We start from the raw sequence: 121,896 nt of genomic DNA on the forward strand, positions 1-121,896 counted from the left end.
ATTATACATGGAAAATCCGATAGACTCCACCAAAAGTCTGCTAGAACTGATACATGAATTCAGCAAAGTTGCAGGATACAAAATCAATGTACAGAAATCAGAAATTGCATTCTTACACACTAATAATGAAGCAACAGAAAGACAAATGAAGAAACTGATCCCATTCACAATTGCACCAAGAAGCATAAAATACCTAGGAATAAATCTAACCAAAGATGTACAAGATCTGTATGCTGAAAAGTATAGAAAGCTTATGAAGGAAATTGAAGAAGATATAAAGAAATGGAAAAACATTCCATGCCCATGGGTTGGAAGAATAAATATTGTCAAAATGTCAATACTACCCAAAGCTATCTACACATTCAATGCAATCCCAATCAAAATTGCACCAGCATTCTTCTCGAAACTAGAACAAGCAATCCTAAAATTCATATGGAACCACAAAAGGCCCTGAATATCCAAAGGAATTTTGAAGAAGACCAAAGCAGGAGGCATCACATTCCCAGACTTTAGCCTCTACCTCAAAGCTGTAATCATCAAGACAGCATGGTATTGGCACAAAAACAGACACATAGACCAATGGAATAGAATAGAAACCCCAGAACTAAACCCACAAAAGTATGGCCAACTCATCTTTGACAAAGCAGGAAAGAATATCCAATGGAAACAAGACAGTCTCTTTAACAAATGGTGCTGGGAGAACTGGACAGCAACATGCAGAAGAATGAAACTAGACCACTTTCTCACACCATTCACAAAAATAAACACAAAATGGATAAAGGACCTGAATGGGAGACAGGAAACCATCCAAACCCTAGAGGAGAAAGCAGGAAAAGACCTCTCTGACCTCAGCCACAGCAATTTCTTACTTGACACATCCCCAAAGGCAAGGGAATTAAAAGCAAAAATGAACTATTGGAACCTCATGAAGATAAAAAGCTTCTGCACAGCAAAGGAAACAATCAACAAAACTAAAAGGCAACCAACGGAATGGGAAAAGATATTCGCAAGTGACATATCAGACAAAGGGCTAGTATCCAAAATCTATAAAGAGCTCACCAAACTCCACACCCAAAAAACAAATAATCCAGTGAAGAAATGGGCAGAAAACATGAATAGACACTTCTCTAAGAAGACATCCAGATGGCCAACAGGCACATGAAAAGATGTTCAACGTCGCTCCTTATCAGAGAAATACAAATCAAAACCACACTCAGATATCACCTCACACCAGTCAGGGTGGCCAAAATGAACAAATCAGGAGACTATAGATGCTGGCGAGGATGTGGAGAAACGGGAACCCTCTTGCACTGTTGGTGGGAATGCAAATTGGTGCAGCCACTCTGGAAAACAGTGTGGAGGTTCCTCAGAAAATTAAAAATAGACCTACCCTATGACCCAGCAATAGCACTGCTAGGAATTTACCCAAGGGATACAGGAGTACTGATGCATAGGGGCACTTGTACCCCAATGTTTATAGCAGCACTCTCAACAATAGCCAAATTATGGAAAGAGCCTAAATATCCATCAACTGATGAATGGATAAAGAAATTGTGGTTTATACACACAATGGAGTACTACGTGGCAATGAGAAAGAATGAAATATGGCCCTTTGTAGCAACATGGATGGAACTGGAGAGTGTGATGCTAAGTGAAATAAGCCATACAGAGAAAGACAGATACCATATGTTTTCATTCTTATGTAGATCCTGAGAAACTTAACAGAAACCCATGGGGGAGGGGAAGGAAAAAAAAAAAAGAGGTTAGAGTGGGAGAGAGCCAAAGCATAAAAGACTCTTAAAAACTGAGAACAAACTGAGGGTTGATGGGGGGTGGGAGGGAGGGTAGGGTAGGTGATGGATATTGAAGAGGGCATCTTTTGGGATGAGCATTGGGTGTTGTATGTAAACCAATCTGACAATAAATTTCATATATTAAAAAAAAAGGATGTATTACAAAGCTGTAATCATCAAGACAGTATGATACTGGCACAAAAACAGACACATAGATCAGTGGAACAAAATAGAGAACTCAGAAATGGACCCATAAATGCATTGCCAACTCATCTTTGACAATGCAAGAAAGAACATCCAATGGAATAAAGACAATCTCTTCAGCAAATGGTGCTGGGAAAATGAACCTGGACCACTTTCTTATACCATACAAAAAAATAAACTCAAAATGTATGAAAGACCTAAACGTGAGACAGGAAGCCATCAAAATCCTCAAGGAGAAAGCAGGCAAAAACCTCTTTGACCCTGGCCGCAGCAACTTCTTACTCAACATGTCTGTGGAGGCAAAGGAAACAAAAATAAAAATGAACTACTGGGACCTCATCAAAATAAAAAGCTTCACAGCAAAGGAAACAATCAGCAAAACTAAAAGGCAACCGACGGAATGGGAAAAGATATTTGCAAACGACATATCAGATAAGGGATTAGTATTCAAAATCTATAAAGAACTTATCAAACTCAACACCCAAAAAGTGAATAATCCGATGAAGAAATGAGCAAAATACATGAACAGACACTTCTCCAGAGAAGATATCCAGATGGCAAACAGACACATGAAAAAATGCTCAACATCACTCATCATCAGGAAAGTACAAATCAAAACCACATTGAGATACCACCTCACACCTGTCAGAATGGCTAACATTAACAACTCAGGCAACAACAGATGTTGGTGAGGATGCGGAGAAAGAGGATCTCTTTTGCATTGCTGGTAGGAATGCAAACTGGTTCAGCCACTCTGGAAAACAGTATGGAGGTTCCTCAAAAAGTTAAAAGTAGAACTACCCTATGACCCACCAATTGCACTACTAGGTATTTATCTAAGGGATACAGGTGTGCTGTTTCAAAAGGGCACATGCACCCCAACGTTTATAGCAGTGCTGTCGACAATAGTCAGTGTATGGAAAGAGCCCAAATGTCCATTGATGGATGAATGGATAAAGAAGATGTGGTATACATATACAATGGAGTATTACTTGGCAATCAAAAAGAATGAAATCGTTCCAATTGCACCTATGTGGATGGAACTGTAGGGTATTATGCTAAGCGAAACTAGTCAGAGAAGGACAAATATCATATGACTTCACTCGTATGAAGATTTTAAGATACTAAACAGATGAACATAAGGAAAGGGAAGCAAAAATAATATACAAACAGGGAGGGGGACAAAACACAAGAGACTCTTAAATATGGAGAACAAACAGAGGGTTACTGGAGGGGTTGTGGGAGGGAGGATGGGCTAAATGGGTAAGGGGCATTAAGAATCTACTCCTGAAATCCTTATTGTGCTATATGCTAACTAACTTGGATGTAAATTAAACAATAAATAAATTTTTAAAAAATAAAAATAAACAAAAAAAAATTACGTCCCAAGTATGAATAGCCATTCTTATAGCAGTTGAGAAGCGGGGAAAACAATATTATAAAGATACAAATAGGGGCGCCTGGATGGCTCAGTTGTTAAGCATCTGACTTTGGCTCAGGTCATGATCTCATGGTTTTTGAGTTCAAGTTCCACATGGGTTGAGCTCAAGCCCCAGCTCAGGTGAGCCCCACTTCTCTCCCTCTCTCTGCGTTTCTCTCTCTGCCCCTTGCTCACTTGCACCTTCTCTCTCAAAGACACAAAAAAGATACAAATAAAAATAAAATGGAAAAAATTTCAAAACATGAGGGTAAACAACATCAAGTTCTTTGAAGACTTACAGGAAACAAACTGCCAAAAGAAAAGACACAAGATACAAATAAAAAATATCAGTACAGAAAAGGAACAAAAATTCTGATACCACAAGTAATAAATAAGGACATATTATAAATAATTTAGTAAATTTGAAAACTTAAATAAAATGGATAAATTACTTAAAAATATAAAATACCAAAATTGAATCAAAAGAATAAAAACTTTAAAGAATTCAAATCAGTAGTTAATCTTTAAAATATTTTTTTAATCATTAAAAAATGTCAGGTGCTAGAAGACATGAATAGACCTTCTTCCAAAGAAGTGATACAAATGGCCAGCAGACATATGAAAAAATGTTCAACATTACTCATCATCAGGGAAATGCAAATCAAAAACTACAATGAGTTACCACCTCAAACCTGTCAGAATGGCTAAAATTAACAACATAGGAAACAACAGATGTTGGTGAGGATGCAGAGAAAGAGGAACCCTCTTACACTACTGGTGGCAATGCAAACTGGTGCAGCCACTCTAGAAACACGATGGAGGTTCCTCAAAAAGTTAAAAATAAAACTATCCCTACAATCCCACAATTGCAGTACTAGGTATTGACCCAAAGGATACAAGAATACCGATTTGAAGGGGCACATGTACCCTGATGTTTATAGCAGCATTATCAACAATAGCCAAACTATGGAGAGAGCCCAAATGTCTATCTACTGATGAATGGATAAAGATGTGGTGTATGTATGCATATACATACATATGAATATATATGTGTATGTATATATATGTATGCATTTATATGTATGCTTATATGTATGTATTACTCGGCCATAAAAAATAATGCAATCTTGACATTTGCAACAACATGGATGGACCTAGACTATTATGCTAAGTGGAATAATGCAGTCAGAGAAAGGCAAATACCGTATGATTTCATTCACTCATATGTGGAATTTAAGAAACAAAACAGATGAATATAGGGGAAGAAAGGGGAAAAAAAAGAGGGAGGCAAACCATAAGAGACTCTTAACTATAGAGAACAAATTAAGGGAGGGAAGTTGGGTGGTGGATGGGCTAAATGGGTGATGGGAATTAAGGTGGGCACTTGAGATGAGCAACATATATAGCATGTCAGTGATGAATCACTAAATTCTCCTGAAACCAATATTACACTATACATTAACCAGAATTTTTTAAAATTTTTTAATGTATACTTATGTCTGAGAGATGAGCGGGGGAGGGGCAGAAAGAGAGAGGGAGACACAGAATCTGAAGCAGGCTCCAGGCTCTGACCTGTCCGCACAGAGCCCCACACAGGGCTCAAACTCACAAACGGCAAAATCATGACTTGAGCCAAAGTTGGACGCTTAACTGAGTCATGCAGGCACCCCCTATGTTAACTAAAATTTAAATAAACACTTGAAACAACAACAAAAGCCAGGTGCTGATAACTTTATAAGCAAGTTTTACCAAGAAAAAGATAAACTGATATAAAAAAAACTTCAAATAATAATGTAGAAGAAACACTCTTTACTCATTGTATGAGGCTAGCATAACTCATATCAAAACCAGACTAGAATAGATTAATAAACTGTTTATTATGTGATTTTTACATACACCCGCTCTTAGATTCCACACTTGTATTGAGTGTTTATCATGAAAAGGTGTTATATTTTATTTAATGCTTCTTCTGTATTTATTGAGGTGGCAAATAATTTTTCTCCTTTCATCTCCTTTAATCCTTTAATCCACCAACTTTAATCAACTTTAATGAACTTTAATCAACCAGCTGAGCCACGCGGTGCCCCAAAATATTCCCTTCGAGTATCAGAAAAGACAAAGATGCTTGCAATCATCACTTGTAGTCAGCATTCTAGAGGTCCTAACTAGTGCAGAAAAGGTAAAAGGATTGGAAAGGAAGAGATAAAAGTTAATATTTGTACACAGAAAACCCAACAGAAGCATGAGAGATTATTAGGATGTGAGACTCTAAAAAGGTCACAGCTACAAAAAATATATAGAACAGCCAATTGTATTTCTTCTATTCCCAGACACAGCAAAAGTAATTTTTAAAATTACACTATTTACAATAGCATTGAAAACTATGAAGTGCCTAAGAATAAATTTAATAAAAGATATATATAAGACTTTTCTGGAAAAAGTATATAATTATATTGAAAGACACTGAAGAAGTCTTAAATAAATCAAGAAAATCATGGATAAGAAGATTCAAAGTATATAAAGATGTCTAGTCTTCCTAAATCAATCCCAATCAAAATCCTAGAGGAGTTTTTTGTGAAAATTTACAAGCTAATTCTAAAATGTAAATGGGCTGCTTGCTCAGAACAACATTAAGGAGCTTCTCTGATCAGATACTGACTTCTTATAAAGCTATAAGATGATGTAATATGGGCATAGAAATAAACAAGTAGATCAGAAAATATCAGAATAGAGACCTCAGAAACAAATAAAACAAAAAAATATATAATACACATATTACATATATATGTAATATCATGGATATACACAAACACACACATACACACACACACACACACATACATACTTGGTTTAAGACAGATAGGGCTTTAAATATCAGTGGTTAAAAGATAGATTCCTTAATAAAAGACGCTGGGCCAATTAATTATTCATTAAGAAAAAAAGTATATACCTACACCACAACATAAAGAAATGTCATAATGAAAGAAAAAGATGAAAGCATAAAACAACAGAGGGGAAATATCTTTATGACTTCAGGACAGGAAAGGACTTCTTAAAACACAAACAGCACTGACCATAAAAGACTGCTAAATTCAGTAACACTGAAATTAAGATCTGTTAAACAAAAGATCCAGTGCAGAGATTACAAAACAAAAGCAACCATTAGATGATGTTTGCAGCACATAAAATGACAAAAGATTAGTACGAAGATAAGTCCTACAAATCAATTTGAAACCCAGTAAAGAAGCGGTCAAAGACACAATAGTCCTTTCACTGTGAGAAATATTAGTAGCTCATAAATACACGAAAATATGCTCAAACCCATTTGTAGTGAGAGAAACGCAAGTTAAGGCCACGAGGGATATCTTTCAAACCTCCCAAATCTGTGGTCCCTAAAAAATAAGACAAATACCAAATATAGAAGAGAGTAAGGAGCATTAGGAAGACTCATCCACTGACTGTAGAGACATTAATTGGAACGGCCACTTTGGAAATGTTTGGTATTTCTCAAAAAAGTTGAGCATGTGTATATTCTGAGACCCAGCAATTCTGCCCTCATGCTAATACTCTGAACAGTGCTTCTCACACATTAGTGTGCATCAGAATCCCAGAGAGGGTTTGTTAAACACAGATTACTGGACTCTTCCCTGAGTTTCTAATTCATGGATTGGGGCTTAAGACTTTGCATTAAAAGAAGTTCCAGGTGGTCTTGATGCTGTTGGTCTGGGGACCACTCTTCTGAGAATCATTGCTATAAAAGAAACTCTTGGGGTGCCTGGGTGGCTAAGTCAGTTAAACGTCCATCTGACTTTGGCTCAAGTCATGATCTCACAGTTCCTGAGTTGGAGCCCCATGTCAAGCTCTGTGCCGACGCAGAGACCTCCCTTTCTGCCCCTCCCCCACTCGCACTCTGTCTCTCGTTCAAAATAAAATAAAAACATTAAAAAAAATTTTTTAAAAAGAAACTCTTGCACTTACTTATCAGGACACATGCAGGATATTAATAATGTACTTCCTTGATACAAACAAACCCAAACATCCTTTAACAGAATAACTAAATTATGGTGTGATCAGTGAGATTATATAACTGTGAAAACAAATGAGATCATAGAGAGAACACAAGGGCTTCTAAGATACAAATTAATGTTCTAGTTTTGAAGCCAGGTGGACATTTTCAGATATTCTAATCACTCTTTAAACTGTACATACATGTTTTGCATATTCACTTGTCCATGTATTTCATCATAGAATCTTTTCTGCTTCACTCTACCAACTACTGGCCATTTTTCTACTGCCTGGCCGTACACAAAGTATGTCAAACCATACTCAGGACTTGAGTAAAAGGAAAATGGTTACCTGGTCTCATCTGTCTACTGACTCTAATGCACACACATTGCACCAGCCCCACTTTCTCCCCAGTTGCCCTCAACCACTTCTCAAGATATTTTACACCCTTTCAAGTTCCTGATTGCTCTTCCATGACTATAGGTCTCAAAATCAACACCCAGAACTGAACACAAAGCTCCACATGTGGTCTGACAGACACTGTAACAAGACCTCTTCTCCTTGGCTACTACAGATTCATTGGTACAGCCAAAAAAGTGTTTTTGCAACCGTATCATATTGATTACTCATACTAACTTTATCTACTAAAATTCTCAGCAATTTTGGAGCAGCTGGGTGGTTCAGTCCACTAGGTGTTCGGCTCTTGATTTTGGCTGAGGTCATAATCTCACAGTTTGTGGGTTTGAGACCCATGTTGGGTTTCATGCTGACAGCACAAAACCTGCTTGGGATTCTCCCTCTGTCTCTCTCTCTCTCTCTCTGCCCCTCCCCGACTCCCCCTCAGCCCACCCCCACCACTACTCGTACACGCACAGACATGCGCTCAAACAAAAATATACTTTAAAAAAATTCTCGATAATTTTTCATACATAATGCTAAAGATACACCTGGAAAGTTGGCCTCTTCAGACCAAAAGAATGGACTTCAAACTTTTATCTTAGATTCAGCCCTTATAACATTCTTAGATAGATAGATGCTGATTTTATTACCCATTCTCTGAGGATTCCTCTATGCTTTAGATTCTTCATAGAATGAATAAGCCACCAATGATATTCAAGTCACTGATGAAGTTCAAAAGGACCAGACAAGTACAAAGACCTGAGCCAGATCACCAGAAATCTTCCAAATTTATCTGTATCCATTAATGTACTCTCTGGTTACAGCCATCAGTTAGCTATTAATCCTCCTTCACATTTTCCCATTTTTCCTCAAGGGTATTATGAGAAACTATTACAAAATGTATCACTAGAATCTAAAGAAACTGAGTATCTGGCACTCTCTGGTCTTTCAGCCTAATAACACTATTCGAGTAATATTGCTGCCATCTTGCACCACGAGGGCCACCCCCAAGGATGACAGAATGGGAAAATGGTTGGAAGCTGCTTCCCAGTGACTTTTTGTGGAGTTGCCATTCCTGCCTTGGGATACCTGTTGCCAGAAATCTTTTAACTGGAAGAGAAATAAACTATTTAGTGTAAAGAAAAAAAAGGTGGAGGGGGGAGGATTACAACAATGGATTGAAGTGATCCTAAAACCAAAATCTAAGCTTGCAGAGAATGAAGCCAAACTATACAGTATTTTTTCTCCAAACAAATTTAATTCTGTTCCAGCCCCAAAGAAGGGGAAGGACCTAATGTTTAAAAATAAAATAAAAGTTGCAAAAAAAACAAGCCATTAAAAAACCAAGCCCCCTCCCTTAGCAATAAATACTGCAATGATATATACACATGAGGCTCAGGAAGGAGGCAAGAACGAAAGCCGTGGGGACTCCGTCCCACGGCAAGATGCCAACACTTCTACCAATTCCATGCTCTTTGCCTAAAACACAGAAGAGCGATGAAAGAGGCAGGACAGATTACACCAGGGAAGTGTGTGGCCACAGAGAACCTGAACATGTGAACAGGAGAGAAAGACGAGACACAAAGTGTCCTACAGGGCAGGGGAAGGGAAAGTCATCATCTACAACATCCCCCCTTCCTGGCTGAGTCACTGGGTGGAGCTGGCCCAGCTGCTGAGGTTCTTGAGCTTATCCTCTCGCCTCCGCTCCTTCTTCAGCATACAAGTCAAGGACGGTCATTCGCACTGTGGCCGTGATGCCACTGTGGCAGCGGCCTGACTGCTGGAGCCCTGGGGCTTCCCGTTCACCACCAGCAGGAGGGGTGTCTCCACACGAATACTGCAAAAGGAATAGTCCTAGAAAAGACAGACAGACAGAGGTTCATTACAGATCCTAAGGTGGAAGCACAGGGATACACATCTGTGACTTTCTCCCTCTTCCTATCCCCTCAGTATATACGCTCCTTCCCTTCATCTCACATCAAATAAATAAAGCTGAGTTTATTTTTATATATCCCCTAACAAAGGGGATATAATTTTCCCCAAGTTTTCAATCTTCAGAAGGACAGTCTGGGTAGGTAAGATGCCAGTAGTTTCACCACAAGAATGGAGCAAATCTCTGAAAAATGACAGGTGCCACTGCTGCCTAACTAGAGGATACCACCAGCCTTCACAGAATCTGCCCGTCCCAGTGTCTTTTGACAATGAAAACCAGACACACACGGCCACCGGCGAGAAGCCTGAGAAACTCTTAGTCCCAGTGTTTGTAAGGCCCTAAATTAACTTGCCAAAGATAAATTCAAGTTAATTCTCCCTTCTTCCTCCCTATCAGGGGGAAGAAACAGAATGTGTTGTTTAGACATTCCAATAATAACAGAAAAGACAGCCCACTTTACCAGTTCAAATGTACTTTAGACCATAAAACATGTTGTTAAAACATCTTCATCCAAAAACTATTGTCCCACTGGGAGTTGTGAAGGAGGCGCTTTTAAGTCAAAGTGAAGACGTGAATTAAACAGTTCTCATAAGTCAATTTTTTAAATATCCTAACAGGAATATGGGCAATGACAAAAAAATGGCAATTTATAAAAGGAATATAAACAGCCAATAAACTTGATAAAATGTCCAACCTCACCAATAATCAAGAAACCAAAGCGAAACAATACTGATGCTGTATTTTTTCATGTAAAATCAGCATTTAATTTTTCAAAGGTTTCTACCCAGACTTGAAAAGAAAACTACAAAGAAGCAATTACATCTGCTGTTGGTATTAACTAGTCCAACATTCCAAAAAATAACTTGACAATATGAATCAAAAGTCTTAGAATTCTGCATACCTTCTGGAACCAGAATTCTACCTTAGAAATTCACTTAAGTAAATAATCATGGATATAGGCAGATATGAAATTTTTTTACTACAGTGCCTTTATAATTGGGAAAAATTAAAAATAATCTAGATCTGAGAGAAGTAAATTTTTTCTGTAGAGGGCCAAATAATAATTAATTTAGGCTTTGTGGGTCATATGGTCTCTGTCACAGAAGAAGTATTCAACTCTGACCCCATAGTGCAAAAAGCAACCACAGACAAGAGTAAACAAATAAGTGTGGCTCTGTTCCCAAACAAATTAACTTTTTGGACACTGAAATTTGAATTCCCTATAATTTTCATGTATCACCAGTTATTATTCTTCTTTCAATTTTTTCATTTAAAAATATAGAAACTGGGGAGCCTGGGTGCATCAGTTAGTTAAGCATCTGACTTTGGCTCAGGTCATGATCTTCCAGTTCATGAGTTCAAGACCCACATCGGGCTCTGTGCTGACAGCTCAGAACCTGGAGCCTGCTTCAGATTTCTGTCTCCCTCTCTCTCTGCCCCTCCCCTGCTTGTGCTCTGTCTCTCACTCTCTCAAAAATAAATAAACATAAAAAAAAACAGATAAATAAAAATATAGAAACTATTCTTATATCACAGACTATACAAAACAGTCAGGGAGTCAGATTTGATCAATAGGCCAGTTTGCCAACCCCTGATCTAAATGGTGAAAAAGTGGTAAAACTGCTACTCTTAGAAGATTTCTGTGTTTATTACATGAGCCAGTATAGGCAATAAACCTCTTAACCCAGCACCTAGCAGTCAGTTAAGGTGTTAAGGAAATGTTAACTGTCATCATCATCTTCATCACCACCTTTGTGTGTCAATTCAAAACAATGCTGTTAGAATATGTTAAACTGCAGGAAATGTTCACAAACATTGCATATAATATTCCACTCATTAAAAATATACATATGAATGTATATATATACGTATACATATATGTATATACTATAAATAATATATATAAACATATAATTATAAATATGTTTATAAATGTATATATGTATATATACATATTTATGAAAAAAGACTGTAGGTATATATAAGAAACTAATATCTGAGTGATAATATTTCAGTCCATTTTTAAAAAAATTTTTTATAGAAATAATTGACATCTGACATGTATAAGTTTAAGGTGTAAACATGTTTATTTAATACATTTATATATTGGAATATGACCACCATGGTGTTAGGTAACACCCCATCATGTCATACAGTTACCACTGCTTTTTTGTTGTGGGAACAATTAAGATTTGGTCTCTTAGCAACTTTGAAGTATATAATACCATACTGTTGTCTGTAATCACTGTGCTGTGCATTAGCTCTCCAGGATTTATTTACCTACTAGTTCCAAGTCTGCACCCTTAAACAACATCACCCCAATTTGCCCACCACAACCCCAGCCACTGGTAACCACTATTCTATTGTTTTCATGAGTTCAGTTTTTTAAATTCCATATATAAGTGTTATCATACAGTATTTTTCTCTGTCCAGTCCATTTTTTAAATTCTTGTTTACCAATAGGTTCCCTTTTTAGTAAAAAAAGTATATACATCATATATGGAAATATGTGTGTATATCACATACACACACACACATATATACATATACATATATATATATATATATATATATATATATATATATATATATGCATTACCTTACGTATTTATTAAAAGAGATAAACTTGGTCCCACTTTCAGAGCCTATAAGCTGGGAAAAAATCCTGGCCATCACTCACTTTTCCTTTGTGCTGAATTCGGTGAAGCCGAAGATTGGGCTCAGGAATGGCTACGGAGTCCCCAATGAGCACTCCCCAACTCTGTACCATATTATACACCATCACTGCACAGCAAGGTCCATCTGAATCTACCAGGCCAAATGTACTGCCAGGTTAAGACAGGTTAAGGGAAGGGTGGGGAGGAAAGCAGGCAGGAAAGAAAAGCAAAAACAGTGGTTTTAGAATACCAGCAAAATTAACAAATGCTTTCTCAGTTAGTTACTTAGAAAACTTAAGACAGGTACCATCATCTACCATCTGAGTCCTCATTTGTCTTACATATGTAATATCTTTAAAGCATATGCACAGGACTCATCAGTCTGTCACTTGACCAAGAACTTGAGACATCTGCACACTGAGACCATTCAACAAATAATAATGAACCAGCTCAAAATGTTGCAGCTGTGACATTATTCCTGGTCTATCAATTTAACCATCACAACCTTCCAACTCTCTAACCACCATCACTGTCAATTTAATTCAGTTCCACAAACTTTCCCTGAATGCCTCTTATGCGTCAAGCTTTGTGCTTAGCAATAAGACACTGATCCAGCTATGAGTGAGTTTACAGTCAAGCAGGAGTCAGACAGTTAAACCATCACTTACGGGACAAATGTGACAGGTGCCAGAATAGTTTTTCCCTTGTGATGAGTTCAGTGAGGCCAAAGATTGGACAGTGGGAACCCAGAGGAGAAATGTTCAAAACTAGAAGGCAGGGAAGATTTCCTTGAGGAGGAGACCCTCAAACTGAATTGTAAAGGATGAAAAATTATCTGGGTTAAAAAAGGAAAACTACTCCTCAGTAGAAATAAAGAACCTCTGAGGGAATGAGAACAGGGACTGACTGGGAGGGAACATGAGAAAACTTTCCGAGGTGCTGGTAATTACTGTTCTCTATCTTGACAGGTGTTTGGGTTACAAAGCTGTACGTGTTAGTCAAAACTCAGCAAATGTACACTAAGATTTGTATACTTCACTCTATGTAAATTTTTACATAAAAAGAAGAAAACTGTAAAAAACAAAACAAAACACCAAACTCTAGTTAATGACTATACGCTGGAGTATTCAGAGGAAAGTATATAGATCTCTACAATTTACTCTAAATGTACCAAAATAAGATGGATCAATGGATAAATAAGCAGATAAATAGACATGTGATATACCAAGTATAGTAAAATAGTAGAAGAATACAGGTGGTTGGGTACACAGATACTCACTGTAAAATTCTTTCAATTTTGCTGTGTTTGAAAATTTTTATAATAAATGTTGGGGGGAAAATGTTATCTATATCAAGAAGCAGTAAAAGGATTACCCAGACAGACACAGGAACAGTGTGTAAAGGCACAGAGGCATAAAAATAGCTGTTCTGAAACCCACAAAATAATCCCATGATAGTAACAAAAGGCACAAGTGGGAAAGTGACAGACAAGGAGTAAATTATGAAGGGTTTTTGCATGCTAAGCCAATCTAAGGAGTTCAAACTTTATCCTAAAAGTACCACAGCAGCAGTAAGGGATTTTAGATAAGAAATGGCGATGGTCGGTTTTGCATCTGGGAAATATTTCTCTGCACTGTGGAACACTGGAGGAAAACAAGGAGTCAGAAGATGTGTCTGGAGAAGCAATAAGGAGCTATATTAAGTCAGTATAGATAGAAAGGTAGGGACCAAAAAACCCAAAACAAATGTATGGACGTGGTGAGCACCACAATGCAGGAGAATGGAGAATTCTAGAACAACTTCTAGAAGTCTTAAGAGACTGAGTAGAAGTGGTACCACCGATTGACAAGGAATGCAGGGAGGAGAAACAGTTTAGAGAGAAAGAGGAAGTGAGTAATTTTGAACCTACTGAGTTAGAGATTTCTGATTGGAGCCCAGAGGCAGTTGGATATACGAATCCAAAACTTGGAAATGAGGCCTGGGCTGGAGATCCACCTGTGAGTATGGTGAAGGCAGCCAAAGCCTTGGGCTTATATGACATCACCAAAAGAGATGATCTATAAATGAGATGGTGAAGAACTGGTACACATGCCATCACTTGACACATCTGAATTCATAGCCAACCTGCAATCAAGCCCAACATTCTCCTGGTGAATCCAATCAAAGCCTCAGAATCCTTCTACACAGTAACTTGGGCAGCTGCTGCCAAGTGATAAAAGTTAGCACCTATTTGCCATCCTGGTAAAGAGAGAAAAGAGAGTCCTCCTGGAACTTAACATTTAGAAGTTAAGAAGAAGAGAAACCAAGGAGTGACAAAATATTTGTTCTCAAGGCCCCCTAAAATCCACCTTTGTCTGAATTTCCTTCTCATTCCTCTTAGCTCTAGGGTCTGCTCTAGTTAACAAAACTTTTCTCATCCATCTTCTTGCTCTTCAACCCATATGTCTCTAGAAAACACCATGGAGAAAACTCGGGCATATTATGGGAAGTGTTTCAGTTTGGATGAAGCAGAAGGGATATGAAAGGGAATAAACAGTGAGAGATAAGACAGTGTTGTGGAACCACATAGTGGAAGCCACTGGACCAGACACTGGTGAGGCTAGAAAAAAACAAATCCAGTAGAAAACAGAAAAAGGAAACCAGTCGACAAGGGATTAGGAAGTGAGTGAAGGACCCAGGACTGATGGCACAGACTAAACCCTAATTTTTCAAGGCTTAAAAATCTTCGGGGCGCCTGGGTGGCGCAGTCGGTTAAGCGTCCGACTTCAGCCAGGTCACGATCTCGCGGTCCGTGAGTTCGAGCCCCGCGTCAGGCTCTGGGCTGATGGCTCGGAGCCTGGAGCCGGTTTCCGATTCTGTGTCTCCCTCTCTCTCTGCCCCTCCCCCGTTCATGCTCTGTCTCTCTCTGTCCCAAAAATAAATAAAAAACGTTGAAAAAAAAAAAAATTTTTAAAATCTTCTAAGTAAGGGGTGCCTGGCTGGCTCAGTCAGTAGAGCATGCAACTCATGATCTCAGGGTTATGAGTTCGAGCCCTGTGCTGTGTGCAGAGAGAACTTAAAAAAATTAAACCTTAAAGAACATTTTTTTTTCTAGGTGAATGTTCTTAACTCATATCCTCTACTAGACTGTAAGCACCTTCACTTGGATCCTTTACATTTCACTCCCTACCACACGTATACCAGATGCTCAATAAATATTTGTTAAATAATATCTGAGACAATATCCCCATCAGGCCTTAAATTCTAACTCAAAGCTAACCTTTCGGAACTGCCTAGTCATACCTAAGTCCAAACAGGACTGAAAATTTTTCCTCCTTTAACTTCTATGATCATGAAAACACAAAGAGGCAAGAGAATTTCAAGGTTTCCTTCTGTCTTCTAAAAAACACAGCAGTTCAATTTCAGCTATGGATGTAGGAATCCACAGAGCACCAAGCTCAGAGAAAAAAATGGGTGATGACAGAATCTACAGAGAGACTGTTAGATACACCTCAACTATACCTGCTCATGAGACAGTCACAGAGGGAAGCAGAACTCACTAATCTGTGACCACAAACAATGTCCTCAAATGTCAAAGAAAGGCCAAGTGAGACCAATTCAAAAGAATGAAAAAGAGGAAAGGGAAAACAAACTCACAAGGGGACTTTCTCCTCTGTGGTGAGGCTGAATACCACCTTTCCTAGGACCACAGCACCACTGTTCACACCGGGTTGTAGTGCACTCAGGGGCTTGAGCTCCAGGGTCAACTTCTGCCCAGAGGCTGACTGGTAGCGCCCATCACCACAAGGGCCTAGATGGGCTGGGCGCAAGCTTCCCAGCATGCTCTGCAACTTTTTGGTCTTCACCTTTCCCTGCAAAAAAAAAAAAAAAAAAAAAAAAAAATCGAAAAGAATGAAATCTTGCCATTTGCAACAACATAGATGGAACTAGAGTATATTACGCTAAGCAGAATTAGTCCATCAGAGAAAGACCATATGATTTCACTGATATATGGATTTTAAGAAACAAAACAGATGAACATAGGGGAAGGGAACCAAGAATAAGAAAAATAGAGAGGGAGACAAACCATAAGAGACTCTTAAATACAGAGAACAAACTGAAGGTTGATGGCAGGGAGGTGGGTGATGGGCTAAGTAGGTGATGGGCATCAAGGAGGGCACTTGTTAGGATGAGCACTGGTTATTATATGTAAGTGATGAAGCACTAAATCCTATTCCTAAAATCATTATTACACTATATGTTAACTAACTTGGGCTTAAATTAAAAAAAAAAAAAAAAAAAAAAAAAAAAAGGATGGGGCACCTGGGTGGCTCAGTCAGTTAAGCATCCACTTCGGCTCAGGTCAGGATCCCACAGGTTTGTGGGTTCAAGCCCCAAGTCAGCTGCGCTGACAGCTCAAAGCCTGGAACCTGCTTCGGATTCTGTGTCTCCCTCTCTCTCTCTGCCTCTCCCCTGTTCACACTCTGTCTCTGCCTCTCTCCCTCAAAAATAAATACTTAAAAAAATATTTTTTTTGGAAATTAAAAAAATTTTTTTTTAATTTACAAAAAAGGAAAAATAGATAAGAAGCTGGAAGCTAGTCTGCTCTCTTTGCAAACCTATTCCTACACCCACCTACCCACTTCTACAGGTAGCATCACTACTACTGAAGCCTAGTCTTTTCTTATTTTATTTGATCCACAGGGTCAGGAGGATAAAAGTACGATTTGGCTTTTTGACAACTTTACCTTGCTCTCAAGGAGACTGGTTAATCTATTCAGGAATTCCAGAAGTTGTTGCTCTCGTTGCCGGGGCTCTGGCCATGCAGGGTCCAGTGCTGCAGCCCGAGAGAAGCCCTCCAGGGCCTCCCCATAATTCTCTTCGTATTTATGTAACTGCACAAGAAGTAACCAAAAACCTCCCAATTATATGTATATTTAACACAAACTACACCGAGGGGAGTAATGGCACAATGCACTAGCAATCTACGGAAATAAACTGTTTCCGGGGCGCCTGGGTGGCTCAGTTGATTAAGCATCCAAATTTGGCTCAGGTCATGATCTCACAGTTCATGGGTTTGAGCCCCACATCGGGCTCTCTGCTGTCAGTGCAGAGCCTGCTTTGGATCCTTTGTCTCCCTCTCTCACTCTCTGCCCCTCCCTGGCTCTCACTCTCTCAAAAATAAATAAACATGGAAAGAAAGAAAGAAAGAAAGAAAGAAAGAAAGAAAGAAAGAAAGAAAAAGGAAGGAAGGAAGGAAGGAAGGAAGGAAGGAAGGAAGAAAGAAAGAAAGAAAGAAAGAAAGAAAGAAACTGTTTCCCTTCTGCCAGTTGTTCTCCTGCTCTACAATGAATAATCTGAATAAACAGCAATGCTTTACGTCCTTTATCCTGGCTAAGGTGATCACGAACCCCAAAGATGGCATCCCTTCAAAGAAGCAAACTTCCAAATTCTAAAACAGCTAAGCTGCAGATAGTGAGTCATTCTATTTGTATACTTATAATGAATATTTCAGAAAATTCTTTTAAACTGTCCTCCCATCCTCTATGTACCCCTCCCACCGCCTCGGACCCTTCTCCTTTCCCACCAGACACTCCATCAGACACTGAAGTCAAACTGAGCCAGCTCTTCCTGGAAACAATTTGGCTCTCTTCTCAAAGTTTGTACTCAACCTGTCCCTGTGAATATCCAGTTATCTTCCCAGGCTAAGACCCAGATGTCACTGTTTTGACTCAGGTGATCACTACCCCACTCGTCTTACCGTTGCCCTGTTCAGATGAAGATCAGGATTGCTGCAAGCCATCCTGTCAACTTTCTCCTACAGTGAGAGAGAAAGACAATCAGTGGATCCTATCTCACTCTTAAGGATGGTCAACATGCCCTAGACCTCTTCCTTGTCAAAATGTTACCTACACCCACCTTTTTATAGAGTAACTGCTTGAGTGGTATATTACTCAGTCCCTGACACCTCAATGAGGTTTTTATGTGTACATGAAATATTAAAATATGATTATAATTTATCCATGCAATAGTATACAGATAAAATAAATGTGTAAAAGCATTCTGATAAAAAAAATTTTTTAATAGTGAGATAATGGTATAAATGAGGAAAGCCTAGAAAAGAAATTTCACTTATTTTTAAAGCATTTCCTCTGCCCACAAGCCCAGCTCCAAATACTGGCAGAATCATGTTTCTACATTCAAGCCCCCTTAAAGCATCCATTGAAAGTCAAATTCTGGGGGCGCCTGGGTAGCTCAGTCGGTTGGGCATCCAACTTCAGCTCAGGTCTTAATCTCACAATTCATGGGTTCGAGCCCCTGCACTGGGCTATCTGCTGTCACCACAGAGCTGGTTTTGGATCTTCTGACCCCTCTCTTTGCCCCTCCCCTGCTCACACACTCACTCACTCTCTCTCTCTTTCAAAAATAAACATTTTTTTAAAAATTATTAAGAAAAAAAAGAAAGTCAAATTCTGATTCTCTAATTTAAATAGATGGCCAGAAATTATGGAAAGAGCCCAAATGTCCAAATGATTAAGAAGATGTGGTGTATATATACATAATGGGATACTACTCAGTGATCAAAAAGAATGAAATCTTGCCATTTGCAACAATGTGGATAGAACTAGAGTGTATTATGCTAAGTGAAATAAGTCAAAGAAAGATCTCATATGATTCACTCATATGTGGAATTTAAGAAACAAAACAGATGAACATAGGGGAAGGGAACCAAAAACAAGATAAAAATAGAGAGGGAGGCAAACCATAAGAGACCTTTAAATACAGAGAACAAACTTAGGGTTGCTGTAAGGGAGGTGAGTATAGGGATGGGCTAAATGGGTGATGGGCATTAAGGAGGGCACTTGTTGGGATGAGTACTGGGTGTTATATGTAAGTGAAGAATCATTGGGCTCTATTCCTGAAACCAATACTACACTGTATGTTAACTAACTTGAATTTAAAGAAATTAAAAGAAAAAAAATGATAAAAAAAAAGAATGAATGAAGAAATGAATACATACATACATACATACGTTGATGGCCAGAAACCACATGCAAGTGTAAACAGATGTGCTGTGAAGAAACTGCTATGTTCCTGGCTATATTCGTTGTATTTTTCTAATTATGTTCATTGCCTAGCACATTACAAAAGTACAAACACATGAATTAAAATTGTTTAAATGGTTGGGTGTGCCTGGGTGGCTCAGTTGGTTAAGTGTCTGACTTCAGCTCAGGTCATGATCTTGCAGTTCGTGAGTTTAAGCCCCACATGGGCTCTGTGCTGACAGCTCGGAGCCTGGAGCCTGCTTCAGATTCTGTGTCTCCCTCTCTCTCTGCCCCTCTCCCACTCGTACTCTGTCTCTCTCAAAAATAAATAAACACTAAAAAAAATTTTTTTTTTAATTGTTTAAATGGTTGGCTCAAATATGTCTATGGTTGGGTAACAACATTAAGAGTTAAAAGCAACAATTTAGCAGAAGCCAAATATAAAATTTTTTAAAACTATACTATTATTATTTTTTAAAATGTAAACACTCACCAAAGTAAGAAATAAGACTAAAATATAATTCCTCTGCCTTAAAGCTCCCTGATTGAAAAAAGGCCAGTCCCTAAACTACAAACATGAATATAAGGTAGGTGCATTCTTTATTCTGCCACACAGAACAAAATAAGTAATGGTAAATTAAAAAGCAAAAGTCTATGTCAAGAGAAGCAAGAAAGCAAAAAAAAAAAAAAAGAAAAGTGTATAGGAGGCCTAAATCAAAAGTGGTCAGAAGGCCAATGTGAAGCATCTAATAATAAGTGGCCAGACTCTCACGCCTGAAGGAAACCCCCATGTAAGTGGCTATTGATATAAAAACAGCCTGAAAGCCTAAGCAAAGCAGGAACTCCAGTGGATTAATCCCAAGGAAATGACTGCAGAATGGGGTATATGCTGTTTTCTATTGTAGCCTGTGGGAAATCCAGAGCCACAGTATCTCATGGTTAATCTAGGGAGAGCACTTAATTTATACGTAAGTATTAGTGCTTTCATTTTTCTTTAAAAATGTACACAAATATTAATAAGCCTTACTTTAAATTTTTTTAATGTTTGTTTATTTTTGAGATAGAAAGAAACAGAGTGCAAGTGGAGGAGGTGCAGAGAGAGGGAGACACAGAATCTGAAGCAGGCTCCAGGCTCTGAGCTGTCGTTAGGTACAGAGCCCGACACAGGGCTCAAACCCACAAGTGGGGAGATAATGACCTGAGTCAAGGTTGGATGTTTAACCAACTGGGCCCCCCAGGCGCCCCAATAAGCATTATTTTAATATAGACTTTTTCCCCACTACAAAAGATGAACATGTTGGGATGGGCTCTGCGATTGGTTATACATGCCTACAGGAAACCTGGATAGTTCAAAGAGCTGTCTAGCAGTGAGGCACCCTTGCAGGCTGTTGCTAATACTCAAGTTATAAGAAGGTATAGGGGTGCCTGGGTGGCTCAGTCAGTTGAGTGTCTGACTCTTGATTTTGGCTCAGGTCATGATCTTCTGGTTCGTGAATTTGAGCCCCACGATGGGGGGCTCTGTGCTGATAGCATGGAGCTTTGCTTGGGATTCTCTCACTCTCCCTCTCTCTCTGCCCCTCCCGTTTGCTCTCTATCTCTCTCTCAAAATAAATAAAAACAAACTTAAAAAAAAATTAAGAAGAAGTAAGTCACCCCTGCATACACAGCTTTGCAAAACCACACACACTGAACGCCACTAATGACCACCCATGCTGCTTGCTAAAGAGCCACATGGAAACTGCTGTTCCTACCTCTATTCATCTGGCCGGGGTGACCATAAATACTTACTGCTTGGGCATAGGCACTGAGGGCTTGCTGGGAGATCTTAGGGTTCTGGCCAGTATTGAAGTAAAGAGAAAGATATGCGTTCCCCAGAATATCTGAAAGAGAAACAAAGGGTTTCCGGCTCCTTGTGTAAGGGGCTTGGAAGTTACCACTCCATCCTGACAGACTGAAAAATCCTCAACTCTTCTTGGATCCAGAAGACAGGGAACGACACAGGGCAAACCACTGCCCCTAAAACTGGAGAGAGTCAGGCGAACACAGGGAGTGACCAGGGCAGACACTCACGAGCTGCAGGACCCGGTGCTGAGGTAGGCACACCTGAACTGTAACTGACAAAGTGCTGGAGGTTCAGCGTGGACAAGTCTGGGAGCAAGAAACTCCAGGGGTCCCTGTGGGGCAATAAACTTAGAAATTCCCCAGGCTTACACCAATGGGTTAACAAGGCGTAACGAATTACAAAGCCATAGGATGTTCACACCCAAGTTTGGGTAAACAAGATTAGATAAATAAGTATAGAGAGGGCAGGACGAAGGCCCCAATACAGAACACAGGTATATGAAATAACCAAGATTAGATATTCAGGGCAGAAGCGCCCCCCAATTTAGCACTACAGCAGAAAGCTGCTTTCACAGGAGGGAAGGATCAAGTTAGGTAAACAGGTAACTAGGGCTATAGACTGCTGCCTGCCTGTGGGTGAAGCTGCCCAGAGCGGAGCTGATTAGCAAAAGAAAAAGGTGCCTTGTTAACCCTGAGGTTACTTGCTCTGTCTCATCCCCTAGGCTACCTAAGATAAACAGAGGTGGTGCCCCCTGTCTGCTGTATACAACCTTCCACTTGGTGCCAGGATTTTGTTTTGTATTAACCCAAACCCCTAACCCCGAATATCTTCAAGACCCCCTTTCCCTCACGTCCATGAGTTAATGTTCACACACAGACTGTCTCTTTGTGCACGTCCATCACCATGTTTGTAAGCCTTCTGATCCTAATAAAAAAAAACGGGGCAAAGACCCTTATACCAGGTTGTCTTTTCCCAGACATTAGCCATCTCTCACTTTTAATCCTGCGTCCCATTTTCTCGCCAGACAAGAAAGAACTTCAGACTTAAGAGTCTATGACAGGTCCAGGTCATAAGGAGGCCCCCACAATACTGTGAGATTTACCTCCAGAAGCTTCAACCAGCCAGATTCCCACAGCAAGTATCAGAGAAAAATCCCCTCATACTTCCAGCAAGGGGAAGGGGAGAAAGAACTGTTCTGAACTACACCAGAGATCCCTGTTCTTAACAAGGTCTGCCCTTGGCAGAAACTATCTAACCAGAGCCTAACTGATCTGAGGAAGGAAAATATCCACCTGGCTCTATCCTTGTACCTAGGAGAGGCGAAACACCCACTTCCAGCCCACTCCAGCCATCCTGCCCCTCCTAAGCAGAGAAAAAACTGAGATACATAGTGATGAATCATCTCAGAGCCCAGGTTCAAGATATAACTTATTCTGGTCACCCTCAAGGGTCTATTTGAAAGGTCCCACATCTGACAAAATCCAGTGATAACACTATATTTAGTATACCCCAAATTCCACTAGGATAAAGAGGCAAACATAGACCCAAAGGAGAAACTTGAACAGACTGCACAAAAGTCCTGCCTTGCTTATGTGCAAGTAAGTGTCTTCTCTTAGATGAAACAATCCAAGAGTTCCTAGAATAGTGGCTCATTAAAATACCTTTCCGGCTTCTTCAAAACAAAGACACTTAGAACCAGACTCAACGGTTGGGCTCCAGATGATTGTGGAGTGTAGCCATACTGAGAACCACTGCTCTAGAAACTTGGAGACCTTTTTCTTTTGAGAGCACTCACACCAGGAACGGCCATCATGGACATCCATCTGCACGGCCAACTTAGCCTGTCGGACACTGTCCATTACATGACGAGAATGTTCATCTCCAGTGTCAGTCCGCAGCTGGCGAAGCACCATGGACAGGTTTTGAAGGGAGACTTTGTTCTTGCACTGCAAATGGAGAAGACACATACTCACCCTTCCTGATTCTATTTCCCCTTTCTTATGCATCTTAATCTTCTAAATCTAATTTTTCATCTTAATTCTTACTGCCGTCTATATCTTAGACCCCTATCTACAAGGATCAACTTGGTTGTTAATCTTTCTTCACCTCTCATCTATCCCTGAACCTGATCCCATCATCTTCTTCCTTTCTCAGTCCCCTGGCCCTATTTTCCTCATCCAGGTCTGCTCCGACTCTCCCTCCCCTCTGATTTCATTCTCCTAGTTCCAGTATAGTTCTATTCTGGTATTCATATCCTAGGGAAATTCATAGAACCAAAAGAATCTCATCTTTCCCATCTGTGTTTTCCAAGAGTATAACAGAAGGCTCACATGGGTGAGGGCTCCAGAGAAGCAGGTGTGGGCAGACGCAATATCCCCTTTTTTCCAGTACACCTCACCCAGCTGGTTCCAGGCTTCCACCAGCTTGGGCTCCAGCTTCACAGCCTTGGACAGAAGTTCCTCAGCCTTAGGGCTATAGTCAGGAGTCACATTCAGTGCCTTCCCAGTCAGCATCAGAACCTGGGCCTTGCCCTGGGCAGAACCTAGGTGGAAGGGGAAAAAGATAAAGGCAATTGGAAAAACTGAGGCAATCTTACAGATAAGACCAGGACACTTTCTCTCAAGAAATAACCTCAGGTCAGCCCTAGGAATGAAACAGTTGAAGAAAATCTGTATGAACAAACCACTTATTGAAAGCCTACCATATGCAGAGTACTGTATTAGGTAATGGGGTAACAAAGAAAGCATTATCCCTACCCTGGAGGGGCTTATTGCCCCTCTGGTAGAGAGCCGATAGAGAGAACAAAGCATATACGTGGAAAATTAAAACAACAATGAAAAGGGGCATATGGCATATCCCAATGAATGAGCTTTAAAAAGTGAAAAGGAGAAAACTATGTCAACCAAGACAGAGAGACAGAAACCCCTGTAGCATGTTCAAGGAAGAATTGATAGTCCAACCCAAAAGAAACAGAAAGTTCCTCTGTAAGTAAGTAGGCAGAGAGAAGAGTAGAAGAAAACAAACAACAGAACTGGTCAGACAATAGAGACTTGAATACCATTTTAATTCATACCAAATTAAGGTGCTGAGACTTTAACCAGTCAGCAGCAGGAATCTTTGAATACACTTGAGCAAAGAGGCAAACAAAAGGATAAGACTAAATGCAGGAAGAAATATTTAGAAAGATAATGGCATGATCATTATATAAAAAATTTGGAAGTAAAAAAAATTAGAAGCAGAAAGGTCAATTAAGAAGAACAGTCTCGGGGCGCCTGGGTGGCTCAGTCGATTGAGCGTCCGACTTCAGCTCAGGTCACGATCTCACGGTTCGTGAGTTCAAGCCCCGCGTCTGGCTCTGGGCTGATGGCTCAGAGCCTGGAGCCTGCTTCAAGTTCTGTGTCCCCCTCTCTCTCTGCCCCTCCCCCATTCATGCTCTGTCTCTCTCTGTCTCAAAAATAAAAACATTAAAAAAAAAAAAAAAAAAAAATTTTTTTAAAAAAAAGAAGAACAGTCTCAGAAAAAAATATGTTCTTTTATTTCATGGCATTCGCTATAATCAAACTTTGGAAAACACTGTCTAGAGGACCGGTAGGCTGCCATCCTACACAGTGGCCCTTAGAAGAAATATTCCGTTGGGGCGCCTGGGTGGCTCAGTCGGTTAAGCATCCAACTTCGGCTCAGGTCATGATCTCATAGTTCATGGGTTTGAGCCCCGCGTTGGGCTCTATGCTGACAGCTCAGAGCCTGGAGCCTGCTTCAGATTCTGTGTCTCCCCCTCTCTCTGCCCCTCACCTGCTTGCTCGCTTGCTCTTTCTCTCAAAAAAAAAAATTTTTTTGAAAAAAAATTTTTTTTAAAAAAGAAGAAATATTCTGTTGTACCATCCTGCAACAGCCACAAACAATATAGCAGAGTTTACAGAGAGGGAGCAAAACTCTGCCGCACGTTAGTTAGCCTCCCGCCGGGGGCTCCATGCTCTTTTGCAACTCGTACCCACTACTTCCTCCATCTGCTGCAGGGTCTTCTCCATCTCTTCCCGCACATCCTGTTGCTTCCTTCCAGCATCCTCCACACCATGTGTCTCGAAATAGCACTCTCGAAACGAATAGAGCTGATCCACCAGTTCCTAGGAAGTGTAAAAAGGGTACCATTAAGAGGAGAGAACACCATGCTCTGGTTTCTCTTTAGATCGTGTAAATCTTTCACCTTTTACTCAAGATTTCTGTGGAAAAGAAGAGCGAACGGCAGACAAGGAAATTTGAGACTGGCTGGCCATACCAGTTGGGGGCTAGAATTATTGATTCTCTATCTCACTAGGAATGACACAAGAGGCAGGCGGACAGGTCCACCAAAATGCACAGGTCATGAAGAAAAGTAGCCACTGTCCCAGGACCACTCTGGTGAAGTTCCGTGCCAGTCTGTGCACCATGATGACAGCTGTCTCTCTCCCAGCCCCAGCAGGGCTTCCAGTATGGCTAAGCACTTCATATACCATAGTCAAGAGGAGGGAAACACTTTGCAACTTGAGATAAAACAAAAAGTTAATAAGATAATCCAATATGGGACTGGCCTCCAGAGTATAAAACTTTGAAATTTCCCCTGAAAACTGGGCTTCCTGACAAAAATAACCTGATCTCTGATTTTTCCTATGCTGGTATCTGAAAATATATGACCTTTGTGAATACGATAAACATGTGAGAGCCACTGTTTTCCACAACAAACAGACCAATTTGAGAACCTTGGTGTTTTTCCAGGATTTTGTTTCTTCAAATACTCCTATTTTTGTTTGTTTGTTTTGTTCTGTTTTGTTTTTGTCAAGTCACCTTCTGGCTCTCTTGTATTCTTCCCAAGTAAATGTTCCCTTTCCTATTTTAAATACCTCTGTCTCTGAGTCTTCCTGGGACACCAAAGCTTTTCCATTACCTGTTCTTTCCTGAAAATGAACAGCAGCAGAAATATATAACACAATTCACAACACATCTGTCACATCGTAACTACCTCCACAACTAAATCCATCTACCTATCTCCATCCCACTAGTAATATCCTGGGCTAAATCAGCACCATTACTTGCCTGAACTATTGCAATAGTTTCTTACCTGGTCATCTTGTTTCTATTATCTCCTATTCTCCTCATTATAGTTGGAATGACTTTACAAATATATACATCATCTCACAAACTCTCTGTTTTCCACTGTAGAATAAAATCGAACTCCTAACCACAGCTGAGAAGACTGTACGATCTGACCTCAGACTACTCACCCTGCTACAAACTTCACTTCTCACTCTCCCCTCTACAATACTCAAGCCACATTGGCTTTCATGGAGTTCTTCAGATTCAGCAAGCTCAGTCCCACCTTGGGAGCCTTATACATGTTGTTCCCCCTGCCTGGACATTCTTCCACCAGATCTCTGCATGCCTCATTCTTCATCATCATTTAGATCTCAGTTCAATATCAACTTCTCAGAGAGGCTTTCCATGACTCCCCAAACTAAAGTAACCACTTCCACTTTTGCCCACTGTTAAATCACACTCTTATTTTTCCCCATTGTACTTATCAGTTGAAATTATGTGGCCTATGTCTGTCTCCACCACTAGAATGTAAGCTCCATGATGGGAGGGTCTTAATCTCCTGTCTCCCATGTTCAGAACTATACATAAGCACTACAACAGGATTTGGGACATGATAGGCCCTCATTAAAAATGTTGACTGAGGTGCGCCTGGGTGGCTCAGTTGGTTAAGTGTCTGATTTTGGCTCAGGTCATGATCTCATGGTTCATGAGTTCAAGCCCCATATTGGATTCTCTGCTGTCAGCACAGAGCGTGCTTCGAATCCTCTGTCCCCTTCTGTCTGCCCCTCTCCCACTTGTGCTCTCTCTCAAAAATAAATAAACACTTTAAAAAAAAATGTTGACTTAATGGTTTAATGAATCATCCCTGTCTCTAACCAACAGGTTATGTGCTGTACTTAATTTAAAACCCCACCCAGAGCAAAGAGAATGGACAGTATCCTCTGTAGTAGCGATATTTTTCAAATTTTATTGTGTGCACTATTTTCAGGACACAGCCCACAGATTCTGGTTTTAGAAGTTTTCGCAGAACTCAAATCACCTATTAACAAGCACTTTAGATGGCTGAAATGAAAATGGTCTATAAAACACACTTTGTGCAATTACAGATCCTACCTGGGGAAAGGTGTAGAGTAGCCCACCCCATGAAATAAACATAAAATGAAAACATAAAAATAAAAAGAACCCATGGCTTATCATTTATCAGGTATCTTATTATCTTTGGAATATTATAGAATAAAACCCTATCAGAATTCTGCCATTGGCCTATACAATAAAATTTTGTCCTGCTGCCTGGCAAAAGCTCTTCAATTCTAACCATTTAAGAGAAAACTATGTCTTTTACAAGTTAGTGTTCTTTTTTACAGTGTATTTTAAACAAATTATATTATGTAAATTTTATCTAGAAGTGTATTATTCTTTTTAAGCAATTTTATAAAAAGGCTTCTTGATTTAAAAAAAAATAAAAAAATAAAAAAAAAAATAAAACACACTTTGAAAAATATCCTTTTATTACATTCCTTTTTCCCTTTTTAGGCAGAAATCAAAATGTACCACCATTCCCATAAATAGTAACATCACTATCTTTTTCCTCTCCTCTACTCCATTCCCCCCCATTCCATTCCTGCACCACTCCTGCCCACCTACCCCAAGGTACTCCCAGCATACATGCTTAGTCCATCTACGACAAATGAGCCCAGGAAAAGACAGTTCTCAGCAAAACTTACAATACAATTCCTTTTGTCCTGCAATCAGCATGGCTGCCAATTAGGAATTTTAATTAGAGAGGGTCTCATTGTCTCATTCTAGCTGTGAAAGCAAATATGCATGAGATTGTTTAGTTTTGTTTTGCTGCAGTAAACACTTTTTTAATATTTATTTATTCATTTTGAGAGAGAGAGAGAGAGAGAGAGAGCACATGCAAGCAGGGGAGGGGCAGAGAGAGGGAGACAGAGAGAATCCCAAGCAGGATGTGTGCTGTCAGCCCAGAGCTCAACGCCGGGCTCGATCTCACCAACTGTGAGATCACGACCTGAGCCAAAATCAAGAGTCAGTCACTAAACCAACTAAGCCACTCAGGTGCCCCACTGCAGTGAACATTTTTAATAACTTTTTGTCTCATGGAAAAATCAATATATGTAAGGTGCTAAAATTCAAGTATGTACATGTAAAAAATACAAAGTAAGAAATTCCTCATAATCACCCCGAACAACCTCAGGGATAGCTACTGTTTAGTATACCTCTTCAGACTTTTTTCTATTTGTATGCAAATACATATATACAACGTCTCTAATATGGAGCCAGGATTGATAATCTCTGATTTCAGCGAGTCACGGCAGGGAATGAAAATAAATTAATCCAAGTCAACTGGAAGTAAAATAAAGCTCACACTCTAAAAAATGTTATTTTAATAGGCTCAAGAAACAAATAAATGCCACCAATGTTTAAACTTTTTTTGCATTACAAGACTTTAGTCAGGGTATAACCTGTCACAGGTCTAATGTTTAAATTTCAGGCTGTCTTAGAACACAAAGAACTGAGTTTCTGAGTTTTAAGGAAAATACTGGGTCATGGAAATAAGGTAAAGAGCAAGTAACCAGTTAGCTCATACCTACCAAGTACAAAAGACTAGCCCTCCTCACAACTGCAGTCAACTGTGAACTGGGTGGAGTATGGACCCTCTGCATCAGACCCCAAACTGGAATAGCAAGTGTGCAAAAGAATCAAAACCGTGCAGTCCTGAGAGGAGTAACCAGGATACAAGGGGTGCAAGCTATTACTGTGCTTGTTGCCAATTTCAAAGCAGGTAAGTAGTAAAGAAATGGCCAATTTCAAAGCAGAGAAGTAGTAAAGAAATGGCCTTTGTGGGAATGAAAACAATACATGATAATAGCTCCTGCAGATCTGCTACATACATGTGTATACTATCTGTTATGGGTGAATCGGAAAAACAAAACAAAACAAAACAAAACTCCGTAAGAACGCTGAAGAATAAATTTAGAAGCGCAAGAATAAACTTAGGAGCAACAAATCCTCTTCCAAACAGGAGTGAAGTTGAGTGCACGCAGGTCAGCAGCAGAAGGTCCCAACACCCCGCTGCGCCCCTTCCGTAACAGGGGAGGCTCCCCTCTCCGCCAGCGGGCGAACCCTCAGGAGTTGTTATAGTAACCTCACTAACACATGCAGCGTCCTGCATGCGCCAAGTAATTCGCTGGTAATATATAAACTGGACTCCCCCTTCTTCCCGAGTAACAAAAGCACATATAGATTTTAACCTATGACTCCCACCTGCAATTTCTGCAAGATCTGCTTGACTTCCTCGTCTTCATCAGCCATCATTTCCCAGCCAGCCTCGGCTTCTCCGCCCCCAACTTTGTAACCACAGAGACTCAGGCCCACCCTCATCGTGGAGCCAGAGCGACATCTAGGGCACTGGAGGCTTACCTGCACCTGAGTAGAGGAGCTGGTTGGTTTGGGTTTTACATGTATCCAAACGTTATTTTTAATTTAAAAAAAATTGGACAAATTATAAATTTGGCAAATCACAATGGTAATTTATGATTTCAGGGAAAAAAACAAAAATTCTCCAGTTTTATTATGAGAATCACTATAAAGTTATAACGTAAACACATTTCTCAATGTGAAAAGGCATAAAATTTCCTTTATAGATAACGTGTCACTTATCTATCATGTAATATCAAATGCACCTGTAATGCCTTAAAGTAAATATGATTCTTTTGAGCAAAAAGAGCCAAATCAAAGACATCATTAAGGAAAAACATGCATACGAGACTGAATTCTATGGAGGACAGAGGCCATTATTTTACTTATTTTTAATTTTTTTATGTTTATTTATCTTTGAGAGAGAGGTGGGGGAGGGGCAGAGAGACAGACAGAATCTGAAGCAGGCTCCAGGCTCTGAGCTGTGAGCACAGGGCCCCATGCGGGGCTGGAACTCACAAACCGCAAGATCATGCCCTGAGCCACCCAGGTGCCCCTATTTTACATATTTTTAAACTCAATAGTTCTGACAGAGCTCTCAGAACATAGTTTCTCAGTTAATGGGCAGCAAACTGACTTACTGGTTAAATTAGCAACCATGCAGCTGCCTGACAACAATTGGATAATTTAGGAGTAACTGGCTTCTGGACATTAATTTTAATTACTTTGAAAAACCATAATTTAGTACCAAATGTTTAAACACCCACTATAATTGCTAAGCTGTAAAGTCAGCTTTATAACAGATCAGCTATACAAAAGTCATCAATTTTCTTCAAAAAAAAAAAAAAAAAAAAAAAAGCTAGTAGAAATCCCAAAGAATAAAGAAAAAATTACTAAAGGTCACATTTACTAATCTAGTACCATAAGTCCAGTCTTAGGCCATCCCAAGTGGCTGCAAGGAGGAATGGCAGAGGTGATGATGTTGGAAAAGGGTACTTCGTTTATTTATTTATTTATTTATTTATTTATTTATTTATTAGCTTTGGGGCGCCTGGGTGGCTTAGTAGGTTAAGGGTCCGACTTCAGCTTAGGGCATGATCTCACCTCTTCTGAGTTCGAGCCCTGCGCAGGGACTCTGTGCTGACACACTGTGTCTCCCTCTCTCTCTGCCCCTCTCCCACTAACGCTCTCTCTGCCTCAAAAGTAAATAAACGTTAAAAAAAATTTTAACGTTTATTTACTTTTGAGGCAGAGAGAGACAGAGCGTGAGTGGGGGAGGGTCCGAGACGAAGGGAGACACAATCCAAACCGAGCTCCAGGCTCCGAGCTGTCAACACAGAACCCAACGCAGGGCTCATACCCACAGGCCAAGAGATCAAGACCTGAGTCGAAGTCCGATGGTTAACAGACTGAGCCACCCAGGTGCCCCACCCAGAAAAGGGTACTTCTTAACCTGTGGGCCCTTTTGTGCTGTAAAGCAACACAGGATCTAGCAGAGAGGAAAATCGAGGAGGCGGGAATTTAAAACAAAAGTTTTTGGTTCGGATGGTAAGGAGGCCCTCAAGAACAGCAGAAATCAGTATATCCAGGAGGCAGGGCTGGAGTCTACTTCGTGAACTAGAGGGTTTCTTCTTGGTATCCAAGTCCCTTTTAAATTTCTTCAAGTTTTTTAGCCAGGTTTGATATGTCATAATTCTGAGCCAGATACATTCCAAACACGTTGCCAAAAGTAAATCCAAACAGGATCTGGAGCATGGGGTCTGCGAGGAGGGGGAGGAGGGTGCAAAGGGTGGCTAAGAGCTGGTTTTCAAGGAAGGGCACCACGGCAAACCAACTTAACCCAATACCTGTAGCTCAAGAGAGGCTCTATAAATCACTTTGAGTTCATAAACTTGTTTCTTTCCCAAATCCTGGAAACATACTAGTCTCAACTTAATTGCATGTATATTTTTGTTCTGTATCTTTTTATTTTGGGGGGACAGGGGGGAGAGCACAAGCAGGGAAAGAGCAGAGAGTGGGAACAGAGGATCTGAAGCAGGCTCTGCGCTGACAGGCTGATAGCAGCAGATGACGTGGGGCTCCAACTCACAAACCACAAAACCATGACCTTAGTTGATGTATGCCATTCAACCAACTGAGCCACCCAGCAACCTCTGCTCCGTATCTTTCTACTTATACCAAGATTGTATTACCACCTCCCCCTGCCAAAAAAGGACAGGTTAAGACAGTGTATGCCTGTGTTGTAAGTTTAAAATTTTGAAGGAAATTGGTTGAATATTTTCCAAACACTCAGGATGGTATCATGAAAGCCATAACTAATACACTGACATATATTGACACACTCTTAATGCCAATATATTGACTACATCTAGAATATACAAGAAACAATGACACTGTCTCTGTAAAGGGAAATGGGGACCAAGAGTTGTCAGTGGGCAAACAAAATTCTTTTGCTGTGTACACTTTTGAATTTATTATGTACATGTACTATTCAAAAACAATTTAAGTTTTTTTTTTTAATGTTTATTTTTGAGGGAGGGGAGGGGCAGCAAGAGAGGGAGAGAGAATCCCAACCTATCAGCGCAGAGCCCAACATGGAGCCCGAACTGATGAACCACGAGATTGTGACCTGAGCCAAAATCAAGGGTCAGATGCTTAATCGACTGAACCACCCAGGCACCCCAGAAATAAATGTAATTTTTAAATAAAATATTAGTTGCTTCTACATAGCCTATCTCAGAGAGAGACACAAGACACTGACAACAGTTGCTTTCAGAAAAGTGAGGTGACTGGGGGACAGGGGTGAAAGGGATTTCACTCTATGCCTTTTTTTGTACCCTTGTGCCATGTGAATATATTAAACTCTTCAATAAGAAACTTTTTTAAAGTGGCATATAATAATCCTAACAAAGGCTCTCTTTACTTTTTTTTTTTTAACGTTTATTTATTTTTGAGACAGAGAGAGACAGAGCATGAACGGGGGAGGGGCAGAGAGAGCGGGAGACACAGAATCGGAAGCAGGCTCCAGGCTCTGAGCCATCAGCCCAGAGCCCGACGCGGGGCTCGAACTCACAGACCGCGAGATCGTGACCTGAGCCGAAGTCGGCCGCTTAACCGACTGAGCCACCCAGGCGCCCCTCTCTTTACTTTTTAATTATAGCTTATTTGTATTTCAAACTGATCCTGTGGGGTCTGGGGAAGAAAAAGAAAAAAGAAAGAAAAACTGATCCTGTGAACCTAACAAAAGAAGCAAAGGTCCAAGGCAGATATCATGAATATACATAAAATTATTTCCCCAAACCATTTTCCAGCAAAATTTAAAACTGCTTAAGGAAGAAAAATACTTTGTAACATAACCTATGAAATCTGTGTTAACAACTATGAAATGGGGAGAGGGGTTTTAAAAGACTTTAACCTTTTTCTCAGACACCATTTTAACTTTGGAATACAGAAAAAAATAATTTTTTTAAGTGAAGTTATATTCTATACTACTAACAAAGAAAACATTACTTCCTTTCTATCCAATTATATAAAGCAAGGGTATTTACTTGCCTTTCTACAACTAAATATAAAACCTCTTCAAATGCTTTCAGTATGACTTTATTACCCAAATAACAATGGGATTTGACATTTAGGGTAATCCCATTGTATTTCCTCCCAAACCAACAAAAATAATAAAACCCAAGAGGTAGAGAAGGGTTAAGATAATTTAATTCAGTCCTTCATTTTACAGATGTAGAAGCAAATTCCCAGAAAGTTTAAATTCAAACTCACAACCAATAGGAAAAAAACATAATTGGAACCCAGGTGTCCTGCCTCTGCAATCAGTATGCTTTCAAGTCACGCCCCTAAAAGGATGTAAGGTAACTGAAAGTGTCATTCAAATTTCTTTCCTGGCTCCACATTTTTCAAAAATTTTTTTAATGTTTATTTATTTATTTTTAATTTTTTTTAACGTTTTTTATTTATTTTTGAGACAGAGAGAGACAGAGCATGAACGGGGGAGGGGCACAGAGAGAGGGAGACACAGAATTGGAAGCAGGCTCCAGGCTCCGAGCCATCAGCCCAGAGCCCGACGCGGGGCTCGAACTCACGGACCGCGAGATCGTGACCTGAGCTGAAGTCGGACGCTTAACCGACTGAGCCACCCAGGAGCCCCAATGTTTATTTATTTTTGAGAGACAGAGCGTGAGCAGAGGAAGGACAGAGAGAGAGGAAGACACAGAATCCGAAAGAGGCTCCAGGCTGAGCTGTCAGCACAAAGCCCCACGCAGGGCTCCAACCCATGAACCGTGAGATCGTGACCTGAGCCAAATGAAGTCGGATGTTTAACCAACTGAGCCACCCAGGGCACCCCTTAGCTCCACATTTTAATGTTTATTTATTTTGGGGACAGACAGAGACAGAGCGCGAGTAGGGGAGGGGCAGAGAGAGAGGGAGACACAGAATCTGAAGCAAGCTCCAGGTTCTGAGCTGTTAACACAGAGTCCGATGTGGGGCTCCAACCCACGAACCATGAGATCATGACCCAAGCAGAAGTCGGTCACTTAACCGACTGAGCCACCCAGGTGCCCCCACATTTTAAATAAGTAATCTGTGATAGTAGTCAGAAATGCTATTTAATAAAGGAAAACAAGGAATAAATCTTTAAAAGTATTTTAATTAATATAATCTCTTGAGATCAATAATATATTGTTTAAATTTTCTGCGTAAGTAGGCCCAAGGCAACTGCTGGCAAAAGGGTAAAGAAAAAGTAATTTCATTTTAAAATAAATGCCAAAAATCAACTTTACAAAATAACTTTATCAATATGAATCATTTTAAAAAAGAAATATAAGACTTCATATACATGCATCAAATTGTACTCTCATTCACTGACATGAACACACCTCCACAAACTAACACAAGGGCAAATAAATAAATATATACAAATAGATATACATGGCCAAATAACGAGCTACAGATTCACCTTCCATTTCCAGAGACCAAAATCTTCTTATAAATACACTGGCAAACACAGCAAAATACCAATATAAAGGAACACATATATACATATATGCATAAATACCAGAACCCAAAGTGACATGTAGACATATACCACAGTGCTTATATACACATACATCATAAATAAGCATGTAGTCCAGAAAGAAAACAAATGGTGATCCACAAAACAGTCAAAAATATTATACCCTTTTCATTGCTGGTGAAAACTTAACAGTTCACAATAAAATTGAGTTTAATATAATGCTCATGTCTTAAATAATGGAAACAGAAAAAGAAACTAGACTCTAAAGCCATTCCTACAGACACTGAGTCTCTCATAAAAATATAACAGCACAATGATGGGGACTCCTACCCTAACTAGAATAAAGGTAATTTGCTAAATGAGACCACTGAAAGTGATAAGAGAAACATTGTGTAAAATGAGCTAAATTCTTTTCACTTTAAAGGCCCTGCTAGAGATTTGCTGCTGCTCTACTTCACGACCTGGGGAGGCAAAACTAAAAAAGCTGTTGCTGGGTTCAGGTGCTGTGGGAGAAGCCACAAAAAATGGTCTGAACTGAAAATCTCCATCTCCACCACCCCGATTTCGAACTGGTGTACTGTCCAAAGGAAACTTGGAGTTGTTCCCTAGGAAAAAAATAAGGGGAAAACTTAAGCATCCATTTGCTTACAGATCTTTAGGTACAAAAAGACAAAATTCATTTAATAAATATTTTAACAGAATCAATTCCTATGAGACAGTAAAATATAAACTTAATATTGGATAGAGAAAAGGGTTATGATGGCTCCTACTCCCTCCCCCAACCACAGTATATACTATACCTTCTGCTGTGATGCACTTTCCAGTAGCTATGAACTCATCACCAAAAGTAATTTTACAGTGAAATGTTTTTAGCATAGCCAGAATTTACAATTCATAATTTCATTCATTATCTATGTAATCTACTTCAAAGGAATAGTGTGTGTGTGTGTGTGTGTGTGTGTGTGTGTGTGTGCGCGCGCGCGCATGCACGCACGCGTGTGTATAAAGCCTTTTGTCCCAGGTTCTTTAAGAATAATTTTATTTATTTACTTACTTTTATTTTATTTTTGAGAGAGAGAGAGTGCACCTAGCAAGGGGGGTACATACAGAGGGAGTGAGAGAATCTTCAGCATGCTCATCTGGTGAGGAGCCCAATGCAGGGCTCAGTCTCACAACCATAAGATCATGACCTGACCCAAAATCAAGAGTCCGACGCTTAACTGACTGAGCCACCAGGAGCCTCTAGAATAAAATTTTTTTAAAATACTGCCATAAACAGGAAATATATATCAACTATGAAAAACTGGCACATACTCACAGTCCAAGATTAGAATAACATTAAAAAAAAAAATCAGACAATAGATCTGATTAAATAAACATTTAACAACTTCCACTAAACCATTCTTTGGCTTCTACAAGTTTTAAATGGAGTATGTAACTAAAAGAGAATGCTGACTATAAACATGCTTCAAGCCAACAGCTGTAACAAGAGATAAATGTAGAAAGGTTAAGGGGCACCTGGGTGGCTCAGTCAGTGAAGCGTCCAACTTCGGCTCAGGTCATGATCTCACGGCTTGTGAGTTCAAGCCCCACGTCGGGCTCTGTGCTGACAGCTCAGAGCCTGGAGCCTGCTTCAGACTGTGTGTCCCTCTCTCTGCCCCTCCCCTGCTTGCACTCTGTCTCTCACTCTCTCTCTCTCTCTCTCTCAAAAATAAATTAAAAAAAAAAAAGTTAAAAAAAAAAAGGTTAAGTGTGCATATAAAGTGAAACAGGAAAGAACTGATGAATATAAAGAAATCAACATAAATATGGATTGTAACAAGGAAAAAATATCTATAATGTTAATATACAATAACACTGACTAAATTATAATTATGATTAACTGAAATTTAAGCAAAAACTTGTTTTTGCTTCAATTCTTATATCTGATATTCTTCACCTTATTACTTCCTGCCTTTTCTAGGACATCTCTTCCCCTACTAAATGTTTTTCCTCAGGCTGTAATTCAAAAAACATGTATTTAGGAAATTAAGCACATGAAACTTCACTTTTTTACATTCCAAAACTAATTTATACTAATAGCATAGCAAAAATCACTTGGATTCTATTATATCAAGAATAGTATAAAGAGAACTCAGGAAGAGACAAGAGTTTCATTGTATCTGTCAAGGCACCTAACAAGCAGAAAAGAACTGGTAACTTCCTAGATTGTGCACTTCCAGAAAGCAGGAATCCTATCTGCATAATCCTTATATTTTCATTGCCTAGGATTATGTCTAGCAGACTAGTACATGAAGTATGTTTGATAAATACTTGATGAATGAACAAAAGCAAACCAACAATAACTTAAGTACTGTGCAATCAGTATTGCCATGTGAAAGAAAATGAAACATGGACTTCTTGAGGATAGGAAATGGTTGAGTGTGGGCTCTGAAGATAGTTCTGTAACTTAACTAATTTACTGAAACTTTCTGTGCCTCAGTTTTCTCATCTGTAAAATAAGGGTAATAACTACTTCACGAAGTTTTAAAAATAAAATGAATATATGTAATATTATAACAGTATCTAGTCCTTAGTAAGGAATCAAAAACTGGCAACTAATATTACTGCAAGGAAACAGCTTTTCACTTAAAGTATCAATTTGCAAACTATTTTGAAGAGATTTACTGTTTACAATGAAGATGTAACTTAACCACAAGCAAATAAAAATAAATAAAAGCAAAGATGTACATGTTTAGACCTGGATAAGGAATCTGGAACCTATCACCACTCTAGGCCTTTGGAGTCTCCACTGACTTTCTAGAACTGTGCAGAACACAATGTGAAAGATTTAAAGAACAGTTATTGGATATTATATGTCCTTTCTTACCTAATGGAAAGCCAAAAACACCAGATTGTGCAACCATGGATGGTTCCAGCATACTTTCTTGGTTAGCAATCGTGATGTTTCGCAGCCTAAGGCTATCATACAGGCCTTGGAGCTTTTGATACTGACGATTTCGCTCCATAAGTTTCTCAGAGATGTCACTGAACTTTTTCTTATATTCTTCTAGCACTTTCTTCATGGAGGTGACTTCCCCCTTCATAGAGGTCAATTCTACATCCTTACTCTGTATTTGCTGAGTGTATATCTTCTCCATCTGTTTCAGATGGCCCTCAGCCTTGCTGAAATTGTATTCTTGATAGAGACGCTCCTGATGTACCTGCCCCGAGAGAAAAGGAGATTTTTAAGGTAATAAGTACAAAGTTATATATCATAAAACTTTACACAAAAAGATTTACACCAGGACATTACTAATTTAACATTTAGAACCAGATTAAGAAGCAAACTAGATGTACAATTGGATGGTTACTATAGAAAATAATACACCATGTCACTAAACGCATAAGAAAAAACTCTGGAGGAATATTCTCAAACTGCTACCATTATACCAACAAAAGTATCTATCTAACCCTGAAAAGTGACATGTAGTCTTAGTATTTTTAAAAAATATGAATGTCATATTTCAAGTAATCCATAATATGGAGAACAGATAAGATAGTCTCCAATTATCCCTGTCTCCTTGTACTTAGATTGTCTCCTACAATGTGGGCAGAAGCTGTGACAAGAATACAGGTAAAATGAAAAGATGCTGCTTGACATTACATAAGACTATAAAGTCGGCCTTAGCACACTCTCTTGCTGGCTTTGTAAAAGCAAGTAGCCATGTTGCAAAGGCCAAGGCAAGTAATTGAGTACAGCCTTTGAGCAACAGCCAGCACAATACTGAGGTCATAATGAATCTAAACATAAGACTGTACACAACCTTCACAAAAATTAACTCAAAATGGATCACAGAACTAATGTAAACACAAAACTATAAGATTCCTGTAAGATAACAGAGGAGAAAATCTAAATGATCTTGGGTTTAATGGTGACTTTTTAGATGCAACACAAAAAGGCACAATCTGTGAAAGAAAGAACTGATGAGCTAGATTTCATTAAAGTTGAAAATTTCTGCTCTGCAAAAGACAATGTCAAGAGAATGAAAAGACAAGCCATAGACTGAGAGAAAATATCTGGGGGCACCTAGGTGGCTTGGTCAGTTAAGCATCCAACTTCGGCTCAGGTCATGATCTCATGGTTTATAAGTTCGAGCCCCCTTCGGATCCTGTCTCCCTCTCTCTCTGCCCCCCCACGCTTTCTCTCTCAAAGAAAAAGAAAAAAAAAAAAAAAAGACATGATAAGTCTGTTATCCAAAACATACAAAGAACTCTTAGAACTCAACAATAAATAATCCAACTTAAAAAATCAGTCACAGGGGCGGGCACCTGGGTGGCTCAGTCAGTTGAGCAGCTGACTTAAGTTCATGTCATGATCTTGCAGTTTGTGAGTTCAAGCCCCGCATCAGGCTTTGTGCTGACAGCTCGGAGCCTGGAGCCTGTTTCTGATTCTTGTCTCCCTCTGCCCCTCACCTGCTCACACTCTGTCTCTCTCTGTCTCAAAAATGCATAAACATTAAAAACTTAAAAAAAAAAAAAAGTCACAAACCTTAATAGACATTTCACCAAAGAAAATAAACAGATGTGAAGTAGGCATATGAAAAGATATCCCGACAAAGCTGTAATCATCAAGACAGTGTGGTACTGGCACAAGAACAGACACTCAGATCAATGTTACAGAACAGAGAACCCAGAAATGGACCCACAAACATATGGCCAACTCATCTTTGACAAAGCAGGAAAGAATATCCAATGGAATAAAGACAGTCTCTTCAGCAAGTGGTGCTGGGAAACTGGACAGTGACGTGCAGAAGAATGAACCTGGATGGACCACTTTCTTACACTATACACAAAAATAAACTCAAAATGGATGAAAGACCTCAATGTAAGACAGGAAGCCATCAAAATCCTTGAGGAGAAAGAAGACACAAACCTCTTTGATCTTGGCCGCAGCAACTTCTTACTCAACACGTCTCCAGAAGCAAGGGAAACAAAAGCAAAAATGAACTACTAGGACCTCATCAAAATAAAAAGCTTCTGCACAGTGAAGGAAACAATCAGCAAAACTAAATGGCAACCGACAGAATGGGAGAAGCTTTTTCCAAATGACATATCAGATAAAGGGTTAATATCCAAAATCTATAAAGAACTGATCAAACTCAACACTCAAAAATCAAATAATCCAGTGAAGAAATAAGCAAAAGACATGAATAGACACTTCTCCAAGGAAGATATCCAGATGGCCAACCGACACATGAAAAAATGCTCAACATCACTCATCATCAGGGAAATACAAATCAAAACCACAATGAGATACCACCTTACACCTGTCAGAATGGCTAACATGAACAACTCAGGCAACAACAGATGTTGGCGAGGATGTGGAGAAAGAGGATCTCTTTTGCATTGTTGGTGGCAATGCAAGCTGGTGCAGCCACTCTGGAAAACAGTATGGAGGTGCCTCAAAAAACTAAAGATAGAAATACCTACGACCCAGCAATTGCACTACTAGTCATGTATCCAAGGGATACAGGTGTGCTGTTTCAAAGGGACACATGCACCCCCATGTTTATAGCAGCACTATCAACAATAGCCAAAGTATGGAAAGAGCCCAAATGTCCATCGATGGATGAATGGATAAAGATGTGGTATACATATATATACAATGGAGTATTACTCAGCAATCAAAAAGAATGAAATCTTACCATTTGCAACTACGTGAATGGAACTGGAGGGTATTATGCTAAGTGAAATTAGTCAGGCAGAGAAAGACAAATATATGACTTCACTCACATGAGGACGTTAAGACACAAAACAGATGAACAGAAGGAAAGGGAAACAAAAATAATATAAAAACAGGGAGGGGGACAAAGCAGAAGAGACTCATAAATATGGAGAACAAACTGAGGGTTACTGGAGGGGTTGTGGGAGGGTGGATGGGCTAAATGGGTAACGGGCATTAAGGAATCTGCTCCTGAAATCATTGTTGCACTATATGCTAATTTGGATGTAAATTTTAAAAAATAAAATTAAAAAAAAGAAAAGATATCCCATATCATATTATCAGGTAAATGCAAATTAAAACGAGATACTACTACACACCTATTAGAATGGCCCAAATCCAGAACACTGATAACTAGCAAGGATGTGGAGCAAAAGGAACTCTCCTTCATTGATGGTAGGAATGCAAAGTTACAGCCATTTTGGAAGACAGATTTCTTATAAGACAGCAGTTTCTTATAAAACCAAACATACTCTTACTATACAATCCAGAAATCATGCTCTCTGGTATTTATCCAAAGGAACTGAAAACATGTCTTGCACACAAATGTTTATAGCAGCTTTATTCATTATTACCAACACTTGTAAGCAACCAAATTGTCCTTCAGAGGTGAGTGGATAAATAAACTGTGTAAAATCTAACAACAGAATAGTATTAACATTAAAAGGATATGAACTATCAAGACATGAAAAAACAGAGAAAATTTAAATGACTATTACTAAGTTAAAGAAGCCAATGGAGCGCCTGGGTGGCTCAGTCGGTTAAGCGTCAGACTTCAGCTCAGGTCATGATCTCACGGTCTGTGAGTTCGAGCCCTGCGTCGGGCTCTGTGCCAACAGCTCAAAGCCCTGAGCCTGCTTCAGCTTCTGTGTCTCCCTCTCTGCCTCTCCCCGCCTCACACTCTGTCTCTGTCGATCTATGAAAAATGAATAAACCTTAAAAAATTTAAAAAAAAAAAAGAAGCCAATGAAAAAGACTACAAACTGTAGGATTCCAACTGTGTGACAGTCTGAAAAAGGCAAAACTATGGAAATAGTAAAAAGATCAGTGGTTGCCAGGGGTTAGGGGAAAGGAGGGATAAAGTTGGTGCACAGATTTTTAGAGCAGTGAAACTACTTTGGATATTATCATGGTGCATATAAGTCATTATACATTTGTCCAAATTCACAGCATATATATAGCACAGAGAGAACCCTAATGTAAACTATGGACTTTGGATGATAGTGACATGTCAATGTAGGTCCATCATTTAAAACAAATGTATCATCGCGGTGGCAGATGTTGATAATGGAGGACTATACATGTATCGAAGACAACAAATATATGGGAAATCTCTCCATCTTCCTCTTAATTGTGCTATAAACCTAAAACTGCTTTAAAAATAAAGTCCCTTCGGGGCATCTGGAGGACTCAGTCAGGTAAGCGCCCGAGTTCAGCTCAGGTCATGATCTCATGGTCTGTGAGTTCGAGCCCCATATCAGGCTCTGTGCTGACAGCTCAGAGCCTGGGGCCTGCTTTAGATTCTGTGTCTCCCTCTCTTTGCCCCTCCCCGACTCACACCTCTGTCTCTCTTTCTCTCAAAAGCAAATAAACATTAAAAAATTTAAAAAATAAAATAAAGAATAAAATCCTTTTAAAAAACAAAAAATATGGCCCTCAGTTTCACATGCCACTAGGAAGTGAATGCTGCCAGAGCATGAGCTTGGAAGCAGATCTTTCCTCAGTTGGCCATACTGTAGCCCCTGTCAACACCTTGATTATACTTTTGAGAATCTGAGCAGAGTCTATGCTTGAACTCTTGACCTATACAAACTGAGATAATAAACATGTTGTTTTAAGCCACTAAATTTGTTGATTAAGCCATTAAGTTTGTTACACATATACAACTACTATATACAGACACAAATTTTAGCTTATCTTTGGATTCACTATCCTTTATATATTGACAAGAATGAAATATGACCACTCACCTCTAAATTTTTTTTTAATTTGCCCATTCAATATAGCGTGATGTAACTCCACCAAGTCTGGGTTACCAGTCCCTTCTATGTAGTCCCACAGCACTCTGTACTTTCCTTATAATGTACACATTACAATTATAAATGTCTGGGGTTTTTTAATCTTTATCACCACTAAACCGTAGCCTTCTTGAAACTCATACATTTTGTTCATTACTGTATACTCAGTACCTAAGAAGGTGCATGAAATATAAATGTTTCCAGAAAATATTTGTTGAATAACTAAATAGGAAAAAAAAAAATTTATTTCTGACTACCTTACTCATTCACTGCTTTCTACCATATTTGAAAAGATGAAAACAGTAACACATTCATGTTCAATCAGTACTATCCCCCAAATAGGAATCCACTTTAAGATATAGTGTCTATTCATTCAGTCAATAAATATTTACTGAGACTTAAGACCAGTAACTATGATGGTCACTCAGGACCCAGAGATAAAGTATCAAAACTTGACATAAAGAACTCTCCCAACTAGAAGACATGAACAAGTATGCAGATAATTATAATACCATATAAATAATACAATAAAAGTACACATAAAATACAGGAGCATATAAGAGGGATGCCTTACCCAGAAAAATATAATGAAAGGATTAACTTGTTGACAAGCAAAATCTTTAAAAAGCATTATAAATGTATATGCAAGATATACAATATACTCAAGGACACGATTAAAGTTCTCCACAGGAAAGTCTTTCTAAGAAGATACCAGAAATCATGAGTTAAGGATGTGAACTTGGTAATAAGGATGCTCATCACAGTGGTTTTAATAAACTAGAAAAAAATTATGAGACATTTCTATTATATCAAAAAAAAGACTAATAAAAGATAAATAAAAAAAGAGATAATATCTTGCAATATCTGAATTACATACATATAAAGAATTCTTGTAGTACCTGGGTGGTTCAGTCAGTTGGGCATCTGACTTCAGCTCAGGTCATGATCTCACAGTTTGTGAGTTCAAGCCCCACGTTGGGCTCTGTGCTGACAGCCCAGAGACTGGAGCCTGCTTCAGATTCTATGTCTCCCTCTCTCTGCTCCTCCCCGACTCATGCTATGTCTCTCTTTCAAAAATGCATAAACATTAAAAAAGAGAGAGAGAATTCTTACAAATCAATAGGGAAAAAACCTACAGCAAGTGAAATAAGCAAACTAAAACAGGCAATTGATAAAAATACATGAAAACATACAAGAAAATGTTTTCAGCTAACCATCATCTAAGAAGTGCATATTTAAACAAGATTTTACTCTACTCATTATCTAATTGGTGAGTAGAAATATGAACAATCAGGCACCCTCATACATTTAAGGGACACAAAATGTCCTAACTGGAGGACAATTTTAAAATACTGCAATTTGGGGAGCACTTGGCTGGTTCAGTCGGTAAAGCATGCAACTCTTGATCTCAGGGTTGTGAGTTTAAGCCTCACATTGAGCAGAGAGATTACTTAAAAATAAAATCTTTTAAAAGTTAAATTAATTAACTGCAATTTTTAGAACTTTGAAATATGTATTCATCCACTTTCAGGAATTTAATATTAGCAAATAATTAAATACGTGAATTTGATAAGAATGCTCATCACATTTTTTTATAACTTGGAAGTAATTTATGATACAACTATTAAAATTATGATTATAAAATAACTAATTTAAAAATACTAAAATATTCTAGTAATCATAATATATTGTCAGCTTTAACTGATATTATCCTACTTTGGGACAAAAAATATATATATGTAAAACATATTTATGCACAAAAAAAAGTCCAGTAATACACAAAAATATCAACAATGATCTCCAAGTTATGGAATTATGGGTGATTTTTTTATTTTCTTCCCTTTGGATTTCCAAAAGTAAACATATGACCTTTTAAAATTTTTTTTAGTGCTTATTTATTTTTGGGAGAGAGACAGAGACAGAGCATGAGCAGGGGTGGGGCAGAGAGAGAGGGAGACACAGAAACCCAAGCGGGCTCCAGGCTCCCAGCAGTCAGCACAGAGCTGACGTGAGACTCAAACCAACAAACCACAAAATCATGACCTGTGCCAAAGCTGGATGCTTAACCAACTGAGCCACTCAGGGACCCCTAAACATATTACTTTTGAAAAAAAAAATTATTAAAAAGAAAGTTTTCTATATATTCACAAAAAATAAATACAAACACAGTGAAGGAAAAACATTAGAAGATTTCACATGCCTCCAATCATACTGTCCAGAAAAACTAGCCTAAGCACTAACCTGATACGTCCAGAAGGCCAGTGCACGGGAGCTGATGTCCAACACAATCTCTGGTCGAAGTCCTGCCAATACCATGGCTTTATATTCCTCTGATGGACTGAGTTCTGTGCGGACAATGTCTAGCTTTCCAGAAAGGGTACTGTTGCAGGCAGGGCAGATAGCTGGTGAACGACTAAACTCACCACTGCCATGCTGATCACAGAAGATGTGAGAGCAGGCAGTGACCCACGCATAACCAGAGAGTTTGAGACGACACTTGCGATAATTACAAAGCAGCATGTCTTCACACAAAGACATAATAGAAAGTGAGGTCTCCAGATGCTGAAAAGAATCCTAATAAGGGGTAAATGAAAAGGCCAAATAAGTCAACTTTTAGTGAAAATGAAATAAATAGTAAATAAACAGACCATGTTTTCATTTAATTATGATAAAATAATGTATTTTATTGTTTTTGTAATTATTATCAATGTTACATTGATTTCACTCAATATTAACTGTGTTCTTTTGTGTAAACCGCTAGAAAGTCCATGAAAAAGAATTTTAAAGAAACAAATTAAAGACACTAGTGGTCCAAATCTTACTAAAGCCAAAAATAGTATGTACGTAGAAAATAAAGTTTAGGAACATTTTGCAAAGTACAAACAAATAAAAGTTAATTACGCCCTTCGCCATTCCTCAATACCTAAATAAAAAAGCCAAATTTATGACCGTCCATAGTTTGCTAGCATATTTTAGTATCACTTCTCACACTTGGCAGACTTAAGTCCAGGCACTGATTTCAACCATTCTTTAGTGCAAAGTGTCTTTTAAGTTACATTTTTAGGTTTTTCATAATACATGGACTTCTCAGATTCTTTACCTGCATTGCCTTAACTAAAAAGCCGGTAGTAATCTGCTAGTATTAAAATAATTTAATTCGTCCAAGCAAATGACTATTATGAAACCTGAACAACTGTATAAAAGCTGCTTTATCATCAAACAATTCCTTGCAAACAAATTGCAAGGATAGCATTCAATATTAATACAAATACTATTGAATGCTATCCTTGCAATTTTTTTTAAATGTAAAACTAAATAAATACTTTTAGGTTACTTTTCAATATAGCATCCACTCTCACTGGAGTTTTACTAACCGAGACTGGACAGCAATATTGTGGATATATCAAAATCATATACTGTAAGAAATAATTGTGACACATCAATTATACACCAAGGAAAAATGTTCACATTTATCAACCGAAAAATTCTGTGAAGAATGTTGCCTCAGTCACAGGGGTCGACGAGGACGCTCTGACACCTTTATCCCCAAAGTACCCGCTGAGGTAGGCTCCAAAGGTAAATGGCACCTTGCAGCCGGAGTTATAAGGCTTATTTTACCTTCAGCAGGGTTAATAGGCATGGGGCGAGCAGAAAAGCTGGGACGTTTCGAACCAGAGCCTTCTCGGGCAAAGCGAGGGGAGCGGCTAATTCCCAATTTTCCCTGACTGGGGGAATAAAGCCAATTTAGTGAGCTGTCCAAGTTACCGAGGGCCAAGTTTTTGAGAATTAGACTCACAGAAACTTCACTCTGGAGTTGTTGGCCTGCTTCCTGCGGTCTACGGAGAAAATAATAATAATACAAATAAAATATCTAACCTGAGGCGCCCAGACAAAGCGCGGGAAAACACAGTTGCCGCCACAATTCCACAACTACTGTAGGGAGGGCTCGCCCTGCGGCTCTTACTACATCTGAGAGCGCACGCGCAGGGTTGCCCCGGAGCCTGCCGGGTACTGGGCACAGGGCTTCGTACGGCTCGGGATCCTGGGACCGGTCAGGCTGTGGCACCCAGACTTGGTTGGGTACGTATTCCCGGCGCAGTCGCATATCAGGCGCTGTGAGGGTGCGACTCTCACGTAGTGTGGTCTAGGTTTCCCGCTTGGGAGCCCAATGGATACAGCCATTGAGTTCCCTTCACTGCCCTCGAATGGCAGAAGAGTTAACATCCTAGCCCTCCTGGGTGTAACAGCTGAGGTCAGTCTCCCCAGGTAACAGCAGGCAGCGGGGCGAGAGGCAGTTGAGAAGCTAACAGAACCTCTGAGTACACAGGCGTGTTTGTCCTAGAAACACTTGGGGATGACAGGCTGGGCAGCACATACTTCCTAAGTAGGAAAAAGTCCCGGAAATGTGATGCCCGTAATTGGATAGCTATCACCTCCACATTCTAGTTCTGCCATTTTACTTTTTATCCATCTTGGTACAGGGATCTTTATAGCTTTCACATATCTTCTAGATACATTTAAAAATAGAACTTTTCCTTAGTTTATGATGTTACCAACATTTATTACAGGGCCTGAAATGAAGGGAGAGGATCAGGGGTCACAGCTTTTTTGAGGTGATCTACCTGTGTGCTCTCCTGGACCTACTTTTAATTGTTTAAATGTTTGTGCCTGTTTTACCCTAATGCTGTCACCTGCCAATTTCTTTTCTGTTCTGTGTAACCTGCGTGGTCTTCTGCTCAATCTATAGAAGCCTATTGGAATTCATATTAGAAACTAAGCTGAAGAGGGCTTGAGGGGTCCTCAGAATACAAGCCTTAATGCTGTCTTTTGCAGCCACCTGTCCGCATAATGTGTAGTAACAGATACTACACAATGGACACCAAAGCCCTGTAAACCCCTTTATGGGTTGTAAATCTCTAATACTAACCCTTTCTTCTTCAAACAAAACCTATCCTAATTACACAACTTTTGGCTAGTTTTCTGTCTACTTCCAACTTGTTCACAGTAATTAGAAAGGGTCCTCTTGGCCTTTATATACATTTCCTAAAATGTCGTCTGAGAGTTTACAGTGGTAATTTAATTCTGGTATACAAACCGGATTCAAACAAAAGTGGGTGTTCATGTGTAAACCCCTAACATCTCTTTTGCATATCTGAGCAGTTTATGCATTTCCTGATTTTAATTATGCCAAATATACTACAAAAGTGTAGAATCTAAAGTTAGAAAACACAAAGCATTCAAATTCAACCAATACCTAACTTTGTGATCTAACTTACCTTTGTACTGCAACATGATCTCTTCCTGCTTCTTCATCAAGACCATTGATTCCCCAAACCTTAGGGTTTCAAAACTAAGTCAGTTTCAAAGTCAGTCTCAAATTTCCTCTAGAGTCAGTTTCACATTTCCAACCCATTTGGCTAAAAGCCTGTAAGAATAATATACATATTATGTGGGTGTGTATGTGTGTGTATGTATACTTTTTTTTGCCAAAATTTTGCCGGATAGAATAAAAAGGGGCAGGGGGCTACAAAGACTTAGTATCCCAGTTATCTGGAACACCAGGAACTGAACTAACCTCCTTCTTAGTGGCATTGTGTCCTTTTGTTATGGCAAACCTTTCACTGCCTTCACTGGCTCTTTTCTGGAGGGCTCCTGGGGATGAGATTACTAAAATCAATCAAGGCTGAGATACAGAGACCCATCCACCAAACAGAACTTTTTAAAATACTGGTTTTTGGGGTACCTGGATGGCTCAATTAAGCATCAGACTTCAGCTCAGGTCATCATCTCCCGGTTTGTGAGTTTGAGCCCCAGATCAGGCTCTCTGCTGACCTCTCAGAGCGTGGCGCCTGCTTTGGATTCTGTGTCTGCCTCTCCCCCACTCATACTCTGTCTCTCTCTCTCAAAAATAAACATTAAATTTTTTTTTTAATATTGGTTTTTATTATTAAATATCAAGCATACAAAAAATGTGACAAATGACCATCATGCAGCTTTAATAAACTGAAATCTTTCTCACATTTGATTTTCTTTTAAATGAAGTAACATATTATAAATATAACTGAAGCCTCCCCATTTTCTTCTACCTCTCCAGAGGTAAACAAGCCAGATTTTGGTATTTATCATTCTCATGCATGCTTTTATACTTTTAGTATATATGTATATATCAATCTTGTTTTGCATGTCCTTAAACTACTAAAATCTTATTTTGCATGTCCTAAAACTACTTATCATAGTATGCATCACTTTGCTATTTTATTAACTGTTTTTGACATGTAGTCATGTTAATACACATACCTTTCACTAATTCATTTTAACAGCCAAATTCTAAAAATTTACCACAATTTATCCATTCTTCTAATGGACATTTCTTCCAGGTTTTTAAAATTAAAAACAATACTTCAATAAACTTTCTATACATGTCTTCTTGAATACACATGCCAAGAATTCCTATAGAACATAATACCCAGAGACTGGATTTGTGTATAATCAACTTCAAATAAATTTCACTACCACCAGCAAAAATGAGAGCACACTGCTTCAGACTCAGCAACATATGCAAGTGTCATTTTTCTGGTTTTGTTTTCATTTTTGCCCTTATGATGGCAGTAAAATGGCATCTCAATGTTTTAACATGCCAATTCTTTGATTATTAGTGAGATTAAGCATCTTTTCAGGTGACTGACTACTCAGAGATCCTCATCTGTGAATTACTCATTCATATCCTTTGATCATTTCTATATTTCTTTGGAGTCCTTTGTTGATTACATGGTATGTAAACCTAAGTTTTAATTTTACTATATACGAATTTATCAATCTTTCCTTTTGGTGCTTAAGTCTATTCCAATGTCATCATATTCCTTGTTTTTCTATAGGTTTAAAGTTTTGCTTTTCATTTATAGATGTTTGATCCATTCTTCCTAATATAAGGATCTGGATAAACTCTATAATTTGTGCTTACGCATTATTTATACCATTTAATTACAGATTATCTTCACGTTTCAAAAATGATTTTTTTATCATAAAGTTTGATATTGATCTTGGGTAGATATTAAGTATCTATCAGCTATACGGAGTATATACCACATTGCTCTAAAAATTTCAAAATAGTAATCTCTCCTGTTATCATTGAATCTTAGAATGTTAGCATGATCTACTCTAAACTAATTTGATACTTATATTCATTTTAATGGAAGAATCCTAATCTAAAAATTAGATTTCAAATTCTAACAAGTTATTATAGTGACATACCATTTCTATAATTCTAGTATGAGTATTAAATCCCATTTCAAATCACAGGGATAAGTACTAGACTTCCAATACCTGAATTTGTATGTTATATCCCTTGCAAGTAAAATATATCCTCAGGGATATAAATATACTATGTAGGGCAAAAAATTCTGTACAGTATAATTTAGCCAAAACAATTATAAGTATTTCAACATTAACTATAAAGCAGAAATAATGACTTTTTAACCATACCTGAGTGCTCTGTAAAACTTAAATCAATGATAAATGTCCAATTAAGGCTATAAATAAAATGCTCATAATAAAAGATATCCTATTAAATATCAGTAAGCTTTTGGGGTGCCTGGGTGGCTCAGTCGGTTAAGACTTCAATCGACTTCAGCTCAGGTCATAATCTCATGGTTCATGAGTTCAAGCCCTGCACTGGACTCTATACTGTCAGCACAGAGCCCACTTTGGACCTTCTGTCCCCCTCTCTCTCCCCCTTTGCTGCTGGTTCTCTCTCAGAAAAATAAATAAACATACATACATACATAAATATAAGCTTTTATATAATTATTCCTCAAACCCAGTTTGTTTTGGCAGCCATTCTTCATTGACCCTTAAAGGATCAAGCATCATAATCAATGTAATGTCTACACCCAGCTTGGGTCTTGAACTCACAACACTAAGATCAAGAGCAGCATGCTCTACCAATAAGCCAGCCAGGCACCCCAAGTATTAAGACTTTTAGGTAGACTCACTGGTACCCAGATGTACCTATATATACAATGTACCTATATATACATTTTTCATCAGAGGCAAAATTTAAGTCCCAATTATTACATGTAAATGTCTTGCCAAAATGCCATTAAAAAGGGTGCCATTTTCCAGGAACTTAAAAAAATATCTAATGGAGGTTTCACTTCACATATTTTTGAGTATCTACTCTAAGCCAGGCATTACAGATAAGGAAGTTTTCCTGCTTTCATGGAGTTTACAATCTAGCAAAGAATCTAAGAATGATGAAAGAAAATATTTTACTCTTCCTGCCTCTTACATTTTTGCAAGGTTTTTTTAACTAATTTCTTGCATTTCTTTTAAAAAATTTTTGTTAATATTTATTTTTGAGAGAGAGAAAGAGCATGAGTGGGGGAGGGGCAGAGAGCGAGGGAGACACATAATCCGAAGCAGGTCTCAGGTTCTGAGCTGTTGGCACAGAGCCCAATGCAGGTCTCGAACTCACGGACCTCGAGCTCATGACCTGAGCTGAAATCGGATGCTTAACCAACTGAGCCACCAGACACCCTGCAAGTTGATTCTATAAACCCTTTCTGAGGAGAAAAGTCTGTTTCCATCTTTAATTTCCATCTACTTTCATGCTGTGAAGAAAAATACATTTTTTAAAAATGTTTACTTATTCTTTGAGTGAGAGAGAGCACAAGCAGGGGAGGAGCAGAGAAAAACACACAGAATCCAAAGCAGGCTCCAGCCTCTGAGCTATCAGCACAGAGCCCAATGCAGGGCTCATAAACCGTGAGATCATGACCTGAGGTGAAGTCGGACGCTTAACTGACTGAGCCACCCAGGTACCCCGAAAAATACATTTTTAATACTAACCTAAAATGTGTAAGCAACCACTCGGTAGAAAATTGATCAGTAGAAACTCATCAGTACAAAATGATTAAACAACTTAAAATGTAAACATGAATGACTTCAGTTATTGTTTCAGAAACTCTCAATTTACTAAACCACTTTCTTTCATAGCCCTAGGTCAGTGCTATTCAAATACTATTGCAGTCAAAGGATTGTCAATAAACTTACACATCCTTATGTTTTAATGTTAGTTTTGTTTTATTTTTCAATCACAGGTACATTGTCTTAACCTAGAATCACCACCTGCTTTGTAATTGTTTGACTCCGCAAAAATCAGAAGACACTAACGGACGGCCAACCCATCCCCATGGTGCCCTGAGTGAAAACAAGTCAGCTTGGATATATGATGGACTAAAATCTCACTACCTAAGCTCTAAGCAGTGAGAGGAACAGCCATCAAAATTTATCTCCAACCACTTTAATAAATGTTTTAAGAATGTTTTAATGTTTAAGAATGTTTTAATAAATGTTTTAGGAAACATTTATAAAAATAAAGATATTAAGTCATTCTTTTTTTTTCAAGTCAGTCTTAATAGGAATCACTACATCTAAATTTTTAAAAAGTCAATTAAGAGCTAAATGAACCATCAAGTATCATCTGCTCCAGCTAAGACAAAATGAGGAATAGGATGATAAATAACTCTGTGCCAAAACAAGATCAATCAACTAAAGAAATGTTATTGGAACAGTCACATAGAGATACACACTAGTCCTGATTATCATACTTACTACCATAATTCTAGAACTTTAAATTAGGTTTTGTGTGCTGGAGGTAAAGATGTCAGAAACCACCAGGTAGAATAGTTTAAGATAAATATGCACATGGACTTTGATGATAAAACAGCTAATATCTAGGGGCACCTGGGTGGCTCAGTCAGTTAAGTGCCCAGCTTCGGCTCAGGTCATGATCTCATGGTTCATGGGTTGGAGCCCCACATCGGGCTCTATGCTGACAACTCAGAGCCTAGAGCCTGCTTCAGATTATGTGTCTCCCTCCTTCTCTGCCCCTCCCCCATTTGCACTGTCTCTATCTGAATCATAAACATCAATAAAAAAAAAAAAAAAACAGATAATATCTATTGAACAATCACGATATGCTTAAGCAGTGTTCTAAGCCCACAAATTTATTATCTAATCTTCAAAGTGACATACTATTCTTTTGAATCTGGCACTATTATTCTCATAAGATATTAAGACACTGAGATGTTAAGAAACTTGCCAAGGTTACATAGCTGTTAAGTGACAAAGGATTGGTTTGAACTCAGTCTCACTCCAGAATCTATGCATAATATACTATGCTACCTCAACATCTTTGACCTTTTAAAAAATTAAATCTGTAGCAACTTAGCAGCTGGCCACGAAGCCACAAAGTTGAATTTTCAAAGATTCATATGTCTGTCAAAGCTTCTCAGCTTCAACATAAGCCTTACCACAAAAAAAAAAATGTTGTCATCATCTGTTGTATATCCAGGACTTACAACACCCAAGAATTCCAAGCTGGGAAAGAAGTCAGACTCAGATCTAGTTTTGGTCTCCTGAAACGTCATTGCTGCAAAAAGACATAGCCAAAGCTGAAAGCTATTTCAAGTACTAATGTTACTTTGGATTATTTGCATTTCCTGTATTTCTCCCTCAGATGTACCCCATTCTCTGCTGAAGCATGCAGGCACAGATAAAAAGAATAGAAGCCTGTTCTGTGTAGGTTCAATTAATACAATACATGAATATAATAAAGTCAGAAAACACAGGGTAACAGGATCACCCTTAGAATCCAATTCTAGAAACAATAATCCCTAGTATTGAGTATATCCTTTCATAAAATTTCTGAAGTAAACATAAGTATATGAAAATATTTAAGCATAAAAGGGATTAGGCACACTGCTCTATAACTTGTTTTTAACTCAATGTATCTTGAATATCCTTCCATTTCAAAAAAGGTAAACCTGTATCAGAACTTTTAAGTGACTATTTAGTGTTGCATTTTATGATCCTGACAAAATTGACTGAACCAACTCTGAAATCCTCTTAATCTTATATATAAATTAATAAAATAGTGATTAGTTAAAAACCGCCAAGTAAAGTGGGTGATAGAATTATACCAGTTATCAGTGCTTTTTCTGTAGTGTTTGAATGTTTACACTGAGGAAGATTCTTGACCCTGGTTCTATCTATCTCAAAAAGATATCACAAAAGGTCAAAGCACACAACAAAGTATTGTAGTGTCAGATCTGTAATTCAAAGATTTAAGATTTACCTGGGACTGGGGGGCTAGATCCCAGTAAGAATTCCAAGAAGCAGAATTCAACTCCAGGTGTTTGCCCTAGCTTTAGTCTGCTCAGAGCATGTGTTTAATCAGGGTGATCAGCTGAAACACGGACTTAACATGCATTTCATCATGGCAAACTGTAGGTGACTGATGAAGGGCAAACCACCACAGGCTCCCCGTCTCTAAACTAGGAGGACACTCTTAAGGTTAGAACTAAGGTTTTTTCAAACTACCAAATTCCAGCCACTAAGGACACTGAGCCCCAAAACTTAGTAGATGATTAGAAATCCAAATCAAGTAAAAAGACTTTTCTTTTACACTTACCTCTGGTATCAAATCCATCAGCTTCTATCTAGAAATTAGTTGAACCACACGATCTACCAACTACCTGCATATCATCTTTCCAAATGCATCATCTCTGAAAAATAAAGAGTAAATAATAAAGGTTATGATTACAGGACTTGAATGCATACCAGCCTACTCCCAAGCCACATCTCTATAGCCTCAAGGAAAATTAACCTCAAGGAAAACCATTCTTTGTATCAATCTCCAACCAGTAATATAAATTGACCCATCTATTTGGAGAATGAATGGCATGAAATGCCCAAATGCCCAAACTCAGTATCACATTAGGACAGGACTTCTTACACAAGCTCAGATTCTTGTATAAATTTAAAAGTTGGGTAAAACTGTACAATAAGTTTAACCAAACTCCAAAAGTTACATGTCCAGAGTCTCACAATAAGAGAACAGTATGGAAAAGGAAGGAGCCATGTGCTGGCTGCAACCAGAGCTTTGCAGTTATGAGAACAAATTCAGTGAGATGGGGCATAAATGACATGGGTTACTGCCAACCTTTCCAAGTCCACAGGGTGTTCAACTACAGAAAATACTTGTAACCAGTCATTAGATTCACAAAATCCTTTAAAAAAAAAAAAAAAAAGAGAGAAAGAAAAAATAAGGAAAGGAAAAAAGGGCGCCTGAGTGGCTCAGTTAGTTAAGTATCTGACTTCAGTTCAGGTCATGATCTCATGGTTTGTGAGTTCAAGTCCCGTGTCAGGCTCTGTGCTGACAGCTCGGAGCCTAGAGCCTGCTTCAGATTCTGTGTCTCCCTCTTTCTCTGCCCTTACCCTGCTCATGCTCTGTCTGTCTGTCTGTCTATCTCTCTCTCTCTCTCTCAAAAATGAACAAATTTTTTTTAATAAAAAGAAAAAAGAAGGAAAGAGCCAGGAACTCATAAAATAAATAAGGTAATCTCGGGCCCATGGCTTACTCAGTCAGTAGAACATGGAACTTGATCTCAAGGTTTGAGTTCAAGCCCCACATTGGGCATGGAGCATACTTAAAAAAAGAGAGAGAGAGAAGGTAATCCAAAATAGTTAACTTTTTTTTCAAAGCATGTTTCAATTTCATGAGACAATGCTGATTGTATTTAACGTTTACTTTTGGTAAAAATTTATCACAACAAACTAAAGAAAACTTTCCTGACATAGCAAAATTGAATTAGCATCATTTAGAACCCAAGGCAGCCACAAGATGGCAATATAAGAAAGCATAATTTCCTCTTCCAAGGCTTCAGTGTAATCTAACTTTCAGGTGAAAGCCTAGACACAAAGCTCATCACTGCAGGCAATCTTCAGACTATTCCCTATTATTAACTAGAAAGTTTCTTGTATTATTATATTTAATGATAATCTAAAACTTACTAAAACTATTATATTTTTATCATGTTCCTTTTCATACAACAATGTGAAGATTTTAAAATCCATAACCTCAGATACAATCTAGTTAGAAATACAAGACTGATGCAGATTAATGTCCATGGGAAGTACCAAAAAGTGGTATAGCAAGAATTCTTAAAAATAAGAATCATTGGTCAGGGTGCCTGGGTGGCTCAGTCGATTGAACGTCTGGCTTCAGCTCAGGTCATGATCTTGCGGTCTGTGAGTTTGAGCCCCGCGTCGGGCTCTGTGCTGATAGCGCAGAGCCTGGAGTCTACTTTGGATTCTGTGTCTCCCTCTCTCTCTGCCCCTCCCCCACTCATGCTCTGTCTCTCTCTGGGTCAAAAATAAACATTTAAAAAAGTTAAAAAAAAATAAATAAGAATCATTGGTCATAGTAGTCTTCATGAAAAAAAAGTTATGTATCTTGAATGAGCCTTAAAATAATACCATATTGTATATTTGGAAGTTGCTAAGAGAGATCTTAAAAGTTCTCATCATAGGGTGCCTGGGTGCCTCAGTTAATTAAGTGTCCAACTCTTGATTTGAGCTCAGGTCATGATCACAGTTTGTTGAGTTCGAGCCTAGCATTGGGCTCTGCATTGACAGCACAGAGCCTTGCTTGTGAGTCTCCATCTCTCTGCCCCTCCCCCACTCACACTCTGCCTCTCTCAAAATAGATAAACTTAAAAGGGGCGCCTGGGTGGCTTAGTTGGTTAAGTACCTGACTTCAGCTCAGGTCATGATACCAAGGTTGGTGAGCTCAAGCCCCACATCAGGGCTCTGTGCTGACAGCTCAGAGCCTGGAGCCTGCTTCAGATTCTGTGTCTCCCTCTCTCTCTCTGACCCTCCCCACGCTCATGTTCTGTCTCTCTCTCTCTCTCTCTGTCTCCCAAAAATAAAACAACATTAAAAAAAATTAAATAATTCTCATCACAAGAAAAAAATTGCACTACCCAACAGGTAACACCACATACAGCTGTTAAATTTTAAATTAAATTCCTCAGTCACATTTTAATTGCTCAATAACCACGTGTGGCTAATGGTTACCATGCAGAATACAAATATAGAACACTTCCATCACAGAAAATTCTGTTGGATAGCAGTGCCTTAAAGGATGGGTATGACTAAAATAAGGTGACAGAAAGGGAAGTAGTATCTAACATTCTTAAAAATTCCTATTATCTGGGGTCACCTGGGTGGCTCAATAGGTTAAGCATCCAACTCTTGATTTCAGCTCAGGTCTTGATCTGATGGTTCCTGGGTTCAAGACCCATGTGAGGTTCCACACTGATAGTGCGAAGCATGCTTGGCATTCTCACTCTCTACCTACCCATCCCCTTCCCCTCTTGTGCATACACAGGTACACTCTCTCTCTAAATAAATTTTTTTAATGTCTATTCATTTATTTTAAGAGAGTGAGAGAGCACGAGTGGGGGAGGGGCAGATCGTGAAAGGAGAGAGAAAATCCCAAGCAAGCTCCCCAATGTCAGCACAGACCCCAACAATGGGCTCGATCCCAAGAACCATGAGCGCATGACCTGAGCCGAAATCAAGAGCCAGAGGCTTAACCCAGGCACCCCACAAAATAAATAAGCTTAAAACAAATTCCTATTCTGTCAGAAACTTTAAAAATCATTTCACTCAAACTTTATTATCCCATATTTATTGTTAAATTTGAGGCTTAGAGAAATTAAATTAACTAGCTACTAAGAGCTATTAAGACCTAAGATTTAGGGACACCTGGGTGGCTGTCAGTTAAGCCTCCAGACATTTGATTTCGGCTCCAGTCATGATCTCAAGAGTTCTGAGATCGAGCCCCACATCAGGCTCTGCAAGATGATGTGGAGCCTGCTTGCGATTCTCTCTCTGACCCTCCCCCCCTAAAATAAGTACATAAACATTTTTTTTTAAAGAGGATTTAAATTCAGTTCTGTCCACTTCACCATGCTTCTTCCTACAAGAAATAGGAAGCAGAGTTACAGAAGATGGTTGGTTTTAGCATATAATGAGAATGACATACTGGCTCAGTAGGTCAGAAAGAAACTGAGGTGGTTTAAGTACCTGAGAGATACAATCAAAGTGTTATTTTACTCCCATCTGACAGTTGAATAACACTTTAATTATTTAAGGCTGTTTTCAGATGACCAGCATATTAGATTAACTAAGGGAACATAAGTAATAAGACATGAAGTGCAAGGTTTCTACAGTTCTACCAATGGCATTCTACCAATGAAGGCCATTTCATAATTACTAAGCATTTAGGGAACTCAAGTAAATATTTTATAAATACCCCATAAACTACCAATGACCCACTCATTTTGTCCCCTGTGAGAAGTAAAAGCTTCTAAGTACTGGTATTCATGGCCAAAACATACATTTTATGTATGGGAACAGATGCTTCATGAAAACCTGATATAAACTACAAACTGATAATACCAAATCTGAGGCTTCTAAGATGACAATTGCCTATTCAGTTCCATGCCAATTACTCAATGCCCACTGTGTGCCTAGGATTATGGGATACAACAGTAATTTAAAGAACCTATCTTTCTGAGATAGAAAAGACACATATTCATGGGACACAGAGAACACTTTAAGGCATTATCTTAGTCAAAGTTCCAAGTACTTGCTTTATGGTCCCATAAGCCTTTAACCATTCCTACCGAGAATGTCCAAATCCAAGCCCACTTGATTGATGTTACAGATGATTTCACAGTGCTACTTCTGGGCTGGCACATAGGCTTTTGAAGACCCAGGCCTGCATTCCTCCATGGATTCCATCTTCAACCTGAAGCAAAAGGAAAACACAAAATTCTGCATAGGAATTAAATGCTACACTGTCACTTGGCATAGTTCTCTTTTAGAGATAGCTCTATAAGGCACTACTATCAGAAAAGATTCCAAGTTTTGTTTCTCACTCACTGTCAGCTATTTTAGCCCAAAATACCAATGGTTTTAACCTCAGTGCAAGCAGAATCCACTCAGAGCATATATAAAAGTGAGGAGCTCAGAAACACAGACGGGCCATGCAGCTCATACCAAAAGACAACTATTTCACCAGGGTCACAAATGAAATACTACCTGAGGGCTTTGGATCACAACATCAGGAAAGAATAACTTGAAATCAGAATACAACAGGCAGTAAAAGTCTACTCTGTTAACTTGATGTTTTATCTATTTCATTAATACTTTGCCTATCTCAGAATTTACAAAGCCCTTTCTATATATTGTCTCATTTTGCAAATATTGGTCATCTTCATCTTATAGGTCTGTAAGCATGGTTTGGAGACTAATGGCAGGCACCTTTGTGGTTAACATAATGGATTTTTTTTTTTTTAATTTTGAGACTCTTCATATTTTATTTTTTTTACGTTTATTTATTTTTGAGAGAAGGAGAAAGACAGAGCATGAGTTGGGGAGGGACAGAGAAAGAGGGAGACACAGAATCGGAAGCAGGCTCCAGGCTCTGAGCGCTCAGCTCAGAGACCGACGCGGGGCTTGAACTCACAGACTGTGAGATCATGACCTGAGCCGAATTCGGATGCTTAACCGACGGAGCCACCCAGGCGCCCCCATAATGGATTTTGAAGTCAGACAAAACTGGAGCTTGACTCCCCCACCTATTTGCAACTTTTCTAAGCCTTGGTTTCCCTTTCTGTAAAATGAGGACAAATACTACCCACCTCTTAGGGCTGTTGTGAAGATTAAATGAGGTAAAATAAACATAAAATACTTTGCACAGTAGCTGACATGCAACTAAATTGTTTAATATGTTGTTTCTATTAAGTGTCCAAGCTCAACCAGCTAATGAGTAGGAATGGGGATATTCTGCCTAAAAATTTCACTTTCACAATATCTTGAAGCCCAGAAAGTCACTCCCTAATGGGAGTGACACATCCCTAATAAGTCCACTTTCAAATCCAAGATACTCCTAACTGGAAAACTAGAGGTTTCACAAGACATGATCTTAGCCTTTTAGGACTTAAAAATAAATAAATAAAAAAGCTTTGGTGGAATTCCCAGAAGCTTTTGTTTTGCATATTTTCATCCCAAAAAAACATTTGTTTTTCCTAACTTAATGCTAAAATATGAGTTTACTCACTCAACACTGTTATTTCAGGAAGATATCCAGCATGCATTCTGCTAAGTAAACACTGGAAACATGCTCCTTCTGCCCATGTGGTTTCTCTGGTTCATGTTGCCATTCCTTCTCAACATTAAATGTGTTCACAGCAAAATAAACCATCCCTTAAACTGAAGTGGGCAAAGATCCATTCACATAAAAGCCATCAGCGTGGTTTTGCTTTTGATAAAAAATCCTTTATTGCTCAATCAGGACATTTATGGTGTTGGTTGGTTTCCAGTTATCACCGTGTACAAAATAAATATAAGTAACAGGAAGCAGTGCATGTTTAGAGTCCTTATAAACTATATCAAACCCAACTGAACTGTGGCATGTGACAACTGACTTATATACAAGGTTATTCATTTTGGGGTTAACAACAAGACTGTAAACTACCTAAATGTTCACCAATAAAGCTTAAATTATGGTATGCACATACATTAGATTACTGTGTAACCATCATAAAGAATATGGATGTTCTTTATTCATTTGGAAATCTCAAGTGGGAAAAGATACATGGTAGAGTATGTAAGAGGGGAGGGTAAAATACATATATTTGCCTATACTTATATAAAATATCTCAGAAAGTATACATAAGAAACTGTTAATGCTGTTACTGGGTAGAGAAATTAGGCGACGTAGGAGACTTCATGATACACGCTTTGATCCCTTTTTAATTTAACCATGTAACTATTACTTTCCAAAAAAATAACATTAATTTAACAATAAAGCGTAAGAATTATAAGGATTTTGAGAAGTCTACAACATTCTATTACTACATTCCATCCACTAGTTTATTTCTTTCACATCTTCTGCCTGGAAGAATAATGAACACATACATTGTATTCAAACTAATGTATATCAAGGAGGAAAAAAAAAATGGGAATCCATTTACACTCAAAGTCACCAGGCAAGACTTTTTATAAGAAAAAATATATCCAAAATAAATTTACTGCTTACTTCTAGAAGGTATATAACATTTATTATAATGCCTGGCCTTCGTATATTTTGATTTTCAACAGCGGGGCCTCATAGTGGTCCACTGAGTTACCCAAGGTCACTGGAGGAGTAAACTGTAGTGCTAGAATTTGATTTGGGCTTGTCCCGAGCTAAGGCCCCTGATTTTTTCTTTAGTAGTTCTTAGGCTTTTTAGGGAACCCTCACTACAGTGGCGACATTAAAATTGGGAGCTCCTCTGAGGGCTCACTAAAATCATCTAACTTCAGAGTTTGCTGCCTAGGCTCACTAAGAAAGCTATAATGAATGCTCTGAGCAAAGACCAGGGAAAAAACAACGTTCGCTACAGCTCCCACAAACCCAGTGAGGGCCTGGGCTCTACAGACACGAGAGAAAATGTACTAGTCTGAGCCTCTTCCCAAGGTCTACCCTCCGGCCAGGGAGATCTAAGTCAAAACAGCATCAGAATAGTAACAATACCTTCCCCTCCAAGCAAAAGGAATCCAGGTATTTTCCAGGAACACGGGGACTCTGTACATGAAGCAGAGTCCGTTGTTTCTGGGTCACCAGGTCTCGGGGAAGGAAGGCAGACCCAGTGCTGCAGAGGCCCACGTGGAAATAAGCCAGGCAGAGCATTTCACTGCCTTCTCCCAATCTCCACACAGCCGAAATTAATCGCCTTGTGACTCACACACACTCTAATGTTTGCTTGAAAAAAAGGCCTGCCATCAGGATACAGGGCTCAAATGGTAAAGAAATTCAGAACAATCAGGGAGCAAAATTAAGTGCATACTCACCAGCCCACCACCAAAACGGAGAGACTAAGTGGAGAGACAGGAAGTGGCTTTGAGAAGTGGCCTCAGAGTCTGATTGGCTAATGAGTTAAAAGCAGGCTCCCTCCTCCTTTACCTTAAAAGGTACCGAAATGATACACCCCCCCCCCCTCACCTACTTGTGTCTTTATAGAACAGTGATGCTACTTGCACTATTTTTAGAATGACCTTTTTAAACCAAGTTTCCTTTTGAGTTCAAGTACTTAACACAAGCAAACATAGGCTAATTCAAGCTATTTATACACATTCTTGTTTAGATGGCCCTACTGTAAACAATTTTGTTCCTTTAGGATAATTTCCTAACCTTTGGACTTCAATAGGGTTAATTTATGCAAAGTAACAGGTTTCATTATAAACAGTCTAGATCCATTCAAATTAGAACTTACCTTCAGGGTAATATTCCAGTTAACAAGCCGAGTGACTAAAAGATGGGTGTGGTTAAGCGTTTAGGCTTTGAAAATGTAGTTGCATAAACCAACCTTATTAAACTAACCCTTATCTTCGTAGCTCTTTCTTCACAGGTTTCTACTACTAGTTCAAAGCCCTTTGTCTTTTGTCAATTCTTCACAAATTTATTGTCTCTTTGTCTAAAAGTTTAAAAGTTTCCTACTCTGGTCACTTCTTCAGATCTTCATTCTGTGAAGGTTCCCACGTACATACATGTGAAAATTCAATAAAACTTGTATGTTTTCCTCCTGTTAATTTTTGTCAGTTCAATTTTCAGATCGTGCCAGGGACTCTAAGAAGGTTAAGGAAAACTTTTTCCTCCTTTAGAGTAGCAAATGAAAATCTCTATTTCAAGGTGCAGGACAGCGATATTCTGAGACATTTCACATAAATTGTGATAGTTTCCAAGACATTTTCTAGCTGCACAATCTGGAATAAATTTCTTAAACTCTCTGAGACTCAATTTTCTCCTCTGTACCATGGGGAAAGTAATACCTACCTCCCTAACATATATACAAATATATGAAAGAGTCTAACAAAATGACTGGTCATAGTACATGGTCAATTCATGTTCTCCTTCCTTCCTTGCTCATCCTTCATTCTTATATAGAGAGGAAATGAAAAAGTAAGTAACTGCTTGCATGACTTTACTTATAAACTTCTATTTGTTTACACATCATACAATTCTTTCAAGATATAAGAAATCAATGGAAATTAGTTTTTGCTCCTAAATTCTGTGATTACAGACCTACACTCACTCATAATTTCCTGCTTCTTAAAGTAACAAGATTACATTGCAGATTTTCTTCTTCTCCAGTGAGCGATATTAGCAGATCATTTTGGAACCCCAGAAAGATGAGTATAAGGCTCTCTGAAATCACTGTGGAAAAAAAAAAACTACTTTAGTAAAGAACTTTAGAATACCAAGATGACATATAAAGGCAGAGATGCACGGACCCTACGTGTTTCAAGGGTGGATAGGAAAGGCTGCCCAGTCTCTAAAGTGAATTCAGGAGAAGGGAATGCTCCTCCCTGAAGCCCTAAGTATTTTTAGAGAATTCTGGGGAAGAGAGAGGCTTGTTGTTCTTAGTAAGGCACTGGGAAACAACAATCTCCCCATCCTCCACACACACTCTAAATTTGTGGAAGAGTTCATGTCAGTTACATATCTATAGTTACCAAATGATATAAAGAATATACAGTATCACAGATTTAGCCTATTATCCCAATTCCTGCTGTACCATTATAAACAAAAACAAAAGCAAAAGAAAGCAAACAAGTTTCCCCCCAAATCACCCTTTTTCAGAAACCTCCTTTCTCAGCTCCCTCTGTAGTCACCTCTGTGGCAGCTACTCTGTTCATCTCTTTTGCTCCACTTAAGATTTCTCTTCATCTCTTCCCCACTTCCATTCTTCCATAGGATATATTTTACAAGAAGTTCTTGACCTTGAGACACTCCCGGGTCTCTTTGCTGTAATCACAATCCTTCACCAGGCTTTTCAGCTGGTTCCTTCCTTCTTCTCTGGACCTATAATTCCTTCCCCTTCCCACTTTATCCCATCAGTAGCCCTGCCGATACGTCTTCTCTTTCTTCCCCATTGGTCAGGCTCTGCGGGTCTTCTGAAACCTTGCTACTATTTCATTTCCCAAAAGTCGAACAAATTTATGATGCCACAGCAATATGAATATTGCTGGCATGTCCATGGAAAGCATACAAAAAATATCTTAACAATTACAAGTCCGAGCAGTAAACTCACACTTACATTGTGCAAATACGACTGTTAAAATTTTTTATCCTTCTTTTTCCACTTTCTTTTCCTCCTTCTCTCTCTTCCTCTTCACTTTTCTTCTGCTCCTGCTATTTCTCCCTATATATTTTATAGATTCTGGGATTTCAGAAATTTTTTTAGATACTACTTCTATACCTTCTCAGAACCCAAATAAAGAAAATAAAATCATACTTATTTGTAGATTGTTTCAGCCATTTGAGGTTTGCATGATCTTATGTACGAACTAAAAGATTCTTATCTGGACATGGGAACTAGTTACCCAGTCCAGTGGGATACAAACCTAAACTTGTCATTAGGAAGAGTCCTTTTCTATTTTAAAGAAGTATCTGTTTAATCTTGGGTATCATAAATCCATTTTTCACACACTTTACTTTTTGAAATATGTAGACTTCCCCCGAAATTATGTACCTTTTATGTCTAGCTTGATTAATCAAAGTTTTCCTGTCATTATGACATGATAAAAAATGTAAATAGATCTTAGGAATATCACATTATAATCAGTAATACTACCTAAAATATTCACTTACCAGGATATGAAGTCTTGATTTGCAGTTGGCCCTTCTCTTTAATTACAGTTGTCTTGACTAATTCATCCTTTTTTTCCATCATTTTTTCCTTAATGTATCTTCAATGTAATATGACAATTTTAAGTGCACAGAAAACTAGAGAAAAGAATATGATGGACATCTCTACATAGATTACGTACATTTAACAATTGTGTGTATTGTACAATATTTGCTTCATTTGATTATTTTGGTTGAAGTATTTCAAAGCAAATTCCAGATATCATGACATTTCACCCCTAATTCATTTTTTAAAGGAACTTTTTAAAAATCATAGCTACAATACCATTACCACATCTATATAAATAATCCCCTAAAATCATCTAATATTCAGTTCATATCTGCATACCCTCTTGCTCCCAAAAGGATTTTTATTGTTGGCTTGTTTGAACCAGCATCCAAATACCAAACACTGCCTTTGGTTGTTATGCCTGAAAAGTCTCTTTTAATTTAGAACAGTGCCAATCTTATTCTTTTTTTCTTATAACAATAACTTGAAGAGAACAGGACGATTGTCCTGTAGAATACTAATACCAATACTTTGCATTTTTATGCCATATGAGCCTGAAAAATTTTTCCATGTCCTTGCTTTTCATATTTGCAGTTTATTCATATCTTTTGTCAGTTATCCACAGAAAATTTTGTTTCTCTTATGACTATTAGATAGCTCTTTATGTGTTAAGTACATTGAATTCAAATTTTAAACACTGTAGCTTTCCATTAGGCATTTTCTAAAATTCTTTCATTTTCTTTTTTAAGAATCAATAGGCAAATGTATTATTTTCCTCTGTTTTCTTGTTTTGTTTAAGACCTAAGAAAATTTTCATTCACCACACATTTGTTAAATAGTTTCTTCTAGTTATCAATGATATGTTTTAATACTGTTTTGGTTATGTTTACTTTGTGTCTGACTATAAAAAGTTATATCTTCAGGGCATCTGGGTGGCTCATTCGGTTGGGCTTCCGACTTCGGCTCAGGGCATGATCTCATGGTTCATGGGTTCAAGCCCCGCATTGGGCTCTGTGCTCACAGCTTGGAGTCTGGAGCCTGCTTGGGATTCTGTGTCTCTTTCTCTCTCTGTCCTTCCCCTATTCGTGCTCTGTTTCTCTCTGTCTCTTAAAAATAAATAAACATTAAAAAAATTTTTTAAAAAGTTATATCTTCAAAATATATCTCAGTAATTCTCACTCTGACTACCATAAAAAATAACAACTAAGAGAAGAAAAACTAAAAATAAAAATAAATTTTTAAAAATGTGGGGGGTATGGTAATTACTACCAAGAAACTTGACCAATACAATAGTCTAGTAGATAAAAATAAATTTTGGAGTTACGTAGTAGATCTGACCTGCCTCTTATGAACTGGGTGTTACGAGCTAAATTGTGATCCTGCCTCCCAAATGCATATGTTTTAAACCCTCCCACGAGCTCAGAATGTGACTGTATTTGGAGATAGGACCTTTAAAGAAGTAATTAAGGTAAAACAGGTCATATGAGTGGGCCTTCATCCAGCATCACCAGTGTCCTTTTAAGAAGATGAGATTAGCACATAGACACAGAGGGAGGATAGTGATTGGGAAGACAGGGAAGAAGACAGCCATCTACAATCCAAGGAGAAAAGCCTTAGAAGAAACCTACACTGTAGACACCTTTATCTTGGATTTCTAGCTTCCAGAATTCAGAAAATAAACGTCTGTTGTTTGAGCCACCCAGTGTGTGAGCTAGCTATGGCAGCCCTAGCAAACAAATAGACTGTGTGAGCTTGAATAAATTACTTAAAATGTTCTAAAGCTCAAATTCTTTAGCCATAAAATGGGGACAAAAACAATACCTACCCTGTAGGGTTGTTGTGAAAATTAATGTATGTAAAGCTCATAGCATAGTAAGCACCAAATAAATTCTAGCTTTTATTATTTTGAAGATTAAATGAGATTATGCACGTTAAAGCACTTTACTCAGTGTCTAGTACACAAAGAAAGCTCTGCTGAGTATTAGCTAGTTTTAATAAATTTTCCATTTTTAGTACATTTTCCTATCTCCAAACTAATGCCTTTTAGACCAGTCTAGCTTATTTGTGCTATAATTAAGTTAGATGCAACAGATTTTGACCTACCAACGAAAGAAATTAACCAAACCAATCCCATCCAACAAGCATTTGTTGAGCATCTACATTTTGTTAGATTTATTCCCAAATACTTAATACTTTGATGTTATATTAAATACTATCATTTCTTAAAAATTCTATTTCTATTTGTTTGAAGTTCTGTTATAAAAATGCAATTTATTCTTACAGGTTATTTTCTATCAGCCTTGTTAAACTTTCCTATTGAGTTAAAAATTTTATCCTGTAGTTTCTTCTGGATTGTTTATATTCACAATCAAACCACATGCAAACAATGAGAATTTTGTTTTCTTTTTTCTAAATTTTATGTGTTTTGATGAACAAAATTCTTTAATTTTAATATAATTAAATGCATTAATATTTTCTCTTATACTCAGTGACTTTTGTCTTAAGAAACCCCTTCCTTACCTCAAGATCTAAAAGATATTTGTGTGTATTTTCTGCCTAAGAGTTTTCAAGTTTTATTTTTGAATATTAGTCCTTAACCCATCTGTCGTTCATACACAGACACGCAGTAGGACAAAATATAATTTCTAGCCTAGCTTGCTGTGGAAACTAGCTGCCTCTCCGGCTGATCTCATACCACGCTTCCTTTTGCACTCATTGTTTCAGCCATTTTTCTCCCCTGTTCACTTTGTGATTCTCCAATACAGCTCAACTCCTGTCATGGCCTCAGTGATGAGTTCCAAAGTTTACTCTCCCATTAGAACTTCCTTCCATTGTAGCTGTACTTTTGCTTCTGCTTGTGTGATCACTTGATTAATATCTGCCCGCAGCTACACTGTGAACTCCATGAAGACACGAGTTCTATCTTGGCCAAACTATTCTCTATCTTGACCAAACTATTGTAACCCCCAAACCCAGTAAGGTCCCCAATAAATATTTGTTGAAGTAATGAATATATAAATATCTCTGTATCTATACATATAATGAAAATCACCAACACCAGGGTTGCCAGGTGTTATCGGTAAGAATAAATACCCTCACATTCAGAGCGTCTGGGATGGGGGGCAGGGATCTGAAGTCTGTTATGCTTGTTAGGTGCACTGCCCTCACCCTCTGTGGGGCGGTGGCACCCAAATATCTGAGAACTCCTAATGTCATCACCAAGTACCTTTGTAAAAGCCAAATGACCAGGTTTCTCCGGTCTTCAAAGTCTCCCTAGATCATTAGCATTCCCATAGCTCCCCTGACCCTTGTATCCCCCTTTCTTCCCCTAGACAAAGTCAACTTTCTGAAGCTTTCACTACTCAAACTTCCACTATTAGAGCTTTCTATTCTAGCATTTCCACTATTAGAGCTTTCTATTCTAGGATTTGTAATTGTAACTTTCTCCTTGTCCCGCTTTATTTTTTTCAAAAGGAGGACGGGGGAGAGTAGTCTGAATTGGGTTATGAGGCCCCCCCCGTTGGGGGGTACCTCACCTCAGCCATTGAACTCACTTCGCTGGCCGTGAGTCTTTTCCAAGCTCCGGCTAAGGAGGCATCCGCCAGGCCCCTCCTCGAGGGCGGGGTCCATGGCATCTCCTGCCCAGTCTGCCCTCGCGCGGAGCCCCGTTCTCTGGGAACTCACCTCCCCGAACCTCAGGGAGGACCCTGTTAGGGCCGCTTTTGGCCCTAGTCTCAGACCTTCCCAGGGGACATGGGGTAGAGTGACTTAAGGCACTCAGCGCGTAGCCCCACCGATGAGCTTCCCTCCGCCCTATGGGAAAGGGTGGCTCCGCCGAGCATTTATAAGACTCCCATACCTAAAGACATTTCTCAGTTATGGTGACTTCCCACAACGCACAGCAACATGCAAATATCGAGGGGTGTACCGCCCCTGTCCTTTGTAGACGTCTTCTCTCCAGGACGCACGCGCGCTGTATTCCCGCCTTGTGACTAGGCGGGCGATTCCTGGGAGAGGGTTGATGACGCCCAAGTTCTGGCTTCATGGCGGCCCGGCGGCGGGGAACTCGCAGCGGTAGGGCACGAGGTTCGGAGCACGTTGTAGGGGGCTAATGCTGGAGGGGCGGGGAGTCTGAAGGGAACGGGGCCCTCTGCCCTAGCCCCTCCCCTTCCGTCGCCCTTTGACCCGCCCTTAGCTATCAAGCTAGTTTAGGTGTAAAACTTTTAAAATTTCGGTTCTCAGACCTTTTTGGATTACAGAATTATGAGAAGGGCTTGCTTGTAGACATCTAATAACTAACAGTGCCAGCACTATTTTAAACACCTAATGTCCAATTAAAAAAAATTGAGGTGCATCATTATGTATCACTAAGAAAGGAAAAATGCTTCCAACTAAAACGTGATTCATTGCTTATATGTCATCCACTGTAGGATGCATACCAGTTTCAGAGATAGTAAAATTCAGGTTTTAGAACTGATGAGCCATCATACTCTCTGTGTATTATGTTTTTAAGTGCGTAAGTCCATCCTACAAATTATATACTATTTTTGTTATCCTCTGGATTTTACAGTGGGGGCAACTAAAGTACAAAGAGATGAAATAACTTCTACAGGGTTTCACAGCCAGAAGAGACAGGGCTAGGCTCTAAGCTAGAGACAAACTCCAGAGCACTCTACTAACCATAATCTCATACCACCTTAGTTTGAGGATAGGTGTTGAGAAAGTTTGGGGGCACGAATAAATAGAGATAAGCAGGCTATGAGACTCTTGCCTTAGGCTATGAGCTCACAAGAGCCCGTGGGGCTCCATTTTAATTTAATTTAATTTAATTTAATTTAAGTTTAGTTTAGTTTATTATTTGGCTAGAATAGCAGTTTAGGAAGTGATTTCTAGACTATTATCAAGAATAGTGGTTTGCAGGTATTATTTCTTTGTAAATTTACAAAACCATCTTGAGCCATTTCTTTAAAAAGATGATGTTTTTTCAAACTAGGGTCGTGTTCATTGGGTACTCATTCTTTCTTTTGGTTCTTTGCCCATTCTTTGTGCCCATAGCTTCTGTAGCATTAAACAAAGCTGGAAGAGTTAATAATAGCAACGTAGCTACAGAAGACTGGCCTCCTGCAAAGAAAACTCGAAGATGCGAAAGGCAGGGGGTAAAGAAGGAGCCTGTGACTGAAGGAAAGACCAATAATGACAGGACAGAAGATAAGCAAGGTCAGCTTCAAATGGTAGGCCAGGGAGGCTAGCAAGAGTGTCTATGGGAGGCTGCGGGTGAGGGATGTCTTGTTCTTTCAACTCTTCTTCCTTTCTCAGAGATATAATTAATATTCTATCCTTTGGGTGTAGTACTCATCTACTTTCTCGGAATCTTCAGTTTCATGTAGTTTAAACAGCTTGAGAACTGGGCAGATCAGGGTTGCTTGGGAAGGGCAAAGTTAATTATGACATGATAGCTATTTTCGATCCTCATGTAAGTAGCTGTAGTCTGTATCTGTCTTTCCTCAGAGTCTGTGAAGACTTTGCTGTTAAAGGGAAAAGCTCCTGTGGACCCGGAGTGCACAGCCAAAGTGGGGAAGGTGAGAGACTCCTCTGCGCATTGGTTTCTCAGAAAGCAGTTTTTCATTTGTTACTTGGATTCTTGTCCAGAACACTGCTAGGATTCATTTTAGGAGTCCTTTCCCAAATACTGCTTGTGATTAATTTTCTCTAAGGCTAAGAGATGGAAGTGGTGGAGTTTGGGGATAATAATCAGGGTATTTCTAAATTCTGGGGTTGTCATCAGCTTCCCACACCTCATTCTCTTTCTCAGTTAGAAAATTATACCATTATCAAGGAAGAACCATCTCTGTTCTAATGAGAAACTGCCCTGGTATGGCATGAGTTACTGATAAATGTGAAAAGGTTGTGAAGAATACAGAAAAAAGGCTTCCTTTGGAGGTTTTAACTGTCAGAATCATTTGTTTTTCTGTAATTACAAAAAAAGCAACGTGTTTTCATTATAGGAATAACAGGTTATGGGGAGAAGAACATACTTTGGCATTTCTTTCCTTGGAAGATGGCTGTTGGCAGTGCTGGAGAATGACATCTTGAGGCAGAAGAAAATTTAGTGTCACTTAGGATCTCATTAGGGCTGAGACTATACTGATGTCAATTTTTTCCTTCTCTCTCTAGGCCCATGTGTACTGTGAAGGGAAGGATGTCTATGATGTCATGCTAAATCAGGTAAAGGGAGGAGCCATTCTATTTATGGCAATTCTTCTTGATAATTACTGATGACAGTGTCCCAATGCCCAGATCTTTCATTCTGAAGTCCCTTATATTAGCCTTTTCCTTATAGCAATAACTGGTACCTGTGACCACGGAAGAGTCATCGGTTTATTGGCTTCCATTTGTAAACCTCTCTCTTATGTTCATATTTCTCTCATCATAGACTAATCTTCAGTTCAACAACAACAAGTACTATTTGATTCAGCTCTTAGAAGATGATGCCCAGAGGCACTTCAGTGTTTGGATGAGATGGGGCCGGGGTAATGACTTTTATTATGGATCTTCTGATTGGTCATTCAGAAACCGTGAAGCGGCTTAGTGAGTAACCAAAAGATCCCCTGGGTTTCAATTGGTAGAATGGAGGCTCTGTAACCTGGGAGGGGCTTGCAAATGGAATAGCAAGCATCCTCATTGGAAAAACCTAGGGCAGCCTATTGAGGCTGGGAGTGTCCTGCAGTTGGTCTGCTAATGCTGCTCAGGGACTGTGGCAGTTAGCAGGTAACTAGTATCAACAGGATCAGCTTCCTGGATCCATTCACCTTTCCTTCTCCCCTTCCTGCCCATTTGTCACATGATAAGCAGGGAGACCTTAGAGAGCTGGCTTGTTTCGAGAGAGAACTCTTCTTGGATTGGCAGGAAACCATCTTATGTGTGGCACTTACTTTGCAGTGGGGAAAATGGGGCAGCACAGCTTGGTGGCTTGTTCAGGGGACCTCAACAAAGCCAAGGAAATCTTTCAGAAGAAGTGAGTACCAAAAAAATACTATTCTTCTTGGATGTGTCTTCTTTAAGAATTTTATAGGAAGTGTGATTTGGCCTCACTGTTAATGTATTTCCACTGTGACATTCTGTGACTGAAACACCAAACTGCCTCTTTAGTTAGTGATTATATCACCTAATGTTGAAATTGACTAAAAATAGAAGAATCTAATATAATTAGCACATGACCAACAATTAAGGAAACTTGGGAAACCCAAGTGGGTAGGATGAGAATATTGCAGCTAGAGTTTTAAAAATTCTTTCACTATGATGTGGATGCAGAGCTTTCTGGAGTCTCTGAGAATCTTTCAGAGACAGGGAGCAGATAGGGATCTTTTGTCTAAAATCTCAATGGCTTATGTGGTATTTTGGGGCCTTTAAGAAGCTCAAGGACCCTTTTTTCCCATTTTTTTGTTCCCTTTGTCTCCAGAGCTTTTCTTTCTATTCAGGATCCTAATTTAGAGTCCAGATTTGTGAGAACTTGGGTATAAAAGAGTTCTAAGAAGTTTGGGGGTTGGGGGGAGACATAGTTTGGAGATGTTCTAAGGAAACAATTATAAGCCCATTCCTAGTAGACCCTTATTTGTAAGATATTCTCACCATCATGGATTCTACAGATTCCTTGACAAAACAAAAAACAATTGGGAGGATCGTAAGAAGTTTAAGAAGGTGCCTGGAAAATATGATATGCTAGAAATGGACTATGCCACCAATGCACAGGTAAACCGACTACACATTTGGGGAGAAAACTGCTTCCTTTTAACCAAGGTGAAGTCTAACAGAATGGCTTAGATCAGGTCCTAGACTAGAACAGACCAGGGTGTCTTGAGTCTTGCTGTTCACCACCTAACTGAAGATAACAGTTACCTCAGGGATAACTTTCACGGATCTTTGTAATCTTAAAGGGACTATAGAATGAAGATAGAAAATGCTGTCTAGTCTCTACTGTCTAGTATGGTTCTTATAAAATCTTAGGTCCTGAAGTTTAATGTATGGATCCAGAGAGGAGTAATATATAGTCACAGTGATGAAACTGCATTTAAAGTTGTCTTCACTTTTGGGGCGCCTGGGTGGCTCAGTCGGTTAAGCGGCCGACTTCGGCTCAGGTCATGGTCTCGCGGTCCGTGAGTTCGAGCCCCGCGTCAGGCTCTGTGCTGACAGCTCGGAGCCTGGAGCCTGTTTCAGATTCTGTGTCTCCCTCTCTCTGACCCTCCCCCATTCATGCTCTGTCTCTCTCTGTCTCAAAAATAAATAAACGTTAAAAAAAAAAATTAAAAAAAAATAAAGTTGTCTTCACTTTTGGTTATATACTACCAGTATATACCATACCAATAAAGAAAATAATAATAATTTTGACAAATTGAGTTGCAACCAGGATGCTGAAAACTGTTACATACAGTATCTGAAAAATGTAAAAGTCTTAGTCATTTTAAGATGAGAAGATCTGAGACATAGTAGCTGTCTTTACATACTTACCAGCATATTAGGAGAGCCTTTTAGACTTATTCTGAGTGTTTAACTATGGGAGGCAGATGTAGGAGTCACACTGAGTACTCTAACTACATTAATAATGGAATGAACCTGTGGTCTAGCAAAGGCTGATTGATGTTCACCTGCCAGGAATATTGTAGAGCCATCCCTTGTAGGGACCTCAAAATAGATACTTTCATATTTTTCTTTTCTTTTTTTTTGGCTGTAGAATGAAGAGAAAACAAAAAAGGAATCTCTTAAATCCCCCTTGAAACCAGAATCGCAGCTAGATCTCCGTGTACAGGAGCTGATAGAGTTGATCTGTAATGTCCAGGCCATGGAAGAGATGATGGTAGAAATGAAATATGATACCAAGAAAGCCCCTCTCGGTAGGACTTCAGATTCTATCCTACATTCCCTCTCTATATTTCCTAGTTCCTTTCATGGAAAATTTAGTCACCTTCATGATTTAAAGCTTGCTGATAGTATGAATGAAGAACAGGAGATCTGGGGTAAGAGGTAGTATGAGGGGAGAGAAGCTGTTTCGAAAGTTGAGTGGTGAGAGTCTTTGTTGGGTAGGCATGTGAATACAGTTTACAGGGTAAGACTCCACCTGTGGCATCTGATGCTCTTTGGCTGGGCCTACAGGGAAGCTGACAGCGGCACAAATCAAGGCAGGCTACCAGTCTCTTAAGAAGATTGAGGATTGTATTCGGGCTGGCCAGCATGGACGAGCTCTCCTGGAAGCATGCAATGAATTCTACACAAGGATCCCACATGACTTTGGGTAAAGCCTGTGCTGTTACTTCTCTTTGGTCTTCTACCTAACCATATACCCTATATCACTCAGCAGCAACTATAATTTTTTTAATCTTTCATTTCTAATGAAATGATCATCTTGGATAAACACAGAGCCAAAATAATTTAGAGATAGCCTATTTAGTCGGCTTACAAGTTTGGAATGCAAACTCCTGACCTGATTACAACCATATTTTCTGACCAAATGGAAGTTACCCAAGAGAATATGGGTCTAGCTATCTAACCAACAAGTAAAATACCTTCAGACATATAACTCCCTAATTCAAATGATTGTAGGTATAATACATTTTATCTTTGTTGATGCTATATTCTGGTGTTGATTCTGTTTTTATTCCTTTCATTGCTTTATAGAGCTCTGTGACCTAAAAATAACCTTAAGTGGTCAACAGGTCTACTTCTGCTTCTAGACAGGACTATATCCAAATTATTCTTTATGGATATTGATATAAAGATTCATCTATTATTTAAAAAAATATGGGAAATAACAAGTGTTGGAAAAGATGTGGAGAAAAGGGAACTCTCATACACTGTTGGTAGAATTGTAAATTAGCACAGCCACTATGGAAAACAGTATGGAGATTCCTCAAAATACTAAGAATAGAACTACTATATGGACCAGCTATTCCACCTCTGGATATTTATCTGAAGAGTATGAAAACATCAATTTGAAAAGATATGTGCATCCCTGTGTTCATTGCAGCATTATTTACAATAGCCAAGATATGGAAACAACCTAAGTATCTATTGACAGATGAATGGATAACAATGTGGTATATTTATACAATGGAATACTACTCAGCCATAAAAAACAATGAAATCTTGCCATTTGCCACAACATGAATGGATGGATCATGAGACTGTTATGCTAAGCAAAATAAGTCTACAGAGAAAGACAAATACCATGTGATTTCACTAATGTGGAATCTAAAAAAAACAAAACAAAAACTAATTCACAGATACAGAGAACCAGACAGAGGAAGGTGGTTGGGGGTGGGCGAAATGGGTGAAGGAGGTCAACAGTATGGTGACGGATGGTAACTGGACTTGGGATCACTTTGTAGTGTATACAGATATCAAGGTTATGTACATAACCTCTCTTCATATATTTATATATTTGGAACCTCTCTTTATATATATACAGATTCTCCCTTGCGTGGAAAACCCCAGTTTTTTATACTTATTTTCTAAAGGACCTATCTTTAGTCTGTTACTTTCAGTCACGTGCCTTCGGTCACACATCAGAGAACTGATTATGAATTATATCTCTGTTCTTAGACTCCGTACCCCTCCATTAATCCGGACAGAAAAAGAGCTGTCAGACAAAGTACAACTACTAGAGGTGAGACATGTGTAGATTGGGAAGCATTAACTCTGTTCCCAAGTTCCTACACATTGATCCTGCGTCTCATCTTGCCAGGCTTTGGGAGACATTGAAATTGCCATTAAGCTTGTGAAGATGGAGCTGCAAAGCCCAGAACACCCATTGGACCAGCACTATAGGAAACTACATTGTGCCTTGCACCCTCTAGACCATGAAAGTTATGAGTTCAAAGTAAGAAAAATGATCATGTATTTTCCTGCCTTTAAGACCCATCCCCCTAACCCCACTGTTCTCTGAGTGCTTCTGGTTAAGAGCAAACTTTTACATAGAGCAGAGTTTTTGTGTACCAGGAACTGGGGAAAGTACAGCTCTCTCACTGCCTTGTGAGACCATTAGGGAGCAGGAAGTCTGCCGGTTTTTACCAGAAGCCCCAAGGTTCTTCAGCTCAGTCTGGTCTCTTGTACAGTCCGTATCAGCCATTTCTTTCATTTTTTTTCACAGGTGATTTCCCAGTACCTACAGTCTACTCATGCTCCCACACACAGGGACTATACCATGACCTTGCTGGATGTTTTTGAAGTAGAGAAGGAGGGTGAAAAAGAAGCCTTCAGAGAGGACCTTCATAACAGGTCTGAGTTTAGCTTTGGGTTTGGGAAAACATTCCCTTGCCTGAAGTGTGGTTATGGGACCTCTGGAAAATGGCAGAAAATGGCTTTTTTGTGCTTATGGCCTATCCCTGCTGGAGAGCAATAGAGGGCAATAATAGTAATGGCTTTTCCCTAGGATGCTGTTGTGGCATGGTTCCAGACTTACTAACTGGGTGGGAATCCTGAGCCATGGGCTTCGAATTGCCCCACCTGAGGCTCCCATCACAGGTTACATGGTGAGTAGAAATTGAATCCTGGAAGGAAGCTCAGGGTAAAGGATAACAATAATTTTCGCAGTCCTTTTTTTTCTCTTGTATTTCTAGATTAGGATTCTTCCCAAGAATTAAAACAGCTCACTAAAAACCCTAACATTTCTTACCTTTTCCCTCTTCCTTTAAATTCCTAAAGATATCCCATCTACCCCCTCAGAAAGAGAGACTCACCAATACATCTGCCTTCTCTGGAACAGAACTGCAAGGAGAAACGGAGAAGGGTCTATATAGTGTTTAAGATAATGGCAACATAGGGTCACTGGTATAGGCCTCCTTTCTAACACAGTGGGTTAAGCAGCTGACCTTCATGGCTGTTGATATATTTCAGTTTGGGAAAGGAATCTACTTTGCCGACATGTCTTCTAAGAGTGCCAATTACTGCTTTGCTTCTCGTGTGAAGGATACTGGACTGCTGCTTTTATCAGAGGTGAGATGAACATATTTATGATCTCTAGTTTGTTATGAGTTCCTATTTTTCCAAAGAGAACAGTTTGACTCCGGAACCAGGAGGTATACCTGGGAGAACCTGAGAGGGGACCAAGGGCAATTTTCATTCTGTTCCTCTGCAGGAGTAGGGGAAGAAAGTACTGATGGGATTTTCTGTTTGGCCTTAGAGCCATCCACTTCTCAGTAGGATGTGGGTGTTAAAAGATCTTTTGCTTTGCAGGTAGCTCTAGGTCAGTGTAATGAGCTACTAGAGGCCAATCCTGAGGCAGAAAGATTACTTCAGGGCAAACATAGCACCAAGGGACTGGGCAAGATGGCTCCCAGTCCTGCCTCCTTCATCACTCTGTAAGTATTCAGTCTAGAGGGCCAGAAGTCTCCTTTTGGTCAGATAAGACTCTCTACTTTCTGTATTCCAACTTTTGACACTGACGCCGATGTTGACACACTTTCTTCTACTTGGCAGGAATGGGAGTACAGTACCCTTAGGACCAGCAAGTGACACAGGAATTCTGAATCCAGAGGGTTATACCCTCAACTACAATGAATTCATTGTCTATAGCCCCAACCAGGTCCGCATGCGATACCTTCTAAAGGTACGGTTTAATTTCCTGCAGCTGTGGTGAATGTCAATAGTAAATAACCCGGATAAGATGTGATCTTCAAACAAGAAAATGTGTAGTGTTGTACTTTTGACTTTTCTGATATTTTATGTAATAAAAATAGCACAAATCTACCATTGGCTTCTTTGGGCTCAACTTCTCCAAATACCTGTTTCTTCTCACATTCGTACTTCTTCATTTTCAGGACAGAAAGTACCCATTGCTCTATGTATCCCACAGCTAGCTACAAATTACTCAGGATCCTGTTTCTTCACAGAAGAATAGCTTCTGTGCATTGACGATGCTAATGGATAGTGATGTTTTTCCCCCACTTAATTCAATTTTTATGCAAACTGAAGTTTGTTGGGTATTCTTACAAGAAGGGTAGAGACAACAGAGGCCAAATTGTTCCCTTGTTCCCATCCAAATCTTCTAACTTGACTTTTTCCCCCATTTACCAACTGCAGACCAGGTCTCCCACCACTTATCTTAGGATTCAGCAGATGTCCAAAAATCTGGAAGCACTTAGAGGACTTGTCACTAAGCCTAAATACATCTCAGGGAGGAAAGGAGAGAATAGAATGAATTTTGACATACCCTGTTCCATTTAAGAAGTACCAAAGTCCAGGTCAGATCCAAAGACTTCCTGATTATTTGTAAACACATGCAACACAGACACACACACACACACAAACACAGACAAAACCATACTTCACTAGATAAAAGTGAAGGTTATTTAAATGAAAACAGTAGCCTGTAACTTTTTAGAGATCAGATTACCAGTCAAAATTTAAAATGTACATACCCTTTGACCTAAAAACCACAGATCTGCATGTTTGTATAGATGATGTCAGTGTAGCGTTGTTCTATGTAAAAAAAGATCCCTAGTTAAATATATTCACTCATTGAAATACTGTGCTGCTATTAAAACTAGACTACACACTTCCCCAAAAAGTAAAAGAGAGTATTTCCCAACTCATTCAATGAGGTAACATGAAACCAAAACCAGATAAAGTTATCACCAGGAAAGAAAACTATAGATCAACTTCCCTTAAGAGTATAGATGCGCAATAAAATGCTACCGAGCCTAAACCAGTAACAAAAAGGATGATACACCATGATGAAGTGAGATTTATCAAAGGAATGCAAAGTTGGTTCAACATATGCAAATCTATCAGGGTAGGACAAAAGTCACATGACGATCTCATGAGATACAGAAAAGGCATTTGGCAAAATCCAACACCCTTTCATGATAAACATTCAGCAAAGACTGGAAAGGAATTTTTAAAAAAAATTTTTTTTAATGTTTATTTTTGAGAGAGAGGTTGAGACAGACCATGAGTGGGGGAGGGGCAGAGGGAGAGGGAGACAGAATCTGAAGCAGGCTCCAGGCTGATCTGACAGCACAGAGCCCAACGTGCGGCTCGAATTCATGAACTGCAAGATCATGACCTGAGCCAGTTGGACACTTAACCAACTAAGCCACCCAGGCACCCCTTCAAAAAAAATTTTTTTTAAGTGATCAAAATTAACATCACCAGTAAGAAGTCATGTTGATAACATGTGCTTCAGATATGATATAACAAGAAGGACATATCATATCTTTTATTCTTCCCTTAAATCCACAATCTTAGTTCACTCATGAAAAAACATGAGACAAAACCAAACTGAAAGACATTCTACGAAACACTGAACCAGTATTCTTCAAAAGTGTCAAGGTTATAGAAAGACTGAAAAACTCACAATTGGCGGAGACTAAGGAGACAGGATGAGTAAATGCAATGTATTCTGGACTATAGAAAATGGGAAATCTAAATGTGGCTATGGAAGTTGTTAGTGTTAGAGGAAGCTTGGTGAAAAGTATATAGGAATACTCTTCTGGAAATCTTAAATGATTTAAAAAAAAAAAAAGGATTAAGAGCCATTTTACTGGAAAAACACCAATGCCAATAGGTTCTTTAGGGGTATAACTGTGTATCTGGTTCCTGGTTCTCCCCAGTACGAGATAGGATGATACCTCTCTCCCTTTTGACAGTGGGTAGGGCTATGTGACTTGCTTTGCTCACATTTACAAAATATGAGTGGAAGTGATGTGTATTATTTCTAGACTGAAGACTTAGAGCCCACAGATTTTGTTTGTTTGGTTGGTTTTTGCCACATTTCCTTTTTCCTGCCTTTGCAGTCACTGAAAATTTAAGCGTGAGCAAAGTAGAGCAGAATCGCTCATGAATCCTTGCTGTGGCATGAGAAGAAATAAATCTTTGTTATTTTAAGCTGTTGAGATTCTGGAGTTGTTACCATAGCATAACCTCACTATCCTAACTGACAGAAAACACATCCATTTTCCCGGACGGAAAGATAAGGTATTTGAAAGAATATCAGCTCCACATATATAAGTTTTTTGAAAACTGAAGAATTTGGCCCAGATTTCATCTGACCAATTAAATAAATACCAGTAATGAAGACATTTTTGAGGAAGAGTAACAAGGTAATACTTGCACTATTGGGTCAGTAAAAGAACAGTCAAGCTAGACTTACTGAACACTTAGCACATCAAATGTTTCACCCACCGCGACTCATCTAATTCTTACAATATCCCCAAGAAGTAGGTCCCATTATTGTTCCTATTTAATAGACAGGGAAAGGGAGGCATGGAGATTTGAACTCAGGCAGGCTTTTTCCAAGTTCATGCTTTTAGCCACTTGGGTACCGGGTTTCTCTTAAATAGTGTTTCTCAAACTTTCTGTGATGAAGGACCAATTGTTTCTTTGTTTTAATTTCTGGTCTGTCATGGAACAATACTTTCATAAAATTTAATAAAAATGAGGAACTAGGAAAATGAAGTGAAAAGCATACGAACTACAAGCTTCAGTTTTTATTATTAAATTTGTCAGATATATAAGATTACTGTTCAAATTTCTATAACAATTTCTAAATGCTTACTCTCAATTTCTGTACTTACTGTGAACCACTAATAATTTGTAGACTGGCAGGGCACCTGGGTGGCTTAGTCAGTTAAGCGCCAGACTTCAGCTCAGGTCATGATCTCACGGTTTGTGAGTTTGAGCCCTGCGTTGGGCTGAGCCTGGAGCCTGCTTCGGATTCTGTCTCTGCCCCTCCCCCACTCATTCTCTGTCTCTCTCAAATATAAAAAATAAAACAAAAAATAATAATAATAATGATTTGTGGACCGGCACTAGTTTACAAACTAAACTTTAAGTAGCTCTGCTCTCGATTTGAAAACAGATTGTGAATAGATAGGTAGAAACATGTATAAAAATTTGGTATATGAAAAATATATTTTTGTGGATGGGTAGGAGAAGACTGCTCTGATGTCCTATGATCCCACAATCCAATAGCTATAATTGTGGAACTCATCCAGATACTAGGAGACACTGAATTTCTTCTTAATGATAAGAACTCAGAAGATGTTTAAACTAAAACCTCAACTCCCTTGGGCACATACTTACTTTTACCTAGAGTCTCTTCTTATTGTCACTCATAGCAAGTATACTCTGACCTTGCCAGATACAAGGTCTACAAGATAAAATAGGTAGAAAAACCCCTTCAAGGAGGCCTGGCCAACAAGGCTGAGTCTATTGAGCAAAGGTCAAGTTAGCCTTTTAATTTTCTTTATCTCCATTCCTCTAGCCTTCGGTGGGGTGCTTTTGTAGAATTTTTAAGCATGGAAGACAGACATCTAGGGCTTCCTCCTGTCCTTGGCCCATGCTTTCAGAGGAGGAAAAGGCCAAAGATTGAAATCAGCAACTTTTAGGATGATGCCATGCCATGGATCTCTAGCGTTTCTAGGTAGTATTATAAATCATAAATTTCAAAAAACCTTCATTTGGACTTCTAGTCACAAGGTGTATGGAGGAGGTGGTCTTGAAAGTATTTTTAGAGTCCTTGCATGAGGCACATGAGAAAAGACAGAAGCATGACCTATGATTAAGACATCAGCTGATGGCATTTCTTATGTCTTTATCCTCTGGCTGAGGGAGACCATGAGGCATTGGTAGAGGTAAGGAAAAAGTCCCTCAGGTGATTTCTCCATGTAAAACCTAGAATCAAGGTGCAATGAGAACAAAACTCAGTACCCCTCAACTCCCCAAATCCACAAAACTCATTTCTAGGTCAGAGTGCAGTGGTATTTCTTTAAGAGAACCTTACCAACCAGGACAAAATCTTGGCTTCTCATATACAAGTCCTTGAATTCTTGGGACATAGATCTTTAACCTTTCCCTAACCCTTAGAAAGGGCCTCAGGGAACTTCCTCTCCCATAAGATAGAATTACAGGAAAATAAGGTTCTAGAGCTTAGAAGGATCACAGTCCCTGGTGAGTCCATTGGTATAATTATTCTACCTTTTCATTTGTTTTAATCTGTGTGAACTTCAATTTGAGAGATACACTTTTGTGATTTCTTCCAAGAATGCAAATTACTATATTGACAAATGTATGTAAGTCAAATGGCTGCTGCTGCTCTGTCAGAGGGTGTGAAAACCAGAAGTCTCGTTGTAGTTTCAGTGGCCTGGCTTTTCATCTCTTAGCTGGGTAGGTAGTTCTGCATAGAAGACACCGTTTCTATGAGTGGAGCCTAATGTTCTCTCTAAATGCCCTAACTGGGCACTTTCAACTCACTCTTCCTTCTTTTATGCTTTCTTCTTTTAGTTTTTTTTAATGTTTTATTTATTTATTTATTTATTTATTTATTTATTTATTTATTTAGGGAGAGAGAGAGAGAATCCCAAGTACACCCCGCATTATCAATGTAGAGCCTGACACAGGGCTCGATCTCATGAACCGTGAGATCATGACCTCAGCTGAAATCAAGAGTCAGATGCTTACCCAACTGAGCCACTCAGGCACCCCTCTTATTCTTTGTTGACTAAGTGAGAGGTCTTCAGCTCTCTGTTCACACTAAGTGCTGTGCAACATCACTCATCCTTCCTACTGGCAGGAATGGTATCTTAGGATCCTGGGGTTAGCAAATGATAGAAGATTTCTAAAGCCTGGTTTCAAAGAATGTCTACTATAGATTTGGTTCTTTTTCTTGCAGTTCTAATAAGAATTAATGTTAAATCAGAAAAAAAAAAAAAACATTAGAACTCCCATATTCTTGGTCCACATCCACTTCAGAGCATAGGCAAGACTGCACTTGAGGTTTTCTGACACTTTATTTTTAAAACTTAATCAAGAAAGTAGCCACTGGTATCTTCAGGCTTTGCATCTCTAGCACAGTGGTGTCTCTGCCTTCATTCCCAGGACAGAAAGTACACATTGCCCTGTGTGTCTCCCACTGCGAGCTCCAGGGTGGAGTTAGGGCCCAGCCAAGGTTCCAGGCAGCTCACAGCCCCTTCGCATTGGAACAGGCCCAGCTACAACGGGGAACAGAAAAGGGGGAGATAAGGGCTACAAGCCTAGGGCCTCCTTACTAACTTGTTTATCTCTCACATTCATGCCTTAAAAAAATTTTTTTTTAATGTTTATTTTTGAGAGAGAGAGAGAGACAGAGTACAAGCAGGGTAGGGGCAGAGAGAGAGGAAGACACAGAATCCAAAGCAGGCTCCAGGCTCTGAGCTGTCAACAGAGAGCCTGACGTGGGGCTCAAACTCACAAACAGTGAGATCATGACCTGAGCTGAAGTCAGATGCCTAGATGACTGAGCCACTCTGGTGCCCCTCACATTAATGCCTTTAATCTGGAAACAGGTCAGTTGCACGTCATAGCAAAGACAGAAGAAACCAGATTTTTGATCTTTTGTACACTCTTTGCCTAAGTTTCCTCTCTTGTGACATCCTTTAGCCCTTCTTACACATATATGCACTTACCAGTTGCATACTGGGTCTCTCCCACAGCTTAACATCTCTGTCCTTTGAGGCTGTCACCAGCAGCCCTGGCAGCACATGGAGAGCCGTGACAGAGCCCGAGTGAATCTTGGAGGGAAAGGAGAAGCGGTATGGTGAGCTGTTAGGAAGCATCAGTCTGTCAGACCTAGAGCCTCCTTCCCTCTATTTGTGATCCTTCCCTCAAACTCACCTTTCTACGCTGCTGTGTCTTTAGCTGTGGGGGCGGTGACCAGCTATCTATGCTGTCATTCATAGATGGCTCTGTCCCTGGAGTTGGAGTTTCAGGCATTTCTGCTTCTTTCTGCCAGATGTCACCTGTGTCCCATTCTCCTTCCTGGGTGCATTTGGCGAGTTTCAATAGCATCCCATCAGAACTGGCACACAAATATGACGACTCTGCCATTTCAAGGGCAGAGGTTAGAGCTAGGTTTCCAGCCTTGAAGGACCTACCATCCCCCACAAGGCATCTCCAGACTCCTTCAGTCCACTCATCACACTCACCAGATTCAGGTTTGGCCTGAGTTACTAACACTAGGGTCCCATTTGGATTCTCCAAGGTCAGATCAAAGTTCAGGCTCTGTTCAAACTCTCCTGATTCCTTTTGCCTCTGTGAAAGGATGGCTCATTTTGTTTAGCCTACTTGCACTTGACCCTATCCAGCCAAAGCAACTCTTTTCAGCTCTGGGCTGTTGAGAACTTTTCTTAACTGTAATTTAGATGCAGTAAAGCATATGAATCTTACATGTATGTCTGAATGAACTTTTACACATGTACACATCCATGTAATCACTGCTCAGATCAAACTGCGGAACATTTCCATCACCCTGGAAACTTGCCTTCACGTCCCTTCCCTGTCAATGCCAGAGCACCCCCACCCCCTGTGCTAACAACATTCTGAGTTATCACTGTAAATTACTTCTGCTTGTTCTTTAACTTCATTTGAATGAAATCATGGAGCATGTACCCTTTTGTGTCTGCCCTCTTTCACCCCATGTACTGTCTATAAGATATGTCTGTTTTGTTCCAGATATTAGTACTTGCAGTGGCAAGGCAAGAGAGACATTAAAAAATGCAATTAAGAAAACTCCTATGTTGATGGTTTCCCATGATCTTTTTAAAACTAGAATCCTTTTTTGTATCAAAAAAACCTCATAGGAAAGCCGAAACCCACTATAGAATGCTCCAGTTGAAGGAAGAGAAGGGAATTTAGAACCAATGCCTTTCCCTTCCTCTTATCCTCAATCATGGTCCCAAGGTTTTAAAAATATTGGTCCTGGGGGGCACCTGTTGAGCATCTGACTTTGGCTCAGGTCAGAATCTCGCAGTTCGTGAGTTCAAGCCCCACATTGGACCCTATCAGCCTGTCAGGGCAGAGCCTGCTTCAGATCCTCTATCCCTCCTCTCTCTGCCCCTCCCTCACTTGCGCCCTCCCCAAAATAAACAAATATTAAAATATATATGTATATATATATTGGCCCTGGACAAATGCTCATTTTAATACATACTCAAATAGGACTTACAATGAAATAAAGAACTCCAGAGTTCCCTAGCTGTAGGACAAACACACCATAGTCTTGATGGGTAGACAACATAATAGGATATTCTGTAAAGCCGCTCCTGGTTTATAAGAAAGAAAGAAGGCAGACCCATGAACATCTCTCTATGAGATCCCAGTATTTTGTTCTAAGTTAGACCAAACTTCAGGGTAACCACTAACCCACTTTTCCTCTTTCTGTAGCCTGAGAGGAAACAGCATTTTGGATCCTACCAGATTATAGAGGGAGCATCCCCTGGCTTCATGTGCAGCAACTCCAAATCTGCTTTGGCCAAGATGAGGGTGTGACCGTCTGGGGCCAGGGCCACACCTGTCAGGAACCCTAAGTCCTCCAGCAGAACTCGGTTCAGGTGAAGACTGGAGCGCAAAAAAGTTACATGAGACAGAAAGTTCCTATTTTAGTTCCCCTCTCTCAGGCTCCTCTGCTCCCCATGAATTCCTTAGGAGTGAAGTACAAACACAATGCATTAACTTCACTATGAATTCTCTTCCTCTTTCTGTTTTCCTTCTGTCAGTATTCATTATCACCATCTCCTTACCTGCCCAAACTAAGAATCTCTTACATGCCTGTCTTTTCCTTCCATCCTGGTTGATAAGCACTGCGGATTCTACTTGTTACAGATGCCTAAACCTCTCTCCCCACTTTGCATCCTACTGCCCAGCTCAGGGCCCACATTATTTCTTCCCTGGACTAGAACAACTAATGTAAAGGTGATCTCCCTGCCCTTCACATCTTTCTACTACTATCCATCCTCCATACTGCCACTAGAATCCTCTTCCTCAATTTCAGATCATTATTCTGTTCAAAATTCTTAGCACTGTGCTCTCCACAACCTGGCCCCAGTTTATCTTTTCAATCCAAATTCCCCGACACCCCCACCCCCACTCTCACCAAGAATCCAACATTTGGCTGTGCCCAGAATATACCATGCACTCTCATGCCTCCTTGCTTTCTGTTAATGATACTTGCTCTTCCTGAAACATCATTCCCTTCCCTTATGGGTCTAGAAAACTCCTGCTCATCCTTTAAGCCCAACATCAAACAGCAACTCTTTTGTACACCATAAATTTCTCAAATTCTGCACCCCCAGGAATTATGTATCTCTCTCTTCATTATAGCACTAACCACTCTGCATGTTGCTGGTGGTTTACTTAAGTGCACATTCTTCCACTGTGCTTCCTTAATTAAAAGGTAATTTCAGGGGTGCCTGGGTGACTCTGTCAGTTAAGTGTCTAACTCTTGATTTCGGCTCAGGTCATGATCTCACGGTTCATGACTTCAAGCCCTGCATTTGGCTCTGCCTGACAGCGTGGAGCCTGCTTGGGATTCTGTCTCCCTCTCTCTTTGCCCCTCCCCTGCTCTCTCTCTCTCTCTCTCTCAAAATAAATAAAAATAAACTTAAAAAAAAAAAAAGGATTTTCAATCTGGTTCATACTGCCTGGTTCAGAGCTTAGCATAAAGTAGGCACTTGGTAATTATTATTTAAATTGACATGATGAGGAACCAAAAACAATTTCCCAGGGTCTTTTCCCCACTTACTAACATCCTGTTAGTTCCTAGTTCAGAAGTAGAGGTGGAGTGATTTGCTCAAAATCCTGGGTGTGAGGAGACCACCGTGGTATCACATTAACCCAGCTGCCCCCTTTCACCTGAAATTTCTCTGTGTCGAACCCTTCTGCAATTCCACTTGCCACTCGCTGACTTTTTCATTAGCACTGAGAACAATCAAGGTGTGTGCTGAGTACCAGATCAGAGCACTGATGCTGCCTGGAGCCTTGAGAACACAACAGGTCCATTTCAGTATTCCTGAGGAGCCAGGACTAACCTTCCTTCCACTCCCAGACATCCCTCTTACCCCAGCACGTGCCACTACATGCACAGCCAGAACTCACATACACAAGGAACCAAGGTTGCCCCAACATACCTGTGCTGTGGCCACAGCCTTAGCTCCATGCCACAAGGTTAGTTCCCCAGTTTGATTCCCAGACACTGCCATAGAACCATCTGGGGCCCAGGCCAAAGCAGTGATGGCTGTAGGACTCCTGGGCATATACCTGTCATCTGGAGAAGGAAGGAAGTGATGCATTAGAAGCTGAACCACTATTGAGATGAAAGAGGAGATATCAGGCCACCCTGACCTTCATGGTCCCACGAACACACCCCTCTTTCATATGTTGCCTCGCTCCATGACTCACTCACCTGCTTCCTTAGGTACCTGCCAGAGCCGAATGGAACCATCCTCTGAGGTAGTCAACAGGAGGCCTGAGGTCTCTGAAACAGCAGCTGCACTGATTGGACCACTGTGTCCCAGGAGGGTGTGTGTTTGAAACACCTAGGAGGGGGGTGCCTGGGTGGCTCAGTCAGTTAAGTCAGTCAGACTTCAGCTCAGGTCATGATCTTATAGTTCGTGGGTTCGAGCCCTGCACAGGCTCTGTGCTGACAGCTCAGAGCCTGGAGCCTGTTTTGGATTCTGTGTCTCCCTCTCTCTGCCCCTCCCCAACTCTCTCTCTCTCTCTCTCTCTCAAAAATAAATAAACATTAAAAAAAAAAAAAAGTGAAACACCTAGGAGGAAAGGATGGAGGTGGGCCCAGCAGTGGGGGGAGGGGGAGGCACAGGAATGTCAACACAACAAAAGGCTGTTCCACTATACCCCCTCCACTCCGCCCACCCCCGTCCTTTCAGGGAACTCACCAAGAGTGGATGCCACAACCGTGTGGCCCCATCCAGTCCAACAGTCACCACTAGAAGCTCTGACCCAGGCTGCCCAGCTGATAAGGCACAGAGACTAAGTCAAAAGAAGGGAAGAAGCATGGGCGAAAGGGAGGGAAGGGGGCTGACAATCCCTTACCTGGCTGGGGCTCCAAGGCAGCTGCACAGTGGCTGATCGGTCCTGAGTGAGCAGGGATGCTCGTCAGCTCCACGCCCTGATGGTCCCACACTTTCAAGGTCCCATCTCGGCCCACAGACACCACATGTTCTTCCTGCCCCAGAGCACAGGATCAGTACAGAGTGCTATTGAGCAGGATATGGGGAGTGTGACTCCTACCAGGAGGTGAGGGCAGACCACTAAAGGCTTAGGCATTGTCAAAGAGTGAGGAAAACGCAGGGACAGAGTCTGGGTGGCTCAGGACTACAATCCTGCATGAGGTCCAGATACTAAGCTGCCCTCTTCCTCCCATCACACCAACCCTCAGCCTCAATATCCTAGATCGGTTCTAATCCAGGCCCGAGTATCTCATTCTTTATACTTCTTTTACCTTTGAGATTAGATACCCAAGGCACCCAGTGTCCCAAAGCCTACTTAGCTTTCCTAGAGCCCCCACTGAGCTCTCCACTGCCTTCTCACCACGGCTACCACGGCGCTCACGGCACTCTGATGACCTAGGAACTGGCCAAGCTGCTGTTTCAGTTCTGGGTCCCACAGCCCCACAGAGCCATCACTGGAGCAGGAGACCTGCAGAGTCAGAGGTTGGAGGAATGGGATTATCAGCATGGTTCCAGCATTTTTGTGTGTTTATAATATTGGGGAGGAGCAGTAAGGCTTGTGATTAAGAACATGGGATGTCCTGGGTTCAAATCCTAGCTCTGCCACACTTTACTTTGTGACCTGGGATAAGTTCATGTCTCTAAGCCTTAGAATTCTTATCTACTCAATAAGGATAATAACAGTGTATCTATCTCATATGGCTGCTGTGGGGCTAATGCACCTGCCTGGACTTAGGACTTAGCACACTGCCTAGCACATACTAAGCACTGAATAAATAGGGGCTATTGTCCTTGTTATTAATATAATGTCAGTCAACAAACCCAGACAAAGGTGAAAAGTCTGCAATGCCAAGAAAAGATCCAGCTGCCTAAAAGGCAAGGACAGGGCAGATATGACAAGTTTATTCAACTGATACTCCTTTCTCATCTCTTCTTGAGAATAATATAGGGACTCTGCATTGGAACACTAGGTTTTACCAACCTTGAGTGCATAATTTGAGTTGGTTTTTTTTGTTTTTTTGTTTTTTGCCTTAGGACTAAAGAAATCATAGCAATAGCCTTTAACTGCAGGGACAGGGCACACTAAATCCTTAGGGAGACAGTGTGTGTTCTTGTTAACAGCATGGGCTTTCTTTTCTTCTTCTTCTTCTTTTTTTTTAATGTTTATTTATTTTGATAGAGACAGAGAGCATGAGCAGGGGAGGGGCAGAGAGGGAGACAGAGAGAATCCCAAGCAGGCTCTGCACTGTCAGCACGGAGCCCCACGTGGGGCTCAAACTCACGAACCATGAGATCATGACCTGAGCTGGAATCAAGTCAGATGCTTAACTGACAGAGCCACCCAGGTACCCCAAGTGCATGGGCTTTCTTATGTTTACTGGTTCAGTTCATAACTTACCTGACCTTAGAAATGTTCTTTAATCTATCTGAGCTCTATATCCTTGTCTGTGAAAGAGATAATAGTAGTATCTGTATCTGCTTTACAAGGAGTTGTAAAGAGTAAAAGAGGCAAGACATTCAAAGAGCTGCCTGGCACATACTAAGTGCTCAATAAATGTCAGCTATTACTATTATTATAAATGGGTGTTAGAAATAGGATGAGATGGACAGTGTTGTCCTCCCCCAGGAACCCTGCTGAGCTCTGCCCCACCCCCACCTCTTCCCTTACCAATAGATTGTCTTTGGTCCAGGCACAGCCAGTGACCCAGTCACGGTGACAAGCAGAGAAGGAGTAAATCAGAACAGGGGCTTTGGGCATCCGCACATCCCAGCAGAAGAGATTCTGGATAGGTCCCAAGAGAGGGGGCAGTCAGGACCACAGGAGGGAGGCAGGAATACCAGGGCCATTTGGGGCAAGAAATTTTAAAGGGAAAGGGGATATCAAGGAAGGGATGGTGGGCAGATGCGGCAAAGGAGATATGGCAAAACAAAATGCCTTAGGGAGCAATGGGAAATGGGCTGTTGAGGAATCCAGGGACCAGAGGGGCTGTGGGGCCCAAGGCGGGAGGACCCCTGTGGCTCACCCGGTCCCTGCCCCCAGTGGCCAGCCTGCCTCCATCAGTGTTGAAGCTACAGCAGTTTACAGGCCCCTCATGTCCCCGGAGCTCAGTGCCACAGGGAAAGTCTTCTGCCTTTTGGGGCAGTGTCAGCAACTGCTTTGGCCAGAGCCGCACTGTGAAATCTTCTGCATTGGAAATAGGGAGAAGGGAAGATTCTCTGAAAGAGGAAGTGTGACAGGACCCCAAAGACAAAGGCAGTCATGCGGGGCGAGGGCGATGTCCCACGGCACAGCTCCAGGGAGAAAAGCAGTGAGTCATAGGCTGTGGAAAGCCTGAATAGGGGGTTAGTCATCATATGAGTTCAGCTGTCTAACTCCCTGCTACACCTCCAGACCCTCCTCTTCTCAAGTGCCCACTATTACTTGGACCAAGCTTCCTACCTAGAGAGGACTAAGGCCTCTCTCCTCACTTTCACCTCAACATCTCTCCTCATAAGGGAATATCATTCCTATACAAAGCAAAGTGTCCCACTGGGCAGAAACTCAAAGAATTATAGGGATTACAAAGAGGTCCCAGAATCAGGGCTAGGAAATAAGAAGAAATAGTCTAGACTGCTTATGTAAGATAAATGCATTTAAAACCACTTTCAAAGTTGTAAAAAAAAAAAAAAAAGTATGTGTGTGTATTTTCTTGTATGCATACACATATAAATTGAGGGAAACTATTAGCATCTTTAAAAGAAAGCTGCTCACTGCCCACCCAGCAGTACCTGATGCAGAAGCTAAGAGTTCGTTGGAGGTGGCCAGTCCCAACACGGGTTTCTGGTATCTGGACAAGAGCCAGAGGGACTGAAGGGAACTTTCCGTGAGATGCCAGCCTTGCAGGGACCCATCTTCTGCACCACTCACCAACACCTTAGGGCTGAGCCAGGCCAGTGCCGACACTGCCACATCTAGTGTTTGACACTGAGCCCCCTGGGAACCTAGAGAATGACCAGAAAACATAGAGTAACACATTCCAAAAGGGAATTCAGGGTAGGGATGTTCTTTCCAAAGGCCCAAACACCCCATCCTCTCTCTCTTCAGTACCTGAAGCAACTTTATAGATCCTAATGCCATCTGCTCGGTACCCAACAGCCACTCGATCGCCATCTGGGTTGAGAGCCACAGAGAGGGCAGGAGAGAGGGAAAGGGAACCAAGGCATCCCCGGGGCCGACCCAGAGATCCGGACCACACCTGAACCTGAGGGCCAAGAACAGGACTTAAAGATACACCACTTCCACCCCCAGAGTGACAGCCACCCCCATGAAAGTCCTCCTTCCAAAGAGTCTTCTCTGGAGAGCTGCTCGCACACACACCTGCACCCCTCTCCCTGTAGCTTGCACCAGCTAAGCTCCTCCCCTGTCTCCCCGACAAAGGCTCCACCCTTACCCAAATATTCCCTGCCTTTTGTACCCCCTCCTCAGAACCCACCACCAGCCCTCTGCAACCTGACCTTGCCATCCTCTCCGGCTGTCAGTAACTGGCACCCAGCGCGCAGGAAAAGGGCAGCGGCCACTGTGCCATGGTGGGCAGGGAAGGCAGCCAGCCGTGCCCCCTCATGCCAGGACCACAGCTCCACCGTCCCGTCCAGCCGACCCACAGCCACAACCCTCCCAGGCACATTGAAAGTCAAGGTACGGACGGAGGCTCCTGGGGTTCCCAGTTCCTACACGAGGAGGTAGAAATGGAAATGTCGGGAACTGCTCTCAACACAAGCCCAAAGTGAAACAGAACGTGGGTGTCTGTCGCTCCACATCTTCTGCTCCCACCCTCTTGAGCTTCCTCCCCCAGGGCTACACAGGACCATCTCACCTTGATAGCTTTGAGCCCGTCCACATGGAAGAAGCTGAAACTGCCAGCCCAGCTGCCTATAGCTATCACCTGCCCTTCTGGGTGGAAAGTAATGCAGTTCAGGGGCCTGGGACATGTATGTTCGAAGGCCAGCTGCCAGCGGACTGTGTCCCACAGCTGAAGGAGAGAGAAGGAGAGGAGTCTAGATGCTGAGTACAGATGCCTGAGCATCACAGTCCCAGAAGCCACCTTATCCAGTCCCCTGCCCTCAGCAGGGAAGGCTTCTTCCCAGCTAAGCAGTCAGCAGCTCTGCCTCACAAAGAAAACAACTTCACGGGGCTGACTTGGCAGTTAAGGCCACTTTGACTACCACAGCCCCTTGGTCATTACCTTCAGACATCCTCCCAGGCACACAGTGGCCAGCAGTCGGCGGTCTGGGCTGAGGCAGCAGCCAGTGATTTGATATTGGTGAGCCTTGGTCTGGAGCACCCTATCCCAGGGAGACAAAGTCAGGCTCCTGGGGCCCCTGGCCTCCCTCCTCTTTCTTCTCCCCTGGGGGCTCCCAACAAGCAGGGAAGGCCCTTACTCCCAGACATGAGGGAGGGACCCCTTACCGACAACCTTGCTTCAGGTCCCAGAGCTCCAAAAGCCCATCAAAGGCAGTGAGAAAGAGGGCACTGTCCGAGAGGAATGAGCAAGAGGATACCCCATCACAGCCGCTCACCAAAGACTTCTCCTCCTGTGAGAACGAGCAGGAAAGCATGCTCAGGACATTCCCTTGACCCCCCAATGTCCAGCACTCCAAGCCCCAATCAAAAAGGAGGCCAAGGCAAGAAGGGATGGAGAAAGTGTGGCCCTTTGTCCCCACACCAGGAATGCTTGTTAAAAGTAAAAAGCATTGGGCCCAACTCCAGATGTTGGCCAAGCTCAGGTTCAAGTGGGGCCACAAAGTCTCCCCCTACTCCAAACCCCATAAGTATCCCCAAGTCACAAAAGATTTTAATGGGTCTGAGGAGGGAATGGTGTTACATGCATGCATGCTATGGGGGTGGGGGGGTGATATGGGTGGGAAGCAGAGAGAGGTTGTGGCTGTGGGACCCACCTCTGCAGCCTAATCTGCTGTTACTATCCCTTAAGCACCCTCTACTCATTCCAGCAATTTCCAGGAAACATTCTCCCCTATGCCTTTCACTCAACTGGAATGCCTGCCCTTGTCTGTCCCTGTTCTCCGGTAAGTACCGGCTATGTTTTGGTTCCTTTTCCCCTTGTATGTCATATCTTTCAACAAAACTGACCACTTGGTGGGCAAAGACAATGTCCTACCCCTGTTTTCCTTGTGATGCTTAGTACAGTACAGCCTCAGTACAACTTTGAAGGGAAGGTGTGATGCAAATATTTGGAAAGCATGATTGATTTTGTGACCAAGCTTTCGATCTGATGTGAGGAAATAAAAGTTGCTGAATCAAACAGGGTGAAAACAGGTGGGGTTGGCTTGCCTAGTCTGTGAGGCTTTTTCTGGAGGCAAACTCTGCCAGCCTTGAGCATCATACCTGCCAGGTTTTCAGGTCCAACAGGTAAACCATCCCACTGGCTGTGCCCACAGCAGCTCTTTGCCCCCTGGGGCACAAGGTCACTGCAGTGGGGGATGAGGAAACTGTCAGAGACAGGCTGGAGCTAGAGAGAGTAGCAAGAAAGGGAGGAAATGAGGAATCAGGGAAGGAAGCAAATGGAAACTCGTGTTTGCATTTCTGTCCCTGAATCCCCCTCTCCACAGTGACTTTGGTCTGTCCTTTTTTCTCCAGTTTCAAAAAGGACTGTAGCTTGCTCTCTGGTGGGCTTACCAGCATCTGGGGCCAAGGGCCTTACCTCTGCCGGCCCCCCACGGTGTGGGGCTTATTCAACCATCGTAGCATGTGCTGGAGGCGCCAACGCCGCTGGGAAAGCTGGGGTGCCTGGTGGCAAAGAGGCGAGTCCAGAGGCTGGTTGGCTGCCTGCTGGGGCAGGAGCAGGGGGTACTGGTTGAGGATTGGAGCCTGCTGCCTCAGGAATGTGCGAAACACAGCAGTGTCAGTCTCAGGAAGACTTGGTTCCTCTTCGGGGACTGAGGAAGCTGTGGAAAAGAAGCACTGTGTCACTGGGGGGGCTAGCCTAGACCCCCATTAACCCCATTAGCCAAGTATGTCAGGCAGTGTCTAAAATGTCGTCTCACAAAACGTAAGAGACTCTTAAATATAGCGAACAAACAGAGGGTTGCTGGAGGGGTTGTGGGAGTGGGGATGGGCTAAATGGGTAAGGGGCAGTGAGGAATCTACTCCTAAAATCATTGTGGCACCATGTGCTAACTAACTTGGATGTAAATTATAAAAAATAAATAAATTTTAGAAAGTAAAAAAGAGAAAAATAAAATAAGATGTCGTCTCAAAGTCTTCTGACCCCACATCAGGAACACCCATTAGACGTACAAAGCCGTAGGCCCCACTCCAGACCTAGGGAAATGGAATCTGGGGACCCGGAGATCTGCAGTTTGAACAACAATCCTAGGTAATTTTATACCTATTAAATAATGTTTGGAAACCTCTGGTCTAAGAGATCTGGGCAGAAGGTCCCCTGCAAATTACTTGCTTACCCCTTTGGCATTTTTAACCTAGAAGAGAAATTTAACTGTTCTTTGCATTATACCTCCCCCGGAGCAGACCCCCCATGAACACACCCAGGAGGCCCAGATCTCAGAGAAGCCACCTCTCACCATAGAGGGCATGGGCCTCCAAGAGCCGAGAGACCAGACCCAGTTCCAGATGTGCAGCCACCACGTGGAGATTGGTGAGGAATTTTGCAAGAAGGTCACGGTTCCCGCTCTGGAGCTGGGAAGGTCATTGGATTCATTAGGATATGAAGAGGCAGGTGAGGAGGAATAGTCTAGTTTTAGACCTTGTCTGTGCAGCCAGGACCTCAACCTAGGAGCTGGGACAAAGGACCTCAAGGAAGAGGGCAGGAAAACTGAAAGGAGGAAAGGTAGAGGGGCATCATGGTAGTGGTGATGGTGCAGTCAAGAGGGAGTGGGGTCTCAGAACAGTCAAAGCAGCTGCTTGGGAGGTGTCTATGGGATCTCGAGACTAACCAGGTGGTGAGGCAAGTCTCCCAGAGCCTCAGGAAGGCAACTTCGGAAGATGCCCGAGGCATCGGGGTCACATGTCTTCCAGAGCTGAGCTGCAGGTGTGGATCACAGAACAGACGTTGAGATGGGCTCAGCCCTAAAGCATCTCCAAAGATCGTATTCCATAGGCTACCGCAAAAGCCATTCGCTCACTGGGGTGGCAGGTGAGGGGCCAGCTGATGGGGAGCACCAGTAGGTGGTCCTGGCCTCCGGGTATAGGCCCTACACTCAGTGCCCCGGGGTCACTTTGGGCTCCAATCACCTGCAATGAGGGTGTGTGCTGTCTTCTCCAGCCCTGGTCTCTTCCCGTATCGACATCTGGCTGCTGTCCTCAGGGGCCCAGCAGGGAGGCAGAGCCGGGCACCGGTGCGCTCCAGGGGGCCCTCCCCTAGCAAACTGTCCTCATGTGAGGGAAACAGAGCAGGAGAGGAGGGAAGGGGGCCTGTCAGTGAGTACCTGGCACAGCTGTGGACTCCCGTTCCCATCCCATATAGTGGTAACTTGAGTGGCAACCCATTCAGGGCCTGTGTGTCAGGGCCTATACTGAGGGGAGGGTGGAATGAAGAAAGGACCACATGGGGTTCTGGCTCAAAGATGTGAAGGCACAGGAGGTTGGTGGGAGCTCAGCTGGGGGCAGCTGTACCTGCGCAGACTCTGGACGAGGTAGGCGAATGGGCCCATGGGGAAGGGGTCCCTGCTGTTACCAGCAGCCACTGCTTCGTCCCAGCTCTTGGTTCCCCTGGGAAGTATCCGCCATGCACTCAGCACTCCGTACAGCTGGTCCACAGTGAGACCTGCAAACCCCAGCTCTCTGAGGCCCTCACCAAACCACACAGCATACCCATCCCATGACACCTGGCTCCTCCTCACACTGCTCACGGAGACCCCAACTGAACCAAGGTCATCCAACCCCTGAACTCTCGTTCTCCCAGCCCATCCCAACCACTGACCACTGCGTGTGGCCTCAAGGGTGGCCAAAGCTTGGGGAAGGACATCAGGGCCATGCTCTTCCTCCAGGGTGCCCAGGATGTGCTGCAGCAGCAGGGGGACAGTGGCCGGCAGGGTCCGGAGTCTGTCAGACACCTGGGAGAGGACGGAGACCGGGCTTTAGCCAGTGAGGGGAGGAGAAGAGGTGGCTTTCGTTGTGGGGAGGGGAGTGGGCAGCTGGAGAAATCATGGGAAAGGATGAGAAAAGGAAGAGAAACAGTGGGAAAGAAGTGAGGGTAGTGGTGAGTCAAGATGGGGAATGGTGATTACAAGATGACACAGGACAGGGTACGAAAAGTAGAGGGATGGGGGTGAAAGGAGCTGAATGAAGAATGGGAAGTGGATTAGGACTTAGAAAATAAGTGGTGAGGGTTTACATTCTCAACCAACCTGCTCATAAAACGTGTAGAGCCTCAGGTGATCCGTGACCAAGCGCAGGTAGAGTGGCAGGGATGATCCCCGCTTCACCAGCAACAGCCGCATCTGACAAGACGAAGGGGACTCAGTGTGGGGAGCAGAGAGCCTGCCACAGCCAGTCCTCAACCCCCCTGAGCTCCACCCCAAGCACCCAGCCCACTGCAGGGCAGTTCCTCCTCTGAGAATCCCCAGCAGTGACCTGATGGCATCACCTCACAGCCATCCCTTTGCTATACTGCTCTGCCAGCCAGCCCTACTTTCTGGAAAGCCCCTGTGGTTCAGCCCACCCCACCCAAGAATCACAGCCTTACTCCTCCCCTCACTGGGATGGACCCCGGGAGGCTATCTCTAGGGGAAAAAGGCTGGCTGGTGTTATAAGGAATCCCGGTTATCTTATTAACAGCATCCCCTGGCACAGAGTTCCTGCAGAAACAAAGCAGTAGGGCTGCACGGGGCAGCTAGCAGCCTCAGCACCCTGGGGCCTCACACACTCCAGCCCTGGCCCACATCCAACCTGGTTGTTAAAAGGTGACTCCTCCAGCCGCTTCCCATACAGGGCCAGCTCCTCTCTCACCAGCCGGGCCCGGGCAGATAGTTTCAGAGGCCCCAGGGCCACCACATGGGCACCTTGGCTCTGCTCCAGGGTCTCCCCCAGGCCTGCGTCAGTAGACACGCTCAGTACCAAGTGCACCCGCTATGATATTTGGGCATAAAGAGAAGAAGGTAGAAGGAAAAAGAAGAGGAGAAGGCTGGAGAGCCCCCGTCCCCACTACTGCATCCCACCCCCACCTCCTTCTCACACTCACCGGGGGAAGTGTCTTTGGGATCCAGTCTGAGACCAGCTGCCCATGCTGACCCACCAACCTGTCAGCCCCATCGATGATCAACACCAGGGTTTGGCCACTTTTCAGGGACTGAGCACACTTGGGCAGCAGTTCCTGCTGGAGCTCCCATACCAGGCCCCTGTAAGGACCAGGATCAGTGAGAGAGGGAGATACAGGGTGGGATCATGTGGAATCAACAAGGCTGGACTAATGGGGGATACACACCGGTAGGTGGTGGCGAGGGCACCTGGCTTTTGCAGTTGGCTATGCAGATAGGCACAGAGGCGTCTGAGCAGGGTGAGGGCAAGACCCTGGTCAGGGCGGGCCCCTGAAAAGTGGAAGAAGACTAACGGGGCCACCTTGGCCACATCAGGAGCCTGCAGTGCTGACACAAGGGATGCCTGCATGGACAGCAAAGAGAAAACATGGTCACATTGTTACATGCACAACTCCCTGTGCCCTGCTTCCTTAGCCTACATGGCCCTCACTTCCTCCTGCCCGGGGCTCTGAGACTATGTACCAGGAAGGCCGTCTTGCCCTGTCCTGACTGCCCGGTCACCAGGCTCAGCCTCCCTCGGTGCAGCGTTAGCTGCTTCACTGTGTCCTGAAGAAGGTGCAGTCGGGCAGGACTTGATGGATTCTGCAGCTGCTGGAAGGTGGCCTGGACCAAGTCATCATCTGGGATGGACACTGGCTGTTCCAGCTGGGCCCCAGGCTGAGGACACATGGGACAGTGACTGATAATGTTTCCATGCCCCTCAGGAACCCCAGACCTAAAAACTCACAGAGCCCCCACCAAATTACTTCCCATCCAGGACTACCCAGACCACCTTACCTTCTCTCCACTACCCTGGCCATGGGCGCCCCTGCTGACCTGTAGGTAAAGCTTCTGGATCATATTCCACACATCCTGCAGGACCAACTTTCCAAACTCCTCCAGCCCCCCAGCATAGGGCCGGCCGGCTGCCACACCCCCCCATTCACAGGGGTATCTACAGGTGAACCATGCACAAGCAGAGTCAGAGTGGGCCTGGCCCCCCTCCATATATTCCTCCATACAGGGGCTCTCTACCCACCCCACCCCCACCCCAGCTCACCTACGACAGGTAATCCCTTGCTGTCTGCTCAGGTAGCTCTTCAGTTCTGAGATTCGATGTGCGGCCTCTTCAGACTCAGAAGTAAAGTCAGATTTCCATGCATCTGGGACACAGCTGACCACCAAAGATACCCCAAAAGTGAGGCTACACTCAGACCCCAGCCTCTCTTCAGCCCCAACCATCAGACCTGGCTGTGGTTCCCTAAAACTCCGCAAGCAGAGATCACCTGGCTTCAGTGGCAAGGCTTATTTGGTGCTGCAAGGCAAGCTTTCTGAGCCTTGTACTCTCTTCTAGCTCCCCCTCCTGTACTCTGAATGCTATGGAGAGAGAAGATCTGGCCCCTGAGCCTGCGAGGTCCAGAAGCAACAGCAGGTACCTGAGGAAGCCAGAATCCCGGAAGTAGATGAGAGCTTGTGCAGAGGGCTGCTGACGAAGGCCCCGATTCAGGAACTGCATCACCTCCATCTCTGTCACAGAGCGACCTGGAGGGTACTGCTGGGCCTGCAGGGAGAGGGCAGAGAACAGGCTGGTTCAGTCCCAGGTCACACTGACCCCTCCCTTGAGACCTACCAAGACCCTAGGGTTCCTGCATCTCAGCAATATTCCTCCCTCCCTCCAGACACAAGCCAACAAAACACAGCTAGTAGCTAACATGTACTGAATGCCTGTCACATGTTGAGCATTTTTAAAAATAGATTTCTAATCCTCATAGTAACCCTACAGTATAGACTCCACTGTTCCTCTTTAATACATGGGGAAGTTGAGGCTAGGTTAGGATAAGCCGTTTCCCACAAAGTCACACAATCTATAAATGATAGAAGGGAGATCAGAACCCAGATCCGTCTGATAGCAAACTCTAAACAGACCTACTCTCTTACCTCTCGCATCCCTTGGCCAACTGGGAGGTACTTCTCAAAGGAATTCCCTCATCTATGACTTGGCCGCTTGCAGAACCTTCTGCCTGGGTTTCACCTTCAAGTCTCAGATCTAGTCCCAAGGTTCCTGACACACTGTGGCTTCTCTCCACACTTGTCCCAACCTTTGTTTCCTCCCCAGACCCCACTCCAACCCCCAACCTGCCTTACCCAGCGGAAGTGAGGATGGTCAGGGAGGTTGTAGTTGGGGGGAACGTAGCCATAGCGGGAGCCCAGAATCCCCACAAACAGCTGCGAGTTCTCCACCTCCCCAAGGCACACTTCCAGTTGTCTGCAGACATGGTTATGGAGGCATTGGATCAGAGAATACAGGTATAAATAGGAAGATAGGGCCCTGGCTCAAAACTGAGCCAAGTAAAGGCAGACTGCTCTTGTTAGCATCCAAATAGCAGCCCCTGCCCTAGGCCCTCAGACTCCCTTGTAGCCTCAACCCTACCCACCTCAATTCTACCACTCAAGCCCCTCATCTCTGTCCCAGCTCTTCTCTGTGGCCCCCTCACCTGTTCCTCCGGGTCTCCTCCTCAGTGACGCCCCAGCGCAGGTCAATGGCATGAAGGCTGATGTGGTGAGGGGCCGCTCGGGCCTGCAATGCTGGCAGCACAGACCTCAGCAGCAGGTCCCGCTCCCCGTGCATGTCCCGGAAAGTGGAGGAAATGAAAAGCCTGATGCTGCGCCATCTGGGGGTAAGCAGAGGCTTGGGCTCACTCTAGCAATCAGCCCCACAACCCAATTCCACAGATGCGGCTGAGCACATCCTTCAGCACAAGCCAGTACAAGTAAGGTATGACAGATGCCAGGGTGAGGTCCAGCAGGCCTCCAGAGAATAACCTGCTTATAGCCTCTCCTGCAGAGCCCTGGAACTTAAACCCTACTTGCCGTTTCTCACATATCCCTCTTTGTCAGCTAATTATTATGCACTTACTATTTGCCCATTCTGTGAGGTAAGCACCATCATTATTTCCATTTTACTAATAAAAAACTAAAGTTTTTAAGAAATTAAAAACAACTAGCCCAAGATTCAAGCTACTACTTGGCAAAGCTGTGATGAGAAAGCCAGAGCCTATTCTCCTAAGCCCTCTGCCCGAGCCCTGGCTGTATGTCCACAGTGCATGCTGCCCGCTGCCTGCTGCCCGCCTCACATCTGACCCCCTGCCCAGGTAGAGAAAGTAGTATGCTCACTATCTGACAACTTCCTCCGTCAGGGAAATCCCTACCTGGGAAAGAGATGAGTTCTACTTAGTGAGTAGAACAAACAGCATCTCCACAGCCAGAACTGCAGCCACCAGAATTTCTGCAGGTTTTGACCACAGTGTCTCCCGATTCACAAAGGCATAGAAACATAGACTAACCCATGCTGGGAAATCAGAGCCAAGGGGCTTAGAGTGACCTCTTCCAGTGGCCGGAGAGACAGGTCCCCAGTCTTTCCTGGGGGTGGTGGAATCTTGAATATTTTGTCCATTTGCCCCACGTGCTCTAGAAGACAGGAGACTCCACGCTCTGCAATGAACCTGACATAAATATAACAAAATAAGTAAGAGTGAATACCAGAGTCAGAATCAGGCAGGTCTTCCAAGGGGGCAGGGGACAAAGATATAGAGAGGTAGGTCACCCAGTTAACTGGAGCCCCTTAAGAAGACAACCATAAGCAGTGAATGTAGACTTAAAATAAACAGGGGTGCAGAACTACAGGGATGAAGGAACAGAGAAGACACCCAGCTCTAGCATGGTCATCATTGGGCTTTCTGTTGGGCCAGGGGTAGTTAGGCTGGCAAAGGGTAAGATTAAAGATTAAAGACTAAGGCCATCCCATTCAGAGCTTGATCAGCTTTGTATCAGCTGTGAAAGCTCTCTGGAGGAGGAATGGGCCTGAGGCTTCCTACTAGCAGCTGGGGGGCGATGGAGGCATACAAAGGAAAAGGTAGGAGAGAGAAAACAAGTAAATGAGAAGGCTAAGCATAGAGACAAAGTTAAAAGATTTCTGTAAATTTGGCATCTATAAATAAATTTAGCATGAGATTTACTCTGGATCAAGAATGGAACAGAGGCGGCAAAGAATGAATAGAAATGATGTGACCAACCCTTGCGTTGTTCCCTTAAAAGAGAACAGTGCAACCTCCCCTGTCCCCTTCTCCTCTTTCCTACTAGGTGTAATGCAAAAATGATGACTGGGGCTGGAGCAGCAGTCTTGAACCGTGAGGTGAAAGCAGAGTATTTGAGGATGGTGGAACAATAAGATAGAAGGTGTCTGGGTCCCTGTAACATTCTGCTGCTGCTACATCTGGACAGTGGCAAAAGAGGAATAAACTTCTATCTTGCTTAAAAACAGAAGTAAGTGGAGTAGAAGACACAAGTAATCTCTGAAAGACGTTCTAACAAAGCCCCCAACCCCTTGTGCGTCCATTCTGTACTCACTTCAGGATCCCGTCATTACAGCCTGAGAGTGTCACGTCATTGGGATTTGAATCTGATAATCTGGCAAAGGAAGAAGCAACCATTAGAAACAGTGCCAGGAACACAGAGTCCCTGCGCTCTAGGATGGATACCCCACCTCTGCATGTTTAATTAGGGTCATGTGCTAGGTTGGGGCTGGGATGGACCCCTACAAAGGGGTATGGAGCTAGGCTAAAGACTTCAGAGAAGGTTCTAGTATTTGAAGTGCAATCAAGGTAGGAGGCAGAGATGGAAGGCATCTGGTGAGTGGGAATGCCCCAAGCTCCAGTGGGGGTAGAGAGGAAATATGAAAACCTATCTTTTGGCACTGGACAAGGAGTTTGAGCGTCCTTACGTGTCACATATCCTACTTAGGGGAACACAAACAAAGAGGCACTTGGAATTCACATGCTGCCAGAAACGCTGTTTGGCCTCATTTATCAGTTTCTCATACATATCATTGCCGAAGAGGATGACCCTGTCCACCTGTAAGATGAAAAGGGAGGGGCTGAGAACAGGGAGCACAGGGACAGAAGAGATGCTAATAAGCTTAGGACATCAAGAGAAGAGATCTCTGGGGCTGAGGGGATTAGGAGAACTCTGAAGGGAACTGAAGGGAATGGAAATTGCCTCTCATGAGAGCCCTTAGGATGGGGGAGCCACTACACCCTGACATGGAGGGGTGAGAAAGTGGGGGAGGGGCAGTGGTGTGCTGTAGCTGGCTCACTCAGGCTCACAAGAGCTAACTGTTACATTTTTAGGAATTTTGTGATCCAGTTGTTAAATAGTGCCACTGCTAAACATTGAAGAGTATAAACTTATAATTAAATAAATTATATTAAAAACAAAGGTAATAAATACTTGAAACTCATCATTTCCTAGTTATTTTACTACATTTTACCATTATCTAGATCTTATTTACATACTCGATCTACGTTGTAGAAATACCATATAATGGTGTGCTACTGAGCATCTCTTCTCACCTCTGTTCACTGATATCATGCTGGCAGCTTGAAATCAGCCATGATTGGAGTAATTTACACCTTAGAAATTAGCAAATGCTATTAACCAAGATTCATTTTTTTCCAGAGCACCGGTTGTTAAACAATTACCAGCCCACCACACAGCAGAGGGCTGCAGCCAGCAGGAAGTGGGTGTGGGTACTGCCCATCATTTGAAAGATGACCTTTGAGAAATTACACACATCAGTTGAGGAGGGAAGGGTGAGGGCGGGGAGGGTTTCTCAGGGACTGGGGACTACTCACAGGGATCCTTTGGGCAGCCAGAGACAACAGGTACTTCCCAAAAGTGTGCAGGGACCATTCATCCTCTCCATCTGGCTCCTGAAGGAAAGAGTCTCATGTTCCTTATTTGCATGGGAGACAATCGGTAAGCAACAAACACCAAATACTGCTTGGGAATCTTCAGCACTGTATATATCCAAGCCTTTCCTGATTTTCCAGCCTGTGTCCAGGGCTGTGACCATTCATGCATTTTTGCATGGTGGGGGCAGGTGTCTGACCTGGACTTGAGCCTGGAGTATGCCGGCCGTCTTCAGGATACCTTCTTCTGCCTTAACTGTGATAGTCTTCACAGTGCCTCCTCCGCACAGTAAGAGATCCACCTGCTCCGCCCGTGCAATTACCATCCCAATCAGCAGCAGCACATAGTTTAGGTGGGGCTGATTGGACAAACATCAGGGTGAAATAAGGATCTCCTATTTTTTTAAGTAGGCTCCATGCGCAACATGGGGCTTGAACTCACCACCCTGAGATCGAAAGTCACATGCTCTACTGACTGAGCTGGCCAAGTGCCCTGGCTCCCCTATTTTGAAATCCACCCTTGCCCATCCAGCCCTGAAGGCCAAACGCCTCCAGCCTCCATTAGTTGGGGGAAAAGGACAAAATCTCCAGTTAGGAAGGGACAGCTTCAGCAGCTTTCAGTAAGAGCTGGCCAGGGTGGAGAAGGGCCAGCAGTCCTGCCCAAATTCAACATTGGGATATAGGATGTAAAAATGAAACATACTTCGGTGACAGAAATTTAGAGAGAATTAAGCACCAGCCAAATGTGGAATATAAGTATTGTAATCCATAAACAGGCTAGAGACCACATTCTAGGAACTGTCCCTAGGAACCAAGGTCTGATACCAAGAAGCAAATGTTTGCCATTTATTTCAGTTCTGAGTGCTTCCTTGGGAGAACCACATCTGGGAACAGGATAGTTCTCGGGATCCCCAGCATCCTACCAACCCCCCACCTTTTAAATTTTTTTTACCCCTTCTGGGTTGCGCTTGGGACAGAACTGGTCTGCACCGCCATCTGTCAGATAGACCAAGATGGTGCGGCCTGGCAGCGGGGGCACGTTGTGTTTCACGGAGAGGTTCACAGCTGTCTCTAGGGCCTGACGATACCGAACCAGCATCTCACCATCATATTTCCACTGTCTGCAGGCAGAAAAGACACAGAAGGGCTCAGGGGCTTCTATATTTGCCATTTCGAGGCAGATGGGAAGATGAGAACTTGCCACCCCAGAATGAAGTGTTCACACCACTTCCGCAGCCTGCCTCCATTGCCGCCATCCTATAGGACTCTTCAGTCTCATGGCTGGAGAGGAGAAGTCATTTCCTGATCCACTCTCTGAAATCATTTGCCACACTTCCCATATCAATCTATACTTACTTCATGAGGCAAGATTTAACTTACTTTTAAATTGTATTTTAAAGAATATTAACTCCTTATTCCAAACACTGGAAATTATTTTTTTAATTAATTTTTTTTTCTTAACATTTATTTATCATTGAGAGACAAAGCATGAGCATGGGAGGGGCAGAGAGAGGAGGAGACACAGAATCCGAAGCAGGCTCCAGGCTCTGAGCTGTCAGCACAGAGCCCAACGTGAGGCTCGAACCCACAAGCCGCGAGATCATGACCTGAGCTGAAGTCGGACACTCAACCGAGCCAACCAGGCGCCCCCGAAAACTGGCAATTAAAGGGGACAAAAAAAAGAACATTTGTCCCACGTTTCTAGTAGAATCTTTACTTCAGGGTAACTAAACAGCTTTAGTTGATAAGGCAAGTTCTTTTTAGAATTCCAGCTAATGAATATGGGAATGGAGAAAATTCCCATTCTAGAACTGTTAATGAAACAATTGGTTCAGGAAAAGATCACCAATGGATAAACTATCAACTTCCAGTGAAGAGATCAGGCTATAACCATTTAAACACATGGGTCAATCTTCGTTAACATCACACTGAGTAGGACCACAGATCTTTGGCGCCTCATGATCCTTTATCCTATGAGGAGGTTAAAAAAAAAAAAAGTCTGCTGGTCTCACTCATAGCATACAAAGGATCTCCTATGAAATATTCTTGCAAGGAAAAAAAAAAGTGAAATCTGAATCTGTACAAGCCTTTGGAGTTAATGCCCTCAGTACATGAAACAGAAACAAGTTAGAAGACACCATGAGGAAGTTGACAAATCCAGAATGTGGGACATTCTGCAGAGCCCTTGAACCCAGTGTCTACAGCAAGTCAATGGTATGAAGACAAAGAAAAGATTAAAAGAGATATGAGAGACTTAATAATCAAATATAATGTGTATGCCTTATTTGGATTCTGATTTGAATAAAATTGTAAAATCATACTTTTGAGATAATTGGGAAATTTGAATATGGACTAGATAATAAATGATAATACCAAGGAATTATTTTCAGTTCTATTAGGTATATTAATGACATTTTAATTACATAAGACAATATCTGTTTTAATTTCTTTTTCTTAAGTACTTACTTAAGAATAAATAAATTTTGAGAAATTTTGAGAGAGAGCTAGCATGAGCAGGGGAGGGGCAGAGGGAGAGAGGAGAGAATCCCAAGCAGGCTCTGCACTTTCAGCACAGAGCCCAACTTGCGGCTCAAACTCACAAACTGTGAGATCATGACCTGAGTCAAAATCAAGAAGCTCAATCAACTGAGCCACCCAGGAGCCCCAAAAATGCCTGCTTTAAAAGACACACATGAGCGGCGCCTGGGTGGCTCAGTCAGTTAAACATCTGACTTTGGCTCAGGTCATGATCTCACAATTTTGTGCGTTTGAGCTCCACATCAGGCTCTGTGCTGACGGCTCACAGCCTGATGCCTGCTTCAGATTCTGTCTCCCTCTCTCTCTGTCCCTCCCCTACTTGTGTTCTGTCTCTCTCTCTTTCTCTCATATATAAACAAAAAAAAAATTTTAAAGAGACACACATGAAATATGAAAGGATGAAATAAAATGTATCATAATATTCAGCATTTGTTCTTAAGAACATCTTCCACCAAAAAAGAAGGGACCAAAAGAACTACAGTAAAATCTAGATAATCACTGAATATGGCTAATAGTTTTATGAGAGTCCATTATACTATTCTCATTATTTGTGTTTAAAATTTTTTCATAATAATGTTTTTAATCTAGAAAATTCAATAGTCCCTACCAGTATTATCCAACAGAATTAAATTACAATTAATGGAATGAAATGAAATGAAAATTACACATGTAATAAAAAATGTTTAGTAGCCACATTAAAAAAGTAAAAATAGGAGAAATTAACTTAATATGACATTTGATTTAACATGTTAAAATATTTTCACCTTAACACATAATTAACACAAAAGTTACGAAACAGATATTTTACAACCTTTTTCACACTGTCCTCAAAATCCAGCACATCTCAGGCCCAATTAGCCACATGTGGCTAGTGGCCACTATATTGGCCAGCAAAGGCACGTTGTTTGGACTGGATGCCAAGCTTGATTCTTTTTTCTTTTTTTTAAACGTTTATTTATTTTTGAGACAGAGAAAGAGCATGAACGGGGGAGGGTCAGAGAGAGAGGGAGACACAGAATCTGAAACAGGCTCCAGGCTCTGAGCTGTCAGCACAGAGCCCGATGCGGGGCTCAAACTCACGGACCATGAGATCATGACCTGAGCCGAAGTCAGATGCTTAACCAACTGAGCCACCCAGGCATCTCACAAGCTTGATTCTTAAATGGCCCTCTGTACAGCCACTGATTCACTGATTCAGGAGATAATCAGGCCACTGAGCGGCCAGGAGCCTCCTAGTAGGTTAGATGAGCCCTGAATTTGTCTTGAATGAAAATGAATGAAGATACTACTGAAGCATCTAAAGCATAGAGTGCTGGGACTTCATCAAACTTACAGAACAGGGTTTATGTCTGAGTTTGAGCCTGCTTGATGTTAACTATCTTTATATATATGTAAAGACTATATATCTATATATATAGAAATGAGAAAGTAAATGAGTCAGAAAATAAGGACAGAGAAAGAGAGAGAAACAAAAAGAACAAACAGATATCTTGGAGAAGAAAAGGAAACTGAACCAGAGCAGAAGCAGAGGACACTAGCACACACTAAGAGAAGGGAAATGTTACGCAGATTCACAGAACCCACAGAAACCAATAAAACAATCACATAATAAATAGGAGGCCCAGGGGCGCCTGGGTGGCTCAGTCAGTTGAGCATCCACCTTTGGCTCAGGTCATGATCACACAGTACCTGAGTTCAAGCCCCACATCAGGCTCTCTGCTGTCAGCATAGAGCCTGCTTGGGTTCCTCTCTTTCTCCCTCTTTCTCTGCCCCTCCCCCAACTCAAAAATAAAAAATAAACATTAAAAAAAATAAAATAAAATAAATTGGAGGCCCAGGGGCGCCTGGGTGGCTCAGTCAGTTAAGAATCCGATTTCAGCTCGTGTCATGATCTCAGTCTGTGAGTTCGAGTCCCGCGTCGGGCTCTGTGCTGACAGTTCAGAGCCTGGAGCCTGCTTCAGATTCTGTGTCTCCCTCTCTCTCTGCCCCTCCCCTGCTCATACTCTGTCTCTCTCTGTCTCAAAAATAACTAAAAACATTTAGAAAAAATTTAAAAAATAAAATAAAATAAAATAAATTGGAGGCCCACAGTTTTGTTTTTTTTCCATGATCTCACCACAGGACAATGTTAAAGACAAGGTTGCTATGCAAGAGACAATTGGAACCAGGCAAGTCTGAGCCACTGGGACAAGTATGTCTTACAGAATAAAATTTGGGGTTGTCAGATGACTCCCAAGCCCTGTAAGGGTGCCTCTTGTTGCCCAGCCTTTGCTCCCAGATAGCACATGCACATATGCACATTTGTGTACGTGCGCGCGCACACACACACACACACACACACCTGGCCTTTTGTATTTTCAGCTTTTCCCGCTTAAGCTGCTCATATATCACAGGTATCATCATTGTTGTCCGAAGTTCCCGACGACTTGGGTTGCGAGGATACCTCCGATAGGTCCAATTCTTGTTCTTTCTCGCATTTCTAATCATTATTGAATGCATCAGTTTTGTGTTGGAAGGAAGTGGCAATGCTGTGTGAAGACAGGTAAGCATCTGAGTCAAGCAGCTTCTAGTCCCTCCTCTTGTCCTCCCACCAATACCGGTCCTGAGCCTGGACCCTTGGGCTGGCAAGTGTCTCACCTCTGCCCACCCTACACTCTGAGACTAGAAAGCAAGAGGCTGACACATATGAAGGCTCCTGTTTCACCTACTCTCAGACATGAGAAACAAATGGGATTCAGAAGAAGACAGATAATAAATACCTTTATTTCTGAGTTGAGTCTCAAGGTTACTGATGGAATCATGGGCATTAAGGAATCTGAATGGAAACTGCCGACTGTGGATCACCGATTTCTGGAAAGCAAAGGAGGGGTCATCACGTTGGGCTCTGTGCTGACAGCTCAGAGCCTGGAGCCTGCTTTATATTGTGTGCCCTCCCCCCGCCCTGCCCCCGCTCACGCTCTGTCTCGCTCTGTCTCTCAAAAATAAATAAATGTGAAAACAAAACAAAACAAACAAACAAACAAAAACAAACAAAGGAGGGGTCATGAGCAAAGTATCAGGGAGTATGGAGTGGGGAGGTAATCAGGGGCCTTAGGAGCCAGGAATCTGAGATAACTACTCTATTAGACTTGTGGGCAAGTGAGGACATATAAAATGGATATTACAGAAGAGATACAGAGAAAGCTGGAGAAGAATAAAGAAAAAAGAAAGTTGTCAAGTGAGAAAATGAGAAGAGGTAAAGAAAAATGGAGAAGTAACAGAAGGAGCCTTGTTTCTTTTATATCAGACTCCCTCTGAAGTCAGTTACATCACAAAAGTGCTTCTTCTTGGTAAATCAGTGATCCCAGAAAATAAAAAGGAAAAGTTTTTATACTTGAATCTCTGGGGGTTGTCTCCCTAGATCTGTCTCCCCATGTACCTGTGTATAGTTCATGTGGAATTAGCTTGGTGGCCATGACCTTCCCCAGCCACAAGGAAGATGTGCCAGCATCTCCACACCCACTAGTCCTCCTGAGCCTCACACATACCTCATGCTGGAGTTTCTGGAGCACAAGCTCATGGTGGCGGGCACTGATTCCAACCCGCAGCAGGTTGCACAGATTCCGAAGCATGGCCATGAAGGGTAGCTTCCCATTCTCTGTGGAGGGTCAGCACAGGGTAAGGAAAGCAAACAAAGGACAAGTAAGAGAGGTCACAGACCAGAGCAAGAAGTCATGTAGAAAATTCAGGATGGAGAGAGTGAGGTACTATAACATGTGATCTATCCTACTCAAAATGTTTTAGAGGTCTGGAAAGATAAAAACAGGATTGGCCTGAAGTGTGGAGCAAGATTTATACAATACTGTTTATGGAATGTCTGTTTGAATAAACAACGTATATTATTACTTTGTCTGCTGGCTCTAGCCCTAAGATTGGACTTAACTGGCAAAACATATTCTCTTAATCTAGAGTAATGATTTCCAAGGGCGCCTGGGTAACTCAGTAGGTTGAGCATCCATCTTCAGCTCAGGTCATGATCTCACAGTTCATGAGTTCAACTCCGAGTGGGGCTCTGTGCTGACAGCTCAGATCCTGGAGCCTGTTTCGGACTCTGTGTCTCCCTCTCTCTCTCTGCCCCTCCCCTACTCACACGCGCGTGCAAGCACTCTCTCTCTCAAAAATAAACAAACATTAAAAAAATAAATTTGTTAATGATTTATAAACAGTATAGATGGTGAAATGTGAAATTTCCTAGTGTAAGTTTGTTTATTAATAAATACATATGTACTGCAATCAGTAGTTAATATTTCTAGGTACAATATACACCTAAGGTAAGGTTCACCTTCAATTATAGTGAATGTAAGTTCATATTTCAAGTAATCTTCCTGCTTATTTCTAAGTTCTCTGGCAAACTTCTTGTGAAATATGATTAAATAGTCATTGCTTTTCATTTAAATGCAGGTGAAAAAGATTTGCACTGAAGCAGAATTTCGCCCCATCACTTTCTTATCATCCATTTGTTTTGTAATACTAGTATCATCTTCAAGTCATAGTTTCTCAATAATCTTTTTAAGGCTTATGCCTATTCTATTTTATTTTATTTTTGATGCTTATTTTTGAGAGAGATAGAGTGCAAGTAGGGAAGGGATGGAGAAAGAGGGGGACAGAGGAACCGAAGCCAGCTCTGCAGTGACAGCAGTGAGCCCTCATATGGGGCCTGAATTCACATGAGATCATGACCTGAGCCAAAGTCAGATGCTCAACTGACCGAGCCACCCACATGCCCCAAGGCTTATGTCAATTTTAGATGGTTAGTTTGGTTAAGGCTGAATAATAATTCTAAATCCACTTACAATTCAAGGATAAATACTGATAAGTCATTATGCAGAAACCAAAAAAGAGTGAGGGGATTTCATGGATGCACATTGTGAAACCCCTACTCTTCCTCAATAAACTTGAACTCTCATATGGGACATGTACCATAGAACACATGGACTGAGTGATGATAGGGGTTTGATTCATATGGTAAATAGTGGGAAAATTCTTTCTTTTAGATAAGGGTAAACATAAGGAGGAGGTGTGATAGTTTTCCTGGGTACCCCCAGAGGTGTATTCAGACCACTTTAGAGACATGACCTGTCAGCCCCTGCTCCCACCCCAGGCTCTTCCAGCAGCTTTCATCAAGAGAGTGGTGGTGCCTTTTTTTAAGGTGAAGTAAGTCTCTTTGAATTATAGGGAGAAGCTTTCAGCCTTCTCGAAGTCCTGGGGTTCTCAAGTTCATAATTCTGGTTCACAAACTGTATAGAACAATTAGGTTGATATATACCATGTAAACTATGTGTGACAACTGGTAAACTATTACATCCTTCATCAACTCATAAAGTGTTCTCAACTATTGCTGTGTATGAAAGGCTTTCTAGATCACTCAGATAAGAAATTAAGTCAAATATCATATTTATGATACTAGAAAATAAATTGAACATTTATCCTTTACACTGAGAAATTCACCGATTGCATTCCAAAAAACTGTTAGTGTGTTATTAATGAGCCCTGTGTTCTCCAAAGAGGGGTCTGTCTATGTAATTACACTTAATCTTATATTTTATTCTTATTCTTATAATTATTTACATTTTTTGTATTTTATTTATTTATACTTACTTTCAGATCTGTATTTACATAATTATATTTTATGTATTTCCTAAAGTACATAATTTATTCATACATATATCAGACTGTTTTAATTATATATACATATATTCTGGTATATTCCAAAACTTTTTGTGTAATATAAGATCAAAAAACTCTGGAGACCACCAGATTAGACTATGGGCATTAGTCTCAGCCTAGATAAATGACAGTTTTAATTTTCAGGGGCAGAGGGAGGAAGTGGAGATGACACATACCAGAATCATCTACACATCCTGGATGCCATCCTTCAGGACAGACTTCATCCTATTCCACTCAAAGTATCAAATGTTGGGGAAGAGGCTATCAGGCATGTGTGTATGCATGTGTGTATTCAATTCCCATGTGATTCTGATGGCTACACCACCACAGTGAGAGCAGGGACAGATAAACAGCTAAGCAATTTGGGCTGCCGTGAGTATAATCTGTACTTGGCAGTTCACTGAGAAACAGGTCAAAACAAATGGGGCTTCTGAAGCTCCAAAATATGAAGTCTCCAAAACTCAAGCAGTCAAAAGATCTACACCAAGATATTTTTCAACAGATAGAAACTGACTTGAAATTTTCAAAGATGAAAGAGGAAGTAAAAAAAGACAAAATCGCATAGAAAGAGCCTTCTATAGTTAAAAATAGGCTAAAAGAGACAAACAGAAGACTGAAAGTAACTTGGGCCTCCCAATTTAAAATGTTTTTTTTTCTTTATCAGTATGGGCAAATGACCTAAATAGTCCATGTCCTAAATATGGGTTTCTGTGGAGATTCCAATATGCTGTGTGCCAGTCCTATCTTGTTTGGATGGCTTACCCAGTATGATGCAAGTGAAATCAGAGAGAAGGTACCACTTTTGTCATGTGTCGGTAGAGGCTGGTGCATCACCTAGCCACATCTGGAAGAATGATCTCCCTTATGATGCCAATGCTACTAAAAGCAGGTACCGCTGGTCCACTTTGGTACGGTCAGTGGCAAACCTCATAAATCCGATCACTTTCAGTGAGGCAACCACCAGGCAAGAGAATAACTGTACCATGCCATGGAAATTAAGTCAGGGTCCAAAATGTAGAGGTATGCACGGGGAAGAGAGGAAGGGCATATAGGGTCAAAGTTACTCTACCAATGAGTTCCTCCCAGACAGAAGCTTTGTTTCCCCGCAAGCTCAGCTCCCGCTCCCAGGTCTCCGGCCGAGGGAGCTTCATCCGCTTCCCAGCTCTGCTAGAATCCCATGGCCCAGGGAGGCGACTTCGAGAAAACTTTTGTAGGGTGGATGGGTATCTGCAACAGAGGAAGAAAAGCTTATCATTTCCAGGCCAGCTGAAAATAACTCAGAAAAGAAAATGTCAGTCAGTCAAAGTCACGTTTACAGGCCATGTCTGCCTAAACTAATGTTGCCAGGGTCAGAACTACAGGCGCTGGGACCATGGATGTTGAAAAAGCCATGGCGTTACCCAGGTGGAAGGTATGCTCAGGGTGTGTCTTCTCACCTGTAGCCCAGCAGAGCTTGGACATGCTGAGCAGGCTCCTGGATATGCAGTCGCCGTACTAACTTCTTCAGGGTGAATCTCGGCTGAATTTTCTTTGGCACTGCATTGTAGGTCTCCTCAAACTGTGGAAATATCCCTCAAGTCACACAGGGGTCATTTAATCTATGACCATAGTCACTTGCTTCAGAAATCAGAACCTCAGACCTCCTATAGCTATGAGGTCATTTCTTTCCCCAAAGTAGATCTAGGTAAAGAGTAGGAATGGGGGCAAAAATCTCCAGCAACAAGAGTTTCTGCAGAGAACACATGATAGTAGCTCTTTGGGGTCACTGTGTTTATTTATACAAGATTGAGCTATCAGTAGTTACCATGAAATAATTGGCTTGTGAAAAACAAGATTGGGATAAAATGAACAGAGAACATCTTATTCTTAGAAGGAGGGAAAGGAAAAAAGCAGCTCTTATTTAAATCACTGAGACTTGGAGGAGGAGGTAAATGGAGGTATCAGCACAATGCAAGCTGTGAGGAATGAATAAACTGAAAGAAGTGGCTTCCAGAATCATCTGTGGTAGAAAAGCCAAGTTTGGGATGTATTAGGATAAAGAGAAAAAATCAGTTGACCAACTGAAAATGTATTCTCTTATAACACTACCATACATTTTCCTAACAATCAATTTTAACGATGATTGGTGATAGCTAACACTTATTCAGTGCCATGTACTGTTAGTATGTATGTATGTATGTATGTATGTATGTATTTATTTATTTAGAGAGGGAGAGACTGCAAGCTGGGGAGAAGGGCATAGGGAAAAAGAATCCCAAGCAGGCTCCGCACTCAGCACAAAGCATGATGCGGGGCTCAATCTCAAGACCCCGGGATCACAATCTGAGCAGAAATCAAGAGTTGGATGCTCAACCGACTGAGCCACCCAGGTATCCCAGAAATACTTCAAATTCAGTAACTGATTTAATCTTCGCAAAACCCCAATGAAGCACCCAATGAGGTGCTATTATTATCCCCATTTTACATCTGAGAAAACTGAGGGAAAACAGGGTAAGTCATTTGGCTAATGTCACATAGCCCACAAGTGGTGGTGGTGGTGGTGGGATTGAAACCCAGGACTAAGTCCTGATTCTATGATCTTAACCACTAAGTGCAGTGCCTTATTTGTCATTAACGCAAAAAGGTTTTGTTTGGTTTGTTTTTCAAACATCCCATGAAAGGCAGATGTTTCACACATTTTAAAGTCACTTATCCCGCTAGACATACCACCTGTCAGTAAATACCAAGGGGGGCAAACTGAAAAATAAAAGGAGCCTTTCCCTGTGCTCTCAAAATCTGACCCTATTACCATGACCGAGAAGTGACCAGGTAGGAAATTGATATGTGCCTACCACACCATTAGTATTTCTAAACTAAATGGAATTCCATTTCAAAATATTAGTTGAGAAAAAGTTGAACATGCACATATAGAACCCCAGAACAAGGTACTCACCTTCTTCTGTTCATCTTTAAGAGGCTTAAGGTACCTTGGCAAACGTTGTGTCTCAGAAAATGGGCGCCCTGTCTTCTGCAGGGACAGAAAAGCAATTTCATTTTATTATTTATTATTTATTTTTTTAATGTTTATTTGAGAGAGAGAGAGAGAGAGCACGCATGCGTGCACAAGCTGGAGAGGGGCAGAGAGAGAAGGACAGAGAAAATCCCAAGCAGGCTCCATGCTTAGTGCAGAGCATGACACGGGGCTCAATCTCACGACTGTGCGCAATCATGACCTAAGCCGATATCAAGAGTCAGATGCTTAACTGACTGAGCCACCCAGGGGCCCCAATTTTTATTTATTTTTTTAATTTGAGAGAAAGAGAGTGAGTGAGGGAGGGAGGAAGAGGGAAAGAGACAATCTTAAGCAGGCTCCACACTCAGCGTGGAGCCCAATGTGGGGCCTGATCCCATGACCCTAGGATCATGACTTGAGCCGAAACCAAGTCAGATGCTCAACTGACTGAACCACCAGGTGCCCCAGAAGAAGCAAGTTCAAAAAGGGAAATGGAGCTTGTCCCCAGAGAGGTTCATTCCAATAGTTCCAAAAGCCCCTCTACCAAAAAAGAAGCCACTCTGGAAAGAGGTAAGCCCTGCCCTCTCTGCCCCTGAGCTCTGCTCGGCTCTTCTGCCTTTCTCTGACTCCTTTTATTTCTGGTAGTAGGAACATCCCAGATGCTCAGTGTGGGACCTCCCAGAGTCAGCATGTTCCTTCAAACCGCCCCCCCCCAACCCCTGCCACCTTCCAGAAAAAAGGGGCCTGGGCTGTGAATGACCAGGTTGACCAGGGACTGACTGGAGGGAGGGGGCGCCGGTGGGGGCGTCTCTTGGCCCGGTGCTTCCAAGGGTTGTACTTAGCCAGCTGGTACTCATCAAACTGGGCAAATTTGTCAGTCATAGCTGCACGCAGGCAGGCAGGCAGGGGCACCAGCTTGTCCTCCTCTCCTTTAGCCAGGTCCTATCAGAGAGGGAGGAGAGGCCATCAGAAGTAAGACACAAACCAACCCTCTAAAACAGGGGAAGACCACTTCATAGGGTTAAGTGAGAGCACATAATTCGGAGGTGGTTCCGAGCCCCAGCTCTAAAGTGACAACTTCTATGATACTAGGCCAGTCATAAACACGAAGTCCAGAATCAGACCAATTTTCTCAAACTGTGGTCCAGCCCTTCTCAATCATCTTCCCCCTGTTGGGCAACCCAACCCAGTCCAGGGAGAAGCTGTCCTGCCTGGGCTGTAGGGTTGAAGACAGCTGAGGGAAGGTAAAACTGGCTGAGAATTTTCTACAGGGATGCAATGAGCAAAGGAGAAGGAACCAGTAAGAGCCAAAGCTCAGGAAACTGAGTGCCATACCTGGTAGAACTCAGCTACCTGGATCCAATCAGAAGGCAGCTGGACAATGGCACAGAAATATCGTCGCAGGTGAGGGCGGCAGACGGGCAAGAAGGCAGCAATGGCTAACATTTTGTTGGCCACATCCCGGATGTTCAGCTGCTGCCTAGTGTACAGACATGCCTAGGGCACAGGGTGGGGAAGGCAGGCATCTTGGCCTCTTGTCCCACAACGTCATGCCCAAAACTAACTTGTGACCCTAATCTGCCTTCATAAAACCTTTCCTGAGCCCTTTACATGGTCTATAAAATAGAAAGTCCAAGCCTCCGGGCTTGGCATTCTACATCTCCATAATCTAGACCTTATCCACCTTTGCAGCATGGCTTCTTTGGAGTCTACTGATCACCTCCCAAGTCAACCAGGCACTTAGAAGGCTTCCCACCATCAAGTTCTATGGAAATTTTACCCAGGGTTCAAACTGCTGATTAAACCTGATGTCTTCCAAAGCCTCATAGAAAAACACTTTTTCCCCCTCTCCTCTGCTTCTGAAGCATTCACTACCTATTACTCCATTTGCATTTATATAATACTTGGTAGTGTTCAGCTTCCCTAACAATATCATAAGCTCCTTAACAGCCAGATTCAAGTTTAATTACATCTGTTAGAATGACCCTCAAGGCATAGCACTGTGTACTTAGCCTGTGTACTTACTAAACAAATGAACCCTAGTATACTCTTTCCCAATCTCATCCTCCCCTGCTCCTCAAAGAACCCCAGGGACTAGCTCGCAGACTCACCCAAAGATCGTCTTCCCTTCCCAAGTGAACTTCCTCCTTTCCACCCCCGGTACCAAGCTGGCCACCGACCCATCACACACCCCGGCCACAGTTCCCACCTCCCTGCTTCCCGCTCCCATCCTCTCCCTCACAGCAAGTACCTTGAGGATGAACTCAGGCTCCAAGGGGGCAAGTTCACTACAGATTTCGAAGAGGGACACCGAGGTAGGGTCATGTGCATCTTTTATGTTTACATTTGATGCCAGCGTGGAGCACAGCAAGCTCATGAGAACCATCTGAGAATCAGGAAAGAGAGGGGAGAAGGGAAAAAAGAGGGAATGAGGACCAACTCAAGCACCCGCACAGGCCAACTTAGGAAATCTAGAACAGAGAGAAACAACTCCACATTCAGGAAGATGTTTGTCCAACTTGAGAGGTTTGAAAAGGGGATTAGGGAGTGAGAAATAAGAGCTGGGCAATGCCCCCTCTCTTTCCCCTTCCATCTGTGGAGGGGATCTGGCTCGGCCTTTGGTCACCACCCCTCCCATGCCACCCCACACCCACCCCTCCACCATCATCAACTTCTCTCCAGCTCTGGAACTGTTACCTTCTTTTCCTTAATGGCCTGGTCAGTGGGCTTAGAACAAGATCCAGAGTCCCCAGCAGTGAGCTTCAGGACCGGCTCCTCGACTTTCTCCTCCTCTCCCAAGCTTAGATTATAAAAAGGCATTTGAACCTCTGCCCGTTCCTTCTCTTCTGGCATTTTCTCTTCTGAAGAGGAACAATGATCCTGGGGATAGTGGCACTTGTTAATCACAGCATGCACCCACAGTCCCTCAAAGACTGATCTGAAGGCAGCTCCCAGGGACAGGAAGAGTCTACATCTATCTTCTATCATCTAAACTCCTCCCCCTCTCCCTTTACTCCCCAGCACGGATCTGTCTTGTCTGAGGTAGTGACCCCTCACTGTTACACACACCATCTTTCCTGACTCAAGCTTCTGATGCTTTGGGATCTCCCCCTGCTTTCCTCTCCTTGTTGATGCCACAGCTTAGGAGCCTGGGGCCCTTCACAACACACCTCCTAGGGTACTATTAAGGTATTTTGCATTCAGAAGAAAAAGGGCCAAGTCCCAGATCAATCCCCCAGCAACCTTGAGCTGCTTGACCTCAGAGCCTCAGCTTTTTCATTCCCTACCACCACCTACCTGATGGTACCATTAGATTAAATGGGATAATATATGTACGGCTCTTTGCAAATTGCAAAGCCTCAAATAAATGTAAGATGGCAACAGTAATCCTGAAAATGACCCTATGAAGTAGATTTTCATTGACCATATTTTTTAAATAAATTAAGTAATTAATTTTTTTTGAGAGAGTGCGTGCAAATGGGGGAAAAGGACAGAGGGAGAGAGTGAGAGAATCCCAAGCAGGATCCACGCTCAGTGTGGATCTTCAAGTGGGGCTCTATCCCACGACCCTGATCTCACAACCCAAGCCAAAATCAAGTGTTGGACGCTCAACTGACTGAGCCACCCAGGAACCCCTCATTGAACGCATTTTAAAGAGGAAGAAATTAAAGCTTCAAAAAGTTAAATCTTGGCCAAGGCTGTATGGCTTGTAATTGGCAGAGATAGTACAGCCTTTGCCTCAGTCTGAATCCCAAGTCCAACAGAAGGAATATGTGTTTATCTACCGATTCTGCCCTATATGTTAAATGTGCTTGTATAGATGTGTACAAGTGGATGTACCTTTACACATATACATACAGGAAAGTGGACCCCGGTATAGCAGATGTGTCTCATGCCTGATGTAAAATCTCATAAGCACTTAATTGACTGTTCCTGCAATATCACTACCTCTCCTCCTGAGCAGAGGCTTTCTCAGGACTGAGCCTGTTTTGGCTCTGTTGTCTAGAATATCTGAACCAGATATGCAATAAAACTAATGATGCTGAATAACACAGTCCAAGGGTAAAGGTCACCTCAGGAAGAGGCTCTGAGGGCAGAATGTACACAGGCACAGAGCAGCACAGAGGGAAACTGGCATCAAAATCTAGGGACTACAGCATCCAAGAGACATGGGTGGATTCAACATGAGTGCCTGGAGCTATTACCAAAGCTGTTTCAGGAGATCTCTCTGTGGCAGAGAGGGATTTAAAGGCCCCGGGACAGGTCAGATGGCCTAGCCCCTCAGAAAGGCACTGGGCCCTCCAAGTTGGAGGCTCAGAGAGCAGGCAGTTGCTGATGTTCAGGCTATGATCAGCTTTCACCAAATCAGCTCTCTGGAGACAGTGGAGCAAGGGGCTGGCAGACACAGTACTTTTTAGAATGGGGAGTGTGGCCAGGCACTGATTCTCCAAGGAGAGGATGTCTGGGTGGGCAGACCCATGCCCATGTGGTTTCTCCATGGTCTTCAGGTCAGGAAGGGTGGCCAGGCACCGGTTTTCTAAGGAGAGGATGTCTGGGTGGGTAGACACATGCCCACATGGTTTCTCCATGGTCTTCAGGTCAGGAAGTGTGGCCAGGCACCGGTTTTCTAAGGAGAGGATGTCTGGGTGGGCAGACACATGCCCATGTGGTTTCTCCATAGGCTGCAGGTCAGGGAGTGTGGCCAGGCACCGGTTCTCCAAGGACAGAATGTCCAGGTGGGTAGACACATGTCGATGGAGTTTCTCCATAGCTGGAGCCCAACCAGTATATGCCTAGAAGGAAAGAAAGACAGGTGATGAGCTCCTGGCTTCACTGGAGTGCATTTGCACCGGGAATATGTCTTTTCAATAGTCCTCCTGGCAATGCCAGTGATGTGCAGGCAGAGAACAAGCAAGGACTGGGTTCATTCTAAGGATGCATTCAGAGATTATTATACAGAGAGAATACGAGGAGTACTCTAAGTGAGAAGAGCAGGGAAAAGGTAAGGCAGTAGCTTAAGAGCAGGGAAGTTTAAAAAAAAAAAAATGTCTGGAGATGAAAAGGACATGTCTTCTCATGAAAGAGCCCCTTACAGCTTGAGTGTGATCCCAGCTAAATATAGGGATCACACTCATAATCTGAACTCTAGATTCTTAGCTCTAGAGGAACAAACATTTTGATCAAGATGTCTATATCCACCAACCTCAACTTCCTTGCCTCCTACTCACTGTTCAACCAACTAAATGGGATTCTGTGGCCCCTATTCCTCCAAAGCTATGCTATTGGTTAACCAATGGAATCCTTGTTACTACAAGAACAGACACATCTTGGTCCTTATTTTACTTCATCTCTCAAGCAGAATATGACCCTGTTGCTTACTCTGTCATTAAAACTCTACTTTCCTCTGGCTGCCTTGGTGCTACTGTCCTGGTTGTCTTCTCACATCTCTGATCTCCTCCTTATGAAGATCCTTTCTCTGTCATCCCCTGAATGGTGAAGCTCCTTAGAATTCTATTCTAATCCTTCTATATATTTTCCCAGGGAAGTCTCACCTACTCTGGCTCCATATAACATTTTCATGCTGGCAACTCACAAATTCATTCCTTGACCTAGATCTCATCTGAGTTTCATATCCATTTATCCATTTGCCTGCTGGACATCTCCACTTGGATGACTCAAAGGTACCCAAAACTCCATACCCCAAATGTATCACCTTTCTCCCACTCATCCCCATATCCAATCCCTCTCCTTTTCCCCCCTCTGCTTACAGGGGTATGGAGTGAAATAGACTTGAGTTTGAATCCTGATGGAACCATGAATCTACTTGGGCTAGTTACTTCAACTCTCCGTGCCTCAGTTTCCTCATCTACAAAAACTGAGCTAAAAGCCTACCTCACAGAGTTATTACGGCAATAAATAAAAAATATTAAGCATTTAGAGCAGTGCCTGGTAATTAGTAAGTGTTCAATAAATGGAAGCTTTTATTATTTGTTATTATCATCATCCAGTAAGCTACTAAATCCTATTGATTTAGATTCCTATTGATTCTACTCCCTCAGCGTCTGTCAAATCTATCTAATTCTCTCCATTCTACCCACCACCACCTTTGCTGAAACCCTCCTAGCTACATGGCACACAATATGTAGATCTGTCTAAAGGAGCTCCTCAGTACATACCCCAGCCACTATTTACTACATCACCTTGTTTATTTTACCATGAATAAAAAGTGATTTTGTTTGCTTACATGCCTACTTGTACATTGTTTCTCCTTACTAAAATAAAACTCCCTGAGGGTCAAGGAGCTCCTCTTTCTTGTTCACATATGCATAACCAGCATTGTACACATAACCTGGCTTCTGATGCTCTCCCAGACTCATCTCTTACTGCTACTTACATCTAAGATGCAACCATACAAACTCTTTTAAGCTTATGAATTGCCCAGGTATCTCTTGACCTTGGATCTTTACACAGGCAGACGCCTAAAACACTCTTCCTTGTGCCAAGACCACTCCCTTCCCCAGCCCCTCCTTTACCAGTCCAAATTCTACTTTCCTGTCACTCTGCAGGCCTCAATCTAATAGTTCTTCTAAGGAACCTTTGCTGACAGCCAGCGCCGTCTGATGTCGATAGCTCTATGTTCTCACAACAGCAAATTTTCTCTATCATAGACACACCCTTATGTTGTAATTGCCTGTTTGTCTTCCCCCCTACTAGACTATAAGTTCCTGAGGACAGAGACCCCTTTAGCCTTGTTCACCATTGTTTCTACAATGCCTAGTCAGTGGGATTCAGAGGCTTTTGAGAATCTAGTGAAAGCTATGTAGATTTTTCACAGAAAAACATGAGTATATTCTATTTTGCACTTAACTGTCAGGGAGCCCATTCATGGATCTCCTAGAATCCCCATTAACAGCAATTTTAAAACCTCTGCCTGAGAAAATGCTTGAATTTATACCATTACGTGTGTATTTACTTATTTGGACAAGTGCTTATCTCCTATTTACATTTAAGTACTTTAGGAATAAGTATGCTGTTAAGTCTATCACTTAGATCTTAATATACAAGAGCTTAGGGACAGGAATGCAGAATACTTCCAAGACTTGAAGGGATTGTCAAACCAGAACTAGAAAAGACAGTGGTATCTCACCAGATACCAGTGTGAGCAAATCACATCAAGAATGTCGGCCTCTGTGCCCTGTACACTTCCGTCATGTCTTTGCATTATATAAGCCCCTAGGGAAAGGAGTGGGGGAATCTCGGAACTGACTCAAGATTGAAAACAAACAAACAAAAAACTTACAATAAAAAGTAAGTTAAAAGAAAAATAGAGTTAAATATTTTTTGCACCCTGGAGTTTGTGACGGGAATTCAGCTGGACTACCAATGAAAAGTAAAATCCCATCTCTAGCTCCGTTCTCCAGAGATCACCACGGCTAACAGTTTGCACGGTTTCAGACACTTTTCTATGCATATACAAATACATGTTTCTCCACCCCACCTCCCCCCGCCCCTCTTCTTCTTCCTGTCCACAAACAGGAGCATTTTCCACACTTAGTGTGTCTTGGAGACCTTGCCATGTTAACACATGAATACCCACTTTTAAGTGAGCTGCCAGTCTCTCCTGTTCCAGCACACCTCCTTATTAGAGGCAGTGCTCGCACCACCTACGGTTCACTAGCGGCAGCTACTCTCCCTTCCGAGGAGCACTCGGGGCGGAGGAGTGAACACTTATCTCACCTGGCCTCTTCCCGGGGCCTTCCATCCCCTGCCCCTCCCTCCTCCTCACGGTCCCAGCCGGCTCTCCCCCACTTCCCTTTCACACCCACAATCCCTCCCGGAGTTCCGGGAGGGCGCGGCGGGCAGACTCCACCCCCCCCCCCCCCCCCCAACCTGTCGGCGCTGGCCCTCCGCGCTCCTGGGCGCTTTCTAAGTGGCGGCGCTGGGCCCTTCCCGCCGGCTTCCGGCTGCCGAGCCCAGCCTCGGGTCCCAGGGCCCGGGCCGGCTTCTACCTGCGCCTGGACCGCCCCCGGAGCCAGTGGGGCCGGAGACCCTGGCTGTCGGACGCGGGGCCTCTCGGTTCTCGGCGGCCGGAAGCGGGAGCTGGGCTCTTGGCTCCACTGTTGGGAGGAGTGGAAGCCGGAGGAGGAGCTGGCGGGGAGCGGGGAGGGAAAGCGTCCGGGCGGGGTGTGGCAGCCCTGGTGCAGGCCTGCGAGCCCAGCGCCGCTGGGAAGTGAGGTGCCCGTAGGGGATCTGAACACGTGAAGGACCCTGCAGCCTCCTCTGGGACCCGAGTTTACCAACCCCCCCCCCCCCCCATTTCCTGGTTCTTTTTCTCCTGACCAAATCCCAGTTTCGCTAAATTTCCTCTCCTTTCTCCTGTTACATCTTCAAACTCCGTTTCCTGGGAAGGATTTTGGCATGTTCTCTGCCTATCTGGACTCCTTTTCTCTTGGTATCAAAGAGAGTTGGACTCTTA

At 41.7% G+C, this 121,896-nt stretch overlaps 4 protein-coding genes and 2 non-coding genes across 27 annotated transcripts; 1 reads left to right on the forward strand and 5 right to left on the reverse strand.

The window, feature by feature from the left end:
• Nucleotides 1-9,029: 9,029 nt before the first annotated feature.
• Nucleotides 9,030-29,713, reverse strand: TTC5 (tetratricopeptide repeat domain 5). Its single transcript, XM_078448432.2, has 10 exons — nt 29,635-29,713; nt 25,271-25,403; nt 23,610-23,821; nt 23,075-23,225; nt 21,225-21,316; nt 18,152-18,208; nt 17,139-17,285; nt 16,048-16,262; nt 12,435-12,579; nt 9,030-9,675 (listed from the first exon to the last, which is right to left on the reverse strand). The coding sequence occupies exons 1-10, from the start codon at nt 29,683-29,685 to the stop codon at nt 9,556-9,558; spliced, it is 1,323 nt and encodes a 440-aa protein (XP_078304558.1). The 5' UTR covers nt 29,686-29,713; the 3' UTR covers nt 9,030-9,555.
• A 4,714-nt stretch (nt 29,714-34,427) lies between these two features.
• CCNB1IP1 (cyclin B1 interacting protein 1) lies at nt 34,428-61,397 on the reverse strand. Of its 7 annotated transcripts, XM_081795894.1 has the most exons (9): nt 61,346-61,397; nt 58,132-58,256; nt 54,069-54,162; nt 52,909-53,027; nt 48,171-48,247; nt 47,872-48,020; nt 44,837-45,169; nt 37,683-38,016; nt 34,428-35,418 (listed from the first exon to the last, which is right to left on the reverse strand). In XM_081795894.1, the coding sequence occupies exons 7-9, from the start codon at nt 45,131-45,133 to the stop codon at nt 35,216-35,218; spliced, it is 834 nt and encodes a 277-aa protein (XP_081652020.1). In that variant the 5' UTR covers nt 45,134-45,169; nt 47,872-48,020; nt 48,171-48,247; nt 52,909-53,027; nt 54,069-54,162; nt 58,132-58,256; nt 61,346-61,397; the 3' UTR covers nt 34,428-35,215. The 7 variants fall into 7 exon arrangements, with proteins under 7 accessions (XP_081652020.1, XP_060475058.1, XP_081652021.1 ...); XM_060619075.3 differs by lacking the exon at nt 52,909-53,027; XM_081795895.1 differs by lacking the exons at nt 52,909-53,027; nt 54,069-54,162; nt 58,132-58,256; nt 61,346-61,397 and adding an exon at nt 48,339-51,699.
• LOC132670653 (small nucleolar RNA SNORA79) lies at nt 51,731-51,877 on the reverse strand. Its single transcript, XR_009606873.1, has one exon. It is a non-coding gene; the product is annotated as a small nucleolar RNA SNORA79 (small nucleolar RNA).
• Nucleotides 53,807-53,883, reverse strand: LOC132670660 (small nucleolar RNA SNORD126). The gene has a single exon (XR_009606878.1). It is a non-coding gene; the product is annotated as a small nucleolar RNA SNORD126 (small nucleolar RNA).
• Nucleotides 61,398-68,134: 6,737 nt separating the features above from the next.
• PARP2 (poly(ADP-ribose) polymerase 2) lies at nt 68,135-76,929 on the forward strand. Of its 3 annotated transcripts, none has more exons than XM_060619071.3 (16): nt 68,135-68,277; nt 69,247-69,408; nt 69,700-69,761; nt 70,366-70,416; nt 70,625-70,721; nt 71,131-71,206; nt 71,838-71,940; nt 72,920-73,079; nt 73,339-73,477; nt 74,785-74,848; nt 74,927-75,061; nt 75,332-75,459; nt 75,614-75,713; nt 76,078-76,176; nt 76,417-76,541; nt 76,660-76,929. In XM_060619071.3, exons 1-16 carry the CDS (start codon nt 68,235-68,237, stop codon nt 76,817-76,819), a joined length of 1,704 nt encoding a protein of 567 aa, XP_060475054.3. In that variant the 5' UTR covers nt 68,135-68,234; the 3' UTR covers nt 76,820-76,929. The 3 variants fall into 3 exon arrangements, with proteins under 3 accessions (XP_060475054.3, XP_060475053.3, XP_060475055.3); XM_060619070.3 differs by having other exon boundaries at nt 68,136-68,277; nt 69,700-69,770; XM_060619072.3 differs by having other exon boundaries at nt 68,137-68,265; nt 69,700-69,770.
• A 104-nt stretch (nt 76,930-77,033) lies between these two features.
• On the reverse strand, nt 77,034-121,563 carry TEP1 (telomerase associated protein 1). Of its 14 annotated transcripts, none has more exons than XM_078448420.2 (55): nt 120,568-120,588; nt 117,626-118,213; nt 116,118-116,300; nt 115,672-115,806; nt 114,756-114,917; nt 114,201-114,362; nt 113,361-113,435; nt 111,865-111,986; nt 111,498-111,655; nt 108,250-108,359; nt 107,482-107,572; nt 107,064-107,250; nt 103,137-103,305; nt 102,385-102,543; nt 102,128-102,205; nt 101,218-101,348; nt 100,845-100,904; nt 99,782-99,940; nt 98,933-99,109; nt 98,583-98,703; nt 97,874-97,998; nt 97,498-97,611; nt 97,275-97,392; nt 96,921-97,115; nt 96,626-96,801; nt 96,383-96,539; nt 96,091-96,270; nt 95,550-95,642; nt 95,123-95,255; nt 94,816-94,966; nt 94,435-94,568; nt 94,137-94,225; nt 93,765-93,879; nt 92,885-93,128; nt 92,569-92,692; nt 91,633-91,757; nt 91,409-91,508; nt 91,040-91,195; nt 90,681-90,893; nt 90,274-90,427; nt 89,955-90,167; nt 89,210-89,370; nt 88,855-88,968; nt 87,547-87,654; nt 87,049-87,181; nt 86,892-86,968; nt 86,399-86,531; nt 86,124-86,260; nt 85,849-85,973; nt 84,412-84,555; nt 84,164-84,260; nt 83,145-83,250; nt 82,834-83,039; nt 82,626-82,730; nt 77,034-77,351 (listed from the first exon to the last, which is right to left on the reverse strand). In XM_078448420.2, exons 2-55 carry the CDS (start codon nt 118,187-118,189, stop codon nt 77,292-77,294), a joined length of 7,818 nt encoding a protein of 2,605 aa, XP_078304546.2. In that variant the 5' UTR covers nt 118,190-118,213; nt 120,568-120,588; the 3' UTR covers nt 77,034-77,291. The 14 variants fall into 14 exon arrangements, with proteins under 14 accessions (XP_078304546.2, XP_078304547.2, XP_060475039.3 ...); XM_078448421.2 differs by lacking the exon at nt 77,034-77,351 and adding an exon at nt 78,150-80,856; XM_060619056.3 differs by lacking the exons at nt 77,034-77,351; nt 120,568-120,588 and adding exons at nt 81,953-82,172; nt 121,430-121,563.
• Between the last annotated feature and the right edge of the window lie 333 nt (nt 121,564-121,896).

Source organism: Panthera onca, chromosome B3 (genome assembly GCF_046562875.1).
Source record: "Panthera onca isolate mPanOnc1 chromosome B3, mPanOnc1 haplotype 2, whole genome shotgun sequence".
NCBI lineage: Eukaryota > Metazoa > Chordata > Mammalia > Carnivora > Felidae > Panthera > Panthera onca.

Coding starts and splice junctions, on each gene's coding strand:
- TTC5 (XM_078448432.2), bottom strand. CDS start 29,685: ATGATGGCTGATGAAGACGAGGAAGTCAAGCAGATCTTGCAGAAATTG. Junction 25,404..29,634: donor AGATCTTGCAGAAATTGCAG/GTGGGAGTCATA, acceptor TACACTTCCTAG/GAACTGGTGGATCAGCTCTA. Junction 23,822..25,270: donor GCAGATGGAGGAAGTAGTGG/GTACGAGTTGCA, acceptor CCTTCCACCTAG/GTTCTGCCCAGGGCAAGGCC.
- CCNB1IP1 (XM_060619075.3), bottom strand. CDS start 45,133: ATGTCTTTGTGTGAAGACATGCTGCTTTGTAATTATCGCAAGTGTCGT. Junction 38,017..44,836: donor TGGCCTTCTGGACGTATCAG/GTTAGTGCTTAG, acceptor CTCTCGGGGCAG/GTACATCAGGAGCGTCTCTA. Junction 35,419..37,682: donor TGTTTTTGGCTTTCCATTAG/GTAAGAAAGGAC, acceptor TTTTTTTCCTAG/GGAACAACTCCAAGTTTCCT.
- PARP2 (XM_060619070.3), top strand. CDS start 68,235: ATGGCGGCCCGGCGGCGGGGAACTCGCAGCGGTAGGGCACGAG. Junction 71,207..71,837: donor AAGGAAATCTTTCAGAAGAA/GTGAGTACCAAA, acceptor TGGATTCTACAG/ATTCCTTGACAAAACAAAAA. Junction 75,460..75,613: donor AGAGAGGACCTTCATAACAG/GTCTGAGTTTAG, acceptor GCTTTTCCCTAG/GATGCTGTTGTGGCATGGTT.
- TEP1 (XM_060619056.3), bottom strand. CDS start 118,189: ATGGAGAAACTCCATCGACATGTGTCTACCCACCTGGACATTCTGTCC. Junction 97,999..98,582: donor ACCATCCTCACTTCCGCTGG/GTAAGGCAGGTT, acceptor CTCTCCCTGCAG/GCCCAGCAGTACCCTCCAGG. Junction 84,556..85,848: donor TCGACACAGAGAAATTTCAG/GTGAAAGGGGGC, acceptor TTTGCGCTCCAG/TCTTCACCTGAACCGAGTTC.